Below are 144,179 nucleotides of genomic sequence, written 5' to 3' on the forward strand. Positions count from 1 at the left end.
CTTTGTTCTTGACTCCTGGGCCACTCGGGCAGTCATTTAAAGCATCTCATGATATTGACGAGCTAGGTCCATGCAGACAGCTTGGAGCCCCCGCGCTGCAGGACATCAGCCTGCAGCCCAACTCTTCCTGGCACTTCTATTCTCTGGGAGTAATACGCTTTCCCCCACCACTCCAACCCAAGTTTGGCAGAGAGAAGGACCGTGGATGTTTTTCCAACATCTCATGCCCTGAAATAAATGACTTACTTTTTTTTTTTTTTTTCAGACTTACTTGGTTGCTTCTACACTTGTCCTTAATCACTTTGGTCAGCAGCATCAACATGGGTCAACAAAGGGGAAAGTTAGACTACTGATTTTATCTTGAAGCACAAAGAATCATCATGATTCCAGAGGTATTGATTCCATTATTGACCTTTGATGAACCCGGCTGACTCAGAAGTGTTGTGTATGCAGTCGTATAATCTACATTGACGTGAAACACACACACACACACACACACACACACACACACACACACACACACACACACACATATATCTCAATAAATATGCTAACAGCAGCAGCTTAGCAAAAGTCAGTAGGATTTTATATTGAAAGAAGCCCAGCACTGAAGCTGGTATTTCACAACAGCTGTGGCTGAAGAATAACATCATTCCCAGAGCAGTTCTCTTTTTGCACTTGTAACAAGAGGCTTCCCTCTCTGACTTTAGCTTTCTGTGTGTCTCTCTAAGCTGTGAAAGTGTACACTAGTACTAAGCTCCACATCCCTCCAAAAAAATATCAACATCAAACTATGGTCTTTGATTAATTCATTGTGTCATTATAAACCACTCACCCTGTGACCCTTTTAGTTATAAACCACTACTGAAAGTGCTCTTTCATTTAATGGCAGCCAGTTTGCTTTTTTAATCCCGTTAAAATGCTCTCTGTTTGCTAAATACAAGCCTCAGCAGAAAATGGGGGGTTACTGTGTCAGACATTAACATACTCTGGCAAAGTACTGTGAACCTCCCTTAGTGTGCTCTGGACTTAAAACAAGCCACCAGTGCCAAACCCATGTAGTCAATCTATGGTGTGTGCCACGAGGCCTATTCCAGGACATGCAACCCAAATCTGCCCCTCCCCAAAACTATGAGAGCAAGATTTTTTTTTTTTTTTTACCATTTTCCTTTTAAGCACATCTTTTTCCTGGCCTCAACATCTTTTACTTAACCCCTTCACTCCCTGCTTTCCACACCGTGAGTCAGAAGGTTTCAATTCAATTCAATTCATTTTATTTTGTATAGCCCAAAATCGCAAATTACAAATTTGCCTCAGAGGGCTTTACAGTCTGTACACATGCAACATCCTCTGTCCCGAAACCCTCACATCGGCACAGGAAAAACTCCCCAAAATATGAAAAAACCCTTCAAGGGGGAAAAAAGGGAAGAAACCTTAGGGAGAACGTCAGAGGAGGGATCCCTCTCCCGGGATGGACAGACTGCGATGGATGTCATGTGTACAGAATCAACAATGTAAAAGATGTACAATACACTCAATTTCTTTAACTGAAATGATACAAGTAATTGCAAGTAGCAGAACAGGTGTACGGCAGGACCACTGCAGGGACAACCTCCATCAGATAGAACCACCATCCACAGAGGCTTCTGTGGGGAGGGAGAGCAGAAAGATGTTGGTTTTTGATGACAGTAATATGAATCATATTTAAAGTAATGATGATGGCAGCAGCAGGTGTCAGCAGAGCCATGAGCCAGGAGTCAGAACCGGGGTCCGCACGAAACTATGATCCACGGAGACCTGCTAGGCGAGAAAGCACAAAAAACTCCCGGAAAGAAGCTTAATTAGTGATGTACATTATTAAAACATGGATGATTGTGGGAGGAGAGAGTTAGAGTGTGAGAGTGAAAGAGGGGCTCGGTGTGTCCTAAGAAGTCCCCCGGCAGTCTAAACCTAGAGTAGCTTAACTAAGGGCTGGTCCAGGCTAACCTGAGCCAGCCCTAACTATAAGCAATATCAAAGAGGAACGTTTTAAGCTTTATCTTAAATGAACTGACCGAGTCTGCCCCTCGGACTGAAAGTGGAAGCTGGTTCCACAAAAGAGGAGCTTGATAACTGAAGGCTCTGGCCCCCATCCTACTTTTTAAAACTCTAGGAACCACAAGTAGCTCAGCATCTACGGAGCGTAGATGCCTTGTAGGGCAATACGGTGTAACAAGCTCTTTAAGATAAGACGGTGCCTCACCAGCAAGTGCCTTGTAGGTGAGGAGAAGTACCTTAAATTCTATTCTTGATTTAACAGGAAGCCAGTGCAGAGAAGTTAATACAGGAGTTATATGATCCCATTTCTTAGTTCTTGTTAATACACGTGCTGCAGCATTCTGAATCAGTTGGAGAGGTTTAAGTGATTTACAAGAGCAGCCTGATAACAAAGAATTACAGTAATCCAGTCTAGAAATAACAAATGCATGAACTAGTTTTTCTGAATCACTTTGAGACAGAAAGTTCCTGATTTTCGATATATTCCGTAGATGAAAAAAGGCAGTCCTTGAAGTCTTCTTTATATGAGAGTTGAAGGACATATCCTGGTCGAAGAGAACTCCAAGATTTCTGACGGTGCTGTTGGATACCAGAGCAATTCCATCCATAGAGACTGTATCACGTGACAGCTGACTTCGAAGGCGCTCTGGGCCTATCATGATAACTTCCGTTTTTTCCGAGTTTAACATCAGGAAGTTGCAGGTCATCCAAGTTTTGATGTCTCCAAGACAGTCCTGAAGTCTAACAAGTTGGTTGGTGTCTTCTGGCTTGATCGATAGATACAGTTGAGTATCGTCTGCATAACAATGGAAGTTTATGCGGTGTTTTCTGATAACGTCGCCCAAAGGAAGCATGTACAGGGTAAATAGAATCGGTCCAAGCACAGAACCTTGTGGGACTCCGTGACCAACATTCGTGGTCCTCGATGATTCACCGTTCACAAACACAAACTGGGATCGATCCGATAAATAAGATTTAAACCAGCTGAGTGCAGTTCCTTTGATGCCAATCAAGTGTTCCAGTCTCTGCAGCAGGATACGGTGATCGATGGTGTCAAATGCAGCACTGAGGTCCAGCAATACAAGAAAAGATACAAGTCCTTGGTCCGATGCAAGTAGAAGATCATTTGTAATTTTCACCAGTGCCGTTTCTGTGCTGTGATGCATTCGAAATCCTGACTGGAAATCCTCGAACAAAGCATTGTTTTGTAGAAAGTCACATAATTGATTCGCGACAGATTTCTCCAGGATCTTAGCGAGGAAGGGAAGATTAGAGATGGGTCTGTAGTTAGCCAACACCTCTGGAGCTAGGGTAGGTTTCTTCAGAAGAGGTTTAACTACAGCTACCTTGAAGGACTGTGGTACATGTCCTGTCAACAAAGACAGATTCATAATATCCAGTAGGGATGTGCTAATTAATGGAAAAACTTCCTTAAGCAATGGCAGCATGTTTTTTTTTTCAGTGCGTGTTTGAGGATAATAAGCCACCTAATTCCATTTCATTTGATGTTAAATAGTTCATGGAAAAAAAGTTTTAAAATAGTTCTCAAAAATATTTTTTGAAAAAGTCCAAAAATAACAGGTCAAGAAATGGGTGAATGGGAGAGACATTTCTTTAAAGCAATAAACACGTCTGTTCAGTCCGAGGAGGATATAGTGCGGGTCGAGAGGGAACTGCGCTTTTTCGCGGCTCTCTAAACACACTCGCACAGGACATCATAATCTTAGTCATAAGACCAGTTAATGAAGAGGTATGTGGAATGGTTACATGTTTCTTGCTACTGACATACTCTGATTGATATTCTAAGATATAGAAACAACCCTATTGTGAATAAAAAAATGGGTGAAGTGTTTGCGTGAGCTAATATAAATGACATGTGAAAAATCATTACATCAACGGATTTGGCTGTTAACAAGTAGCAAAGCATTTATTTGAAAGGATATTTAACACATTGCAAGGGTGTAAATCTCCGCCGACTTCATGAGAACCAAGGACCTAAACGCAACACTTTGTTTTTGACATGGCCAACGGAAACGTCATGGTTCATGTCCTTTACTGTTTCCACTGTGAAATTGCTTGTCCCAAAAAAAGAGACCCCTTAACGTCCTACAATTGGTGCAATACATTATATTTTGGGCTGGATCATGAACCAGCCATTCTCAACTGGACCCCCACTTTTTATTGAAGTCTTTTTTTTCTTTCTCTTCTCTTTATTTTTTGGTTTCATGACTCCGGGTTTTCCTCCACCTGCTCTGTGCCGTCACATCCTTCACCTGCCCTGTGCAGTTCTATCAAAAGCCTCCACCTGTCACATGTTCTTCCGCGTTTTTGTTCCTTAGTAACGAACGTACGGTTGCCGAGACGGTAAAACACCGTCTTCTCAAGATGTGGCGTCTGAACTGGTTTAAGTCTCGAATCACTGACTTCCGGCACCAGAAAACGGAGCAGCCAGCTCCGCATGAACCTCTCTGCTGGCCGCCCAGCCCCGAGCTGTTAAACGGGTCTTCATCTCCACGCACATCGTCTCTGGAGTTCCGCGTCTTTAGCCTGCTAAACTGAGACAGCTGAGCTAAACCAAGGAAGCGCACACTCAGGCTCGTCGAAGCGTAAAATAGAGCGGTCTGGGTCCGTGGATGACGTTCGCCGTCACGGCGATTACGTTGGCATCGGTAACCATGGTCACCGTGGTGACGCATTACCAACGTCACAACATGTGACCAAGTGCCTTGGAACAGTGCTTTGATCAGATCGAACTGAAGACATCAGTACAAAGGTGGTCATTTTTGTCTGGTAAGGAAGTGTATTTAATAAAAATAAATGCATTATTTGACTGCAATGGAAGGTGAAACATTGTCAAATGTTAGTCCAACAACCAGTCAGAGCCACTACTCAACTGCAATGGAAGGTGAAACATTGTCAAATGTTAGTCCAACAACCAGTCAGAGCCACTACTCAACTGCAGTGGAAGGTGAAACATTGTCAAATGTTAGTCCAACAACCAGTCAGAGCCACTACTCAACTGCAGTGGATGGTGAAACATTGTCAAATGTTAGTCCAACAACCAGTCAGAGCCACTACTCAACTGCAGTGGATGGTGAAACATTGTCAAATGTTAGTCCAACAACCAGTCAGAGCCACTACTGGACTGCAGTGGATGGTGAAACATTGTCAAATGTTAGTTCAACAACCAGTGAAAGCCACTACTCGACCGCAGTGGAAGGTGAAACATTGTCAAATGTTAGTTCAACAACCAGTGAAAGCCACTACTGGACTGCAGTGGAAGGTGAAACATTGTCAAATGTTAGTTCAACAACCAGTCAAAGCCACTACTGTACTGCAGTGGAAGGTGAAACATTGTCAAATGTTTGTCCAGCAACTAGTCAGAGCCACTACAGGACTGTGACTTCAAAGAAGGATAAAACATGGTTAAAAGATAACTTAAGTAAAAAATGGGGTCTGGAGAGACAGCATTCGACTACAACGAAAGTTAACACATGGTTAAATGCTAACTTCAATAAAACATTGAGTCTGGAGAGCCACTATTCGACTGGAACGTTAAACGCTAACTTAAGTCGGACATCGAGTCAAAACTTGACTGCATTGTCAAATGTTAGTCCAACAACCAGTCAGAGCCACCATTTGACTGCAACGGAAGGTGAAACATCAGCCATCGTTATTGAGAGCGACCCACAAAATCGGTGGGATGAAGCAGGATGCAGGGCCGTGGTGGAAAGTCTGATGGATCTGCTAGTGCCTGACCTGCCAAAACACCTCAGCAAAGTCACATTTGATTCATTTACCCAGCGGCTCCTGGAAAAGCTACAACATGTTCATGTGCCCGTCGAGGCGCGAAGACACAACATCAAGAGGGCTGGCAAGAAAGCCTACAATCACTTTAGGCGAGAAGTTGGCTGGATGACCAAAATGCAGAACATGATCATCCTCCATCACGAGATTTTGGAGGATGAAATCTGTTCAGAACTGGTGATACACATGATAAAGCCTAAGAAACCCCCCCGTTTCACCAGGTTCTGCAATGCCGTGGGCAGAAATTTGACTTCCTTTTTCTGTATTCCACAAAACTTGATGAATGAAGATGAATGAAGAGTCAGGAGTCAGGAGCAGCACTAGTGCTCGTTTTATTAGAAAATAATGGTGTCGTAAAGGGTTTTCTCCGAGTACTTCGAGTTTATCCCACTTTAATGCATATAATGTTTTGTATGCAACAAAAAAAATACAAGACAACATGGTTAAATGCTAACTTAAATGCTATGAACCTGTGTGTCGTAAAGGGTTTTCTCCGAGTACTTCGAGTTTATCCCACTTTAATGCATATAATGTTTTGTATGCAACAAAAAAAATACAAGACAACATGGTTAAATGCTAACTTAAATGCTAACTTCAATAAAACATTCAGTCTGGAGAGCCACTATTTGACTTGAACGTTAAATAATAATGGTGTCGTAAAGGGTTTTCTCCGAGTACTTCGAGTTTATCCCACTTTAATGCATATAATGTTTCGTATGCAACAAAAAAAAGACAAGACAACCTGGTTAAATGCTAACTTAAATGCTAACTTCAATAAAACATTCAGTCTGGAGAGCCACTATTTGACTGGAACGTTAAATAATAATGGTGTCGTAAAGGGTTTTCTCCGAGTACTTCGAGTTTATCCCACTTTAATGCATATAATGTTTTGTATGCAAAAAAAAAAGACAAGACAACATGGTTAAATGCTAACTTAAATGCTATGAACCTATGTGTCGTAAAGGGTTTTCTCCGAGTACTTCGAGTTTATCCCACTTTAATGCATATAATGTTTTGTATGCAACAAAAAAAAGACAAGACAACATGGTTAAATGCTAACTTAAATGCTAACTTCAATAAAACATTCAGTCTGGAGAGCCACTATTCGACTGGAACGTTAAATAATAATGGTGTCGTAAAGGGTTTTCTCACAGTACTTCGAGTTTATCCCACTTTAATGCATATAATGTTTTGTATGCAACAAAAAAAAGACAAGGGGGGGACACACTGGACAATACCGCTCAGCCATTACTAGGTGGAAAAACTTCACACGCACTAGATGAAGGCACAGAGATGAATGGTCCTGCCCTTCGGGTCCCTTTATAGCGCCCTGGTCCGGCGTCTACGCCTATGACGTACCAGCTCGCCATTGGTTCGATTTGACACGCGCTTCATGACGCGGTCACGCAGGGGCGTTCCCACAGCGTCTTTACACAGCTCGAGTTCCCTGAGAGGAACTACAAAACAGAGGCATGCTGTAAAAATTTGGTTAAACAGAAATGGGCTAGTGCTTGTTTTATTAGTAATAATGTCATTAAGAGTTTTCTCTGAGTGCCTTGAGTTTATCCCACGTTAATGTATGCAACAAAATAAAAGACCAGACACCTTAGCAGTGTTGGTACAGCAAAATGAATCCTCTGCTATTTAGGCTGTATAGTGTATAACTTTCTGTTCAAAGAACTTTTGATAACACACGCAGGAGTATGTGAATTCATTTCTTTAACTTTAAAACAGAGGCTTTACCTACACACGGCGTAGCTGTAGCTAAGTTGACAACACAGGAAAGGAGACACACTACATCTAATAACATGGGGAAACCTGCTTTTCCACTGGGTTTGACACAATAATGAAAAAGGAACATTTGACAGAACACTATAAAAGTATATGAAAATTGCATCAGGTGTTATTTGGTACCATTCTGTGTGCATTCTGAATACATGATCACATAGGCCCACATGAGTGAAATTGTAGATTATTTCCGCATATATTTCCGCTGGACTATTCAGCAATTTATTTGCTGTCTTGTGTTGCACTTGCTGATGTTGGACTGTTAGGAAAGTTGTGGTCAAGCCCACTCTCACGGTTTGCCCATGTGACATGCATGCTTTTGCAGGTTTTCACACGCACTCACGGCACCCCTCCAATTTCCTATGCTAAAAAAAAAGTCTGCCCTGATTCATCTCCGACGTGGCCGACGGTAAATGGCACATCTGTATATAGACATAAATATATATATATATATATATATATATATATATATATATATATATAAAAGACAAGACATAAATAAATAAATATATATATATATATATATACTATATATATACAGATGTGCCATTTACCATTGCCATTTTTTATATATATATATATATATAAAAGACAAGACATAAATAAATAAATATATATATATATATATACTATATATATACAGATGTGCCATTTACCATTGCCATTTATATATATATATATTTACATACATATATACACACACATAAATACATGCTTTCCGGAGCAAAACTATTTGGGGTAGCCAAAAAATAATGTGATTTTGAGAGACCCAAAACTCTACCATTTTTTTTTAGAAATAAAGCCTGAAAAGTTATTATATTGTGGTCGTAAAAGCAAAAGTTCCTTTTTTTTTTACTGAACCCTGACACGGCGCCACTCTGCCTCACGCTAAGAAAACGCAATACACACTCATTTAAAACTCAGAAACGGATCCAAAAACTAATGAAACATAATTAGTGATTATGAAAAAAGTATAATAGATAACAACAAGCTGTTTTTTTTAATAAAATTGTTAAGACTTGTGTCAACATATTAACGTTTAAATGGTGTCTCTACCTGAAAGATTGGAAAACCTGAAAAGTTGAAAGTTGAAGAAGTTTAAGAGGATTTGAAAACAAACTCAATTTGAAAACCATGTTTAAAAATTTTATGATTTTAACTAGAAAATGCATTTCCTGCTGAAAATGCGTTGGAATGCAGAAAGCTGAAATTAATTTCAAAAAGTTGCTTAAAGTACAGAAATGAAACAAGCTGGAATCATTAAAAACATTGCTGAAAGAATGGAAAAAGCTGAAATACATTTAAAAATGGCTGAAAATACAGAAATGAGAAAAGCTGAAATGAACTTGAAACAATTGCAAAAAAACTGAAATGGGAGAAGCTTCTATGAATTTGAAATCACAGAAATAATAAAAGCTGAAATTATTTCTAAACATTGCCGAAAGAATAGAAAAAGCTGAAATACATTTTGAAAAGCTGAAATGAACTTGAAAGAATTGCAAAAAAACTGAAGTACTGAGTATTTGAAAGCAATTGTGGTGTACCTATTGTTGAGGTACAGATAATCATTGAGGCTTTTATTTTGAAATAATGGAATTGGGTGGGGGGGTTGGGAGACAGAATGTTTTTTATTCAAAGCAAATGGACTTGGTAAAATAGATTTGTACAGCGCTCTTCTAGTCTTCTGACCACTCAAAGCACCTTAACACTACATAACATCATTCACCCATTCACACACCAATGACAGGACCTACCATACACAGTGGCAGCTGCCCAACCAGTAACTAACATTCACACAGTGTAGTCACAGCTAGAGGAACAATGCTGGGAATAAGCGTCTTGACATGCAGGTTAGCCTGGGATCAGACCGCCAACCCTCTGATTGGAGGCCGGCCGGGCTCCCCACTGATCCACAGTCGCCCTAAGCTAATAAAACTAAAGTTATTATTTGATGGGCCTCAAACATTACAGTAAGAATTCCCTCCATTGGGGTTGAAAAACTAGTAGTACTAGTAATATTAGTAGTAGTAAAAGTCATTTTAGTAATAATACCAGTTGAAATACTAGAAGTACTACTAGAAGTACTTGGAATATTAGTAGTGGTTGTAGTACTATTTGAAAGAGCAATACGTATTTAACAAAACAGCTGAATCCTAAGCTTCATGTTTAAATAACATAATCATTGCAGCTTTTATTTTGAAATGATGGTATTGGGTGAGTGGGTGAGTGGGTGGGGGGGGTTGAAAGACAGTATATATTATTTAATAGGCCTCATCAAACATTACAGTAAGAATTCCCTCCATTGGGTTGAAATACTAGTAGTACTAGTAATATTAGTAGTAGTAAAAGTCATTTAGTAATAATACCAGTTGAAATACTAGAAGTACTACTAGAAGTACTAGAAATATTAGTAGTGGTTGTAGTACTAATTGAAAGCGCAATAAGTATTCAACGAAACAGCTGAATCCTAAGCTTCATGGCTAAATTACAGATAATCATTGCAGCTTTTATTTTGAAATGATGGTATTGGGTGAGTGGGTGGGGGGGTGGGGGGGTTGAGAGACAGTATATATTATTTAATAGGCCTCATCAAACATTATAGTAAGAATTCCCTCCATTGGGTTGAAATACTAGTAGTACTAGTAATATTAGTAGTAGTAAAAGTCATTTAGTAATAATACCAGTTGAAATACTAGAAGTACTACTAGAAGTACTAGAAATATTAGTAGTGGTTGTAGTACTAATTGAAAGCGCAATAAGTATTCAACGAAACAGCTGAATCCTAAGCTTCATGGCTAAATTACAGATAATCATTGCAGCTTTTATTTTGAAATGATGTTATTGGGTGAGTGGGTGGGGGGGTTTGAGAGACATTTTGAGAGACACAAGACTCTACCGAACGTTTGAGTGTAGTTTTTATGTCTCTATGTGTTTTAAAACTGCTCTACCAGCAGTTTACAAAACATGGACCTTCTTTTGTTGTCTGACTTTGTCCTCACTCTAGCGCGCACTGTAAATTCAAAAAGAACCCCAAAACTAGTGAAACATAATTAGTGATTATGAAAAAAGTATAATAGATATCAACAAGTTGTTTTTATAAAATTGTTAAGACTTGTGGCAACATTTTAAAGTTTAAAAGGTGTCTCTAGCTGAAAGATTGGAAAAGCTGAAAAAGTTGAAAGTTGAACAAGTTTTGAGAGGATTTGAAAATTTAATCCATTGGAAACCATGTTAAAAAAGGTTGATGTTTTTAATTTATATTAATTCAATTATAAGAGCTAAAAAGCTGAAGAGTCATAGCACACCTCTCCTGAAGGAGCTGAACATTTTAATATTTTAATGGTCTTAATAGTGCAGTTGTAATCAGACTTGAAGGGTAAATTTGGTGATATTTTTCTTATTGTCAACAAGTTATATAACAAGAGCCCAAAAAGAATAATAAATTGATTCAACTAACAAGTATTGTGTACATATCCAAAGCCTGATGTGATTCATCTGTGCCAAAGTCATCGTTGCCCAAAATCTATTAAAAACAATCAACCATAATTGTATTTGGTGACTTGTTACAACATCATCATGAATGTGGTACTTTTAAATAATTTTCAATCCACGAAAATATTTTCTTAACAATACGATAAACAGCTGTAACAAGATTCAACTCGAATTAACATAACTAATCATGAATCATGGATTTGGTTGTTTTATAAAATTTTCTGACAGTAGTAAATACATAAACACTAACATTAAACTTACAAATTGATTTAGCCTGTATTTCACACTTTCTGTGTTGGTTACACAGCATGATTTCAATATGACAGTAATTATTTTGGAATAACTGTCAGCCAACGTGTAATCAAAACATGGTGTACAAGAGATTTATTCAAGAAACCAAATAACCTCACACTAATGTTTGGAGAAAATGTAAATCTAACAACATGAGGATACAAATGTACATTTTGTGCATTGCAAAGTCTCAAAAAAATGAACAAGATAGAAAACGGAAAAAACACGGTTGCTATATAGAAACAAAAACAAGGTGACCGGTAATAAATCGATCCGAGCTACAGTCACACAGTCTGATTCCATTTCAACCAAGTTTCATTCAGTGATACTTGTGAATAACATATGAATGAAAAGTTAGTTTGCCTAACATATTTTTACAGTATTGGATCTTCACGACTCCATCACATACAATCACTAACTTCCGAACCGCAACCTCTGCTGTTGACGTTAAATTTGGTGCTTCGGACAGAACATTAGATCTAATAGTACACTTAAACTACAATCATAAGTATTAAACTACCTTTAACTGCCTTAACTCATGTCAAAACCTTGATCAATCCTCTTTTTAGTGGATGTGTTACGAAAATTGTCTCAGGATTTTGTAAGGTATTGGTGACATTATCCAAACTTGCAGCCACTTTTATTGATTGACCATTCATTAACTCCTCGTAGAGTATTGCAGCCTAGTTTATGGTTCTGCATTTTCGGAGAAACGCAAGGCCGCAAGGCTGTGATTGGTCTGCTAACTACATCCTTTCCGCAGTCTCACATTTCCGGTTTCATAGCACAATGCCGCCATTTTTAAAACGAAGATTTTTTAGGAGTTTTTGTCGGAAGAATCCGTAAATATGACCACTTGTGCAACGCGTCATTGGCGGGCTATAAGGACGCGCGGATGGCCTTCAATTCATGGAGGGAGATCTCTGCAAACGTTGAGGAGCGCACAAAGTTGTGGAGGGAAATACGGGACAAATATGCCCGGGAAAAAAAAGGCAATGAAAAGCAGCAGCGCTGATGCAGGAGGCAAAAAAAGTCCATGATATATAAATAAACAAACCCAACGACTTCCACACACAAAGACATCACTCTCTAGGTCGTCTTCGACGAAAAACTCCACCTGGTGTTCTGGAGGTGAATCGCTTTGCAGCACAAACTAAAACGAGTCCGTTGACATCGACTGTCCGTAAAGACGCAGACGCAAAACTATGCAGCAGCCTTAAGTAGCTACTAAAATATGTTCCAAATGATACCAAATGATATATCACTTTATGAACAGCGAGGCCCTGTCTGGGTAGCAAAGAAAATAAACAGTGGCTTTTTGAAACACACACATACTACTACAACTACTTCCTCTGGCAGCTATGATCAAATACACAAACACTTGCAGTATTTATGTATGGGATTACTTTAAAGCAGCTAATGTTTATCCTCTCCAACGCTCTATGTTACAGTTGGTGTAATATTTAAAAAAACTAGCAATTTAAGGATATGCATATCAAAAAAATCTTGCAATACTATAATGTGCTATCTTGATGTTTGTGATATACAATTATGCACTTTGTCAGTGTAAACAAATAAATAATTATTTACAAAAAATGCAAAAAATGCTAACAAACACAACAAGCAGAGCATAAATAATTTACAAAAAGGAATTATAATACAGACTTAGTATAAACATCTTTGGTATTTACTATAAAGGCTTATTTAAATTGTTCTCCATAAAAAAATAAAACAAAACAAAAAACACAGAATGAAAATGATGAAGCAAAATAGTAATGTGCTTGAAAGCAAAAGGATTATTCTTTGGTTGCACTTTGTTTGTCAGACACTGTATGTTAATCCACAAGTGAGCATCTTTGTCCCAAATCCTACATTATTTAAGATGCAGGAAACAACCCGAGGGAAAGCTATACGGCAAGTAAGTGATTGTACAAAGAATCCTATAAAATGTAGGCACACTGGGTATAATTATGTAATCTGCTCAAAAAGTAATAAAGCATTTTCTACTACTAGTTTAAAAAATGTATACGTAACAGGAAAACTAAAATCGGCCAGGGTTTCCTCTCCTCTGGATGGATCAAGCATGGGGGAATATGCAAATCCTCATTTACTTTGAGATTAGTGCTGAGGTGACGTTTACTTTGAGAGGTTCTTGTCTTTTGCCCACTGGTGTTATTTTTCTGTCAGACTCGATTCAGTTATCTGTGAAAAGATTGAAACAGCTTCCGTTACTACCACATCTACAATCACAACTAGGGCTCTCGAAGGTTCACACAGTCAAAGTGCCGAAGTGCAGCAACAACACAGTGTGTGCGCCAGAGGAAAGCGTGTCTTCAGTGTCTCGCTGTGAGTGTACAAAAGCTGCAAGCTTCATTCTTCTGTTGAGCATTCAACATCAGACATCTTTGGACCAACACAACGCACGGCAGGCATTGCACGTGAAAGGCTGACAAGCACAAACATGGCTTTTTTTTTTTTGCATTTAACAACACAGAATACATAATCCCTCTCAGTATTACCTTATGAACACAGTTGCAAACTCCAGCTCATCTGAGGTTTGAGAAAGATGTTGAAGGTTTAAAGACTTCATCTACATTATTCAAAGATGGATAAGCTTTTATCTTCGTACTGTATACGCATTGACTGGAGCCTATGCATGTTCACATTAAATACACATATATGCACCATGTCCAATCCTAAATCTATATATCTACAATTGCTAATTTACGTAGAATTAATAAATTGCTTAATCGCAAGTGCTCTGCATTGATTTCAAAGAACGATACATAATAGCAATCGCATTTAAAGGGTTAATTAACAGGAAATGAATTTATATCTTCATTTTTTTGTTAAATAGCTAACCTCTGCCATCATGTCCTAATCTAAAACGTGCTCATACTTCAGCTCAACCTCTGGGAACTTAATCGAGTCATTCACAGATGACTAAGGACTAAAGTGGATATTACGAAGCAATTTAATTTATATTATTCATATTTATATTAATTATGAACCTTATTGATTGCAGTGTTGAACCAAAAGCATTCAGAGAAATGTTCTTGGTGTTGGTTTGCAATATCCTAAACTTGCATGACCGAAATCAATCAAATAATAATAATATGTTATAATTTTAATTATATTTAATAATATAATTGCTATTTTCAGTCTGCAAAGGTTGAGCTCAAAACGGATTAATGAGCTAGTTTCAAGTAACACTTTTGGAATAAGGTTTCCTGTAGTGCATTAGGTTTACCAAATGAGTGTGTCAGATTTTATGTTAGAACTTAGTAAGAACTAAGTAGAGAATCAAAGCGTGTGTACTAACCTCTGCATTCATACTTGAGGTCAGAGAAGAACACCAGCTCTTGAGAGAAGACAAACAAGCCTAACCTTCCTCCGGCAAATGTCTTGTCATAAATTGGTCCTGAGTCGGCCATTATTTGTTTACCTTCATAGACCACAACCCTGAAAATGAAAGGACAGCCGTGAACCTTTTTGTGCAAACTAACGTACAGTTTCACTACATCTACAAACAGGTGTTCCTGTTATGGCGAGCTTAGATGTTTTACCTTATAAAACCAGTCTTTGGTCTGTGGATGAGATGCCACCTGTATGCTGTGTAGTCCTTCCAACCTATGTTTTTGGGGTCATGCCACAAAGTCCGCACCTATGTCAAGCAGTTAGCAACAATTAATACTGCGTCAGTCTTTGAAACACAAACAACAGCATTTAGATCTTAGCCCACCTGTCCAGGAGTGTTGCCCGTGTGCCACAAAGCATTCCTGAGGTTTTCTCCGGTGCCGGTGGTCGAGTTGACGACTTTGAGGGAAACGCCAGAGATGCCAAAGGCCTTGGAGGGCTTGTCCTCCCAGTAAGTCTGTGTGATCTGCTTCCACATCACTACATAAAAGCGCCCACTTGACTGGTAGCCGAAAACAAAGCCCGCATAGTCATCATCTCTGTCCGTGTTCACGTACATCGTTCCACTGAAGTCCACAGCACTGAACTCATCAAAACCTTTGATGGTGGAGAAGAACGGGGGGATTCCAAATTTTAGGGCTCTGTGCTGTCAAATGGAGTTTCAAATCCTTTGCAACTGATTGACGAGAGTAAACACATTGTTGTTACTCACCTACTGCAAGGCCTGGGTCAGAATTGGCAGTCTGAACCAGCTCTTTTCCCTGGTGTCGGACCACCCAGTTGGGATCGATCTGAGTGGTTCCCTTAGGATCCAAGTGGACCATCTGGAACTTTCTGAAGTCTGTGACACTGATAGCATCATTCTCCGGACACACATCAAGAATATCTGGGATGTTGTCATTGTCAAAGTCATCTTTACAGGCATCCCCTCTTCCATCAGCTGTGAAAACAAATATATTAAATATGTTGGTTTGACCTAATTTAAACAGAAAGTTTTAGCTACATTTTTCATATTTTTTCAGAAATTGGAAAAATCTCTATGGCAGCTAAAACCCTGCTGAAGAAACTACTATTCTATCCAAAATAATATTAAAAATGATGAATGGGGAAAATAGCAGTTCCTCCCAGGAAATTCACTTAAATCGAGTTGCCAAGACTACTAAGGCAAAACAGCCATCTTTCACGCTATGACAACTTCCACTAATACTTGTAACCATCTAAAGGTTAACGAGAGACAGGACTGCATGCCAGGAGCTCACAGTGAAAAGCACACTGCTGCCTTCTGATGGCCTCTGAAGTAGCGAGCTGCTTCATTGTCATCGTCTTTGTTGTTGCACAAGGCTACGATCGATCCTATCACGTAAACCACCATCTAAGAAGCCTGTGAGAGGGTCACTCTCCAAGGCCTCCATCTTCTTGGCCTTGCTCTGTTTCCAGTTACAGGCAGCTGTACAACCTCCAGGTAACCCTGCTTCAGTTGAGTACTGCGGATTAATCACATGCAAAGCCTTAAGGTAATAAAAACTTCACAGCCTGGCGTGTGCCGTCCTGGGCTTCTAACTTAGGTCATGCTGAATGACATCACTTGTGCCAACCCGGCCGTTTGCTTTTTCCACAGACAACATATTTCACACCTGCTGCAGTGGAACTAATTTCTGACTGTGAAAACATGTGGGCGACAGTTTACTTAAAAATGTGAATATTATAGAGTAATGAGAACAACGTCCGAGTGCATGGAAAATACCAAATAATGGCTATGAAAAATAGAAATCTATAAACTATAGATGATCAATCCGCAGACTGTTAAATTGAGTTACTGTCTTTTTTTCTGATGGCACAAAGCCCAATGATAATAGTGTAACTTTGTAACTTTGGTCTAAGAATGTTTAGCTACTCTGGTAAATACGAGCACAAGCAATTTATAGTTGAGTAGGGACATTTGAGTACCTTTTGACCTGACAATTTAGCATTACTGCAATAAACATGGGACAAATATTCAACACGACACATGGATTAAAAGTACACGGCACACACCAACTCCTGCAGCATTTCCACCTTTTCAATCTTTCATTCTCACCATCAGAGTCAATCTGGTCTGCATTGGGCGTCAGCCTGCAGTTGTCTCTGTCGTCAGGGATACCATCATCATCATCATCGTAGTCGCAAGCGTCTCCTTTGCCATCCTTGTCATGGTCCGCCTGGTTGGCGTTGGCCACGTAGGGACAGTTGTCCTGGTTGTTCTGATGGCCGTCTTCGTCAATGTCCTGGTTGTTGTCACACTGGTCTCCAACCAGGTCATTGTCTACGTCGGTCTGTTGGATGAAGACAGACAGAGGTTAACCCCTCCTGTACCTCCCGCGGACCTGGAATGTGTCATGAAATGCACTGCGGTGTGGCACCTGTTCAGGGTTGTGCAACAATGGACAGTTGTCACAATGGTCGCCAACTCCATCCATGTCGGTGTCCTTCTGATCAGTGTTGTACACATAGGGGCAGTTGTCGCTCTCATTTAAAATGTCTGAGGAAAAAAAGTCAATTGATTGCATTAAGAATTTAATGAGTAAATCAACAAAACGCTGTCCTAGATGGACCAATTACAGTAATTGATCCGTTTGGACTGTGGAGTCATCTTACCATCTCCGTCGATGTCCACTGCGCAGGCGTCCCCTTCTCCGTTGTGGTCTGTGTCTATTTGAGCAGGATTGTGTTCATAGGGACAGTTGTCGCAGCGGTCGCCAACTTCATCCTTGTCAAAGTCAAACTGGCGAGGATTGTAAAGTAGGGGACAGTTGTCCTGTGACAGAAACCACAGAGTTGTTAGGCAGTTCTTCAAGTTTCTTCTGGGTCCGATCATCGAATGAAATGTGTTAAAAACACAAAGTACCCGCTCGTCTAGAATTCCATCGCTGTCATCGTCCTTGTCACAAGCATCTCCTTGGCCGTCTTTGTCAAAGTCTTCTTGTCCAGAGTTGGGTAGGCTTGGGCAGTTATCCTGAAACGGTAGCGTGACATTTTTACGGATGATTATAGTTACACAAGGCGATTTAAGCCGAGATTTAACAACACTGCGGATTGGATTCATCAAATAGAGTGACAGAGCTGAACAAAATACCTTCTTGCAGTGATAAGTGGCGTTGGCACCGCACACAAGGTTCTGATTGGGCCAACCATCCAAGTCAGAGTCTTCGCCACAAAAGAAGCCATCTCCGGCGTAACCCGTCCTGCACTCACACTTGTACATCGGGTCGCTGAAGTGGCTGATGTAGATGCATTCGGCATATTTGTGACAATTGTGGGTATTGTCTTTGCATGGGTTCTCTGGCTCACACACCTAAAGAAAAAACAGGGCAGGTAGAAATTTGAAATTGGATTTTTCTTTTCCCTTTTCCTTACTACATTCAAAATCCAGGTGTAGAAAACAAAGACGGCCCTTGGTGCCCTTCTTATCAGGCTTATCTCAGGTTGCTTTTGTTCGTGTCAACTTCTGATGACAAGTCAAAAGATGTTATCTTACCACTAGTCGTTGCTGCTTCCTCTTTGGAATGTCCCCCCAAACTTAGGGACTCTCCAAAATCAAGTGTTGAGATAGAATTTTGACAAATCCAAAATGCAGCAAAAATCTGGGCATAGGCGTTGATTTGATCAAATCCCAATTATTCATACATCCCACAACAAATTCTTTTTTTGCAGCGCCTGGTATTCACAGCTGCTGCTTATAACAAGAGGAGAGAGATAACAGCAGTTTGGATGCCACTATGAGCTCATAGAGGAGAGAGTGACAGGCTGCCAGTTGATTGCCACGGAGCCCCCTTCATACGAGCGATGAAACAATTCCCCTTTTGCCAAATCAAATAGCAAAACCCGGGGCATCATATGAAAGACAAGTAGCTCTAGAGACCAAAGAGAAAATGGTCCACAAAGGATGTTATGCAAGGGCCGGTAAGAGTGGCACGTCAAGTTTTCCCGGGAGAAAAATTATTGTGACATAAATGGCACGGTGTATTTCTTGCAATACAGCTACTATTCAGCAGTTATGAGAGGAGTGGAAACAGCGTGCTGTTTTAAGAGAAGCACTGATCCGCTAAGCATCTATTTTAAAAGTATAGTTTCAGTCAGTAACACATGTTTATTGAGTTGCCCAACTCTTCTCCCTTTAATACTAAGAACATAATACTAATACTGGGTCAAGGTAAGACACATTCATTTGTGATGACCTACTCCCCAACGCTTTGTAAACGTATGTATCATCCAAGCTGCTGCTTCCATCATTTAGAAATTTGGATTGATCAACAAAATTGCATTTAAAAACCTAGTAGGGAGCTAAATTACCACCTGCTTTGGTCCTCACCTGAAAGCGCTGGCTGTTTGAATGGCTTCCATTGATGGTCAGTGATGGTCAAAGAGAGAAGCTTTAACACACCTGTTTGTTCTTTTTGGCAGCCTCCACGCCCACACCGAAAGGCTGGGTGCCCTTGTAGCGCTTCGGACAGGGCAGGCAGTGGAAACCCGGGTCAGTGTTGATGCAGCGCTGCGTTCCACTCACTTTGTAGCAAACATCCGACACCATGTCACACTATAGGAGGGGATGAAAGCTATCAGCAAAATGCAGGCAAATAATGACCGGCATGAGTCCGTAAGTGCAAGTCAGGTTCATGCACGCAAGAAAAACAGGAACTTTCACCTCATTTATGTCTTCACAGTTGGTACCGTTTCCACGGAAACCAGCAGGGCATGGTCCACACTCCCAGGATCCATCTGGTGAGCTGTTGCACTCCACTCCCCCAAAGCACGGGTTAGAAAGACAGCCATCTGCAAGGGATTTAGATTGATTTAAACATCGCTGGAGATGTCGGTATGGACTGTTTGTTTTTACCTCAACTTGATGACTTAATTCTTCATTTTGCTCTTAGCGCAAAGATGACGGGAACATCACTACTTTTGGTCAAAGCTTTGGACTAAAAACACAAATGCCTCTCGAGGCATATCCTAGGTTCTCCAAATCTCCGATTCACACTCTTTACCGACAGCTTTTTGCTTGCAGGGTTAAAAACATGATGTAGAGGCGACTGGTGCTCACCTAGAGGACAGTCTTTTACGTTGCAGACGTCACTGTCCTGGGTCTCACCGATACAATTTTTGCCGCCGTACTGCGGTTGAGGGCTGTTGCATACTCGCGCCCGACTTTTGACTCCCCCTCCGCATGTTGCCGAACAAGTTGCCCACGGAGACCAAGGACCCCACCCGCCGTCAACTGAAAAGACACGGGGAAGGATCTCCAGTACTTCATTTTGGAAAAAATAGTATTCACTTCCACAAGCATTTCCCCTCTTTGTTATTGGAGTCAGAAATCTGAAAAGAAGCCACACAGTCAGAAGCCTGGAACGTAATACTAGAAGTGAAAACATACTGAGCCGATTTGAGTCTACATTTCCTGAAAGACAGACAAGAGGCCGGTCCGGAGCACATGTGGAATGTTGCCCCGGGGAAGTGATGAGGCACAATAAATAGTCTTATTTATTCCACACGGATGCTGCTGTAAAAGCGGTGCTGCTTTTCAGTGGAATACTCACCTGGACAGGGTTTGGCGGTGCAGCGCTGAGTTTCTCTCCCGCTTCCCTCGCAGTCTTTACCCCCCAGTTGTGGGACGGGAGCATTGCAGTGTCGTATCCTGGTGATCTGTCCCTCCCCACAGGTCACTGAGCAGGACGACCACGGCGACCACAAACTCCAACCTCCGTCCTGGCGAACTGGGAGCCCAACATCAAACACATCAGGCAGAGATCACAAAAACACATGTCATGCATTATCCTCTAGATTTCCACCCAATCAAATAGTTGCAGACATGTATAATTTGCAAAAGCAAAAAAAATGGCAACCACATTTTCTACAAGTAAACATTATGTGATGCTGGCGACGATGGCTCACTTTCAAAGATATTCTGAGATGCTTTCGCCAGTATTTATGTCATTGCGGGTAAACTATCCTCCAGTGGTTAAACTGATTCAGTCCCTCACACAGATGCAGTGTAACGTTAGCTGCAAGCAATAATACATGCTAATCCACAATTTATCAAACACACAATTCTTTTGGCATCCAACTCATATGAAGATCTGATGATCAAACCCCTAGCCCACAGCCTTCTATTTTATTTTACACTGTAGTGTTAAATTGTAAATCTGTAAATTGAACATCCCATTTTTTATGTTATGTTGTCCATTGTCTCATTGTTACTTTCCGATGTTGTGCACCAACCACCATGTCAAATTCCTTGCATGTCTAAAATATTTGGGCAATAAATGTTCCTGATTCCTGTAATTTATCTCGGTTTTTCCACGGCTCCATCGTGTCCCTCCCTCCCATGTGGCATACTGCTATTTCTCTTAGAATTTGTCTTGTTGGGGCAATGACAAGTGCATATTTTATCAAGATCAATGGACTATCGTCACTGCACTTAATGCCGTTCATCTAAGGAAGAAAAACAGTCTCACCACGGCTGTCGCATTTTCCTAGGCTGCACTTGCGGGTCTGGATTGAAGGTCCGGTGCAGGGATTGCTTGTTGCATCACATGACCGACCCCTCTGTTGAGTTCCTGTTCCGCAGGTGACAGTGCACTCTGTCCACTCTGACCATGGGGACCAGCCATCCTCGCTGTCTGGAGTTGAAAATAGTAAAAACAAAAAGTCAACATTTTCTGCTTATGTTAAAACCAAATAAGAAAAGTACAGCCCAAGGAACACTTCACTGTTTTGATCCTTTATGTAAGCGGGTTTATCACGTGAGCTCATCTGGAAAACCCTACAATATCCACTCTGAATGACATATTTAGACCAATAAATGTTTGGGGCGTTTACAAAGAAACACTGGCTACAATAGTCTGATGGTATTAAAATAGAATACATGTGAGATCTTTCTTTTACTGCATGTTGGACCATTCACTTAAAAGAGAATGCATGCATGAAAACTGTGCTTGTTTTAAATGTGTGTGCATTGTTGAATCAAACGTTCAAAGTACTTACGCATACACACGGGGCAGCACTCGCCGTCAATAAACGATGGGATGGCACAGGCCACTGGAGGGCATGTGATTTGGTGACAAACAATCTTGGACTCCTGCCATCAACGAATATTAGACATGTATCAGGGTCATTTATATCCACAGTAAAGATGTTCACCTCTCTATTTGATTTGGTAATACCTGGCAGGTGCATTTAGTGCAGCTGTCTACAACCCAGTCCTCCTTATCGTCAAACAGGCGGCCATCCTGCCAGCACATGTTTTTCTCTTTAGTGTTCTTCATCCTCCCAAGGGCCTCCTTCATAAGCGTGTTCTCCTCTGTCTAAACATACAACAACAGACAGCTTCGCAGTCAGAAAGGGGATCAGTCAGGAATGATTAGGTCAGACTCATGATGAAGGTGCACTGCATTCCATGAAGCATGTGAAGCTACACACCTGCTGACAAGCTGATTCTAGCAAGAGAGCACATGTGAGGTTATTTGACCCTGATGGAAACGAGACTATTACACTCAAGCAGAAGGACTAAATGATTACTGTCATCTGAATCTCAAGATACAAAACCACACGATGGATATTATATTAATGAAGGGCCAAATAGCCTCCAGGCATCCTTTCTGTTCCTCTCAGGTTCAGTGAAGCACTGAGGTGGAAACCATTATAAGATATCTATCACCTCATGGGAGAACATAGTCTAAGAGAAAACTTCAATGAACCGAAAGGAATAAAAAAAAGTACAAGTATAGAAAAAAAGCCTCTGCATTACGTTAATGGTAACAATTGTAACTATTTCAAAATGTGATTCTCATTACTTCAAATGGCTAACTACGTCTCTGTATATGTATAATGTTTCTAGAAAATTAGCTCTTAAAAAGAGGCTGCTTAGTTATACACATTGTAAACTCCAACCCAATTGGAGACCAGGGGATCTGTGGCTGGATTCCTGAACACTTGGGATTGTCAGACTACCGCCAGAGGTTTGTGTGTATGGGTGTGCGTGAATCCACCCACTGGAAAAGGGAGGCAGCCGCGTGCAGCACGAGAATCTGAGACACCACTTGGTCTGGAAGAGCCTCAGGGACCCTTCTCATCCGAGACTTTTTTTTTTTTTCCCAAGGTTCATGCCCAGACTCTTATTGTTGGGAGGCTCCCAGAGGAAACACATGAGCTTTATAAACACAGCCAGACATTAGACTGGACCCCATCGCTGCCAGGGGAACACTTCCTATATCCACATGTAACATGTCATAAAATCTGTCTGACTCCCGCTGCCACCAGATAGCAGGAGTCAAACGGGTTCAGCAATCACAGGCGACTGTATAAACAGCCCTGAAGCTACTTACTGTTTTAACTTCAAATCAATGTAGGCAACATAGTAACTAAAAGCAAACATCTGTCATTCCGGGTGAGGATTGAATTGAAGTGGATTTTGACAGTTTCACATTCATCAGCGACAATCTTCTTGCGGAGCTCGGCAAAACCGGGAGTAGCTTATTTAAAACAAACAAAATCATTTACACCATGTCACTTTTTACTACTTACCACTTTTTGCAAGCCATCAATAAGGTTGCTAACGACAACTCGCAGGCCTTTGAGCTCCTGGAACATGGTGCTGAGTTCCTCGCAGGAGCGCTCACACATTTCTGCGCCCGGATTGTCTGTCTGCTGACCGATAATGTTTGTAGTGATCGAGGGACTCACATCCATAATTTCTGTACTCTCGCTCACAATATTGACATATTCTGGAGGGGCAAAAAAATATGTATTAGGGTAAATGAGCAAGCGAGCAAATGAAGAGATATGATGATTGAAACACAAGGACTCTGAGCAGGAAACAGGGATTCCTTGATTTCCTGAAGCCGGCAAAGATTTCAAATCAATTCATTGGTTACAATGTTTATTTTGTAGCTAAAACAGATATTCAGTCATTGTGTTTGTTTAATTTGAAAAATGCATGTTTGGATTATGAATTTTTACACCAGAGATGATACCGAGTTTGGCCATTCCAGAAAACAGGGTTTTCCTGGAATGATGAGAAACCACACCGTTAGATATGTGGACACTTCCAATATGAACTTAACAGACCACACAGATGGTTTTACAAGCAGCCTGTGAAGCTCATGGTCTTTACGTCTTTGCAGCACAGGCTTTAAAGATACTCTCGATTTGGAGTCCAAAATGTGGGAAGATTCCTTGTGTCACAGCATTTTGATATATTTAGTTAACACAAGAAATGATTTTCCTCCGGTGAGTGATTTGAAAGGAAATGCTATCTTAAACCACAGAATAGTCTGGAGGGCTCAATGTTGAGTCCTCTTTGCAAAATCTGAAAATCTGAAAGTAGACATCCTGCCTTAGCCAAGAGTAACGGGTCTACCAGCTGCAAGCTTAGAAATAGAGAGGCCAAAATATGAATCACAGAGCAGGGAATTTTAATTATACAGTATTAAATGGCAAGTATCTATCCTTTTATTCTTCCTCAGTTAATTTCCTGAGTTTTTATCTAAAATCACCAACCTTTGAAATGATGATACCGTTAAACCAAACACTATGGGAATATCTATTCATATATTCCATATCAAAGTTCCATGGAATACCGGTCAAATATCTGCAACTGGTTTACATCTCGCTATGTAAATTGGTGAAGATTAATATCAGACTGAGGGACTCATTCCAGTATGATGATGTCCCAATGTAGCTGGAGCTATGTTTTCTTTCTCTTTCAGTCTGCTGGATTCATTCAAGTCTCAGGACGGTTTCACGCTGTGTGAGCGTGTGAACGCGCTCGCACGCTGGTCTGTAAAAGCATTCACGCATTCTTCTCTCCCTGACCGACCTTATTTTTGCTAAGCAGATAGAAAACATAATAGAAAAAGAGCAAAAAGCTTGGGTAGTTTTAGCACTGCTCATTAATGTCCAACATGACATTGTTTATGAGCGCGGGTTGTGTGCGTGTATGAGTGACTTTTGGCATTAGAATTGCTACCAGGGCAGAACCTTAACTAGTACCATCCAGCATGCAGAAAGAGTCCAGGCCTTGGTTACATCTGTTAAACAAATACTCATTCATCTGGAACGCTGCTTGTGGCAAAGGAAATGCTCAGAAACCCCTCTGTCACGAACAAGCACTCCTCAAATAGATTTGCTTTGTCACAGCAAACGAAAGACCATTTCCAACGTTTCCAGATCTGGTGAGTTACAGCCATTTTTATTCAGATATCTTTGGTTGCACTCGCTTTTCGTGTGAGCCCTGCGGGGAAAAGCATCCCTATCAGCCAATTCATGACTTCATTATGTGTGTGTGTTTGTGTGTGCAGCTTGAAGTGAAGGTTCCCAACTCTGCAGAATAGCATTCACTTTTTTTTTTTAATTTTCTTTCCCATGGCATTATCCCGAGCCCATTGCCAATGGAAATAAATTTAAGCATCTGTATCGCCTTGTGTTCTCTCTGCGACCTGAAGCCACTGCTCTTTCCGTAGATGTGAAATTACGGGGGGGAGACATCGTGCCACATGTCAATTCAACAAGTTTCTTTATCCACTTAAACACCCCCCTCCCCCAAAAGGCAAATTCCCCAAAAATTGGAAAGTTGCCTTGTTGGATACACAGATGCCATGCTTTGCAGGATTGCATGTGAAAAAGGTTCCCAGTGACATCTGTAAAGGATTAGGCTTGAACATCATTATTTTGACACATTGTTTGGCTTATGATAATCACACAAATATAAATGGTTTGTGCTGCCTGAGTATGGTGGGAACCTTTTGGAGAATAATGGTGTGAACACCTCAAAGATAACAACAAAAACAATGGGCCGCCTACCTTGTTTAGGCACCTCGCAGTCTCTGCTCAGCAGGACGTCTTCCACCGGGGTGTCAAAGAAAAAACGCACATTCTGCAGAAGGCCCTGATTGGTAAGAAAACATGTGTCCATTACATTCTGTAGTTCATTTTACATTTTTAAGAAGTGACATTCATTGATTGCCCATAGTCATGTAGTCATATTCAAGCGTGCATTGGGAAGAGGACAACAAACTTTTATTGTCGACTTTGTCAGACCCTGATTTAGAGTCCAAATGTGTCTTCTCCACACAGAAAGACCAGGTAAACACAGACTTTTGTAGAGGGAGTATGCTTATTTATAATTCGACTAAGCTTTTATTGCAAGCTTAGTAAAAGCCACAGTTTCTTTAAAATGATCGGAAGTTAAAAAAAACATTGTAGGGCCATTAAACGTGCAAAAGTCACATAGGGGCCAAAGATGAAAGACTTCCAGATGCTGGGAAATTCTTGTCCTACATACAATCCACAGTCTCCGTCTTACCCTGAAGTGGTTCTCCCGAGTGGATCCCTTGGCAACATACATGCGGTTCCCTTCGGCCTTCAGGTGCTCATAGAAGGGCTCGTCCAGAATGAAGCTGTCTATCAGGTTGCAGCCCACGAACAGGTTTGCATTTTCCCCGTGTACATGAAGTGTGATATTCTTCCACTGGGAGTCAGACAGGTCCACTTCCTCAAAGGAAACCACATTTTGGGAGCCGTCCACCCAATACACCAAGTCCAGAGTGTTTGCCCGTCCATTGGACACGATCTCAAACTGCCGCCGGCCATCGGGGGCCTCCAGACCAATCAGGGTGCCCCGTGAGGTCCGGTCCTGGCGCATGGTGGCCACAAACACAAAGCCCTCATTGTTTTGGATCTGACGTACTATTTGTTTTAATATGGGGGGGCTCACTGGGGGCAGGTGGTCAAAGCGGATGAAGCGGTAAGCCGGGCTGTCGGAGTTTTGCCCACGGAACTGTTTGGCCCCCAGAGTCTTGCGAGTGATGTGGCTGATTTCAAACAGGTCGAACGACGTCTCGTCCTCCTGCTCGTCATCTAAAAATCAAACCAGACGAAGAGCAAATGCACAGTTAATTCAGACCAAAACAAGAGGAGTACTCCTTTTGTTTTGGTCTGAATGAAGACGGAGATGTTTTATTAAATAAAGTAGATATTAAAAAGAAAAAGAAAAAGGACAACAATTAAAACATCAGGCAATTTTGTTTACTAATAATGCTAAAAATCATCCACTCAATCTTTTTTATTAGTCTGCTTTATAATTAGTCAGCATTAGAGTGCACTTACCTTGAGGTAATGCATGGAGGAAATAAGTAGGTAGGAGCAGCAAGAAGAGACTTCTCCTGAGTATCATATCTCCTTAAAAAACAAAACAAGAAGGTTTTTTAAACCAGGGAATAGTTCAAATAATGAAACAATAGAAGAGTAAAAAAAAGTCCAGCTTTTCAGTCACAGCATCACATGCACATCCGTCTCAATGCCGGTTAATCGCCGGTTAATTCATTGTTTAAAAAGTCTTTTCAATCATCGTGAGTTCCTAAACGCGATGAGCTCGATCCCGAACCTGCTACAAGTTCGTGCAACTTACCGAACGAAGGCAGTCTTTAATTACAAAACACTTAAATATCCGACAACAAGATCACACAAAATAGATCGGGACCGATGATTAGGTGACAGAGAAGCGGAATCTCCTGCACACCTCGTGCGTAAAAAACGTAATGTCCACTTGGGTTTAATGTGTCCAGTCCGCCGGACTTGAGGCACGACAGTGACTGAGGCACCAAGCTCCCTCCTCTTATATAGAGAGCCTGTCAATCAAACTCGTTTGGGAATGAACCATTTTCAGCCTCTTGTTAGAAGAGAGAGAGAGAGAGAGAGAGAGAGAGAGAGAGAGAGAGAGAGAGAGAGAGAGAGAGAGAGAGAGAGAGAGTTCCGATTGCGTATTTTTTACGGGTGCTGCGGTTATTCACTTTGGGGAAAAGAGATGAACGGGAATGGGTTGTTAGACATAGACAAAGCCTTGGTAAAGCAAAAACTATTTGTAATGGCTATAGCAGTTATAGATGCACTTGAAAGATAGACAACCGTAGAAAAAGTAGTAGAAATCCCCCCTTGATAATTGCACATACGAATAATGTTGTAAAGAGGGATAGTGGCATTTTAAAACTACTATTATTAAAAACTTGGATTGCAAAAAGATCAAAGTGAGCATCCTAGTTATGACTGCAATGCGACACAAAAAAAGAAAATGAAAGGACTTCTACAATAGATAGTTTGGATGCTTTCACTTTGCTGGCGAGCGGTGCTTTGCGCCTGAAGGCTTTAGCCAAGGCTTCCCTTTGTGGTGTTGGGGAAAGACAAGCTGACACAACCTCTTATTGTTGGAGCCCCGAAGAGGGATCATGGGTTTGGCAGTGGGAAGACTTTTGTGTACCAATAGGATTGTCTCAGGGGAAAGTTTGCTTCAATTGAATATGAGAATTCCATTTCGGGGAAAAAGGGGGGTGAAGAACAGATAGTTCCATACCAAAGATGGACATTGCGCAATCAACAACATAGATAACTCACCTGACAGAAGAAGTAGTCTCTGAGGAAGGATTTAACTAGATATTTATAATCGGGTTTCGAATACCTTCCTTTGAGTCATTAATAATACAATTTCTCTTTTGCACTATTTAAGGGTTTTTCTATGAAGTCATCAAATAAGAATTTAGTATCTAAAGTTTAGTATAAAACATCCATTTAATAAAATAAACAATAATCAAATAATGTAATTACTATCATCATAGAGCACCTACTAACACTTTTAATTTCTAAATCCTGCTTTTACCCACTTTTACTTATTTGAATGTGCAGGGCCACTGTTGAAAGTGAAGTAGTCGTGTATTTTTATCCATGCAAATTCAAGTAATATCTAAACATGGGAGGAGAGAAATAGAGGGTCACAAAAAAATCAATGTCAGACTTGTTTACACCAACGAATGCCATGAAGTGAGAAGAACACACTGCCCTGACAACTGCTCAAAACACAGAATTTGCACAGTGCAGTTTTCCATCACAATATTTCTGGGTCACACTGGGTCATTTGAGCCACACAAATGACAATCCAATGCCTGGTACGCAGCAGAGATCCACATTTAAACGTGGACTCCTCTTTTAAAGCAACAAACATTAGAGATCTGTGAGTCATGAAATTAAGATGACTGATGTCTGTTCGGCTGATAAACAACTATAGTTTCCAGCTCCCTTCTCCAAGTTGTGACTTCACTGTGGAGGTTTATGGGTTTTTAACCCCAAAAAAAACTTCAGTGTTCAGTGTGACTCAGAAGGACAATCCAAAAAGAATATTTGGCAATTGAAATGTTTGAAGTACTGAGAACTGGAGAGAGTGACACAGTTTCAAGTCCTCTGTTAAAATTCAGTGGTTCTGGGAATGACAAAAATACAGAAGTTGGCCATTTTTAGGATTTACTTCAAAATAAAGTGCTCGTTGAGTAATAGCAATGAAACATTTGCCCACAATGGCTGGCTTCACATAATGTCATAATCTCCCAAATGGAATGACGTCTTTTTTTGAATGACAGTGGGAAGGCAATGTACGGTATGCATTTGATATCTGGAGGGCTACTGCATTTTCTTTGGCTGTTACTGCTCACATTACTCATCTACTGTGCTGGTACAGTACCTCTTTGGTTAGATTTGGTTATGGCAAATGCATCAAATGAATCTGCGTGCTCCAAAGGCAACGCCCTTGGTTCTCTGTGGTCCACTTTGGAGCTAAACGTATCCTTGGTAAACGTGTTTGTTATCGTATCTTTGAAAATGTTTCTAACTGTTGAAAATCAAATCATCATATGTGTAATATCTTTGTACAAGGAACTGGGAGGCACAAGCATGCATTATTTTTGGAAAGCCAAGTTTTGGGGATGGCACTGTTAATTTAGTAGATAAATCACAGACTAGTGCCATTATTAGCTTGATCATTATTATTATAGCAATTGTTAGTTCCCCTCAGGATTAATGTGATGACATTACATCTAGCACCATCACCAGGATGAAAATTCATTAATTACTTTATGTGTCCAATACTTCTATTTGTGACCAAAAAGCTGCAAAACTAGTTGCATTTCCATCAGCCTCAGCTGCAGTTTGTGTAATTGCTCATAAGCAAATGTTAGCTTATACCTGCTAAACATCAGCCTGATAGTTGATCATTGTGCGCATGTAGACATTTGTAGACATGTTTTGTAACTAAAAGGGCTACAAAACTAGAAAAATGATTGCATGGATAAAGGCAAATTCTCTGTGATGCGTCCTACTAAGGAGAGACTGGTGTTTTAGATGTTTTCTGAGTTGAAGAACAATATTCACAACGTTTCCTTCGCCAAACACAGAACACTATGATTTCTTTCACTAACTTCCTTTGTTTTTGTCTCATCCCTAAAATTAAACACTAGCCTACATTCTTTCCTCAAACTTTAGACTTTCCACCATGCATGTTCATTCGACCTGATGAAACGTTGTAATTTGTATAGCTGATGTATGGAACCACATCAGAACAACCATCAATCAAAGCCTGTGGGCTCCAGAAACAAAGGGAAAACAGAGGCCATTCTTGTGCAGATTATATCAGTTTTTGTCACATCGCACGACATAGGCACCAAATGTGTGCATTAATCGGCTCTTATTGTCATGCACGATGCATGTTGTGTTCTTATATCCCACAGCTTATCCCCAATTATCACCAGAATGTTCTGCCTAAAATCCTGTCAGAAATTCCAGTTATTATTTAAAATAAAGTACGTCCACATAATCTCATGCTGAGATGGATCGTTACACTTAGTATTTTACAACATTTGAGGCACTCGACAGGCTTCATTTAATGAATTGATCTCATAGGTTTTGTGATGCAGTTGAGAAGTCGACATGGGAGCTAGAAAAGTGCAGAAAACATCCAAGCTGATCCGTACACACTGTTGATCATTAAAATTGCATCACTGCAGAACTTCAAGCATGACTTTCTGGCTTCTAGGGAAATTGTAAATGGGCATTGACTTACAACGATTTGCATTTGACACATTCTGCATAAACTGTGACTAACATGAGAAGGTGACTTTTACTGCCATCAAGGGGTTTTACAGTGATGTAGAGAACCTCACGAAAGTGTGCACTATAACAGTATATCAACTTGCAAAAAGGAGTGCTTATTTGCGAGACGCAACCTGTTTGCTCTCAAATAATCCAATTCCAGTTTATACCGTGTAAAAAGGGCTCTCACACCTTGGCTAAGACTAGACATGACATCAAAGTGACACAACCGGTGTTTGACTTGTTCTCCTCTCAAAGGTTTGAGTGGGATTCAAAAATGTAACACAACAGAGTTTTCCCGGGATGATATTAAGCACACGATCAGAACAGCATTATTATTATTGTCAAAATCTGATGCTGCCACTCGAAAGGTCAATCTTCCAAAAGTTTTTTAGGTGCATATCCCACGCGGAAAGATGAATCGAGGGGATCTTGTGGATTTCTGAACATGAAATGATTATGAGATGCTATATGAAATGAAATAAAGTGCTACAAATGGCAGTGTTTACCTACATTTACTTTGACTCATATCTCTTCTCATTGAATAGTAACGTTAAAGCCATTTCGCCCCCACCCTCTTTTCTCACAATTGCATTTTCATTTCTAAGATGTAATCATCTGGTAATGACTTCCAGATTCCCTGTTTCCCTCTTTTTCCGCTTGGGCTGATGAGATGTGTAGAGTTATGAGGGAGCAGTACGTTATATGTAGCACATTTATAAGAGCTCAAGAACTGGGACAGTCCTGGGTCCATTTTATAGAAGACGTGTGCAAGCCTGACTAGGAAGTCTTAAAGGAACCAAAACGTTGGACCCAGGGATAGATTTTATGTTTGCATTTTGAAGGAGAGAACAGAGACAACCATGAACAGTGTGGGAGAGAGAGTACTAAGTGAGAGTCAGATCTCTTCAGCGCAGCGGAGAGGAGGAGGAGGAGGAGGAGGAGCTCTGGCCTTGGGTCCCTGGGCACAGAAGGTGCTGCAACATAGTTGAAGCTCCACTGCTGACAAACTCTAAACTTCAAAATGTCTGCAACAGCTAATAACTATATTCAGGTACAACTTCTATTTCACATAAAAGCCCTTCACTAGTGACAGAAAATAGTAAAGTACATTTACACTGCTTTCTACTTTTAACTAACCCACATTTCAGAGGTTGATATTACACTTTTTACTCCTCAACACTTATTGGACAGTTGACTTTGTGAATTAAGATATTTAAAACAATGTATTGTTTAATACAGCATATAGGTAAAATTCTCAGATCAGTATTATTTAAACTAAAAAGTCATTTGAATGTTGCTCTGTGTCGTATTAATAAACTGTTACAACATAAATTGTGTGAGGTGTAAATATTGTGTTCACAGCTTGTTGTCCTGCCACTAAGTGGCCAACCAATGCATTTTTAAGTATTTTACATGTTATATCATTCCACGCACCTTCATTTAAAAAACAATATAAATCTTCTCTTTTTTAAACCACTGGATCCTATAATCTTCTAATACACATTTTTGACATACATTTTGATTAGCTTAAGCTATATTAGTCCCATCAAAAAATGTTGTTGTCTCAGGAAAACCGTGATATCATTGTGTCGTCTGAAACGTAATTAAAGAAAGGCATTAAGGACTAAGAGAAAGCTAACAGCGATACTTGAACCAAACTGAGCTCACTTCAAAATCAGATGTCACCTCAGGAATTTATCAAGAGGACCTTAGCGAGTCTTGATCTACTGAGCCGCTGCATTTACAGGTCTAAAAAAAAAGGGACATTTGCAGCTAATTTAGTTCTCCCTGAGAGAGTCCACTCTGACTGGTTTTCACATTACAACACAGATACAGTGTCTTGGCTTGATGGGAAAATCAACGTCACATATCCCATAGCAATGTCAGTGAGATATGATAGAAGCTTGGCTTTTAACGCATAGCCCCCCCGGACATGTAGGAAGAGGAATGTTGAAGTGAGTTCTCCGATAAGCTTTGCATTATATAATGCCATATACCCAACCCTCAAACTCCCCTAGCCTGCACACTTTATACTCTCTGCTTTGGGTTTTAGAGATTTGCTTCATCATTTCTGCTACTTTGTTAGATTTTCTAATAAATAAAGGTTGAAGAAAAAAACAATTTGGTATTTGAGTTAAACTAATTCAGTGTAGGTGGTTTATTAATTAACCTCAAAGCTCATGTTCATTCTAATGAAATAACATGATGCTTTGATCACCAACTGAGGTTTCAATGTTGATTCATGGTTGAAAACTGGTTAATATTCGGTCTCCTCTCAAATCAACATGTTGTAAAACATCAATTTATTTTAAAATATTGATTATTTGTTACATTAAGTTGAAAGTATCCAAAGTCATATTGCACTGGTCATTGAAATATTGTGTGCACAAAGATGTGATTTGAACACATTAAAAACATTTTTTTCTAACCCCATTTCTCTCTCCAGTAATATTTGGCATACATCTATTCTTTTAACAGACTAAATTAAGCATCTGCTTGTAAATGATGTCAAGTTGAGAGAAGAATGTACTGCACATTACACTTTGATCCAAGTACACAATCATTGAAAACACTCTGAGGATAGGTGCATTCAGCAGGAATGATGTGTTAAAGAATACACAATGTCCGGGGCAAGAATTTCCTGCTCATTATCAACTCCAGGTCTGCTGGCTGGCGTCCGGCCTCTCTCTGTACACCCTGGGTTTTAAGCACTGAGGGTAAATGAGTGTGATGCAGCCACGGAAAAGGAACAATATTAGTCTTTTTTTTCCTGCAATATGCAGCACCTTGGGGGCTGAAGAAATTTTGATTTGACATTTTCCTCGCTGCTGAGTTGGAGTTTATTTAAGAATATGAAAACCTGGCACAGTATGAAATATAATAATATAGTAATATACCACAACCTTAAGTTATGCTTCAAATTTAAGTTAGTGAGGAAGGTGCTAGCCATGGTTGGTTAGCAACCACGCAACCTAAAAACTCAGTTGAAGTATAGAATGACCGTTGGTATATCTGGGCTATGATGAAGATTACTTTGAATTCATTTCACTTGGAGGATGAACTCAGGTCACTAAATCTCTAACAGGTTTGCAAGTTTTATTACAAAAGGAAAAAGGTTTCAAGAGACATGCGCATCATAGACTGTAGTGAAGCTCAACCCAAACAGATGTGCTATTAATTCTTTAGGTGGGTTGAACATGATAACAGAAAACATAAAATTACCACTTTATGGAAATAAATTCAGTCGTAAAAACAAAGGAATTTGCTAATGGTAGAAGTCGAGGTTGAAATGTTATCTTTGTGTCAGAGAGAGGACGGCTTTAAGGTGAATAGGGCGAGTTGAGGAACTTAAGTAATGTGCATGACTTGATGGTTTATATTTAGATGACAAACTGTAATCTCATGTCACCCCTGCACCTTGGTTTAATGGAGCTGAACCTTATGAACCTTGAAGAAAGTCTGTGCACTTAAGGACTTGGTTCTTTGCCTCAAATGAAAACTCATAATTTCCTTTACTGCAGTAAAAATACAATCATGCTGCATTTATTTGGAATAACATATGGCTTAGATGGGAATTTTCCAAAGATGACTAAAAGAGAGTCAGAACTTAATCGAGAAAACGTATTATTGTATTTTATGTTAAAATTCTCAAAATATAAAGAAATTGCTATTCTACTATTTGAAAGGATTTTAAAAGCTTAACCCTTTAATGCAATACTTTTCCTTTACATTACATCACATGTCATTTAGCTAAGCGACTTACAATAAGTACATTTCCACATAGAGATACAAACTCAGAACAACAAGTAACAATACTTGATATTAGTTTCTCCTTTCCCTTTATACGTTTTCTGCCAACTCCCTGATGGTATAGTGTTGATTTATCCAGTTTTAAGCATTCAAATGTTTATCCGTTGGAGCTTGGATCACGCCATCTGCTGCTGGTCTGTGTTTCCGTTGCTATCAGCACACAGCAGCCTAGAACAGCTCAGCACAGTCAAGTACAAAGACACTGATTTCCCCTTCTGGCTCTTCTCGTGTGTTTCCATCTGGATATTTCCATCTGCTGCATAATTTACAATAAGGTAAGATTCAAATCAAATGATATGCTAGGTGGAGGAAATATGGAGATATCTAATGGAGTTTGTTGGGACTACAAAATACTACAAAGTGAAGTTTATCCTACATAATGAACAATGTTTGACGGACACCCTCAGGGCACAACAACTGCCATACAAATGTGAGTTACATAAAGAAGGCAGCACATGTGCCCTATTCCTGGCAAACTTTGTCATTTTAACCAGTTAAAACAACAGTATCATTATTATTGTACTGTCTTAGTAATAATTCCTTTCTTTTACAAAATATCGTCCTGAAGGGAAAAGCAGCAATTTATTCCCATTAGCTTTTTAGGGAAGCGGTTTGACGGGTCTCATAATGCTTTGATCCGTTTCCAGCCACGTAAAACAAAAGGTTGTACTTCAAAACACACATGTCACTTTCAGTGCGTTACTTCTATGAGTTCAGGGGGAACCCATCTTCTGGAATTTACAAGTAATACTGTCCCATAAACACAGGCATTCATTCACCCCCATAAAACAGCCCAATCATAGCAGTAGACACCCTGCACACCACATTCCCTAGAAGAACACAAACAGCCGTTTGGTGCATTTGATTGGGGCTAAGTGTTCAACATAGCATACCAATTTTTGCCCCATTTCGTCCTCATGGGGTAGGAGACAAAAAGCATCCGGCTGCATAACCCTAGACCTGAAACAAGGGGGCCATTTGGTTGGAGAGTAGCGTTGCTGCAGCAAGCACAAAGCATCAAGCAACTGGTGCGTATCAACAGGGAGGTTACATCACACTCTTTCTTAGCTGAGGTCAGTTAAAGCAACAACAAAAAAAAACGCCTTCAGAGAGGAGTGATCCAGAGGCTCAAAGGAATCCTTCCCCGAGGCCTTGAAAGTGAATGGCAGTTCTCATTGAGGGGAGGAGGCTCTTGTCACCGGACAACCGGTCTTTGGGGCTGTTGGGACAATGGGAGGTGTCCCAGATGCTGCCTCTGCTGACTGCCGCTATAAAGCACCATGTGGGAAGGAATGAGCAATTGTTGCACCAATTTGCTTCATACATGACAAGCCGTTATGGGGCAGAGGTCATGTGGTCGGTTACCGAATTGGTAATGTGTGTGAAAGATGACTTTAAGCTAAATAATTGTTTTGTCATACCGGTCAGCAACAAAACAAACGTCGTCATGTCAAACATTATCACTCTAATGTCAACTTTAAAAAAATGATTGATTGAGAATGTGTGTCCAAACTTTTGACTGGTGCTGTACCAAGGCTCAAAGCTATATAACAGCAGTTCTTGACATGTGCACAAATATTCAGCTCCCCACTTGCTCTGGGTTCATGAAAACAAAGGAGCAGAGATCCTGAGAGGTCTTTCGGGATCGTTAAAAAACTTGTGCTTCATGATGTATATCTTTGTTTTCATTATTTAGAGAGTTAAAGTAAAGCATTCAGATTCAGATTCAGGCCCAGCTTTCAGACCCCTACAGACATTTTTCCAGCTGTATTTGATGCAAAGATGCGAAATGAAGAACACTGTGACACTCTGATTTTTTCAGTGCTGACACACAAAGTCCTTGTACTCTGAAAAGTTGGCCGTAGACTTAGTTCTCTGGGTCAAAATATTTAAAAAATATCAAAATTTGGATCAGCTTGCGTTATGATGTGTGGGTGTGTCTATCCTTGAATTCTCTTTATTTCCAAGCATACATACATAATTCTTCACTGGTGATATGTGCAGGGAGGGCCTCCAAAAGACAACCTCACACAGACAAGAAGACGTGCTTACACACACACACACACACATAGAGGAGGAATGTGGCTACATAAATTTACTCCAAAGACAATTTAATATGTTTTGTTCCAGCAGACTGTTCTGCTTGCAGGAACACTAAAGCTCATCATGACAGGCCATACTCAACTATGCCAATGCATACCTATATTTTTATGCCTTCCTACATACAAGCATAATGTATGTATGTATGAAATCCTCATCATATCATATTCTGCAACTTCATAGGTGTATGTTTTATCTGTTCTGGCTGAAAGTAGATGTGCACAGACAGTTTGCCTCGGTATTAGTCAAAGCACACCGTCCAAAAGGACAGAGTCAATCAAACACGGAATATTGGACAGGGGACAAAAAAGCGGTCAAATCTTGCTGTGTCTGAGGAAGGAAAGGCAGCCTATTAGTGGATTTTTCTTTCTATCATGAACATCAGCGTCAGATAATGCGTCAACTACAATATCTTTCCGCCACGGACGTGGTATGAATGAGCTTAAAATTTCATTCCATTGCATTTATGTAAAGTTTTCCATTAGCCTCATTTGAGACAGCTGTGGGTTAGAAATGCAATAATGGCAGCGTATCGGGGAAAAAGCAGGTGCTATTTTTTGTTTGTAAAAAAAACGTGCACCAATCCCACAAGTTTTTTTTGGCAACCAGAAGAGACAGGAGACTGGATATAAGCTACAACCCAGAGCCTAATAAGACATTTTAAGCTGAGCCAAATCATTTCTACTCTCTAACGTTCATGAAACCTTTTTTTTCTCTAATTGGGACCATCATTTACAAATGAACATTAAGCCAACTTGCTGTGCTAAAGAACACTTAAAGCTAGTGATTGAAACCATCAACACATTTTGAAAATGTTTACCGAACTAATAGATCAATGAGAACAACATGGCATGGCTAGTTTAATGAGCAATAACACATTATAGAAGGTATTTTTGGGAGCGACGGGTTAAAATAGTCACAATGCAATAATGTTCCTACATGCTTCATTCTAAAAAACACTATAGCTGTTTAGAACCCTTTCCATCTGGGGTCCCAGGCCTATGTTGTCTACCTTGAAAGTCTTTTCCTCATGAACCAGAATATTGGCTCTGCTTTTTCATGCTACTGAGGCGTGGCAGGTGTACGGCTCAGGACCGAAGGAAGTGCAGCGTTGGGTGCAAAATTTGTGTCATCACGGGCATAGCATTGGGCCTGTTCTAAACAAGCATGTTTTGACCAGGCAGTGCACAGGTATAACACAACAATAATACAAAACAGTATAGAAACTATTGAAGAAGACATTGTGAGGAAAATTATTGTTTTGAAACTAAAACTAGCAACTCAAAGTTGGAGTTTAGGTTCCCCCTCATATCAGGGACCATTTTTCATTGTTTGTTCGCTGACCACCAAGTTTGCAGAATGTTAGAGAAGTAATAATAGTATTACACATGCTACGATACAAAGTAGCGTAACTGGCAACAACAAGAATAAATCATATGGAGATCATGAATAGAAACATAAAACAATGGTTTTGAATGACAAACTTGACATGTTTCCAAAATGACAAGAACGTAAATACAATATACAAAGTTACTTTATATATTACCAATGTTGCCCTTGTAATTGTACATTTCACAGTGTCAGAGTCCTTCCTTTTTATTCTGTTCTATTACAGCTGCATAGTTGGTGTCAGTCGTAGTGAAACATTTTGTTGCGACTGTGGGCGTGAAGAGTATATGTACAACCTAAACAATGCGGGCGGGTGTGTCAGTATGAACAGTAGTTGCATCTGTGTGTCTGGCAGCCAAATGGGTTGCACCCAGTTGATGTCATAGCTCTGTGTGCTGACCTGTCGTCCCAGCCATATGATGAAGGTCTACATCTGTTCCACATACTGAAGAAAGAAAATCTGACGCTTCACCATCCAGAATATGGACAAACAGATGGGAATACTGATTCCATTTTTTTTGGCAAAGTTAGCTGTAATTATCTGTAATTGAGAACATATCTCCATCATCATCATCATCATCATCATCTCACGGCAATAATATCGTTAAATGAATATAATGAAAGACACCACTGATATCCCTTTCAAATCCCGGCCAAAAGAGATCAAATGATGTACATGCTGGATGTTTTACAAAGATATGCCGAAATTAACTAGTTAATTTACACAACACAACAGACACATACAACAAGAAAAAACACATACTCTTCAAACTTCTATTTTTGATCCTTAGTGAACCAATAACTGAAAGCAACCCCACTATGTGGTTAAAGTCTTAGCCAGGGGGGTGGATCTGCCTTAATAAAACCTGCATGGTCCTTGCAGCAGCCCGCTGTAATTACACAGTCATGTTGGGGACACTGTGCACAGCGGCGCTGGTGTCATGACACAGAAGGGCCCCACTGCTTGACTGAAACAGCCTCAGCTTCCCATCCAGGGTCCCAGTTAGCAGCTAGGAAAGACAAAGAAAAACAAGCCACATGGTTAGCTTTTACACATGTGGTTCAAACTCCCACAGGCCCCGCCCCTTTCTGGACTCTGTCCGGTGTTCAGTTCAGACACAGGCTTGCCAGGTCCGGAACAATTTCATGCCGGCAACAGGGGGATCCCTTCACACCCTTCTATTTGATGCTTTGCTGTGGTAAGAGTGAACCAGAGCAACCAAATCCACGGCTTTGAGTTTCTTCAGTCTGTGTCTTATGTGCTGCTGGGCTTGCACTTCTGTGGAAGGACCAGGCGGCAACCTCCGGCTCTGCCAAGCAAAGCCAAGGCAGTCGTGTCTATAAGTATCCAATCTCTCTGTGTCCAGCAGGGGGCATCTCTTCTAGTTCTATCCATCTTCTAGTTCTATCCATCATTAGAATCTTAAACACAGCCACTTTAAGAAAAACGAATATATATATGAAAGAATCGTCGGAGGCCTTTTCCAAGGGGGCCCCACAGCCCTGTCGCTACGACGGTAGGTGTAGAGGAGCAGACAGCAGTGTGCACCCTTATGTACCGTGGGGGTCTGCACACGCTTGGCTAGTCACAACCTGATTGGCTGACTAAGCTCCTGTTAAGGGGTTCAGCCTGTGCATGTAGATGTAGAGTTAAAATATCGTAGCTTTCAACATTTTCCTGGAACTGCAGTGGCAAACGTCACTTTTACGACTCTATTTAGAGGTCCAAGTTGCATAATAGCACTTGCTTCATTAGAAAAGGACTAGCATTACCAAGGTCAACTGGGTTTCTCGTAAAAAAAATCCTGATTTTAAATACTTGCCATGAATCGCATATAAAGAGAAAGCCTCATGGCCAGCCCTTTATAAAATAATGTTGCTTAATCTTGAGGTTCCTGCCAGTGATTGTTATGGTGAGTCAATGGCTTAAAAAGGAATAAGACACCCACATAGCAATGAACAACCATCCACCCTCAACGTGAACAGCCATTTAAGCAACACATAAGACACAGGTGCCCATGTACAGAATAATTTCTTCAATAAATTTCTTTTTAGAAGAGACCATTATCTCATCCCTCTATTTGGGGCTCAGAATGAGGCTTGTGATGTTCTCAAAGTAGAGAATATGATATGATTGAAAACTCATTGTTCAAGGCATTTGTTCACAAAGTTCTATTTTCAATTTATTCATTTTTGAGACACTCCCATGAAACTCATTTAACTGGCTTTTCTATTGTCAAGAAGTCTTCCTTCTCCATGACCACCTGCTTAATGACCTTTACTAACAATAGCCAAGCTGTCTGGGTCCTGCCCCCAGGCTTCGAAAATAGCTACTTAAAACATAAGAGGGTCAAAGATCAGATCCGCTGGCAACTACAGCTCCATTCATCAACTATCCTCTCCATGTAAACATGCAACGACGTGGTGAAGCTAAATTACACATGTTCTAAAAAAGGTGAAAGCAACATAAACAGATTTCTTTTTAAAGCCATGCACTTGCGGCAAACATCTGTAAACTGACACATTCCATCTCTGCAACCTTCAACCTTTGTTCAGTGAGGTCTAAGCAAGCTGAGCTGATGAGGGCTGATGACTTTGGGTGACCTTTAAGCTCAGCAGTCAATACCTCTTGTGAGCTGATTCACTGTAGACATTCAGAAAGGGGTCATGCTGGGCCATCACAAGTGAGTTATGTGTCTTTCCTCACCATCCTCTTCTAGGAAACAGTTTCTTAAACGTGTTTCTGTTAGAAGATTTATTCACAATGCAGCTTGTCCTCATGCATCGTTTGAGTTTTGATAATTTAATCATAGGTCGTGCATGTGAAACAGTACATTTACATCTTATTCAAAACAGATTAGCCACTCTGCGATCGTAAATCCGATTGAGTTTGCATGGCGTGTCACAAATGTTACATAATTGTAAAGTTATTGTCAGTGGTGCAGGCTCGAAACCACATTGTAAAAAATACCACAAATCAATTGTTCAAAGCAAGAACGAAAATTGTGATTATGAATACAATCTGGGTTAGATTCCCAGTGGAGAAAACTCTATGTCAAATGTTGGCATTCTAGACAAAAGAAATTGACCGTCTGCAGAAATTGATGAAAAAGGTTGAGGCTTTGAAGGAATAAGGAGCAATGTGTTTTCCCTCCCAAAGGCCATCATTCATCACCGCAGACTAGACAAATGCCAGCATACCAGGATGTTCTGTACTGTATATGATGAGAGCGGAAGAAGAACACACAACAGTGATGGGAAAAGGAGCGGGCGGTTAAAAGCGTCAACAGTTCGATAAGCTTACAACATCAGTGGAAAGAATGTAGTCTGTTGTTGCTAGAGGTGTTTTGGTGGCGACTTATGCACAGAGTGCACGGAATATCTGGGGATAGATAGACCCTCAGGTTGTGTCCTTATACACCTAACATGTGTTAGCTGATCGTTTTGTGTCAATGCCATAAGTGTACCCTAGTGCATTAAAGCTGCACACAACAGAACGCTATTTGTCTTTCCAATATCATTTATTTCAAAGAGTCTCATACTTTGGGTAGTGAGGCAAAGAAATTACGACACTATTAACAAAAACCAACTAACTCTGGTCAACAGAGAAAATGCTGTTGTCAAAGGCTTGGCACAGAAAAATGACTTTGCAACTGGACCCAAACTCTTCATTTCCTCACTTCCTGTTCATTGCCTTCAAGCTGTGTTGATTTCAGAGAGACTGTCTCAGCTCAGTCTGTGTCCCACTCTAATGTGACATTCTCAAGCAGACAGCAAAGTTCACCTCTGTATTTGCTGTCTGGCAGCAACAGTATTAGGAGAGCGGTGTGTTCTCTTGGGTCCGACAAAAACGGAAACAGATCAAATATTTTAAAAGGTCTAAGGGATGTGGATAGCTTTTTCAGATGACAGATGGCCACAAATGAGAAGAAAAAAATGTCTTGTGGAAATGCCAGGTGCATGCTATGCCTGCAAAGAGCAAAGATGACACATGGACCGACATGGACACACGAGAAGCACTGAGCGTGAAAGCCAGTGAGATGATTCACTCTTCAATCTTCTAGTTTGGAATATAGAACATGTTAACTTTTAGAAGACAGCTGCTTGTGTCAATAAGCGGTCAAAGTCCTGCAACGGCATAGGAGGGGTTTTTACTGCATTTACTTTATTTAGTTTAAAGTAATATCCCCTTTCAATAAACATAAACTGCATTTAGAAATTGCGTGGCGGTGTCTCAGAGAGAGAGAGGAGAGTGCAGTTCCTTAAACCTCGGGAAACCTTGTTCTCCTTAATTATTGTTTGCATATTTTAAACCACAAACAATATATAGTTTGACTTTTTGTGATGCTGAAAAACAAAAAGGTAACCAGTTAAAACTCCAACGTCAAAACGGGAGAAAAGGAGGTTTTAACAACATTTATTATTGTTTATATTAAATCAAATTAAATTATTTTGTCAGCATTAAAGACAATCCAATGACAAGAAACTAAGGGAGGACACCCCCTAAAAAGAAAATCCACTTCTAAATTGGATGACCGTAGGCAAATGCTACTAAGAAATGTCCACTGCTGAACAATGAAATATGAGCTTTTGACAGCTTGAGATGAGACAATCCTGGAGTCTGCGTATCCCAAATGGAGCACAGTTCCTTGAATTTCCATTTTCTACTGTGACCCAGTAACCGTTTTTTCTGTAGTCATCGTTGATCTGGCTGCATATTTACGGTATGTATTGATATTACGTATCTGAACGTTTTTCAACGTTAAAAAAGTCAACTGCAAAAAATTAAACCGCAAATAATTAAACGTTAAAATTTTCAATTGCAAGAAATTCAACTGCAAAAAATTCAACTGTAAAAATTCAACCGCAAAAAATTCAAGCGCAACATCCGGGAACCCCAGGAAGAGCAATCGATTCTAGAATCAAGATCAGGAGCGTGCGTCAAGCAAAAAGAGCAAAATGTAGCCATGTTCAATAATAACAGGGCTTTAACTCTTCTTTATGCCATCAGTGTGGTTTGTGTGTGTGTAAGATTCAGTAATAGACAGAAGTTAAAGGAGAGCGTACAGCCGGTCAGAATACGCCTTTTCTTCTAGTTTGGAATTCATTTAATGATGCTGAGATCCTTCGACAAGCTATTCGGTTGAATTTTTTGCAGTTGAATATTTTAACGTTGAAAAACATTCAGATACATAATTTCAATGCATCAATATTCAGTGCTAGAAATTAAATCACGTTTTTCTTTCAAAATCCGATGACACAGATTTACTTCCATGCTTTCTCTAAAAGGTCCTGAGAAAGGTAGGCCGCAGTGAATGCTGTTTTCAGTCACTGATCACAAACAGCCCTTTTCCCTTGGGGTGAACAGACAAAAGAGCCGCTGTGCAGTGGTGAATGCCTATGCAGCTGCGTGCTAATTGCATTCAGAAAATTGCTTTGGAAACATTAGAGCAGACAGTTAACGGCAGTATCGAATATTGGTTAGTATGAGAAGGCCCTCCTTTTGTCATGGTGAGCTATTTCTGGTAGAAAACTGCAAACATAAAGGCTAAAAGTATTTTGAAGTACTGCATTGTTCAAATTTGTTCATTTCATTCATTCATTGTTTCTCAATTAGAGTTTAAGTGTCATCGCAACATAAACGTATGTCAGGATAGCATATTATGTCTATCATGCTTTTATTCTTAAAGTAGGGAAACCTATCATGGCTCATTAATTTGCTGCAGGACTGGAGCCTGCCAATTTCTACACATACTTCTGAATTCTTGCAGTTGGGGATGGTTAGTGACCCATGAAGAAGATCTGACTGTTATATCCAGGAAATAAAAGACATTACACTGAACAACAGAACGTTTCTTTGATTGTTTGTACAAGTTTGAACATTTTTAGAGAAATATGGCCAGACTTGGATGATGGAATTATTGCAATTATAGTAAGAGTTCACAATTGTCTTCTAATTGATCACATTCATTTTCAACCATCCTTGTTTTGTTTTTTTAAATGTCAATCAAACAGATTGACATTTCTGTTTGGAGGGAAAAGACAAATTAACACGTTTTCCTGTTTGCATGTCCCCTGGGGGGTTTATAACAGATTAAGATCAGTTCAACCTCTGAAAGCTAAACAGAATTTATGGTTTTACGTCAGCTGGCTCATATTTGATGTCAGTTTACTATAATATCGACATTGGTGTTTAGAGGAACATACCTTTTGTTAGATAAGTTGTTCTGGAACAGGCATTACATTCATGTTTAAGCAGTAACAAGAGAAAGGAGATACTAGAACCCCAAAGATGAAAACTAAAGACAAGCTCTTACCTCAGGTGTGGCAGGATTGAAAGCCACACTAAGCACTGTGTCAGAGTGTTTTTGAAGTCTGTGGAGGTAGCTGCTGCTGCGTATGTCATAAATGTATGCCTGAAATAAATGAGATGGGTATTAACAGTAAATATGCAATATTTACCTGCTCAATATATATTTCTCACAATCATTTTTCAGACTGAACAAGATGCCCAAATGAAATATGATAAACCACAAAAAAAGTCAACAGAAAGACACAAGCAGACCTGAACAGACCAGGCATCATTTTCCACTTTCCAAAACTTTAGGGTTTCTGTTCAAGTTGAGTTTTTGCCACAGCACGTACATACAAAGCCCACTCTGTACACATGCAGTGATTAACATGCAGATTTTCCAGTCAATTGATTTTTGGGAGGAAATAATAAAGCATTTTCCCATATATACTCCTGTTTTACTTTCCAGTGAAGCGCGCCTCCTTCCTGCAATGCAAACTGCCATCTACTCTAGTCTTTAGTGAAGGATCTTAGACTATCTGAAGGCGTTATCATTGAAGATGCTGCTGGTTGCATCAATCTCAGCCAAGAGAGAGTGTGCACTGACCGCCCCGTCATTGCCCCATGTTCATCGATGTGTAGATGACCAAATCCCTCCTTTACAACGTAAAAACTCAAAGACTTTTTTTAGGTTCAAGGTCAAACATCTGGATGCTTTTTGTATTCCACCCCATGTGGGGAAATTGCCCAGTTTGCGTGTTGGCGTGTTGTGGTGAAGTGACGGCCCCCATTAGACGCACTGAAGGTGTGCTTCCCGGGTTGGCGCGGTCGTTAAAGCCCTATCCAAGAAACGCCTTGGCTTTGTCAGTGCATCTTCCAAGCCCATAAAAAGGCTCTAAAAGACCCTCCCACTGTCGGCCATGAATAAAAACAGCGAGACGGAGTTGGCAACTATGTTTGGTTGGTTGAGAGTAAAGGACATATGTATAACGTGGGTTAACGCCCCATTTTTCAGGATCTGTGTTTGCTGGGACAACCCTGAAAAAAAGAGTGAAAAGGGTATGGTTGGTGGAGGCGAGGAGGGGGGGGGGGGTCGGTTGTGTTGTACTGGAATCCTCGTTGGGCAAGTTACACTAATATGTTCCTTTCCTCCTTGGTGACCGAGGGAATGTGGCATGCCGCCTTTGCTCACACAAATTTCCAGTGGGTGAATGTGTGCTTGTGAGGAGAAGATCTAGGGTTACGACATTGTGACCTTTATTTAACATATTTTTGTTATAGAGTGAAATATGTCGTTCTCTCCATTTGGAAGTTTTAAGAGAGTTATACTCAGCACTGAGAATTCATTTAAGTTAGTTTTGAAAATTGTTTTGAATTGATTAATTTATTATAATTTTATATAATTTATATTTTGGTCTTCGGTACACAATAAGACATTTGTAAAATGCTTGTATATGCATATTAGAATAATCTTCAAACTGAAACGAAACATGAGATATAATGTAGCTATCGAATGTTTCCTTAGCTTGTTAGCACAGTACAAACCAAATACAATCAGTGAGTTTTAAGACCCATTTGTGTGCTTCACTGCATGAGTAGAGATACAAACAGATGCAGAGATGTTTGTTACCAGAGGACGACTCATCAGATTCCTGCAGCTGTTTTGTATTATGTTTCCCTAAAACCTTCAAAAGTGAGCTCTGTTTGAACGGCCTATGGGTAGAGTGTCTCCTGTCCAAAGCATGTGACGTGTGTGGTGCGGGGCATTAAATACTTGAAAGAAAGACGTTCTTTCAGGAATGCTTTAATATAACATGGATCCCCAGATGTATCAGCTTATATCAACTGTAACTGAAGCAGAGAGCAGGGATAATACTGAACGAATAAAAGGTTAATATTGACCACACTGAAATAATATTCCACTTGATTGTTTTTGGCCTTGTGTTTTTGGAAAATGTGAAACATGATCTAGGTAGTCTTTAGGGTTTTTTTCCATTATTGCTTTTTGATATATTTGGACAAGTACAAATGTGTCTGGCTTATGGAAGTCTCAGCCCAGCTACAAATAAATATGGTGTAGCTAACTACCATATACTCAACAGATTTCCAAGAAACGTTGGAAATGTCTGATCTCGACAGAGATGCTCTCAAATGTCCGTGCTGTGCTGAGTCCCCATAATTAATAATAACCAGCGGGATGCATATATTATTCCATTGCTTTCCATAAGCACGTACAGAAAGAGAGATGGATAAGCAAAAGGGAGGCAGCCTTCTAAAAACCTCTTGAAAGCAAGTATAAGCTACTGTCTGGAAAAGCAATTAAATAGTTCTGCTTCAACATGAATGTTGAATTTTTCATGGAAAAAGGCTTGAGTCCAAATAAAAATCTATGAGTCAAGCACAAACAGTTCTCACCTTAAATGGAGGTGAAGCTGATAAAGAAATGCTGGTATTTTCCTGTTTCCCATCTGCTTTATTAGGCAGAGTTATAAACAACCTAAGGTATATCCCATATCTTCTACTTTGGTCAGAATACTTCTGGTTAAAGTACAACTACACTGAAACACAAATGGTAGTATGTGAAGTACATGTGTTATCTTACTGATACTTTTAAATGCCACATTACCCTTCAACCTTTTTGTAAATTTGCAAAAGCTAGTGTTCTGAACTCATACAACCAACCACTTTTGGCTTTGATGTGCAAAAGCCTTAATTAAACAATTGTGCTGAACAAAAAAATGTCTACATACACAGTTATCCTCAGAACCTGAGGCAATGAGCCGGCCACACGGTGATATGGCTGAAGAGCACGGATGGCAGCGATTTACATGGTTCTCATAACGCCGTACACACCTGAGGAAGAGATGAACGCAGTGGTGAGATATTATGTTATCAAGGTTAACGCAACATGATGTTCAGGAAGGACTCACTATTTGACTGTGAATGACATATTACAATCTTAGTTGCTCTAAACCATCAGGATTAAAAACATCATCATTTCTGGGTTATTTCATCGTAATGGTCCTATCAGGAGCACCTAATATATATTTATATATTGTATAAAAAATATAATTTCAATTATTTTACCATGAATTAAGTGTGCCAAGAAATTTGCAATAGAAAGTGACAAAAAAAATGTAGAATAATAAAAAAAAAACACTTGGTCCACACTGGGAATGGGAAGGAATAGAGTTTCACACATGAATACAGTGGTATGTTGTGATGTTTTTGGATGTCAGATGGAGATTGAAAGTCTATATAGTATGGTGAACTCCTGCAGGAATTAACAAGGAGAAAAATGCCACCCTGTAGGTTATGAAAAACCTCAGCACCCAGCAGAAGAAAAGTAGTTCAGCGTGACTACAGCAAAATAAAGGAAAGAGAAGTTACTAGATGATGAACGGCCCCCTCATGCAACTTCTGTGCAGTTTCTTTGGCTTTGCAACAGCATGTAATGTCTTTACAATGCCTCTAACAGCTCGCTCAGCGAGGGTCTCTGTGGGGGCTGGCATGTTGGCAGGGCTTTGACAGTGAGAGCATGTCTTTGACATCCCCATGCTAATGTCATTAACCGGGCTAAAAGTAGGTCATATTTAAAGGTGCTTATAAAGACATTTGATATACCCAGTACGATGAGCAAGCTAAATAATAGTAAGCAATGGAACCTAACTTTCTGAAGTTTAAAAAATGCTGGAATGGCAAAGCAACGCGCCCCTAACTCCTGTTTAACAGCTACACATGAAAAATATGGTTAAAATCTATTTTCCTTTTGATGCAAAGCAAGATTGATGAGAGGCATCTGTTTCTCAATCCCCCTCAGCATTTCTGGATAACATTATCACACTGATAAGAAACAGTTTAAGAAGTTAGAATAAACACTTTCTAGGTCAGAAAAGGGACTATTACTACTCTAAGGGATATTTAGACTAAGGGATGATTTTCGAGATGACCAACACAGACTGCATCAGAGGGTCTGATTCTCTTGAGTGGAAGCCTACAGTTACTGACTCCACCTGGACATTCAGTGTCAGTCATCAAGCTAAACAGCATCAGCAATCAGCGCTTTGTATGACGCCATTAAGTTAGCATCAGCTCTAACTTAATGTTGGGTGCCCATAAAGTTGGACCAGCTATTCTTTTTTAGCTGTTTAGATAGGAAACCTACATTTTTAATGGTTGAATGACAGCAACAGTATCATGCTATACATTCTTACAAGAAAATCTAAAAAAAATAAAAATATAAGTCATTTTTAGAACTGTAGGGGTATTTTAAGAATTGAAAGAAAAATCTACTTTAAATAAAAATAATTGCATTTTTATGAGGAGCAGCCACATGAGCATCTTTCGGTTTACTCATGCAACTCATTTTTCCAGGGAATGTTTTATTGCCTTGTTAAATCATGAGGATATTCTAGTGAACATTAATACCCAGAACTGACTTAACTACTTCCAGTAGCAGCAGAGAAAATACATTACGCACCTAATACTCTTTTTTTGGGGTGAATACAGACACGTTAAGACAATCAAAGAGAGAACCCAAATTAAATGGGAAAAGAAATTAAGATAAAATTCAACCTGATTCTACATATTGTTTTCATCCATCCATACCTTTCACTCCAAAGGTCATTGATGACAGTTCTAAGGATCCGAAGTAGACGTGAAGACCAGGTCAAAATATTTATCAAATAGACACATGGTTTTGATTGAGTTAAACATGAAATCCGTCTCAGACATAAAAGTATGAAACACTCAAAAATACCTTCTACCAGGCCAAAAAGAACATTTTGAGATCCAAGAAGGCCTTCTTGAATTATTGTCCCTATATTGAGCGAAACAATTCTCAGTTACGTACTTTTGGAAACTAAAAAAATTGCAGATTTAATCATTAACTGAGGAATGTTTGTTTAAGAAATGTTTCATGTTATTAAAAGAAATGTCTCCCTCCCAGTAATAGCAAGGAACTAAAAGCAATATTGGTTCACTTCATAATTTACATGTATACAACTTTGGGAGGCCTCTCATAACAGTAAATTATATAATTTCACTCTTCTGTTAGAAACTCAAATATATACAGTATATACACATAGTAAATAATTATCACATTATTTACTATGTCATCCATAGTTTGGTCATCCAAAATAATGTAATCTAAATAATTATGTCAGGATAACACTATCAGCAAAAGTTCCTAAATGTAATTAAAGAAACAATACAATATTGAATATGTATTGTACAACATGAATCAATACTTTATTGTTTTGGTTAAGTTGCTGTATGCAATTATGGTGGCACCTTAGGTGTCTTTACACGTTTTGAACATTATTTTCCTTCTATTATCACAAAAGTGAAGAAACAGCAGAAACTGAATAAATGTAAACATACAGGACACGGCCGCTCATATTGAAATATAAATGGCATTAAATGCAAATCCAAACTAATGGACTATACTGAAACCAACCTCATTGTTCGTAGGTCCCACATCTTCACACCATCGGTGACTGCACTGGTGAGGAAGAGGTTGTATGAATCTGCCGCCTGTGTACTGAACATGGAGCCCTGTGGTACACAAAAAATAAATTAATGAACACTTGTCAACCTGAAAAAAAAAAAAATCTGCCTCCAAAAGGTTTTTTGCTGCATATCCAAAATTGGCAAACAGTTTTCATATTATTAATGCAGTTTGCATTATTACACCGTAAAAGCACAAGTATACATTGTAGATTCAGAATCAGAAACATTTCCAAGTATGTTGGACATACGAGGACATTGTCATGATGGGTGTTACATTTAGAATTAGAACATAGAACATAGAAAATCCAAATATAAATACAATTAAAAAAATATATGGCATTCAGTGGGGGATCCGGTCTCTGAGCCCGTCTGCCGACAAGGAGGAACTGTTCGTGTGGCGTGAGGTCTTGGTCATGATGGACCTCAGCCTCCTGGCAGATGTAAGGGATACAAACAGTTTTTTTGTCTGCCTCTCTGCAGAGCGGATGACACGCTGCAGCCTGCCCTTGTCCTTGGCTGTGGCTGCATCGTACCAGGCGGTGATGGAGGAGCAGAGGATGGACTCAATGATGGCCGTGTAGAAGTGCACCATCATTGTCTTTGGCAGGTTGAATGTCTTCTCTCTGCTCTGCTGAGCCTTCTTAGTGATGATATAAGCCCATTGAGGATGGAAGGGAAAACTGAAATGGGAGTTTATGTTAATTTGTCTCATTTAAACCATATGCTTTTCTAAAGCCATACATTGATTCAGAAGTTCTATGTATGTCATTCACACCAAGTCATAAGATGAAATATTGTGGTGTGAGGGGAAAAATTAGAGAAAGAGAAGGTTTTTGTTTTGACTTCCATTAAGAGTGTGAGAACAGGAGTCTGAAAGGACATTTCCAGTTCCATTTTCCGAGAAGTCTTCTAGTCTGATGAGTTCCAGCTGAATTTTGCATAAGAGGCGATGGAAACTTGAAGTGGGAAAAGCTGCTTCACATGCTGCAGTTCCTGATGTTTGGTCCACCTCCCGACACAAACGGGAGAGTGGCTGGACGGCCGATGTTGCGTGTGCATGCTCCGGGCAGGGGCAGTCCCCCTGATCCGCAGGTATTAATCCTGCAGCACCCGAAGGCCCCGGAGGCCCGTGCAGAGGACCCCACATTGACGCAATAGCCAAGCTGAAACAACAGACTTTCCACAGCGGATGGCACACAATAGCTGGCGTGATAATGTGCAGTAACCTCATGGTCGAAGGAGTATGGTCAGCTGTGTGTAACAGTGCATCACAGTTGAATGAGTTGATGCATTTAATCCATGCCACTAGCTGCAGTGTGTCCAGCTAATCCATGCTATCTTTGAGTGTCAAGTATGCACAGGTCAATACCCCCGGGTCAGTGGGTATGAGTCTCTCTTCCTTGCTTTCTCTTTCTCTCTCACAAATATATACTTTTTATTGTTCCAATAAGTTATATAAGCATCTGTATATCAGCAAGTTCTCCGTAATTATATGATCAAAATGAATGTTGTTGTAATGACAAAAGTTGTCAAACATTAATACAACTGTAAAAGGAGTGAAAACAGAACAATTTAATAGCTGCACTGAAATGTTAATAATAAATGTAGACTTGCGTGACTTTATTACGAATAATTCGAGTTTCATTGTGAGGATGCAGCATTTTATTCTTGATACAAGCCCAAGTTGTCTACTTATTAGACACTAGCAAATTGGGCCCATATTGGTCCAAGACAGTGATCTAAGTAACGCCACGTGAACCCAAACTGCATCATGGAACAGCATTAATCCAAACTCCACAGCAAGTTCTTTGCAGTCCTAATCCTGCTGCTCCAGGGATTTACGTTTAAACTCTCAGCAAGATGAATGATAGTGATGATAGCATGTCCTGTCTGTCTGTCATGGAAACTTTGGGATAGTTTTTACTTATTTTATTTCAACCATGAACTTCTTCATTTACACCACACTTACACTTTCATTCCCTCAAAGATGATGTATGCCTTACGTGACTCACCGGCACTCATAGAAGTCTTATGTAAGACCGTAACATCTGCCAAATAGTCGACCCTTTCTTAAAACGGAAGATGGGGCGCACACAAACAATTGATGCCAAGTCAAATCCTTGCCGTGTGTGTCAGGTTTAAGTATCATTTGGACTTAGGAGAGAAGAGATTTCTTTGGGTCTATCCCTTCACAATGGTCAAAAGGTTGTTGTAAGCTTTAACAACCAGTAAGAAAATAGGTTTCCGAAGACAATATCTGAAACAAAAAACTTTTTACACAGTTTTTCCTCCCTGAAGAATCTAAGAATGGTGATCTAATAGTATTACTGTACTGTATTCGGCCTCACATATTGTGTCATTTGACGGACAAGAGACAGACAGGCAATAGATAGAAGTGAAAGATGATGAAGTGGTCCTACCTTGTTCTGTGTAATGCAGTGGACGGGTCTGCTGTGGGCATCCGGGAGCGTTGAGGCGACTATACCTTTGTTCATGTCAAAAACTTGAAGGGATCGATCCGAACCACACACCAGAACAATGTCTGGGATAGCTGTTTAGAAAGGTATTGAGATGTGTTATTTGCAAACTATAGGTGAGAGAAAATGCATGATATGAAAGTGTTTATGATGATTTAGTTCAAAATGTAATTTGTAGACCAAAGAAAACGTATCTGATCAATAACTTACATATGTTTTTGTCAAAGATATGTAAAATACACCGTATCCGACTAAATGGAGTAAAGATATTAAGCAAAGTTTTTTTGAATAAAATGATAAAAATACATTTTCAATACCAATTAAGTTAAAAAAATGAATGCAATGCTACTCAAGACAGGATTTAACCCATCCCAACACGCCTTACTTGATTTATTGTACAAAGAAATGCATCGTAAACGCCAACACGGAGGGCAAATAAAGACATTCCTTAAAACTAAAAACCTGAAGGATTTACTGCTAAAGTTGTCATTGGAAGCCCTGAGGAAAAATGTACTCACGATACTCTCCACATTATCAGTGCAGTCAAAACTAAAACACCTCCTGCACCAAGACCAGGCATAACAACAGAAAGGATACAGGAGAAGAAATCGTTGATTGCAGACAAGGTGGTGATGTCTGTATCTGTTGTCGTAAAGCTTCTTGCCAATTTGAGGACACTTCGTTGCTGATAACTAACAAGAAAAAGAAGAAGATTCATCCTTTTCTAAACCAGTAATTGTTACTAGGATTAGGACCAAAATTCTATCGAAGAGTATTCAACATAAATGTTTAATTTTGTTATTCCTGTTTCTCTTCAGAAGACGTACTGCATGCAACTACCTAAAAAGGACCAAGATGAAACAGCAACATACACTACAAAAACATATAGCATTTAGATACATTTCCATGGTCTCCGGCATGAACCCCCGACAGTTTAAAGAACACAGCCAAGTAATCTGGTGGTAATGAGTGTTAGCAGAGGGAAGTGTGTGGAAGCAGCTAAATAAAGCCAGACCCTCGTCATATCAGTAACAAAACTATCTTAGGCAACAAAGCCCTACACAGAGGACATAAGTCTCTGGAAAGATCAGTCCCTGCATCCAAAATTTCCCTTCTTCCTGCATTGCAATGTTGTGGCAATCAATGTTGTGGCAATCAATGTACATAGGTCAGTTGTCATAACTAAAATAAATGGACGACTCAAGGTGAAAAGTGGCATCTCACAACCTTGCAATAATTGTGATTGTGCAATACAATTAGATATGGCATTATGTTAAATAGCTCTCTAAAAGAAACCAGACTCTTTCTATCAGTGTTTCTTTTTTATAAGTGCTAAATAGTTTCTGCATGATCCCTTGTAATTACCTTTTTATGTTGTCTCGCGTGGTGTCCACATTGTACAGGTACAAGTATAGGGAGTGTCCAGATGCCAGAAGCAGAAATTTGTCAAGGTAATAAAACTGAGCACCTCTAATGGCTTTGGAGAACATACTGTCGACCTGAATGAAGAGAAAGGAGAAAAAAAATTAAACTAATCTTTTCATTTTCTTTTTTAATTATTTGGAACGTCATTGAGGTTAAAAAAAGACAAAGGCCTCAAAAACGCAAATTAAGCCACGGCCGAATACATTAAGCAATAAAAAGCTATAACACTATTCTGTCCACAACTGTGGCTGTTTAATTGCTCAAAATGACACATGCAACACCCTCAATGGGGGGAGAGAGAGAGAGAGAGAGAGAGAGAGAGAGAGAGAGAAAACCCACATGAATCAACGTGATTTTGTGCTTTTGTAGTTTTCAAGTAAAACTGTGCCGAGCTCTTTGTAATTCTGTCTCATGGAGACAGAACTCTTGTCTCTAAAAACACAAGGCATTTCTTGATAAGTTCCTTCACAAGAATCCAAACCAATAAAATGTGGCAGACCCAGACAAACTCAAAAACAAGTCACTGAGTTGAGCAATGCAGATTTGCTAAGAATCAGCTATGGGGAGACCACCACATTTTTTTCAACATTTGCCAAGGTGGACGACAAACACTTGTGACTGACCCATTGAATGTGATACCCAATTAAGTTAGAAGCGTCTGCATATGATGCGAGTTTGGAAGTCGAGCAGAAGCTTTGAATGACAAAGTCTCAATCAGTGAGCAAAGAAAGACACTATTTCATCATCCAAATACATTTAGTTTTCTATTTGTAGTTCCCTGGGGATATTTGCAGTAGTAGTTAAATTTGAGCTACAAGTGTAGTATAGTAGAATATCAAAAATACATTGAACAATCCTGAAATCGTTTTTATAGACAAAAATGCATCTGTCTTGCGCCTGTAAATGTATACAGCCGGCCTGTTGTATACCTTTATGTATGTTTTTTGCCTTTTTTTGTGAATAGTTGAACTTTCGGACTTAAGATAGGATATGTAAAGCTCAAAATGACGGGTATAGGGACTGAATGAAACCCATAAAAAAAGGTTGTATTTACAGATGCATGGAACATTTACCATGGTAATTGCTGGCTTCGGGCTGCCATGGGTCCAGATTCGCAGAGACTGGTCTTCTGACGCACTCAACCACAACTGTCTGTTGAGGCTCCAGCTCACGCTGATCACTGGCTTGTCATGCCCTGCTCATAAAGAGAGAGGTTGGAAATTATCTTTAAAACAGCGTGGAACTGCAACATTTGCTTTTATGGTTCTGCTCAGAGAGTCAGGCAGAGTGAAGAGAGGAGGAACGTTGTGACCTACTGGTCACCTCAACTCCTGCCCTCTTATATCTGCTGCCCCTTTGCGGAGACTGTGTTCCAAATGCACTTAAGCCATCAAGGTTCAAAAGAAGCGCGTGAAAATTATGTCTATCCTTTCTTTGACTGTGTTTACTTTGATGCCAAGGGTCACTGAGTGTATCAAAAAAAAAGCCTAGTTTGTCTCAAAAGCCGTGCCTTTTTTTATCTTACATTTTTTATCATCACCTCGGTTTTACTGTCTGGCAAAACCAGCGCCATGTCCTAAATCCCTGCTTTGGAATTTAACCAAACTATGCGTTTTCTGGTAAAAGAGAACTGGCAGATAAATTGAATATTTGGAAAATGTGAGCAGTCTTTCATATTAAGCCGAAAATATCCCAAATAATGCAGACCTAAATCCAAGCTGCAGATGAAGTTCTTAGTATTGTCATCCTCCGCATCTTTAAAGGTAAGATCTTAACCTTTGATCGCTGTGTCAATCCACAAAGCCCTATTGTAACAAATGTCATGAGCAATACGTCAGATGAATGCGCTGCTTGCATTAACACTGGAGTGACTTAGGGCAAAAAAAATACAAAACCCAGACGGTTATAAGGTACAGATACTCATGACCACTGCACAGCACCTGTGTAGACAGTTGGGTTGCCAGCCAGGGAGGTCTTGTACAATAACACTGAGCTGTCGCCAAGACCACACAGTATTTGTTTTCCGTCACCTGCGAGAGACAAAGGAACAGTCAACAGCCGATTTATCCTTTCCAGAAAACAGGAACTCTGTATTTAAACGTAGTGGGAAAGCCAGGTGGAACAGGAAACACTTAAACCATAAACATGTAATATAATCCCCTAATGAAAACAATAAACTGGTCCTAATTTAGTGATAATTGTACTTTAATGACTAAAATCCCATCACTGAACAAAATACTACAAATCTAGGCTCCAACAGATCTTGACAATCCAAATCTATGTTAAATGACTTGACTCAAGGGATGGATGTTGTTGCAGTATCGTGGAGGCCAATCCTGCAGTCATGACACGTGATCATGGGACAGTTCTTATTGTGAAATTAAGGGCTCAAAAGAAATTCCAGTAGTTTAAGCTTTACACAGACATAAACAAGTTCTGAGACGCATTAAAGTACATCATTATGTATTTTTTATTTATTTTATTTTTTAATTTTATTTATTTATTTGAGCAGTACACATGGTGCTCAAAAGGAGTGGACTGAAGCAAGAGCTTATAAGAGCCCACCCCCAAGTACAATAAAATAAATAAAGTAACAATAATAAAATCAAACAAACAAAAAGTAAAAAATAAAAAAGAACATTTCTGAGCATTTCAAACAGCTACATTTCAAGCATTCATTCATGCTCCCCCTAGTGGCAACACATTTCTTCTTGTCTGTATATTTCAAAGTCTTTTGTTTGTATTTGACTTTGAACAGGTTGATGTTTGGACATCGTTTCAACTCCATCTCCAGTTTGTTCCACAATTGTACACCATTAACTGTTGGACTAAAATTTTTCAAAGTTGTGCTATGTTTCTGAATCCTAAAGTTTAATTCATCACGTAATTCATAACAGCCAGTACGTTCTTGGAACCTTCTTTGTATTTGGTTTGGTAACAATTTATACCTTGCTTTGAATAACATCTGTACAGTTTGGAAGTCAACAATGTCACAAAACTTCATGATCTTTGAATTTAAAAATAATGAGTTTGTGTGGTCCAAAAACCCAACTTTATGAATTACTCGGATAGCTCTTTTTTGCAACAATACTATTGGTTTAACTGTGTTTTATACTACCCCAAACCACAGTACAATAATATAAGTAGGGCAAAATCAGAGAACAATATAGGGTATGTAGAGCTTTGATGTTTAAAATGTGCTTTGCTTTTGCTATTACTGAAATGCTTCTAGAAATTTTCGTAGATATATATTTAATGTGAGATTTCCAAGTAATTCTGTCATCAATAATCACACCAAGAAATTTGATTTCATGCACTTGCTCGATAACAGCACCCTCTTTCTGAATTGCTTCCTGAGCATTGGAATTACAGTTGCCAAATATCATCATTTTGCTTTTACTCAGATTTAGAGATAATTTATTTTGTTTGAACCACTTGTTGACACTTTTGAGTTCCCAGTTAACAATCCGACACAGCTGCTGTAAGTCGTCTCCTGATGCAAAAATATTTGTATCGTCAGCAAACAAGATAAATTTAAGTACTTCAGACGTTTTACAAATATCGTTAATGTACATATTAAACAATTTTGGGCCCAGAATAGAACCTTGAGGTAAACCACAGACAATTTGTCGACAACTCGACTGATAACCACCAATTTTCACACATTGTTTTCTATTTTTTAAGTAACTGGTAACCCACTGTAGAGCTACCCCCCTAATTCCATAATGTTCTAGTTTATTAATTAATATATCATAGTTTATTGTGTTAAGTCGAAGATGTTGTGGTCAGTATTGCAGCAGCTAAATGGTCTCACCTGAATACTGAAGGCAGTGGATTGGCTTATTGGTAACGCTTAGATGAACGCAGGGAATAGAAGGTGCTGCAATGTCAGCTGGATAATCTTTGAGGAGCAAACCTCTAAAAAAAACAATCAGTTCATTGTTAATAACATATTCAGCGTTGAATTTTAAATGATGCAACTGCTTACTTATTTTTCTTAGTCTTTTGAGGGGAAGAATTCTTCTGGATATTTGTTTTAGGTGAAAACATAGTATTTCTGGAAAGAAAAAACAAAAATTAAAACATATGTCTCATATGTCACATGATTTAATTAATTAAACCTTATTTCAAAAATAGTGCTAAACTTCACTTTTAATTACAATCTTCCTCACAGTTGACTTTACAATAAAGTTGCCCTTAACCATAATCCAAATTAAGGACTTGGACAAACTGTAATTTGATTTTCTAAGAGGAAAAAAGTTACCTCGGGGCACTGGTGTATCCAGATGACTTCACTTTTGAGTGGAAAACCAGAGGCTGCTCCTTTATTCCTGCTTTGTAAAAACGAGAAGGTAGTGCATTGCACACAGACAAGTATGACAAGGATGTATGTAGATACACAGATCTACAGTACATATAATGATCAAAACAAAAATAAAAGATAGAAAAAAGATAGAGAGACATTTACATATAAGTGGATGTAACAATGTGAGTCAAAAGTTAAAGGAAAATATAGTTCATTAGTTTCCATAAGATAGAATTACTCATTATACGGTGGTGGCTTTTCATAGAATATACTAGGAAAGGAAGATAGAATTTAATGCTGTGAGCATTACGTCCATGTGCAGCAATCTGTGGGATGGTTCATTCTGCTCCCTGTTCACTGTCAGTGCCTTTACTACAATGAGCTCACTTTTTCCACGACCATTAAAATATGTGACGCTTTCCAAAAACTGTTCTCCTACCAAATAAGCAAAGCAAGGAAACGTTTGGCAATTTAGAATTTAAAGTGATATAAGAAATATACATTTATATAACAATTACGTTCAAAGGATTGATTTCAATAGCTTACCCCCTAAGCAGAAAATTGCAAAGAAAATACAGAATATTAATTGATTAATGAATTCATATTATTATCCATTGACATTAATTTAGTTGACCAACAAAACAAAGTAAATCTGGATAAGTCAACAGTTTAATTGAGCCTTTATCATAAAAATCTTTCCTTTAATTATATTATTACATATCACATGTCCATATTTTTAAATTTTAAAAGATTGACAGGCTAGGCCTACAGAGAATCATTTACCTTGGGTTTGAGAGCTAGTTATCCAACTGGAGCTCTCGGTCAACTCTACAAAGGCACGTTTCCAACACAATGATATATTCTTTACGAGTGAAACCAGTCAAAATAAAAAAGGAAGCACAACTGGATCTTATTTCAACATTCTCTTTTTTCCTGTAAAGTACACTAATCAACCTCTGAACAGCTATCATGTTCCCCTTTTCTTTTTATCTTGAAGTGAGGTGAGTTTGTCAAGATGTATGTTGGTTTTTATCCGTCCAGCATCAAAGGGTAACGCTGTCGACAATATTTATTCCATGTTGCCTCTGTGAAACCGGAGGTCTTATTTCCTATCTTAGTTTAAAATTAATTCAGGCATTCGGAAACCATGTGTTTAACTTGGGTCAAATTGGTACTTAGTATGGTTTATAGTATGGTTTCAATCAAGTAAAAAGTACGTAATAAATGCTTTTTCCACTGGTCGATAAAAGAGCTTGTGACACTATAGTTGCTCCCATGTTGCACTTTCCACCACTGTGTTATGTGGAATGTGAGGTACTGCAAGCAACTTTGGATCCGGAACAGATTACATACACTTTAGGATAGAAATTGAATAACCTGGCAACACAGTCATGTGTCATTGCCCAACAGCCCTATTAACCCCCTGTTGATATATAATGGTCATTTAGTTTTTACTGGGCAATGAAAGTCTCATACTTTACGCTGACACCACACTAGACCTTATTTGAAGCACGGATTTCAGACAAATTTCCAAGTGCACTCATAAACTTTCCGTAAAATCACAGCGGCTTGCTGTGTGCTGTTTTTACAGCGCTCATTATGAGAGACTTAGCCTGAACCGTCTCAACCATGTCAGCAAAAACAAAATCATAAAAATCAAAATCAAAACTTGAGAATTTGTAGCTACTGGTCCAAAGACACAGCCACAAATGATTTAAAGTTACAATCAGGCTTTATCTCTGAGACTAAAAACCATTAGTGGTTATTATTACTATTATGACTTAAAATATACATCAAATGTTGGGTTTTTTTTATTTTAAGAAGCAACAATTATTTGTTTTACCGTTGTCTGCATTAAAAGGTCACAAGGCCTGGGTCAGACCTAGAGTCCATTCTAAGATAAAACACTAACTCCCTCTGAGTTAGCTATTCAATGCGGCCCAATAAAAAGCTTCTGAAAATGTATAAACCATAGCAGGTATATCCGTCCCTCAGATATCTCCTGGACTGTAACAAGAGTCTCTCGTAGGAGTTATTTCATTACATTACATTACATGTCATTTCCTTACTGACCTGTAAAAAGCGGTGGGAAACATAGTAGAAGCAAAAAGGTATCGGAGGTATAGTAACTGCTGACTGACAGGAATCCCAAATATGGAGCCAAACTAAGGGTCTGACAGGCAGATACATCATCAAGCACATAAAGAATATGCTGCCTATGTGGAACATTTGTGTAGCATAGTGGGAGGAAATACAAAAAGTGCAAAGAATATAACACTACATATGTCTATGTGAAAAAAAATATTAACCACACTATCATACTTTATTAGACAGCTAGATGGGAAGTTGTAACTACATTTACTGACCATAAGGCCCTCTATACAGCAGTTGCTGTAAGGCAATGAATAATGGAAAAAACAGTCAGAAGCACCTCTAATTGGTACTGGACTGGTGAAGGCCTCTTCGTCCAATGTGTGTCACACATTGTTTTTTCAATCTCTCTCTACCCAAAACTAGCAAAGAATGCTTGATGACATTTTCCACATTAAAGACATTTGAGGACATGAAGGCCTCTTTTTCCTGTAAAGTTGTTCCTTCAAAAGATAGTGTGTTAAATTCATCTGTATTCTTATGTTCACAGTTAGTACTGTTTTGATCCCATTGCGTAGCAGACTGAGATACATTCAAAGTTAGTTCTGAACTTGCAATCGAGGCCATTCAATGCCAATTGCTGCTTTAGTAGTCCCCTGATATCCGACCTATAAAAACGACTTAATCAGGCAAGACTCGGGCATTACACTTCAGAAAAGTGACATCATGCAAAAAGAAATGGCGGCAGATTATTATCATCTCAAAAAGCCGAGTCCTGGTTTATTTCATGATTATTTAATTTGGAGGTGACACGTGACAACATTTATTATCTGAAATCACTGATCTTTTGAAAAAGCTGTAGCAGACAATTGAGAAACAGAGAGGTTTCTGGTTTAATTTGTATATAATTCTCCAGAAATTCTTTAGAACCGGGGTCTACAATGTTCCTCAGATTCCCAGATTTCTCAATGTTCCTAAACTGATAGAGAGCGATGGAGTAGGGACCCTGTTGTATATTTTATATTAGACTGGGCCGTGTGCCATGTATAAACATATCCTGCAGTTGTGCATTCAATACTAAGCTATTTCATAAATAATAATAAAACACATCTGCAGGTCACAGAGAGCAGGGGAGGGGGGGGGGTGCCACTGCCATGTCTAAACATACCTTGTCAACTTTTACCACTGCCTATATCAACATTTTCTGTAAATTATATGATAATCGTGAATTCAAGCTACGCAAATGGACGTTTTTGTTTAAGAGGTTATATCTGTGACTGAAAGATAACGTATTCTGCTTCTGTTTATCCATTTGATACAATATACAAAAATGACTTTTCAAATTGTGGAAAAAAAAAATGGACTAATCAACCAAATTAGCCTGCAGTAACTCCGCCCAGGTTGAAGACCTCTGCTTTAGTGAATCGAGTTACATGAGGACAGCATGGTCTGTGAGTCTGTGAATGTTTGCGGTTTGTGGTCTGACACTGAATTCATGCAGCGCCTCTGGACTCCCCTGAAGATCACCTACATAGTCTGGCTGCTCCCTTCCCTCCAGCTGTGGGAGTCTGGTTAATACCCAGTGTTAACTCTCTGTGAGAGCGACATGTAAACTACAGTATATTGTACTGTTGGTACTTTTGAGCTTCCAGCTCCTGATAATACACCAAAGAACCACAAATAGACTCAGTAGACTCCCCTACTGCTCATTGTTGACAATGTATCACACTAAATGTTTTGTGCTCTTACTGTTGCATAATTTAAAGAACCTGCCCATGTGGCACATTAACACTTAAGTAAAACAGACTAATTATGAATGCCACATTTATATTGCCCACAATGCAAAGCACTGAATGTTTTTCATCTTCCATATTCACTGAGTGAAGAGGTTTTCCGTGGCTGCTTTAATAGCAAAAAACACTTTCTATAAACATACACGAGGTCCAATCTTCTAAGATTGTGTGTGTCCAATGAAAACAGATAGAGACCCAGATATGGAATAAATTATTATATGGGTCATACATCTAAAACCAAGGGTCGTCAAACAGCAGCAGCTCCTTTTTCATTTCATATAGTTGAGAGGGGAGCTTTCTTTTCTGACCTTTCTTTTTAGAATGCTTAGGCTCCTTCTTCTGTAACTCGGCATTCAGAGGAGATTCAGGCAGTGGAGGAGAACTGAAAACATAAAAGGGAGAGGGTCGGGTGAACTGGGTGAAAAGAGCTACTGGAAATGAAGGAATGATACATTTACAACATTGTGGATTATTAGTGTTTCTAATTCTCAGTGCAATATTGTCAACTGTCGAAAAAATAGATGGCAAGAGTAGCTTATTGGTTGTTCTCATCTCGTACTAGTGCCCCTAAATAAGTTTTTCATGAACTAGCACCAAATAACTCAAAATGAATTACAATAGAAGCAGCTGAAATATATACTATGGTATTTAGCAGGTTGTTCTTTATAATGAAAACATTGTTTCCAGCCTCTGTGCACAGTATTCTAAAGCATGCAAGAAGCAAGTGTCCTTGAAACACTGACTTTCTACAGCTGATTTGTTACTTTGAGCAAGCAAAAAAGACAATTTATCTTCAATGGAGTAAACATTTTAATATGCAGCCTCATTTACCTGGGGAATACCAAAAAGCCTTCACCACAAGCCGGGGTCCTCCTTAGGTCACAGAGGCGCAACTCCAACAGAACCACACGTGGTGTAAACAGAGAGCTCACGAAAAACAGCATCTGTGTGACAGGGAATTTGAGAATGAATTAATATTGAAACACTTGTATCATTCCATTATCATTTTAATTGTTACAATAAAACTATGCCTGTATGAGTAGGAAATATAGACAATGATCTCTGCACAAAGCGAAAGCGTATCACTTTCCTTCACGAGGCAAATCACGGATGAACCTTGCAAAAAGGACGTTTCACATAATCCAAGAGTGTATGGTGAAACAGTTTCTGACTCTAATAATGAACTGACCTTAATGCTTTATTCTATAGAGACAAACCATTACCCTAACCCATTCGTAAATTCAGTAGAACTTGACAACTTGGTTTACTCATATCATTATGAACTATCAACATTCACCAGAAATAGCAGAAGCAACCGGGCCGGCACACAAGTCGTCTGATTCAAAGGGTCCATGCAACATGAAACCAATCTGATTATGCTTAATTACAATCCTCTTGCAGTCCATGGAAGTCCAGTTTAAAGTACTATTCACCAGTGGGTTTTAATGCGGTTTATCCAAATTGTATTGGCTTTACTCACAGAGTTATCCCAGCCTGGAGCGATTGACCAGGAGCCAGCCATTGTGACGCTCAAATTGGGGTAGTCTAGAGGAACAAACATCAGTCATGAGTCTGTAACTGCCCTTTACATTCGGAAATCCATCAGTGAAGTCTAGAAAGAAATACAATCATATAATTTCTATTAAAGAGGGTGCATTGCTTGGGCATAGATGTTTCTACAGGAGAGGTCACACCACCACCAGCCTACCTTTGAAGTATAGCGCTGTTAGAAGTTCTGAAGTAGCCAAATCAACCACATACAGGCCATCAGTGCTTCCAATACAAAGCCAGCTGTTCTCCCTGAATGAGCCCACACAGAAAAGTTTGAGACAACACTGTTACCGGGTTCCCAGTAAAAGCATTTACTTTAGATCATGTGGGAAAAGACAATGAAACCACATACTCAAAATATACTGATGTGATGGAGTTGCAGGACATGCACACCGTAGGACTCAAGGTTTTTATTCAAGTTTCCTTTCACTTCATGTAGTCTAAACTAAGTATACCCCGGCAAGATGGAAACTACTGACACACCAAGAAGAAAAGAGTGGAAACTTAGCTTGAAGGATTGTTTTCATCTACATCCTGAGCTACATGCTGAGGCTATAATAATGTCTGCAACATGTTGCATTTAAGCGCACCATTATTTTCACGCTGAGCCTGTGCTTCTGTACAGGATGGAGACAGAAAATGCCGTCGTATAATGATGTTTATGTTTATGTGATAATTGCACCATTTAAATAAAGCATTTGTCATGTCGCGTTCACTGCTGTTTGGTCAGATCCCACCGCTGGGAGGCGCCAAAGACTGAATTCTGCATATTATTCACTGTGGCTTTAACAAAGTAACATCAGCACTAGTGCCGTTAGCATTTTGGATTCATGTGCTGTCAATGTTTGAATAATAAGGACTCACACAAACGTAGACTGAAAATGTCCTGTTACTTGACAGCGTTTGTAAATGTTTAGTTCTATTAGGCAAATAAATAATTGTTTTAAAAACAATTTTGACTCATTTGAAACATCAGAAATGTGTTAGTACTGTTACGCACAGATACTGTTATACTATATTTCAACAGTAAAAACCGTTTATAACAACCGAACTATGCTGTTGTGTTATGTATTATATGCCATGCAATAGAAGCCAAACAGGGATTCAGACAGAGTTCATGCAGTAGCCGAACTAGAAAAGTAAAGATTATGTGGATACTGCTCTGAGATTATATGCTTTCCTTATGGCAATAAGGAACCAACGTCCATTTCATTTCAGTGGTCCATAAAATAAATAGAGAGTTGTGTCAGTGCTTTTTAAAGTGCCTGCTTCCTGTCATAACATCAAATGTTTGAACAGCTTGAAACACATTATGCTACAAGCCTGCAAATTTTCCTTTGACGTTTTCTGTCACTGTACGGACACACGTGCAGCAAAGTAGCCCATTAAGATGTGCCATTCAGTTCAGCAATTTTTTCCAGGCCTTTTCTGACAAAATGGCATCTATGAAGTGTTACTGGCAGAAATATACGTTTTACTTTGTTTACATTGCTTATTGTAATATTTTCCTGGATCACTTTAACCTTGTGCAAATAAGAACAATTGAAGGCCTTGAGAATGGCGCCTTGTTGCTTCAACATTAACATTCCTTGTCACAAATTAAGGAAATCAGTTCTTCCTTGTGGTCAAATAATCGAGCACTGGAGAATGAAAGGAGTCGCTATGCTGACACTATGAAATCCACCTTGGACAACGGGATTACCCCTCTTTCTATGTATCTAACAATCCTGTAAACAAAGGTTACGATATTGTTACCGTGGGTCATTATGCACAGGCGGAGACCTCTACTGGACTCTATGGATAACGTTCTCCTTCAAACACAATTGCGGTTTCTGCCGCTAAACATTCTCTCAAGTGGAGCAGGCCATTTGGGCATGCCAGTCCAGATATGTGTGGACCCCACAATGTGCATCTATTAGGAATATTCTGGTAACCATGGCCCGGTGATTATGGGCCCACTACAAACTGTTCACACTCTTTCTCCGCGATGTGGGAATCATGCCCTTACTTTGTATGCCCTCTACTGGTGTCAGTGAGTGAGTTACACAAAGCCATTCTGAGGACAGGTTTCGAGGTCTTCACTTTATCTGGAGCTGATTGTTCTGCCACCCCTGCAAGAAAATATCACAATTGAGCTGTGTAAGTGCATTATTTTAGTTGATTTGATCTTGATCACAGAGTACAAAAGATGCATAGGACTTTTCCAAAATGATTTGTTTAAAGTTCCACAAAGTACTAAATATAATCTGTCGTTGATTTTTTGATAGGTCAGTAAGATCACCTGTTTGATCGCTCAAAGTCCCTTGTTGCATTTGATGTCTTTTTTCCATCATTTCAAGGTCCATTTTTGTCACCAGGTGACACTTGTGGTCATCCGGGAGGGAGAAGCACCACAGCTAAACCAAACAAATAGAGGTTTTGTACAGCTTGATGGATGGATTTAATTCTTTGATTGTGATTATGAGCTCTTATGGGCAGTGTGCATCAGTCACTGACCTGACCATCAGTTGAACCAGTGATAATGTGCTGGTTCTCCTCTAAGAAGAGCACACAGAGCAGTGGAGAGGCTAAAGAAATTGGATTTAGGTATGTTTTAATCATTTTGCATGCCCAGACTGCTTTACAGCTGCCACTTTAAAAAACATGTCGTTTAAAATATCAATCTAGTTCGCAAGGTTTAAAGTGCCTGAAACTTATTTACTTATTTTCAATACATTCCACTGGTAATAGTCATGATCAGAATAATATCATACCTGAAAGCACAAAAGACTGGTAGCAAACAGTTTCCGTTTTTAAATCCCAAACCTGAAAAGAAAAACGGAAAAGTACTTTCTTGTTAATAAAACTCAATTGTAGCGTGTTAAATATTTGGTATTTCTTTTCTTTCAGTACTTTAAAAGTGCGGTCCTCTGATGTGGTGACAAGAATGTCTCTATTCCAGGGACAGAACTCTGCCGATGTCAACGGGGCGGAGTGGCGAGTCAAAGTGGATAGCATTTCATGTCTCTGATGTGGAAAACAACAATAAGACAGGGATGAGATAGAGGGAGGACGGCTAGCAAACCATCTCACAGAAACTACACCACACATCTTATAATAGAGACATATAGGGCGGCCCCCTGGTAGACAACTAGTCATCCATTTATATCTTTGTATGCTTTTTTATCATGCTAAATTACTTATTTCCAAGAAACCTATGAGCAAATCTCTTTTACATTGATTTTCATACATGGTCAACATATAGTGCCAACCCATGAAGACACAGAGGGGAAACTGAAAATAATGGGCATGATCTTGTACCTTTGAACCGAGAATATGTACAGTTGCTCCTGAGCATGCTGCCACTCGCTCATCAGAGAAACAGAATGAAAGATGGACCACTTCACCCAGTAAAGTCCCGACAACTGTTCCAGCTGCAACTCTGCCTGCAAGCAAATCAATCAGCCGGATTATAATCAAAGCAAAGGAAGTTCTTGGCCATAATAGATTTGAGCGACCTCCATAATGCTCCATAACTAAGTAGGTTGTAGCAGAAATCCAACATGTATAATTTCAATATTTAGTTGAGTATATTTATGGACTAAAGCATTTGGACCGCTAGATGGTAGCATTATACCCACTACTAGTCTATGAGGCAACACCAGTCAGGGGATGTTAGTCAGGTGTGAACAGGAAGAAGACGACAGATGGAGGGAATTCAGGTTTTATTTTACCCAACATTGGCATGGAAAACGTAATCATTCATTCTGTTGAATGACGGTGATCTGCATTCTTTCACATTGACGATGATCTCATCCCAATAATCTATTTCTGTCTATATAACATTTTTGGAAAATAGCTCTACTGGATATGTGTAACCAGGAATTATTCAATGAAGGTTATAATGAAAGTATTGAGTTCAAAACCAAATAAACAGCACAGTATATTAAACTAATATTGAAGACAGCTGACCACACTCTGATCAGGGGGAGCAACCTTGCAGGGCAATGCATTTGCACACACATAGAGAAATATTTTCTCACCCGCCTGTGTTCTCTTCTGGCACAATGCAATATCCCAGACAATGACGTAGTCAGCAGAGGCAGAGCAGAGAAGAACTGGACTGGTTAGATTTCCAAAGGTCATTGCACTGACCTCGCCATGGTGGCCGGTTAGCAACAGGGGCTGTGGACAAGCATTTCAATTAGCATTAGTAAAATAGACAATACATTTTAACAAATTATTTGGCTCTTAAATGTGGCTCTTGGATGATGGATTAAATTTGATTGTTTCCAATATTTAAAACAACAACGCAAAATGACATGACTAGATGTTCTAGTTTAGATTCTGGAATCGTGTTTACATAACAACCATTATCAGGAGTCGATTTGGAAATTGAAAAAGTACCCAAACAATGTTAACAAACCTTCTGCACTGTGTCCACGTTACTGTAGATGAGCATGTCCTTGCCGTGCCGTGTTGGTATGCAACAATGAGAGGGACAACACGCAAGTTGTCGGTGTGACAGAAGTCTATCACAAGTTAAACCGAGCTTTTCCATCACCATTTTCGCTCCTGTCTTTGCCTCCACAAGAAAGTTTGTTGACATAAACAGTAATTACTTTCCTTAACCTTAACCATATGCAGTAACGATACTTCATGGACTATAGTTGTATGAATAGTTACATTAAAGTTAAATTATGTCAACCTAAATTAACGTTGGGAGAAGCGGTTTCTTCGACACTTGTTCAGGTGGAGAAACGTTGCCTGTTGCTAGGACACCGACACTCACTTCCGTAACGAAAGATCCTTAAAAAAAAGAGACGTTTCACACAAGAAAAAAAAATAACTTGCTAGGGTAAATTCACAGCGCCTCTTGTTCATTTCATACGATTGAGATCGTTAACGCTTCCATTATGTGAGAATATCTGAACGAGTTTTCTGGGAGTAAGAGGAACATTTTTTTTGTTTTATTTCGTCCGTAATGTAGTGGACCATATCAGTACTTTGAGTCAGAGTGGGACCTCGGTCTTATTGTATTCACTATCTTGTGCCCGAGGGTTTAACCACACGATGGCGATCCCAGCACACACAACGTCACGACCAGCCACCCAAGATCGATCACAAGCGATTAACGCACAATGCTTGCCGGTTAGATTCAGATCCTTCTTGTTCTGACGTCATGCCATGCGTCATGGTCAGCGTTATTATCACGATGTGACGCAACCATTGTTTTTTTTAGCCAACAGACTGCAAAACCCAGGATATGAAAGGAGACGCCTAGCTGTCTCCAGTTCAGAGAGAAGATTGGCCCTCACATTTGACGTGCCACGTTTTTGTGGAAAATCCAAATTATTTGTATAATTATATTATTTAACATTTAATTTTTAGCTACTAGTCTGATAAAAATAATTATAATAATACATAATAATACATCTTTATCTTTATACAAGTATGTTGCACGCAGACTAATATATATGTGTGTGTGGGGTGGCTAATGTGCATGTTTAGCGTATGGATGACAGCGACAGTGAAGACACATGATCTCTATTGTAGCTCTTTAGTCCTCACATTTCATTGGCTAAAGGAGAGTTACTAAAAAGCAGAACAGAGAGGGGGATGCTGGGAAGTGTAGTTCTGCCGGCGGCCAGCGGATATGACGGGTGCGTTGTGTAGCTCGTAGCTGGGTGTCTATTGCGCCGCTTTGCCGTAGTCGGATGAATCAGTCGACGTTGACACTGCTTGGGATATGACTGTGCTTTTGTAGTACGAAGCCAACTTTAGCCAGACCTTTAGCTAGTTGCCAGATTTTTAGGATTAACTTAGCCTATAAGAAGGGTCAGTGTTGTCCAACGCGTTGTCTGGACAAAGTCGCGTTTTTCCGCTAGCCTTAATATTTTAATAGTGGAATTCGTTCCAATGTTTTCTGGTAAGGGAAGCTAACTTAACTTGCTAGATGGCTAGCTAGCGGGTCATCAACTTGGGTCATAAGTCACCGTGTGGGTCACAACTAGCTTTCACCAGTCATCAGCGAAGGGGCCGGGGAGTCGCTAGACGATATATCCGCCAAGTAGCATAACAAACGAGTTGTGAGAAACCGGAACAAAGTAACCCGCGTAACGTTTGCTAGCACGCTGAAGCTAGCCAGGTGGAATTTGTATGATGAAAAAGGCGCAGTCGGACACATTGGGGTTCGTTCCTCAAAAAGACATCGTATACAACAAACTTCTTCCGTACGCCGACCGGCTGGATGACGAATCCAATGATCTTTTGAGTAAAATAAAAGGAAACTTGTGCCGAGCTGTTCAGCTCCGAGAGATATGGCCCGGCGTGCTGTTCTGGACGAGGAAACTTTCCACGTAAGTAACGGTAAACCGTAACGTCAGATAATCTTCTGGTGTCCTTCCGTAACGTCATAACAGTAACAGCTGTCGCTCACTTCGTGATGTTTTCACGGGGGATTCTTTTACAGAAACACACACTTTGACGTAACGTTTGTTGTGCAACATTTCCCCCAGCACCTTACGTAGCGGACTTTGCGGCAGGGTAGAATACACAACGAATACACAACCTTTGATCGATGTCAAGCTTGGAAAGTTGCACGTAAAAGGCCTGCATTGTTTTATTGCGTGGCACGGTTTTAATGAGCGAGCTGACGTCAGCGATCAGCTGTTTATGCCTCGAACCACTAACAACTGATTAGAGTTGGTTTGGGTCTCATAAGCAGGGCATTAGTGTGTCAAATACACAAAACCTGGGCCTTTCCCAACAGTATTGCTGTTGTGCTTGTGGGGCCTTTGACCATAACTTCTGGAATCGGCGTGTCAAGTGACACCTCAGCTGATCAAAATAGAAATGACACGGTCAGATGTTGTTGACTTTCTTTGAGTGGTTTCCTGTGGAGTTGCTTCAAGGAATTGTTGTTGAATGGCCAGCTTTTGATTTGCACGGTAATTGGCAAAGTCGGTTAACATTATCGGCTTGATAAGTTTCCCTATTGGGTCTAACTTTACCCAAGAACATAGACCATGGCATTGTGTAACCCTCGTTTGCAGTCCGCTTTCGGGAACACTATTTGCGTAATGAGTAACAACGCACCAGCAAAAAACATAACAGATATAACTTGATAGTGCTGTTTTCATCTGGTTGTTCTTGGGTGCTGGGTTGTCCTTAATCCGGTTCACTTCCCAGTGCTGTCTCTTTAGAGAGTCACTTCCGGCTCAGAGTGATGGAAAGTTTACTGACCCAGATTCTGTTCACTGCTATTAAAAAATAAAAGGTTCATTTCGAAGGTCTGAATAAAGCTTGTTTTCCTCTATTTGGTTTTGTTGATTGCAAATAAACCGTTAGCTTTTAAAATCTGAGTTTGTTATGATTTTTGTTGTTGTTATGAAATGTCATAAGCGCCGTTATACTTATATTGTTCAGTTGTTTTTAAATCTGTACTTCTGTTTTAGGTACATGAGACTGTATGGCCGGAAGTTCAGCAAAGAAGACCATGTGCTTTTCATCAAATTGCTCTATGAACTAGTGACCATCCCCAAACTTGAGATCAGCATGATGCAGGGCCTTGCACGGCTTCTTATCAACCTCCTCAAGTAAGAATGACCCCAGTTTTTCCTATCAGCAATTTGTACACAGAGATTTAAAATGTTAACCAAAGTGTTAGATGGTAGAAAATGCTACAAACATAAACACAAAAAGCTACATTCATAAAATAATAGCTTTCTTTTTCACGGGTTAATCCTACATGTTCTGCCAGGATCTGTGTGTTTATTCTGTCTGATTAATCTAACAGGAAGAGGGAACTTCTGTCAAGGGAGGACCTTGAATTGAGCTGGAGACCACTCTATGAGCTCCATGACCGGATTCTTTTCTCCAAGACAGAACACCTGGGCCTCAACTGGTTTCCCAAGTAGGCCTCTGTTCTTTACTGTTGCTGTTCTGAGCTTTTTAAAGCATGCTGGACAATACAACATATAAGTGCCATGGATTTATTTAATTGGTAGTGCATTATTCACTACATTTTATTTGTTTTTCATTTGCATCCTTTCCATCCAGCCCCAGTAGAAACTTCAAAGGTTGTTTTTTTTCTCCCCGGAAATTACATTTTGCAGTTTTGGATTATAGTTCAGTCATTTTTGAGGAAAATAGATTTTTTTTCTTCATTTTTGCATGTTGGAACTTTTCTAGACAGACAATGGAACACAACAAGTGACTGAATTTATTTTACTATAACAGTCTATGTTGGTATTTAGTGACTGAAATATATATTTTTTAAATGTCGTTGTAGGTAAAATGTATTTGTAAAATGTAGGTAAATGTATCACAGCTGGACAGGGATTGGTACCCTGCTTACACAATTAACCATAACATTGCTTTTAGAGTAAGCCGCAAATTCTTATTCAATTCAACTTTGGTTAGCTTTACAGAGGTCCTGCTGAAAGTTAACCAAATGTTTTTGCCTAAAAAATACACTACCAATAACTGGAAATATTTAATGAAAAGCCTTCTATAATATTTTAGGGGTCAAAGTAATGTTAAATCACTTTGTGCTTTAATAACATAACTTTTTCATGAAATGTACACACAGTATTTTAGCCATCATAGAAGGAGATATGTGTTTATCAAGGAAAAAAAAAATTGTTGGGCACTTCACATTTTTTTTTTTGTAGTTTGAATTTCATTAATTGTGTTTGCGTAATTTGACTTCTTGTTGGGGAACCAGAGGAACAAGTTGTGCTCCCCCGTTCCCTTTGAACTCTGACAAGGAACCTTTACACCTAGCGCAGTTTTTGAGAGAAGCATAAATACTGCGTTGAAATTCTCTATGAAACGGCAAGCAGTGCGAGGTGCTCTTTTATGGTGCTATGGAAACATTGTTCATTTATCACATGTATGGCATGTAAGCACATGATGAAAGAAGGCTACTTTGGCTGATTGACAGCTCACCTCTTTAAAAACTGTACTAATGCATACAGAAGTTGATACCGTGATTACGTAATTCATTTTCTAAGGTGAAGCCTACAATGTTAATATCTTTTGAGTGATTGGCACTTCTCGTGTGCTGAATGTGTTCTTTTTATGCCTTTGTCTCCTCTCACATTCAGTTCTCCACGGGCTCGTTCATCCTCTAAACTCATAATGATAAAATTGGTTCAGAGGTGGTAAGGACAATACTTCTTTTTGTGTTTTAACTTCCATTCATCATTTGAGGCACTTGTTTCTTTTTTAAATATATATTATTTTTATACATTGCATGTGAAAACAAAACCTGGACATTTAGGCAATGTTAACATTTCACTCATATCGGAGACGGTCGCACTGCAGCTAACTTGTTCCACTCTTGTGATATTCCCCATATGAAACCAAGTGAATGGCATTAGACGGTGTAGTTTCTTTCTACAGTTGAGGCAGCAATATAATAACAAGATAATGACCAGATTAGGGAATAATAGAATATAATTTTGAATAACTCCATAGGCTAAGTAATAGCATTATATTTGGTATTGGTTATCTTATACATTTGGCCCTTGCCCTGTTACTTGTCCCTACTTAGCCGCACCTGCGCGGCTACACAGCGTTTTGCCTGTGTCATGTCATGTTGCCCCCCCCCCCCTCTTGAAATGCGGGGGAGTGACTCTGATAATGCAAAGGTCAAAAAGTGTAGTCTGGGGTTTCTTTATACCGGAGTGTCAGTGTTGGATTGGCAGAGCGAGAGTTTGACCCTGGCCTGTGTGCAGCGAGCTTACAGCTGGAAACGGTGGGCTCGAGACTTGCATTTAGATAGTTGCAGTTTCACCTGCAAATCAGCTGTTGCTAAGCAAGACATGTACCTCAGAAACAAACCGACTTTAATGTTTTGGACATATGTGAATAGTTGTTGAGTCAGTGGGATCGGCAGGGCTTTTCCAACGAGGCTCGAGCTCGCAAGGCGAGCAGATCGGTGGGATTGTGGAAGGGGAGCTCAAAAGCTGTGGTTATATCGGTCTTGAGCTTCGAACAGTTATGTGACCACAGTCCCGAGTTTGCAGTCTAAATGCGAAGATAATCACGTCAGGAGTTTGTCATGTGTGAGACAATTTATTCATTGTCAATAATCCTCAAGCACCTCAATTACCGAGGTGTCATTGAATTCAGGGTGTTGTTATGAATAAACACGTATTAAAAGTATGTATTCATCAGTGTATTGGCATGAGGCCACCAACAGGTAATTCACTAGTAGCTAAAACTAGTGTTTATTGACAATTCATGAATTATTTTTAACCAATCCCTCTGTACTCGGCAGATCTTTTTTTATTTTCTTGTTCACACTACACCAGTCAAACGTCTTAAGAACTTTCTGTCTGCATGCAGTCAAAGTCAAGTTGCATTGGTGACTGTTTAGCATCAGTTTTTTACAGGGGCTGTTTTGAAATGCAATGACCTTTCTCTTTCGTTTTGATTTTTTGCAGCTCTGTGGAAAGTGTGCTGAAAACCCTTGTAAAAAGCTGCAGACCGTAAGTACACCTCAATCATTCATGTATGAATTGGTGACTTCTCTTAAATTTAGATTAGAAGGATATTATTACATTCATGGGAATGGCTTATTTTTCAAGGTTTTATCAGTGGTTTTTATTAGTATTGCTTTTAGTAAGTTGAAAAGAAATGTAATCATTTAAGAGTGTTAAATTGAAAATGTAGAAATGAGCAGATTAGTAAAAAAATGTTTTTTATTTCTGTTGCCGTAATGAATTAAAGAGTGCCTGATTGTTTTCACCCTAGTTGTGCGCATGCACATTTCTAAGCCTCTTGGTCTCGTCCCTCAGTTTACACTCTGGCAGATAATCTCATTATCTCATCTAATTCTGTCTTGTGTGAGAGTTTCTTCTCTGTGAGAAGGGAGAGTGATTTGTGGTCAGCTGCCGAGACACTGGATCAGCTGTGAGGCCAAGGGAGGTAGCCATGGTTGGAAGTGACAATTTTTGATGGATGTGGGATTGCTGTGTGACCTGAAATAACCTGAAGGGTTTATACAAGCGCTTAAATGAACCAATGCAAATCCTCACATGGAACTACTGTCTCCAGTGGAACACGGGAATTATCCCGCCAGCTAAAAATGTCCTCTGTGTGTGACTTCGCACTCCGAATTTGAAATTTCTATAGCTGCTGGTTTATTAGGATGGTCTTGATGAGAACAGCCTTTTGCTCGTGTTTTGAAGCAATCACACAAGTATTATTGTATTATTTTGACCATACAGGAATGTAGTCTCAGTGCCATTTATTAGGGACTTAAGAGGCTTGTGCATATTTGCAGCACTCAATAAGCCGGTCTGCTGGTTAGGATGCTCCAAGTGTCCATTGTAGTACCTACTTGTATTCATTACATTCTTGCCACAATTTACTTGACTTCAAGGGGAAAAAACGAATGCTTTCTCTGTTCGTACAGGTACTTTTCAGAAAGTGCGACTCAGGAGATGCTGGATGAATGGAGACCACTCCTCTGCCCCTTTGATGTCACCATGCAAAGAGCAATCAGCTACTTTGAGCTCTTTCTAACCACAAATCTGCCTCCTGAGCTGCACAACAAGGGGTTCAAGTAAGAAAATCATTGTATCCTATGTAGGGTTGAGTTCCAAGATGGTTTAGCTTGTTACCCTTGAGATCCTGTAAAGCTAAATAAAAGCTTGGCTTCTGAAGCCGCAACAACAAATTAGCAGATGACGAGCAACTTTGAGTCAGCGCCTAACGAAGGCAGAGGATCCTTACTCATAGCCAGCTGGCAACATTTAAAGAGTGCGTCTGTCAAAATGTGTTGAGTTAAAAAGGATGTGGTGGTTTGATTTTTATTTAGTTCTGGCAGAACGTACCCAGAACAGTGCTGCAGACTTTTGACGCAATGCATCCCTTTTATGGAAAACATACAGTTACACCAGAGAACAAAGCAAAGGATCGCACTAATGACAATTGTTTTTATCATCCTGCATGCCTTCAAAAATGTAGTTGTGCCTTGTGGCAGAAAAAAATAGTTCTATATTGCGTTCCAAATATTTAATAAAATCCATATACACCACTCTTCACATTTGTATAAAACTTTTGTAAATTTTTTTTTTTCTTCTTCCATAAAAGTTGTGAAGAACACTAAAATGAAATTATGAATGGTGTGGTAACTGCGTGACGGATTGCCTCCTAAGTTGCCATATCCCCTGTTGGTCGCAAGCAATGTAGAATTTAAATCTTTTTAAAAATCTTTTATTTTATTTGTCACAGCACTATACTGGGAACACTGGACGGATTAATTCTGTGGTATTTCTGGCTCAAAATATATTTGATTTGCCTTGTTAAAGTTCCTGTTTGTGCACAACTGTTAGGGAAGCACATTGAAAACATATTGACCCCTTAAATGTTTTTCCCGGGTTGGTCTATCAAACTAGCCAAGATAAAAGAGAGAGAACTACATTATTCTCAAACAATCCCTTTTTATGTTAAATTCCACATTTACCTAATGGCTTTTCCTTCTGCCTTTTGTAATTTGTTTCTTTGACAGGTTGTGGTTTGACGAGTTAATCACCTTATGGTTGTCTGTGCAAAATCTTCCAAGCTGGGAAATGGTGAGTTGTTTAAAAGTTGAATGTGCAAAAGTCAGCATATCTGTTGACCCAGTGTGACGTGTTGTCCTACATCTTTGCAGCATCTGGTCAATCTGTTTTCTCGCTTGGCCAATGACAACATTGGCTACATTGATTGGGACCCTTACATCCCCAAGGTTTGTAGCTATTTATTTATTTCCACCGCCTACTACGCAGTTCAGTACTCGTCTGTTTTTTAGATTTGTGGCACGCCGTCATGTGAGGCCTGACCTTTGTAATTTGATTCATGCTGTGTATTTCATGGTATCGCTGCTGGTCGGAGAAGCAAACTATCGAGTTTCTTTGTGACCCTTGCTCTTGGTCACAGACGGGAAGTGACTTGCAGAAGGTGTCTGTTCATCTCGGGGAATGTTTTGATCTGTGCCTTTTAGTCTTGTGGCTTATTTTACCAGTGAAAAGCAACATCAAAATGACAAGTGAATCTTTGTTTTTGTACACATTCAGATTTTCACACGGATTTTGAGGAGTTTGAATCTTCCTGTCGGGACTAGTCAGATGATGGTGCCACGCTACGTCACTAACGCCTACGACATAAGCCATGTGGTGCTTTGGGTCTCATCCCTTTTGGTCAGTTCCTTGTTGATAAAAGGACATGTTTGGTAAACATTTGCAATCACTGATAGTTTAACTGTTATTGTCACATTGACCCTTAATGTGTCAATTTCAGGGAGGACCCAGCAAACAAGCTCAAGCACAGCTCAGTGGCCTTTTCAACAGTATAACATCCTTCTTCCACCCATCAAACCATGGCCGCTGGCTGGTGAGTCTCTTCTTTCAACGAGCAACGATGAGAAGAAATAATGAATGTATTGTGGTGCAATATAAGGGTTCGCATTCTTTAGTGACCCGTTGACATCGCTAGATCAGGCATTTACTTGTCTTTGGTAAATAAATTCATCAGGTCTCATAAGTAGAGGGAGGGAGACTTCTCTATGGTAATAAATATTTACGACTAAATCGTTGCTGCTGATTGGTGCGTGGAAATTTATCAATATATAAATACACAACCTTATGTTTTTCCAAGTGAGGTCTGCACACTTAACTGTTAAGTAGCACACAGAGAAAACAAAAAATACAGAAAGAGAATTATGAAGGCCAGCTTAAACCTACAGGTGTTTAGATACATCACTCGCCCATCTTGTTCCAACATTTATTCCGTGGCTGAGCACAGATTGTCGCGCGTCGCCCCTTTTTCCCTCACGTTTCTGTCTCTGTCGTCCCGTCCAGATGAAACTCATGAAGCTGCTCCAACGTCTGCCGTTCAGTGTGGTGCGGCGGCTGCACCGGGAGCGCTACAGAAAGCCCACGTGGCTGACCCCGATACCGGACAGTCACAAGCTCACAGAGGAGGATATCACAGCCTTTGTGGAGAGCATGATGCAGCCGGTGCTGCTGGCCATGTTCAGCAAGACGGGCAGTCTCGATGCGGCCCAGGCCCTGCAAAACCTGGCTCTAATGAGGCCGGAGTTGGTCATCCCCCCCGTGCTGGAGAAGTACGTCTGTGCTCAGCTACAGTATCTCAGCACTGCCACTACCACTTTGCTCTTCAGACTCTAAATGTACACAAAGGGCTGATTGTTTTCCTTCTCTACCATAGAACATACCCTGCGATGGAGACTCTAACGGAGCCCCATCAGCTGACAGCCACTCTGAGCTGCATGATTGGTGTGGCACGGAGCCTGGTGTCAGGTGGGCAGCGGTATCCTGAGGGGCCCACTCACATGCTGCCCCTACTCATGAGGGCACTGCCGGGCGTTGACCCAAATGACTTCAGCAAGTGCATGGTGCGCTCCAGTCTTATTCATTTCTATTTACTTTACAGCACTCTAGTTGGAAATCTGTTTTTTGTTTTGTTTGTTAAATGTGTGAAATATAGTTGCAACAATGTCCTTCCCAACAGATCACTTTCCAATTTATTGCCACGTTTGTGACGCTTGTGCCTTTGGTGGATTGCTCGTCTGCCCTTCATGAAAGAACTGACTTGACGGAGGTGAATCACTATTCCTCACTGTTGTTCCTCGCCTCGTTGATTAATACATGCAAGGTGTCTAATAGCTTTTTTATATGTTTTGTATGACTTTCAGGTGGAAAGAGAGATGTGCTCAGCTTCAGCAGAGTTTGAAGACTTTGTGCTTCAGTTCATGGACAGGTATGTGGAGTTTTTATGGAGACCTTTTAAAGGACGTCTCGTTCTTCAGCAGCACTTGGAAGCAGTTTTTTACCAAATCAACTTTTGGTCAACATTAACATTAAAATTGCCATAAAAATAAGGATTACAAAATGTGTGTTCAACATTTTACATGTTGAAGTAGTAGAAAGTTTCACAAAGCATTATAACAAATTGTATTAAATCTGTTCAGTATTTGTGCGGAAGTTTTATCTGACCATTTGAACTTTTTTTGTCCTCTCCACAGATGCTTTGCCTTGATAGACAGCAGCACTCTGGAACAAACCCGCGAGGAAACGGAAACGGAGAAAATGACTCATTTGGAAAGTCTGGTAGAACTTGGCCTGTCATCCACCTTCAGCACCATCCTCACACAGTGCTCCTTGGACATCTTTAAGGTAAAGCTTTTTCTCATTCCTTATTTTTCGTTCTCCCATTTCAATGAACTTTCTAACTCTGTTATTGCATTGTTTGTAATAGGTGGCTTTGGATAAGGTGTTCAACTTTGCAACCACCAACATCTTTGAGACCCGTGTATCTGGCAGAATGGTGGCTGACATGTGCAGAGCTGCTTCCAAGGTGAGCCCTCTCAGACCTCTTCATCAACTGCTTTTAGAATTGTTGCTTTACATTGTTAATCCTCCTTGTGAATGTGTGTTTTTTTCCAGTGTCACCCCGCAGAGTCGCTCAAGGTGTTTGTGCCCCACTGCTGCAATATCATAAACCAACTCGCTGTCAGTAAGTGATCACCACACAGGAATAAGCCGTCCAGCGAGGGGAGGTTTTCAAAGGCATGACTCGAGTTTTGCTTGAGTCTTTGTCATTTGCCTGACACACACACTTTGGTTCCAACAGATGAGGAAGTGTTGAATGAGGAGGAGCTTGACAAGGAGTTCTTATGGAATCTCCAGCTGCTGTCTGAGGTGATTTGGAGCCCTCACGATTTACTAACTGGACCCCTAAGTTCCTGTATTTACCAATGTTGCGAACCTTTTCTTCCTTACCGTTTGCGCCTCAGGTGACCCGAGTGGATGGTGACAAGGTCCTACCGTATCGTTCTGACCTGGTCCAGATTTTGCAGTTGACGCTCCACCTCAAGTGTAAGCAGGGCTACACTCTCGCTTGCAACCTGCTCCACCACATCCTTCGCTCCTCGGCCCTCATCTACCCCACGGAGTACTGCAGTGTGCCGGGAGGGTTCCACCAACCAATCAGTGACTACTTACCCATCAAGGTACTACTATCGGTTGGTTGTATATTTGAGAAGTAGTGTGCGCTTCAAACGATAAAACACTTGAAATTACAGCCATTTGTCTCTCTGCCATACGACCCCTCTGTTGCACTAATGGGGATCCTGGTTCGATTAATTGTCCCTTTGGCTCCTTCTTTGATCCCATTTAAGTCGCTTCCTTGGAGGAGGCATAAGTAGTTGATCACTTTGGGGCATTATTTTTGCACAACAAGAGATAAGACGGGTCTTGGTGGTTAACATCATTAACATCAGTAGGGCCTGATAGCTTTGTGTATATCTATAAGTGCTGGGGATGCCTTGCTTTTTTTCTTTTTACTAGAGGGGGGAATCAGGTTGGTTTCTCCACCTGACTAGTTTGCTTGTTGCGATGAGATCTTTAGAGTCTCAGATATTGTGGTCATATTTGGTAAAGTATCATATCTGAAAACACAATATTCCCTTTACTTTTTTTCTGATTAAACACTCGTTCTGCATATCAGAAGAAACCTCTTGATTGATTAGGTTGCTCTAGGGCAAGTTTGGTAAAAGCTGCACAAGTATAAAACAAATAAGCTTTGCTCATTGCCGTTTATCCCTTACAGGATTGGGGGCGTCCTGGGGACTTGTGGAATTTGGATATCCGATGGCATGTGCCCAGTCTTGAAGAGACTTCTTTTGCCTTTTATCTACTGGACCTGATACTACACCCGGAACTTCAGCGTCTTCAGAGATTTGCTCAGGGGACACAGGACATGAGCAGGTATGAAGGAGCTGTGTCAACTTGTGCTACAAACAGAAAGGACACTGTTTCTACAGAAGTCACTAGATGTGTGTTTATTTTTTCAGAGATGATGTCCTACAGAGCCTGACCATTATTCAACACTGCCTCCTTGGAGCTGGGAGTCTGATGCCGCCACTGAAGGGAGAGCCCGTCCCTGAACTGTGAGTGCTTCTTAATTATATACTAAACTCTTTGTTTTCTTGCTCAGGACAGACAAAGGAACTGTTGTTTATTGTCCTTTTGAAAATCGTTGGCTTATTTGCTTCTTCTGGAGGAAGTGACCAAATAGTTTGTCCATTTCATATTTAATAACAAAGTCTATTCAGTAGAAGCACCTAATGAGTTTGCTCACACAACACATTCCAATACATTAATTGAAGGCGTATTGGATTTTCACATTTGTTATATTTAAAACAACAAAATCCCTATTGATGTATGAATTACATTTTAAAATGTTTAAAAGTATAAAAGTATTATCATTGCTAAGGACTGTATGATGGATTTATAAATGACATCTTTGTCGCCCAGGGTCCATAGTATGGTGAATCTAGATGAGACCAATCTCTACACCGGAGCGGCGTATGGTACGCCAGTCACCTTTTAAAAAACTGTTGGACGATGCAAGTTTTTTTTCTCTCACTGGGTTTGTTGGCAAATAACTAATCTCTTCATCTGCAGATGAGTCCAGAGAGAACTACAGAGATGCTGTCTGTCGGGTGATGAGACAGCTGCTGCGTAAGTATTCTCTCTACGTCTTGTTTTCTTTCTTTTGCGGGACACAGCCCTGACCAAGCTGTTGTCACATTCCTCTCAACGGACACGTTTACAATGAACTAAAGGCCTCTTTACCTCTTCTCACAGATTACATCCTGGAGCATTCCGAAGATGACACAAAGTCTCTTTTCTCCATCATCAAGGTAGGCCAGCAGTAACACGATAGGCTGTGTAGTAGTATTTGTTTGTAGAGTAAATTCGCCCTGTTGCACTTGTTGTTTGTAAATGTAAAAAACATCGGGGCAATGGTGGCGCATCGAGTAGTGTGATGCGCTGGGAGCCACAAGTTTGGTGGTTTGAATCCCGGCTGCCCCATGTGCCATGCCGAAGTGTCCCTGAGCAAGACACCTAACCCCCTAATTGCTCCCCAGGCAAAAATGTAAAGCATGGGTTATAATGCAATGTAAGTCCCTTTGGATAAATTACATGTAATGTAATAATTGTTTAGACATAGGCTTTCCAGATTTTTAGTTTTTATCACATTTTCCTTATTCAATCGCAGATTTGTACACAGGTTTTTGGCAGTGGCTAATGTATTGATCCTATTGTCCAACACTAATCAAAATTTTATCTGACACTGTTTAGATTATCAGCGACCTGATGCACTTCAAAGGTTCTCATAAACCAGAGTTTGACTCCCGCTGGAAGAGCTTCAACCTTGTGAAGAAATCGATGGAAAATAGAGTGAGAAATAAAAAAAATATTGTTCTTTTGTAACTTTTTTGTGCCACTGTTATGCTAGAAATGGCTTCATACGTGCACTCTCTCCCCAAAGCTTACATTACTGTTTATTATATTACAACCTATTTTTTAGACTGAATAGCATTGTTGTGATGCTGTTTTATTTGCAGCTTCATGGCAGGAAGCAGCACATCCGAGCCCTGCTAATCGACAGAGTCATGCTGCAGCACGAGGTAAGTTCCCGAATTGAAAATGTACCTTGCTTACCATGTTTTTATTCTATTAGCTTTTTTACTTTAAAACTTGCTTAATTAGATGCGAAAGCTGACAGTGGAAGGATGCCAGTACAGGAGCATCCACCAGGAGCTCATGAAAGATCTTCTGAGGCTTTCCACAAGCACCTACAGTCAAGTGAGCTCCACAGGACACTTCACAATGTATTATCTATTGTATTATTATCATAACAAAGCATTTATTCATTTTTAGGTTTTTTTTAATTGAATGATTAACTGATTCATCCAAATATATTTGACAAGTGTTCTTACTATACCTGTAGAAAATAATACTGTGACATCCTACTACCTGGCAGGTACGCAGCAGAGCTCAAAGTGTGTTGTACACTGCACTGGGAACCTACAACTTCTGCTGCAGAGATCTGATCCCCCACGTGCTGGAGTTTCTCAACCCAGAAAACAGCAGTGTCACACAGCAGCAGTTCAAAGTACGACAGTTCTCTCTGGCCTCTGAGAAAAGTATTTAAATTTTCTATTTTCTGTTCATTAACAATGCCTGCACGTTTCCAGGGTGCCTTGTACTGTCTCCTGGGTAATCACAATGGAGTGTGCCTGGCCAATCTGCACGACTGGGACTGCATTGCCGTCACATGGCCCGCCATTGTACGTTCCGGCCTCAGCTCCGCCATGTCTCTGGAGAAGCCCTCCATTGTGCGGCTCTTTGATGACCTTGCAGACAAAATTCATCGCCAGTACGAGACCATTGGTGTTGACTTCTCTGTAAGAAAAACACAAGAATTTATTGTAATTTCTGCCTTCTGATGATGGTTAAAGCTCAATAAGCCAAAACGGTGTAGTGGTGAATATTAAACCACAAACATGCTTAGTGAATATACTAGTATGTTGATACCAGAGTAAAATGTCACTTTGAAATTTTAGAATCTTATTAAAGCTACAATAATTGCTTCTAATTAACGTGAGAAGGTTTTTGCTGACCTTAAAAATTTGATGAATGAAAAGGCACACTCTGTTCAGTCTCTGATGTCTCTACATAACGATTTATTTTATGTTCTCTGTACACAGCCACTGATGTGTGGAGTCTGTTTATTAATTTCTATCCCCACCAGCCTAGTTGTAGTAAAACTGAAAAAAAAAATTGGTTCTAAAGAGGGCTTCATGCCCACCCCAAAGCTATCTTTTCTTTCTCTAAAAAAATGTAGACAAAATCAGTTTCAAACAAATCATATCTCAAGAGATTGAGACATCCCACTCCCTTATTTCTCCTAAATCAAAGTTTGAAAACCCTGCTCTGATTTTATTTGACAGTAATTCAACCATTTTACATTAACATTTCATTAGTTTTTACCAAACTGCGCCCTTAAGTTTAACAGATCGCTCCCTCCTATTCAAGCCTGGTTCACGTTTAATTATCTTTGAACAAAGTGTGCAAATACTTGCATTGCATTCCTTTTTATCATGTTAGGTCCCTGGTGAGTGCTGTGCTGTGGCCAATCAACTTATGATTACTGGAAATCCCGTTCCAAAGGAGCCTGTACCTTCAGAGAAAGAAGCTGCGGACGGTTTGAAGAGGCAGGAGAGCAAGAACTTTGAGTCTGTTGAGTAAGTTCACATCAGGAATGAGACAAAGCCCATCGCCCCCAGCGTTTGAGCAAATACATTTTATTTTAAAATGAATGCCTCCACTTTGTCGTGCGTTTACCATTCTCTACTTTTTGTAGGAAATACAAACAGCTCATTGGTGATCTACTGGACTTCCTCAATAACAGAAACATGTAGGTTTATTTATTATTTACTTAATCAAATCCCATTTTAATATTTTTAATTAGTCTCTAAGCCTGTAGTATTTTTATTCCAGGCCTTGGAAGTTCGAGCACATTGCAATTGGCTTCCTGTCATTGCTGCTGAGAGATGACCACCAACTGCCACCACCTGCTGTGACGTTCTTTGTCAAAAGCCTCAACCATGACTCGCTCTATGTCCGGAAGGTGTGCCATACACAAATGACATGACGTGTGCTGTGTTTGTATTTCATCCTGATGGCATTTTGTTTGGAATGTCTGGTTTTCTCCACTAGGTGGCGATATCAGCTGTTGCAGGGATAATGAAACAGATCAAGAAGCCGCATAAGAAAGTCCCCGTCAGCACCTCTGAGCTTTGTAAGCGTTTTTAAGGTTTTGTTTTGTCTAGTCTTTGTGCATAAACATCCTAGTTTTTCTGCATCTAATTATATTTTCTTAATTCTCTCGTCGGTAGGTGGAGGGAAGGCGCTGAGTGGTCTTGCTGCAGGGGACCGCCTAGACAACCAGTGGCTCCAGTATAATGGAAAAACCCTGCCACGCACGCAGAAGGAATGGGACGACTGTGTGTTTGTAGAAAAGACCCACTGGGGATACTACTGTTGGCCAAGGTGTTTTTTTTTTACCTGACTGTCGTTTAAGACATACATTTGTGTAGTTATCAAACATCTTGAACCTTGTTTTTCTTTGCCGTCAATTATTTTTTGTTCTTAAGAAAACTGATGATGTACGCACCGATGGAGGAGCAACCCAAACAGAACCTGACCAGAGAGGACATGACGGAGGTTTGTGCACGATCATGCCCACCCCCTAGGTTACATGATGTGGAAGAATTAGAACCGCATTCAGTATAATTAATTTTATTATGCTTCTTAACAGCGGGAACAGATCATCTTTGACCACTTCTCAGACCCAGTATTCATCAACCAGTTCATCGAGTTCCTCTCTCTTGAGGACCGTAAGGGCAAAGACAAGTTTAGCCCTCGCCGCTTCTGTTTGTTCAAGGTGAGGCTCCCTAAGAACAGTGACGGAACCATCTAAAGTTAGCCCGTAAAGAAATTAATTGCTTCCCTTTTCCTGGTCTCTCCAGGGATTGTTCCGCAATTTCGGTGATGCCTTTCTTCCCGTGCTGCGGCCACACATGGAGCGCCTGGTGGCGGACTCCCATGAGAGCAAGCAGCGCTGTGTTGCAGAGATCATCTCTGGACTGATCAGAGGCTGCAAGCACTGGAGCTACTCGAAGGTACGGGATTGAAACGCTAGACCAAATAGTCCGCTTTGGGAAAGGCATCACGATTTGTACAAAATTCCATGTGAATACTAATGTGATCATGTCCTGGCGGTCTTCACATTCCTGTCGAGACCACCGGTCTTAAGTTTACAACAACACCTGTGCTGTTTTACAGGTTGAGAGCCTCTGGGAGTTGCTGTGTCCACTGCTCCGTACCGCGCTGTCCAACATCACCATAGAAACGTATGCAGACTGGGGCACCTGCATTGCAACAGCCTGCGTAAGCTTTTGGTTGTTTACTTCATCATGTCTTTATCCGTTCTTTCATTAAACGTGTCGCTCATCCTTGACTCTTATTGTCTCTGTCTTGTGTAGGAGAGTAGAGACCCACGCAAGCTCTACTGGCTCTTTGAGTTGCTAATGGAGTCTCCAGTCAACGGAGAGGGCGGCTCCTTCGTCGATGCCTGGTAAGTAGAACGGTTGCTGCCCCATGCAGATGTTTATATGATTAACAAACGGTGATGATTGGTCTTATTTTCCGTCCCAGTCGTCTGTATGTGCTGCAGGGAGGCCTCGCTCAGCAGGAGTGGCGTGTTCCAGAGCTCCTTCACAGGTTGCTGCAATACCTGGAGCCCAAACTGACACAGGTCTACAAGAATGTACGGGAACGCATTGGCAGGTGAGGTCCTTTTTTACAGCGGTAAATCTACTGTAGGTCGCTTTCTTTCCACCCCCCTCATTTGTTCCTCTCTGATTTGGTTTCCTTCCAGTGTGCTCACATACATCTTCATGATCGATGTCAACTTGCCGTACACCCAGCCAACTACCTCGCCCCGCATCTCGGAGTTCACAGAGCGGATCCTGTTGCAGCTGAAGCCTCTTACGGAGGTCGATGAGGAGATCCAGAACCACGTGCTTGAGGAGAATGAGGTGGGAGAGCCAGATGAGCGAACACAAGCCATCAAGCTTCTCAAAACAGGTGGGTCACAGGTCTATCATTGTTACTTTGAATGATGTCCCGATACATTCTGAGTATTGTGGGAGCATTTGAACCAATCAGGAGATGCCTTTTAAGCAGAAAATAAATCTGTCTTTGACAAACTTTGCCAAATTAAAGGAGAAGATGATCAGGTATTCAAATAGCTGTCTTCAAATGTCTGCAGTGCTCAAGTGGCTTATTGCAAGTGCTGGTCGCTCCTTTTCCACGGCTGTCCCAGAACATCTACGGTTGCTTCCTCTACTATTCAAGGTGAAACACCAGTCACTGTTAACTATGACTGTTGAGCTTCTTGTGTACACAATACCTGCTTAGTTAAAATGAGCCCTGCCTATCTCTGTCCTCTGTTTCAGATTGCTCCGGTTGAGAATGATGACAGTTACGATGAACTGAAGAGGGATGCAAAGACCTGTCTGTCTCTGATGTCTCAGGGACTCCTTTACACAGAACAGATCCCATTGGTACTCATTGCTCTGCAGGAGGTGAGTCATCAGGCAGCTGTGGCTGTTTTTCCACCTGCATCACACATGACTGGGCATTTTACAGACCCCCCATGTCCTGAGCCACCTATGGTTAATAAGAAAAAAGATGAAAGGCTCAAAGGGAATTGGTAGGATTTTTGATTTAGTCCTGTTATATATTGATTCTTAAATAGATATCTTACCTAATATATTGTCAGTACAGTAGTGTACAGCTACATACTGGAGAATAACTGACTATTCTGTTGGGTTTTTCTTGCAATTTTCGATGTGCAATTGGCAATAACAACATAATATGCAAAGGAAACTAACTCATGATTAGAAGCTCAACAGTTTGACGCTGTAAACTGCTATGACATGCACATATCAACAATCTTTTTCTTTAAAAAGGGTCATCTTATTGATGTGTATTGCAGATTGCTGGCAGCAGCTCATGGCATGCTCGCTACACGGTGCTCACATACCTCCAGATTATGGTTTTTTACAACCTGTTCACCTTCATGAGTGCCCAGAAAGCAGTGAATGACGTCCGGGCTCTGGTGATACGGCTGCTTGAGGATGAACAGCTGGAGGTAAATAACAACCCTTTCACTTCCAACTGTCTGATTAAAATCCTCAGAGATGTAAAGCTCAAACATGCATAAGTCTCTGCAAGATCATCGGAAGAAGGTCAAACTGACCGGAGAATAATGTTGGACAGTACATGCTTGAGTTTGCTAGCATGTCTTCAGCTTCACTGTAGTGATTTAGCACTCTCCTCCAGACCCCAAACCCCCTCCCCCCCTGTCTAGTGCTCTAGCTGTTGCTATGGAAACCAGAGGCTGCAGTAATCTGTTGCTATGGAGATAACGTTCAGATTGAAGGATGAGAGGGAGAGGGATGGTATGGAGACAAAGGAGAAGTGGGGGATGGATGGAAGTAGCCATTTTTATTTGGCCTCTTAAACTGAGCTTGGTTTTATTGTCCTGCGCAGTTTTATTGCTCTCATTTCTTCAGGATCACCTTCATTAGACTAATACAACATTTTTATGCATGGAATTACCTATTTTTTAAGAAACCCATGTCTCACAAAACACCAGTTTCAGGAATCTGGCTTCCTTTTTAAAGAGAAAATACATTTTGTATTATTTTTACAAAGCCATACTTGCAACGGGACTTAAGAGGAAGGCTCTGACCTGTTTTCCCTTAAACATCGTACATCTTCTAAAAAGCCGTTCCTGTGGACCAGGCTCTTCAAAAGCAATCAGCATAATACCCATTTAAAGAATTAGCTTTTCTGCTGAAAATCTCCCTGTGAAAAGGGACCTAAAATGTGCAAAATAATATTTAAATGTACATAATTGAGCATGCACGCACACACACGCACACACACACACAGTCCCCAGCTGTTGCTATTTCCATCCATCTGGCCAGTGCACACACTAGTGGACCACCCTGCCTAATGATGTTGTTGCTATGGTACGTCTTATACCGTGTGAAAAGAGGCTGCCTGTCAGTAAGTGTGACTGGGGTGCTACACTAGTCTGAGTACGCTATTAGTTAGCCACTAGTGTGTCCATTTAAGGCAGTTTAATTCTCAAGTTTGTGTTGTTAGTATGAAGTATCTTTCAAGTATCCAATCAACAGACAGTGAACACTTGTTAATTGCTTTTTGAGTGTCTTTGTTTTATTTATATACAATCTGCTATGTATTCCATCTATGTTTATAATACCGCACTTTAGTGACACAATACGTTTAGATTTTCAACTTCCCATCCCCTCTTTGTGCCCTTTTCCGTTTCCAGGTAAGAGAAATGGCGGCCACTACGCTCAGCGGCTTCCTTCAGTGCAATTTCCTGTCCATGGACGTCCCCATGCAGACGCACTTTGAGGCTCTCTGCAAGACTCGCTTGCCTAAAAAGAGGAAGAGGGAACTTGGCGCTACAGTGGACACGATCCCGTCTGCTGGTAGGTATTTCTCTAGACTACGTGTTGGGACAGTCAATATGAGGTTGATGGAAATGCTCCTGTTATGTTTTTGTAGACCTGGTGCGCCGTCACGCAGGTGTTCTGGGGCTGAGTGCTTGTATTCTCTCCAGCCCATACGACGTTCCCATCTGGATGCCCCAGCTGTTGATGGACCTGAGTGCTCACCTGAATGACACACAACCCATCGAAGTATGTGTAGTCACCTACTTTCCACTAGATGATGGTGCCGTGGGATTATTTTTCAGCCTATTGTCAACAAAACCTGCGCAATGTTGATTTATTTACTGGAATTTTCTTTTTCTAGAAAACGGAAACCTCACTTTTGTCTGTTCTCCTCTAGATGACTGTGAAGAAAACGCTGTCAAACTTCCGACGGACTCACCATGACAACTGGCAGCAACATAAGCAACATTTTACAGACGACCAGCTGCTGGTCCTGACTGACCTGCTGGTCTCCCCCTGTTACTACGCCTGAAGCCAGGTGAAGCCTTTTAACGTCACACTCTGAATCTGAATGACTTTATTCTTGTTCGTAACTGAATCCGATCAAACAAAACTTCTGAAGGGACCATTGTATTGGGATAAAAAAACATCTCCTTGAGCCACCTCTTTAAAGTCCTTTTGTTTTGTTTCTCTCTCTGGTTCAGTTTGGGGCGGCCCCGGACTGTACAGATACCAGCCTGCATTTGGGAGGAGGCTGCTGTTCTTGAAGAAAGACACAGCACCACCCTGGAAGACGGACACACAAAGCAACCGAGTTTTGGCTCAAAGAAGGATGCAAAAGTTGTGTATTTAGCTCATTTAGATCTCTACTATACTTAATATTTAAGGATCAATCATAGCAGGGATGAATGACCTGCAGTTTGTAACATTACTGTACAGATTTTATTTTTGTCTTTCCTTTTTGTGTGTGCTTGTGCACGGGTGTATATGTGGGTGTGTTTATGGGGTGCTTGAAGACATCTGCCAGATTCCCAGACATTTCTCAGGTTTCTGTCTGTTCCAACACATTGTCCAGTGTGAGACTTACTCTCCACTATTGGGAGATAACAAAGAGTGTGTCACAACCACAGAGAACTGACCATCTCGCAATGGTCTCTTCAGATTACACTTCAACACGCAACAAATGTTTGTTTGGCTGTTTGACCTATATCGGATTATATGCGTCATGCATGTATATATCATGGTATAGCGAATATGCACAAACATATTTATTTATTTATTTGACCTTTTTTGAAGTGCTAACTTTTATTTTTTTTGTAGATGGAATAAAGTAGATGGCTCAGCTTTTAGCAATAGAGCCTTTTTTCATTTAAACTTGCAAAGAAAGGGAGAGGGCAAGCTCTCCGCTGCTGTGTGATGCGCTTGCTGTGAAGACCTGCAAACTGTATGATTACCATTTCATGTGTGTTGAAAATTACCAAACGCCATCAATGTGACCTCTTGCCTCTTATCCCTGGTATCATTTACCTTTTTTCTAAAAACACAGTTTTTGTTTAGATTCCCCCTGATGACTTGAAATCAGTCCAAGCATTGACACATTTAGTACTTTACTTATGTGAGGTGTAGTGCAGTGCCAAAACTGCAGCATTATTTTTTTTTGACGTGCGGTTTGCTTATTGAATGAAAAGTCAATAAATTGTTTGTAAAAAAAGAATAAGCTTTTTTCTTTTAATTGTTATTGAAGGTTTCATTTTTTTATGAGGTCAACAGCCACTCTAAATAGCCTTTGCTATATATACATTTTTTGACATGTTTTGAGGCAAACATTGCCCTCCATGGCCCCTGATTACTGCCCCTGCACACAATCATCACGGCGCGTGTCGCCTAGCAACGACATCCTTAATAATTTGCTGTTCTCAAGGACGGCAGTGAAAAAGGGGGAAACCTTATCAAATTAACATTGGAGAATACATACGGCCAAGAATCTCTTAACAATATATACCAAAAAGGTGCAAATAAACCCAGTGATTTGACCATTAAATACTGTTGGACCATCATTTCTTCCGCAAAAGCTACAAGTACTGCATGTGGCCGTGTGGGGTTTGTGGGGCGGGGGGGGGGGGGGTGTGCATCAGTGATATGGGTTTATCTGAAGTCACAACATGGCGTAACGGCCCTTGATGAAATCTCTGACCCTCTAGTGAAGCTAAAATCGGCGTATTTGTGTGTATTCTTGGCGTCGCGTGCTGCGCTCGAGCTGCTTGTCCCACATCCGGCGGCAGCGGCGACTCTTTCTCCGGCGCACGTCCGTCGCTGCGCGGAACGACGGATCCATCGCCGAGAAAAGGACAATGCGACCAACTGGTTGTGCTGTAAACGCGTTAAAAAAAAATGAAAACATACACGTCAGGAAGCGTCATGTATGTCACTGTTCAATTCATCGCTTTCGGGTGATCTGTCGTTGAAATACGTTTTTTTTTTCCCCGTCATAGCCGATCGTTCACTTTCTATCGGATCACTTTAAAATCAAGATGTGCTGTATCCAATGGACCCACGATCGATGACTGATGGTAGGTTACATTTTCTCCTCCTATTGATTATCCAAACTATATTGACGGTTTGGAAAAAAAGATAGATGCGGAGTACAGTGATGTACACATTTTAAATCTGGATTACAGCTGACTGTTTGTGGGGGGGGGGGGGTGTAATGTATAATTGGCAGAATGCAGAGGTTCTTAGATAATAGCCCACTGTAGCTTGTCTAACATGCATCACGACAGAATGATCTGTGCCACGCTGTATTATATCAATCGGGATGAATTGACTGAGATCTACTTTACAATGTAGCTAATATGTGACTTTGTATCCTTCCCGTAGCTCCCCCCAAAGAGGCAGCAATGGTTCAAGCAGCAGCCCCTGTGATCATACTGTCCTCCTTCCACAAAGAGGAATAATGCCGACACTGGTGACTGGGATCCTTCGAAATTCCTAATAATACAATGAACACCTCGGTTACACCATCAGACCTGGTGGATGTGCCAAGACCGCAGAACTTCAATGGCACACAGACCCCATCGAGTTGGGCTGTGATCCACACTGGCACCTTGGCCTTCTGCTCTCTCCTCCTCGTCTTCATTTTCTGCCTGGGCTCCTATGGCAACCTTGTGGTGTTCCTGTCCTTCTTCGACCCGGTGTTCCGCAAGTTCCGCACCAACTTTGACTTCATGATCCTCAACTTGTCCTTCTGCGACTTGTTCATTTGCTGCGTGACGGCGCCGATGTTTGCGCTGGTGCTCTTCCTGGATGCCGGCGGAGGGGACGGCGTGTCCAAGAGTTTCTGCTTCGCCTTCCACTTGACCAGCTCGGGCTTCATCATCATGTCCCTGGAGACAGTCGCCGTCATTGCGCTGCACAGGCTCCGCATGGTTTTGGGGCAGCAGCCCAACCGCACCGCCTCCTTCGCCTGCACGCTGGCCCTCACCGCCCTGCTGTGGACGTCCAGCTTCACCATGGCTGCCCTGCTCACCATGCGAGCGTACCCGCGCAGGGATGGGCCCTGCTTGCCTCACTTTGGCCTTGGAGGCGGACAGGCCAGGGTGGTGTTGTATGTGTACCTGGCGGACTTTGCCTTTTGCGTGTCCGTGGTGTCCGTGTCCTATCTGATGATCGCGCGGACACTGAGGAAGAACGCGCAAGTCCGAAAGTGTCCCGTCGTCACCGTGGACGCCACGTGCCCTCCGCCCCCGCCGCCTCTCGTCGCGGCGGGCTTCGAGAGCATGCAGTGCGCAGTTCAGGACCCGTCTCTGTGCCACAGCCAGACTTACAACAAGCTGCAGAAAGCCCCCGCGCACTCGTGCGTCAACAAGACCAGCCAGCCGCCGGCCCCAGGGGCGGCCCAGGGGGCCACCTGCTGCCAGCTGGCGGCTACGGTCAACTTGGCCACGGCCAAAGACTCGAAGGCGGTGGTCACGTGCATAGTCATAGTGTTCTCGGTGCTGCTCTGCTGCTTGCCAATGGGGGTTTCGCTGGCGCAGGATGTCTTGTCGCCAGAGAGCAGCTTCGCACATTACCAGTTTGAACTGTGCGGCTTTGTGCTCATTTTTCTCAAGTCGGGCATCAATCCCTTTGTGTACTCGCGCAACAGTGCGGGCCTCCGCCGCCGCGTGCTATGGTGCATTCAGTGGGCGGCACTGGGCTTTCTCTGTTGCAAGCAAAAGACTCGGCTGCACGCGATGGGAAAGGGCAGCCTGGAAGTCAATCGCAATAAATCCTCCCACCACGAGACCAACTCGGCCTACGTACTGTCCCCCAAGCCGCCGAGGAGGCTGGTCGACCAGGCCTGCGGGCCCAGCCACTCCAGGGATTGCGCCGGTAGTCCGAGGGCCACGGGCGCGCGGAAACCCCGCCCCCCGAGTACCTCCACGCCTATCAACACCCGCATCGAGCCCTACTATAGCATATACAACAGCAGTCCCTCCGCGGGACCCAGCTCCCCCACCAGCCTGCAACCCGTCAGCTCGCAGACGTTCGCCTTCGCCAAGTCGTATGTAGCCATGCACTACCACACTCACCAAGACGCACTGCAAGACTTTGAAAGCACCTCAGTGCAACAGATACCCATCCCCTCAGTCTGAGAGAAGAAGATCCGAAAAGCTGCTGCTAAACAGTAAAAGTGTGGATAAACCTCTCCATGGCTTTGAATCAATTGTGAATCAGAAGAGGAACCCGCAAACAGCCCATTTTGTGTATTTGGAATCTGTATTAACCGTTTGTTCTCTTCTACTTTTTTGAATGAAAAAACAAAAGCACCAGTATTATAAGCCTTGCCATGAAAGTAAAAAAACACAAAAACAAGCAATAGATTTGTTATAAAAGTGTCTTCGGTTATTGAATTGTCTTATTTTTCCATTACTGATACTGCATTTTCACATTAGTCTGTGTTGAGCACGCATGTGCCATTATAGCCCCATTTTTTGTAGGTTTTCATTGCAGCCAAAGATTCCAGTTGCTGGATCACTGCTGTGTCCTCTGAAGTCGCTGAGCACTGATATGAGCTGCTGTGAATCCCTGCACAGGCCCATCGATGGCATGCCGTTGCAACCTTGAACTTTTGCTTCTAAAAAGAAATGTATTTGTGAACCTCATCCACTTTTCAACACAATAAACAATTGGCAAGAAGAGTGAATCTCAGCTTTTCCTTTTTTAAATATCAGCCTAAACAGTTGTTCGAAGAAGAAATTATATTTAGGTTAAAAAAAATGTCAAACTTTTTCTGATTCCATTAGATTTCCATGTCAACGATACAAAAACATTTAGAAGGCTCTTTGAAAATACTTTGGGATTTTTGAGAACTATTAAGAAAATAATGCATATTATTCAATAATTAATCATTTCTTGAAGCCCTACTTTTATTATTGGCAACAATGACAGTGACTGAGAAAATGCATGTAAAGCAGGTTGACGGTAGATGGAGCCTCATGTTATTATGTGAAAGCAATATATTGTATTGCAAGAGCAATTATTTTAAAGTAATCTTTTTAATTACTTTACATGCACAGTGGAGACATGTATATATGCTCCCATCAGCACCCTCTGCTGGTCTAAACTAGCATGGTCAATAACTCATACATTTTTCATTTAGCTGACACTTCGAAGTAGAACTATTCTAATATTTGGTTTGGAGGGAAATGACATAGTTATTATTGTACTCATGGTTCATTCAGATGGCTCTTAAAATAAAATAGATCCCTTGATAAATTACAATAAACAAGAAAAATTAAAATGTTTGTAAAGGCAATGAAGACATTTTTAAGGAGACAGTTATTGCCTCGATATCCTTATGTCTCAGTCAAGTAAAAACCGTTTTTCCCCTGTTCGGTAATGCAACACTTCAGTTTATATTTCATGTTTTATTTTTATCCTTTGCTGCAAATGCATTGGCTTGTATCTTTGTGATACAACAATGATCATGATTCCAGTGTTCATCTACATAAAACCACAGACGTCCTGTACATCCCAAAAACTTAAAAAGGAAACTTTAATCAACCATTCAATTTTGTTGTTTTTCCACAGCACCCGCTAATGCATAAGTTACCCTCACTCATCCTGTAAATGAACACCAATCACATTCACACTTGCTTTCCCTCCTTTCCACAAGTGCCACAGTCAAACAGCAAATCATTTCACGCACACACACACACACACACACACACACACACACACACACACGTGAATCTTTAAGAAAATAAAACCATGAATAATTCCCCTGATGTTAACCATTCCCCTGATTCAAAACGCCTTTCCTTGCAATTAATCAACACAAAGTGAAGCCTAGATTTGGAGTACAGGCAATGAACACACTGCCTTGTGGAGTGAGGCGTCTGCAGTGTGAGCTGGCCGGCTGGATGTGACATCGCCCGTAGCACAGATCAGGAGACGGTCTGAGTTTGGGTTGTGAGGTTCACCGTCAACTTTCACCACATTTTGATTGTGGCTTTTAGCGCAGTATTATGGGCATCTCGCCCTCTTCCTCCGCCAAACAGGCTTCTGCTTTATGATAAATGTCCTCTCGTAACAAGTGCATCTCTCCGCGTCCGTCTACTCCTCATCCTTCACGTGCTGATGCCATCAAATGATCTTTGCTTATTTAGCTGGAGATTGAAAGAAGTCCATGTTCATCAGCAGTATCAAGAATTCTGCATATGACCGGAGACTCAACCTTAAAAAAAAAAAAACAGATGTTAATCTTCTAGTAGAGTTTAAATTGCTGATGTAATAATGAGTTTGAAACCTAGTCTAAAGGTGGAATAAGCAGACACCTATAAATAGCTTATAAAAGAGATTCTTGTTTGGCTTTCCTTTTGTTTATTAAAGTAAAGTGGGGTTCAGCGTTAAAATGTCACCAAGCATGCGTTTGTTTCCTTTGCCGTGAGGGTGACTGGTGACTAGAGAACTTACCCCAAGGATGTAGTGACAGGTCTGAGGCTCCAGCATATAGACAGTGACAGCATGGGGAGACTCAGACTCCTTACATCTGACAGAGTGAAGAGACGGGAGATGAGTGAGTCAACACGTGATCACCCACGGCAGCGACACTGAAACCCGGCCCCCTGAATACTCACTTGAGCTTCACGATGACCTGCCTGGGCTTCCCTGTCATATCGCAAACATCCCCGTGGCCATAAAAGTGGGAAACCAACCTGCCATGAAGCAAAGAAACTCCTATGATATATAACAACAATAATGTCAGCTTACTTGTGAACTGAATAAAAAAGGCCTACTTGACTTTCGGCACGCCGTCGTCTTTGAGCTGGTAGGACCGGGCGACGTTTTTCTTGGCCCACTCGTTGTGCTCCGTGGCATCCCAGTTCCCCACCACCACCGTGTTCCTTCCCTGCTCTCGATCCTGTGGCACCAAGGGTCATGTTCACCACTGTGCCACTGCGAGCTAATCTACCAGACAATCTCACGCACTAGAGCGCAATAACAGATTGTCTATTACCGGAGTTTCACATTGTTGACGCACAGTTAAAACATTACTTGAGAAATAAATGAGCAGGAAAGGAATCTATAACTGAACAATCGGTTTCAGGGATGGCAAAAGCTCCAGCTTTTCAAATGAGATGATTTGCTATTTGTATTAGTCGTATGTAATAAACTGAAGCTTTGGGTTTGTGGTCCAACAAAACAAGCGTACATTCTATAAACTAAATTACGAATCTGCAAACTGATAATTAATGAATGTTTTTAGACGCAGCATTGAAGTAATGTATAACAGATTAAATTGCTACTAAAAGTAAATTTGCTTCTGCGCAGAGAAGTAAAAAACATTACCTCGTGGTACTGATGGACGTGCCTGCCGTAACAGAACTCATACTTCCACCACCCTACCCCCTGGAACACACACACACATACGAAGATGATCGTTTGCCACTGTACTGTTCATTAAAACACCAGCTGAGGTGATGTAGATGGACCATGCCTCACCCCGTGGAGACAGTATGAGCCACTGAGGAACTCCTTGATCAGCTGATCGTCCGTCAAGCGAGAGATGTGGGTGGTGCCGACGGTGACCTGAGACTGCCCTCCGACAGTCATGGGTTTGTGGGTGGAGCTGAAGGCCTCTTCTCTCAGTGGTGGCGTCTCCTCCTGTAAACGGGTCAAAGACATGCATGAGCCGGGTGTCGTCCCCTCCCCCCTCCCCGCATCTCTCCCCTCTCGCCCTCTCGCAGCTCACCTCTCGGGTGCCAGAGGGGGCGCTGAAAGGCGGCTTAAGCTGTTCCTCTTGCTCCTTATCCAGCTGTGCGAGCCGCCGAGGCTGCAAGGGGGAGCCTGCCAGAGACTGGCAGAAGATGGCGTTCACCGGGGAGGACTTGAACCTGCAGGAAGTTAACGCCAGGTTTAGCCGCTGGCTGATTTGCCTCCGTAGAATCCGTGATAGCAAGGCGTTTGTACAATATGCTAATATTTGAGCACAATATGTACATTTTGAAAAACCTACCTGTATTTGGGGTGTGCACAAAGCAGCGGTGTCAACACCACCACCTCGTATTCACAGGTCGTGACCTCAGCAATGGACAAGATTTCATGCTTGGCCTCTGGGTGACAGACGTACAGCACGGACGTTGAGCGAGCCTCGTTCTGTTTCAGCACACAGGGAGTCCCATTCCCCATCTCCAACGCAAAGAAGGGAGTCAGCTGACCTTCTATGTTCTTAGTGGGAACCTGAGGACCATTGGAAACCGTGACAAAAACGGAACAGATCAGTATTGTGAGTAAGTATTGAGAACCAGGAAAAGGCAAACGAATGTGTATCGCACTTTCAATAAAATACCTACTTCAATATCAGCTGCTGATTTGACATTTTCTTCCTCTTCGCGTTTATCTGAAAAAAAGTTATAATTTAGCTTTGGCAAAATGAGGCAAAGGCCATCACAATAACTAACATCCAAATGAAAATATCATTCAACCGCATTCCCAAATGAACTCACCGGTTTCCGTTGACTGTTGGCTCTTCTCTGCCATGTTGCCCAGGAAGTACTCTTGAACACTAATCTTCTGGGGACACACATGACTGACTTCAGTACACAGTGTACTTCTCATTCCAGTAATCTGGAAATGATTTTATTCTCTACAACCACTGACCTGGCCAGTCTCCTTCTCTTCATGGTACTGCCTTATATGCTTTCCATGGCACACTTCATATGTCCAGTACGACTCTATCTGTAAATGTTGCCAAACCGAGAGGAAGTTTAGAGTCAATTCCCCAAACGCCCTCAGGAAGCGGTGTTAGAGGGTTCACCGCGCTCTGCTAAGGCAGCGTGAGCTCCCTCCGTCAGCAGCAGTCAGGAAGTGAGATTAAACTGGAGAAGTCTCACCCTGTAGGAGCAGCTGCTTCGTTTGAACAGGGGCTCCAGCAGCTGACCCGGACTGGGTCCGCCGTAGTCCTTATCGTCATCCTGAGGCAACAAAAGACAACGCACGAAAGGCGTTAGGAGTTGGGGAGAGACGGCAGCTAAGGGAGCCGCGTCAGTCAACACGAGACATCTGTTCAATGGGGAGTCTCACTGATTATCAAACAATCCCTTTTCATGGACACGTTAATATTCAAGTCTCAGTTTCACCTTGTCCTTTTTGATGTCACCCTCGTCAATCAACCGCTGGATAAGTGATAAAGTGTGTCCAAGTGTTAAATACCTGTGAGTTAGAATTGCTTGACCCTTAGTTTCTTTTTACTTTTTATTTTCAATAAATGGCGTTCACCAGGGAGGAAGATAAAGCCCATCAGTGTGATTCTAAGTCCACCTTATTAAACCTGTTTCAATGCTTACGTCATCTCCAGATGTCAGGGACGGCAGGAGGCATTTGTACTTCTCCTTCTCGGTTGTTGTCATGATGACAAAGTCATCTTCCTTGTAGAGTCCCCCAGTAGCTGGCTGAAAACAATAGACCAACATTTGTTATTTACTCACTCCCCCCGGTGAACCGGTGTTACTAAAAGGAGGAGACATACCAGAGTGAATTCAGCACCCGGCCAGGTGATTCTGAAGGGGATTTCGTCCGTGAATGTGGGATAGCCGCCTCTGTTCGCTGAGGCTCCGGAGCAGACCTCCAGCAACCCGCCGAGAAGCAGCATCAGCAGCCCGAGCATTCTCCCTCCTGTCCGGCTGCTGAGCTCCTACAGCCCGCTCCTCATGTGGCACCGACAGCGGCCCCCGAGTGACGGATACGCGCTGCTACAAGGCCCGGGGAAAGTCTGCTTTGGACAGCGGTGCACCGGGCATGAGTGAGACGGATGTCAATACGGCAGAAGAAACCGGAAGTGAACCGCTTAGCTGCCACGTCGTGTTCCGCCTGGACGCTGGTTTCAAATTGCAACAGCGCCCTCTGGCGGCCATTTACTGATTTGGAGCTCAGTGTTTCTGTCCTTTGCAATAACTCCTAAATTGCTGGATTATTCCCTGGCACCCTATGGTGTGTTTGTTGGAATGCATTGATGCAAGATCCAAGTATTGTGCTTTGAATCTTTAATCAACTAATTCTTCTATTTCTTCCGCTGCACCTTTCAACTGCTTCACACTTTCAGCTATTAAGACCATTCAAATGTTAAAATGTTCAGCGTTTTAGCTCTTACAATTGAATTTATATTAATTAAAATCATCAACAACAAGTACAATTTTCATCAAATAAGCTGTTTCAAAACATGTTATAGAAAAGTGCCATTATAAGTACAATTTAAGTGCTACGGTTTGCTAGTGTTTTAGTCAAGGTAGAGTCTGAAGAGGTGTGTCTTGAGTTTTCGGCGGAAGATGTAAAGGCTCTCTGCTGTCCTGATGTCATCAGAGAGCTCATTCCAACATCTGGAAGCCAGGACAGCAAAGAGTTGTGATCACGCCGAGTGCTTTTCTCTCATTGAACGATAGTTCATGAACTCGTTCTTATTTTGGTCGATCGTGAACTGAACGTACTGTATTAATGCCCGATGAACGTTACTGTGAACTCGTTCATTCTGGTGTCTGTGAACGGCGTGTTCTTTCTGGTTAACATCATTCAATGGGGTGCCAGATTTCTATAGAAAACACACCGTAAACCTGCCTTAATAAGTAGCGGAAAAAACACCCAATCTGGCAACACCAGCCACCAGTGTCGCACCGCGCATGCGTCATCAAAAGTGTAGCAAAGAGGCGGCGTATAATAATTGAAATGAGTTTTATGAAGTTACTGACAAGGTCGGTGAGGTTGGGAAGAATCTTTGCAAACATTTTCACCTTAATGATAACTGTCGTGTGTTTATTCCTTATTTAAAAAAGACCATTCAAGCAGCATGTGTTTGAGAATGTACTGTAGGGGTGAACGCTGCAGCTGCATTAAAGCAACAAAGAGGAAATGCTGTCCCCTCAATGCTAATGTAAAACCTGGTTGGATGATTCAAAATTGAAGATGAAGATTAAATCTGATGCATAGCTTCAGTGTTAAAAATGATAAAATAATTGCTGTCTGTGGTTCTATATGTGGTTATCCATTCCTATGGTAACACTTCAGATGATCCATGGGGACAGCCTGGACTCTCCATCTCCCTCCATCCTCCAGCTTCCACTCGGAGCTGAGCAGCCTGGACGGGACCACAGTGGAGGGGGGAGGTGTGGGGCGCGCAAAGGGGGAGGCGACCGAGTGAGTTTGCTTGAGTATATTTGAGATAAAAAATATTGCTATAGAAGGCTGTGCTGAATGGAACGAGTGTTCCAAATATCTGTAATGAGTACATTAAAGACATTTCCCCAAATGGCCTTATAAAGAATTTTTCAAAATGATGTTTTCTCAGAATAGAAAAATCTCTAGTACCAGATTTCAGACATCCAGGAGACTTGGAATCGGAAGTATCTTTAACCAAGCTAGTCGGCTAATTTGTTTTTAATTCTGCTGTTTTTAAGTGAAACTTGACTACTAGTTGCTGTTTTTAGTGCCAGTTCTCGATGTAGATTTTGCTATTTTAGATTAAACCGAAAGTGTGTCCTATACTTTGTCAAAATAGCACGTGGTGTATATTCATTGATTAAGGTGTCAAAGTGCTCGTTGTTTTGCATTTGGATTTCCTAACGACGGGGAGTGGTCAGAGCAGTATGACTTCCACTAACGAGGGAGTATTTAACTGGAAATTAGGTAACATGATATTATTAGGTGATTATATATATATATATATATAAATGAGAGAGAGAGAATGCCAAAGCTTTGTGTCATTGGGTCATAATATAAGAAGAATTTAAATAAACAATTTTTAATTTGACTCTTTCATATTTGGGGGATTATCAGAAATAAACCAGAGTGACAGTCTAGAACAGTTACATTATTGAAGATAAAAAAACTGCCTCAAGTACCTTTTTGCTTTTTATAACATGGTTACCAGCGAAAATATAAATGGTAAGTAAATAGCTGCATTTCAGCACAAAATGGTTGTAGCCACCAAACGTTGTGCATCACATTTAATCAGTCTAGAGGAAAAATAGTCCCCGTACGTGCATGCAAACAGCATTGGGTCCCGCACCATCTCATTCATTCACATCGCTCGTGACGTCCACCTTAGTCTTCCGGTTGCGAAAAGCTCGCTGTGCCTCAAAACGATCATTTGTGGGATTCACGGGGGATTCCGGCGATCGCCACCGGGCTAAAAGCTAAAACGTCAGCTAACGGTCCCGCAAAAGCTAACTTGTAACTTCGAGTGCGCAGTGATATGGACGCTCCGGTCAATGTGAACAGCAACCGTACATTACCGCTGAATAATGCATCCCCCGTGACTCGCTCTCAACCAATCAGAACGCTGGATTTTATCTGTACCGATCGGTATCCCATAGCAACAATAGAGGGTCACGTCAGCAAACTTCAAAGGCATAGATGACATCACAGAATACGTAATCAACTCATTCCACTCTCACTCGAACGTCAGTTTGTTTTGGAGAGGACTTCAGATCAGACATCAGTTTGTTTTAGAGAAGACTTTAGATCAGACATCAGTTTGTTTTAGAGAAGACTTTAGATCAGACATCAGTTTGTTTTAGAGAAGACTTTAGATCAGACATCAGTTTGTTTTAGAGAAGACTTTAGATCAGACATCAGTTTGTTTTAGAGAATAATTTGTTAGGTTCAACGATCCCCCTAACAATTCCCATGGACGGCGCACTGTGCACTGAACAAAAGATCACAATGACCAACGTCCAGAAAAAGGAGATGTTGTCGGAGGAATTAAATTCCTTTTACCTGAGTTCACTGGAAGAACAAGTAAGAGCTCAGATGGAGGACAACAATGCAATGATCACCGAAACCGAATCTGTGGGGAGAGTTCTCCTACAGATCGATGTAGACAGATTGCAACAGTTCCTTGATCTTCTCCAAGAACACAAGAATGGAGATTTACACAAAGAGATGTGTAGCCCACAAGACCAACTCCAAGCTCAGCAGATGAAGGTAGACAAAGAGGCCCTTCCAAATGACGTGGAAGCTATACAGTCGATGACCTTTGCTGAAATGAACTGGATCACAGCAGCTAAAACTAACCTGGAGTTGGAATTGGAAAGTGAACTGGAATTTGAAAGAGCTCAAAGAAAGGAGCACATCAACAAACATAATGATGAAATGGAGAAGATGGCAGCTGCCCTGAAGTTATTACAGAACATGTTGGATACCTCCCGTCAGCAAGTGTCCTGCCTCAGGAGACAGGTGGGTTCCTCACGGGCAGATACTCTTCACAAGCTGCAGACGCAAGACAAAGTCAACCGAAAACGCACGGCTTGTCTGAAGAAAACATTTAAGGACCAGCTGGAGAGTGAACATTTGAAATGGAAGCAGGAGAAAGCATCCATGTTGGAAAACAGCAACTCCCCCGAGGTTGAAAAAAGCAACAACGACGACCTCTTGGCTGCTGTGAAAAAGGCCGAGCAGCAGCTGGAGAGCCGTACCATTGAGTGGGAGCAGGAGAGGACTTCCTTCAAAGCCAGGCTAGAAAAAACATGCCAGGACCTTGAACATGCCCAACTGAAGAACATCACTGCTGTTCATACATTGGAAAAGGAGGCTGTGGAGATGTCAGAAAGAAACCAGGCCTTACAAGACCAGCTGGAGAGTGAACATTTGAAATGGAAGCAGGAGAAAGCATCCATGTTGGAAAACAGCAACTCCTCAAAGGAGGTTGAAAAAAAGAAGAACGACGACCTCTTGGCTGCTGTGAAAAAGGCCGAGCAGCAGCTGGAGAGCCGTACCATTGAGTGGGAGCAGGAGAGGACTTCCTTCAAAGCCAGGCTAGAAAAAACATGCCAGGACCTTGAACATGCCCAACTTAAGAACATCACTGCTGTTCATATAATGGAAAAGGAGGCTGTGGATATGTCAGAAAGAAACCAGGCCTTCCATTACCAGCTGGAGGAACAAAGAGCAGAGACTATCAAGATCACAAGAGCTCTGAAAGAAACTGAAGATCTGTTAGAAAAGCAAGGCCTCAGCTTTCAGCAACTGACATCACAGCTCGAAACATCCTGCGTCACCAAGATGAAGGCACAGGAGGAGGACCACAACAACCTCCTAGCTGCTCTGCAGAAGAAGTTTGAAGATGAGAGTGACAAATGGCACCACATTAATTCTTGCCTCGCTCAAACAGCAGAACAAACGCTGGAAAGGGAGAAGGAGCATCTGAATGACAACAACAGCTTATTGTCTCAGCTGGAAGAGCTCCAACAAAAGACCACCATGAAGCCAAAGAAAAAGTGGTATAAGTTCTTCTAACGCTCAGCTGCAAAGTTCAACAGCAAAGACACCAGCACGTCAACACCAACGTCGACCGGCAGCACCCCCCCCCCCTTCACCGCTACGTCGACCGGCAGCACCCCCCCCCCCCCCCCGTCGACCGGCAGCACCCCCCCCCCCTTCACCGCTAGCACCCCCCCCCATTACCGCTAGCACCCCCACCCCCTTCCCCGCAAGCACCCCCCCCCTTCACCGCTTGCTCCCCCCCCCCCCCTCACCGCTAGCTCCCCCCCCCCCTCTTCACCGCTAGCACCCCCCCCCCCTATATGAAATTATGTATATACACATTATTACATACATGTGTAAACACATATGTATGTCCTCTCCGGGGCCCATCACCTTATCGGGGTGGAGAGGTTTGCGTGTCCCAATGAACCTGAGGGCTGTGTTGTCTGGAGCCTGGTGCTCCTGTAGGGTTTCCCCTGGCAAAGAGATCTCAGGCGAGGGACCAGACTAAGAATGGTTCAAAAAGACTCGAAAAAATCAAACGAAATAGAGGAGGGCGGAGGTGGAGGGCTCGGCGGCAGGGGTCTGGATGCCGGGCATAGGCCGAAGGAGTGAAGCGCCCCCCCCTCCCCCTTACTCTGCCCTCCCCATGGGCGGCAGATGCTGCTTCTTAGGACGTAGAAGGTCGCCTCTCTCTGAGGTCGTGCAGGAGGTGGAGCGCTGCCGTTGGGCGTGGTGGGGCTTACCTCCACACACAGTCCGTTCCCTGTCCAATCACCTACGTCTCCTCCGTGTAGTTATCCATGTGTGCTCCTTGTTGCCGTTGGTTTGTTTGAGTGCTGTTGTTCCCGTCATGTTGTTCCTGCTTTCCTCGTGATCTTGTTCCCGTTTGCTACTGAAGGCCTTTTCTGTCCTTAGTAATTTACTAAGGATACCAAAATGAAATAACAGCGAGAGGGGACAAGAGGAAGCCGCAACAAGTTAACGGCAACATCACCACCCAACCAAAAAATGACAAACAAACTGAGGACACGACAAAAGAGACAATGGTTTAAACCAGTGTTTCTCAACACTAGTGGGTCGCGACCCGTTTGTAGTGGCCTTTGCATGGGAAAATAAAAATAATAATAAATAGATTAAAAAAATGTCATCCTCTGCTTTTATTTTGAAGGGATGGCGGAGTGTCGCTAGCACCCCCCCTGTCGGCAACACCGCTAGCAGACCAGTTGAGAACCACTGGTTTAAACACAGCGAGGAGGTTCAGGTGATTGGACACAGCAGGGAATAATTAGGTACAAGGCAGACAATCATAAGAGGGACATGTGCATCCCTGAAAATGAATTGATTAATCACACATTTTGAAATTCATTAATCTCGATTAATTGCGATTAATGAATGTTTGTTTTTCTTCTAAAGACTAAATCTAAACTAAGCTTTAGAAAGTGTGTATTTCAGACACTGTTGTTTATTTCTAAATGTTATTTTAAACACAAAACTACACACATTTGATCATCTTGAAGGCAGAATTTCACAGGGTGGAACAGGTTGTACTAGCAACTCTTCCAGCTAGCTTAGCCTACCCAGTGAGCACAAGACGTCATTTCAACATTGAAATTTGGTTGAAATCGGGTTGAAATGAGGTCTGAACGTCTAACACCTAATTTCAACGTCTTTTAACAGGCCAAAATGTACGTGAAACGTCAACGTGCTGGAAAAACATTGATTTCTTGATAATGTGTGTAGCACACTTGGACAAACGCGACATCCAGGCGTGCGTTGATTTCGATGAATCTTTTATTCACGTACGTGCGCATCAACGCCAATTTACAGATACACTCTTCTTCCTTTCCTAATTTTTCCCTAAAAACCTCACAAAAAACATCTCCCGCTTCTCTTCCTGTACAAAGACCTGTTAGGTGAACTCAGCGCCTGTGTGGGCACCCCTCGTTCTCACCTAATCATATATATATATTTATATATATATATAATCAATTCAAGCACAAAAAAACAAAAGAAAAGCACATATGCCGGTTACATAAACATAACTAGAAAAATTAAATCAACAGCTAATGCAATAGCGGGGTGTCCACTTCCTGTAGCAAGTCAATCTGAACATAAAGTTGAAAGAGAGACGATATTATCATTAAGAATTTCATAATAATGAATGAACTGGTCGACATGTTTAAGCTGTAAACCCATGCAGTGATCAATAAAGACCACCTCTTTTGACAGGTTGAATAAGTTTTCAAGCAAGCACTTCACTATCCTACCGTGTTTGCATTAAATGACGGCTAATAGACTTCAAGAATGACTTGGAGACAGAGATGGGGACTCGGGTTTGAGACTCGGACTCGAGTGCGACTCGAGTTGCACACACGGTGACTTCAGACTCGACTTGAGACTCGTCCTCGAAAGACTTCAGACTCGACTCGGACTCGAGCTTTGGGACTCGTGAACAATGTTAAATTTTAGGAAACATCTGAGCTCGCTATACCGCTCCCTCCGTTACCTGCCTACGTAACACGTACATTGACATCTATTGCTGGCCGCGCGTGAGAAAGATGTTGAATGCACCGGCCGCTGCTGTGCCATTCGTCGTGAGCTTTGGTTACAAAACCTTTAAACAAGACGGCAACAGCGCTGGCGGTCCGACCGACGGTTCGCTGACGTCGGGACGTATGCACTCCAGTGGCGGACCATTGACGTTGACATCCCGTCTGACCAGGATTATTTATTTATATCCGTTAATGAACTTTTCTCAGCCCTGGTAACCGCTGTCATTACAGACGGTTGCGTCGAGTCTTACTGTGAAAATCTAAGTACTTCCGGTTTAGCGGCTACGCTTCGTATTTTCATTTTATGGGAAAAACCACCAAAAAATTAAGTAAAGAGTAAAGGAGGAGTAAAAAGTTGTTAGTATGGTTTTTTACGGTAAAAGGGACTATGATAAGAGATGGGGACTCGAGTTTGAGTCTCGGACTCGAGTGTGACTCGAGTCGCACACACAGTGACTTCAGACTCGACTTGAGACTCGTCCTCGAAAGACTTCAGACTCGACTCGGACTCGAGCTTTGGTACTCGTGAGCATCTCTGCTTGGAGACATCAAAACTTGGATGAATAGCAATTTTCGGATGAACTCAGACAAGACCGAGGTTATCGTGATTATCTTGATAGGCTCAGAGCACCTTCAAAGTCAGCTGTCTTGTGATATAGTTTCTCTGGAGGGAATTGCTCTGGTATGCAGCAGCACTGTAAAGCATCTCAGAGTTCTCTTTGACCAGGATGTGTCCTTTAACTTCAGACTAAGCAAACTTCGAGGACTGCCTTTTTTCATCTACATAATATATCGAAAATCTGGATATTCCTGTCGCAAAGTGATCCTGGCATTTGTTACTTCTAGACTAGATTTCTGTAATTATCAGGCTGCTCTTATAAATTCCTTAAGCCTCTTCCGTTGATTCAAGCGGCATGTGTATTAACTGGAACTAAAAAAGGGATAATTTTACTCCTGTATTAGCTCCTGGTTCCCTATTAAATCAAGACTAGATATTACGGTTCGTCTCCTTACCTACAAGGCACTTGCTGGTGAGGCACCGTCTTATCTTAAGAAGCTTATAATACCATATTGCCCTACTAAAGAGCTGCGCTGCATGAATGCTGGGTTACTTGTCTAAAGTAGGATGCTGTAAATGACCACTAGCAGTATTTTTTTTTGATGATCCAGTTTCCTACCTCTATTTTACGTGATTTTTATTTTGACATCAAACTATCCGCACACGTGATTAATCGCTAGCGCTCATGCAGTTAAAGACACGAGAAGCCACATTACAAGGCAATGCAGGTTTTAGAGCCGGAGATTTAAAAATATCACTAACTTTAACTAAAGTGTTCTTTGAAGTGTTTATCATTCAGTGTTTTGTTTAGCCTTGGCAGTAAACGTTTGAGAATTATTTATTAAGTTGCTAGCTAGCTCTCTAACGTCCAAGTTAAGCTAACGGCGGCGGCCTTCCCGGGATTACCACTATATAGCACCCTTTGATATGCGGAGCGAGGTATGTGGTTCATTGTAATTGTATTTCATGTAAATTCATTCCATGTTCATGTAAATGATAATTAGATTAATTCATATGACTGTTGCCCGCTATGCAGTTATCCATGTATGCTAAAGTGCATTTGTCAAAGGATTATTTTGTATCTGGCTAAATTGCATTTGTTGTTTCCCCATTTTAGTTTTCACGGTGTTGGTGCTATGCACACTCGTCTGAAATAAAGTACACCCGTCAGGAAACACTCCCAAGTCTGTTTATTCAAGGTTGAAGGGATGCTACAATTAGTCTGTAAGAGCATTTTATTGTTGTTTCTTTTTGTTTCACCTTCCACAACGTGGGGGCGTAGGGGCGCTGTCATTGTTGTCCCAGGCCTGGTCCGGTTGACTGTGCTTCGTGGGCCGCTAAACATCAGGCTTTTTGAATCGCTCTTAGTCAGGACTCTCCCCTGAGACCTGTTGTCCTTGGGCCGCCCTACATGGGGCTTGTGCCACAGAGACAACACAGATCACTGTATCACTGAGCCACTCAAACTCCTCCACCACGTTAAGGTGGCAAGTTTTCTTTTCTATGCGGGAAACCCATTCATGGAGGGAACCCCATATGGCGGGAGCCAAATCCAGGCCAAATAGAGACATAAGAGAGAGATCCCTCCTCTGATGCTCTCCTTAAGTTTTCTTCCCGATTTTTGGGTTTATTTTTTCCTGTGGCGATGTGAGGGCTTTTGGGACAGAGGATGTTGCATGCGTACAGACTGTAAAGCCCTCTGATGTAAATGTGTAATTTGTGGTTTTGGGCTATACAAAATAAAATGATTTGAATATAATTGGTTGACACAGGGAGGAATGCCTCTGCACAGTTCTCCTGTTCGTTTTACTTCCAATGCAAAAAGCTCCCTCCACCTTCCACTACTGTCTCGGTCTCACTGATGGTTCTTATTGCCACTTTCAGGGGATTAACCTGCTGCTAAACTCGACCCCCCGCTCCTCCCCTCTGGGGCTCCTGAAAGCACTTCTCAGGGGAGCAGTCAGGCTTTTTTAAGTCTCAACAACGAGGCTAACATCACAACTTTTGTTTCAGCATTCGTTGTGTTTCAAAAGTAAAGTCAGATCTAAATCAATTGTGTGTGTGGGCGTGTGTGTGGGGGGCATGGCGAGCCAAGTCCAGGCCAAAGAATATTGATTTTCCCTCTTATATAAGTGGCAGGTGATATGTGCCGAAGTCAAGAGCGGTATGTATCTCAGAGGGCTATACATTGGGCCTCCTCATTAATTTCATACAAACCTGTAATACAGTAAGTGTTACAGATTTTTTTTTTCAAAGTTATTAAAAAAATGAAGCATCTGGAGAGTATTACAGCACAGTATCTCATCCATTTCCTTCTCTGGCGAAATGCAAGTCTATGGAAATGAAGATAAAGGGATTTCTGTATAAGCGCATGCACCCTGAACCGGTTGACGTGGGGGGGGGATTGCATCCACTGATGGTGTTGGGGAAGCGTGGATAGTTGATAGGATTTAGCATTATCAAATGAAAAAAAAAGCACGGCAATATTCATGTCACTTTTTCATTAGACAGAGAGAAATTCATGTAAATACTTAAATGTTATATATAAATGTAATACCCGGCCAGTGCAGAGATATAATCTCTCCACCCAGTCCTGGGTCTTCCCCGGGGCCTGGAACACCTCCCAAGGGAGGCGTCCAGGGGGCATCCTTACCAGATGCCCAAACCACCTTTACTGGCTCCGTTCAACGCAAAGGAGCAGCGGCTCTACTCCGAGCTCCTTGCGAATGGCTGAGCTTCTCACCCTATCTCTAATGGAGACGCCAGCCACTCTCCTGAGGAAACCCATTTCGGCCGCTTGTACCCGTGACCTAGTTCTTTCGGTCATGACCCATCCTTCATGACAATAGGTGAGGGTAGGAATGAAAATTGACCAGTAGATTGAGAGCTTTGCCTTTCAGCTCAGCTCTCTTTTTGTCACAGAGGTGCAGTAAAGCGAGTGCAACACCGCCCCCGCTGCACCGATTCTCCGGCCAAGCTCACACTCCATCTTCCCCTCACTCGTGAACAAGACCCCGAGGTACTTGAACTGCTTCACTTGGGGTAAGGACACATTCCATACCTAGGCAATCCATCGGTTTCCTGCTGAGAACCATGGCCTCAGATTCATATGTGCTAATCCTTATCCCAACCGCTTCACACTCGGCTGCGAACTGCTCCAGTGAGAGTTGGAGGCCGCAGGCCGAGGATGCCATCAGGATCACATCGTCTGCAAAAAGCAGCGATGAAATCCGCAGCCCCCCGAAATGTAGACCCTCCTCCCCCCGACTACGCCTCGATATCCTGTCCATGGAAACCACAAACAAGATTGGTGATAAGGCGCAGCCCTGGCGAAGGCCAACCCCCACCGGAAACTACTCCGACTTACTGCCGAGCACCCGAATACAGCTCTCACTTTGGGCATACAGTGATTGGATGGCCCCAAGTAAGGACCGCCTCACCCCGTACTCCCACATTTCCTCTCGGGGGACCCGGCCATTCGCCTTCTCCAGGTCCACAAAACACATGCAGACTGGATGAGCATACTCCCAGGCCCCCTCCAAGATTTGAGAGTAAAGAGCCAATCCGTCGTTCCACGACCAGGACGAAAACCGCTGAAAAATTTCTTTTGCCTGAACTTGGGGGGAAGTCTACAGCGCTGTGAAGTGCGGGTGGTATGGGGGAGACAAGGTGGGGTGGTCGGAAACCGATGTAGGGAGGGTGGTCATGAGCGCTGTGAAACGCAGCTGGAAGGGGAGCGGGGGAGATGGATGGGGGAGGATGGGTGGGAGATGAAGAAGGTGTTTTTACTCCATGTCCTGCATTTTTCGCCTCATTTTATCCATTTCTGTTTGATGGTCTTGCATCCGTCTCCCAAAAAAGCTCAATCTCTTTTTTTTAAAGTAAAAGCATATGTTTTCAAGGACAGTTATTTTGTCCTGAAATTCTTGGGCCTTGTTTGCAATAAGATTCTCCAGCTGTTGGATCCTCGTGATCAGGCACGACTCAGTGAAGTCACTGGCTTCTTAAGCATGATGTTTTGTGCCTCCAACTGTTCTTCGTTGGCCTGGTGCTGCTGCAGCTCGTCCGCTAGACAGACATTATTGGAGTATAGGGCGGTGAGTTTGGACCCCAAGCACTTTTGCTGGTAAATCAGTTCTTTGGTGGTCCTTTCCTTCAGATCTCCAAAGTCTTGCTGCCAGATGTTGTTGTTTTCCTTGATTTAAGTATTTTTGAAAGCGAGGTGCTCTGCGGTCTCAGTGAACTCCAGACTTGAAAAGTCCAGACTCTCTGTCTCTTTCCTGGCGTTTCCTGCTTCCAACATATCATTGTTGGCCTGCTGCTGCAGCTTCTCCTGCAGATAAACGTTTTCGGAGAGTAACTCTGTTACTTCTGACTCTATGGACTCTTGCTGGTCACCCAGAGCTCAATATTTTTGCTCCCAGGTGTCGTTGCTGACCTTAAGTTCAGATGTTTTGACAGCTAGTTGAACAAAACACCTGTTCTGCTCGATTAGATGCTGGTTCTGGAGCTTGTGGTCTTCTGAAACCAGTGATGTCTGCTCGCGAACCATGCGATTGTAGGCCAGCTCTTGATCATGTAGCCAGCGGAACATATTGGCCTTCTCAGTGTCAAAGGAGGCTTGGAGGTCGCTCACCTGCCTTTTCAGGGTGTGGACCTCATTGTTGGCAAAAGAGAAAGTCCTATATTCACATGGTGTCCTGTCGGAGGAAGCCCGGGCAGAGGAGCGCCAGCTCCGGGTCTCCGGTTGTTTCCGCGGTACATGTTGAATATATATATATATATATATATATATATATATATAGTGCTGCTATTAAATGAAAGATGGGCCATTAACTAAATAAACACAAATATTCTTATGATTTTGCGATGGCGCTTTCCAGTGTCAAAACTGTGGAACAACATCTGCTCGTTCTCCCCTCTCCAAACAACCAACACAAATAAATTGTTTATTTCTCTCGTTGATGATGATGATTATGTTTATTTCAAATCATCTTCATCCTTCCTTGTCTCGATTCCTTTTCATAGCAGGCATGTTGAGGTGTCGTTTCAGGGTTAACAAGGTGTAAATAATTACAGCAGTAATTACGGCCTTGTTCCATTTAGCTGGTATTGTACGGTGGCCCTGAAGTGCAAAGCAACATTACAAAGAATGAAACCCTTTTACAAAGCTCGAGACAAATTAACATTTTAGAAATCACATTTACATTGTTGAAAACACATTTACATTTTATTAAACAAATTAACATTTTATAAAACACATTAACATTTTAGAAATCACATTTACATTGTTGAAAACACATTTACATTGTTGAAAACACATTTACATTTTATTAAACAAATTAACATTTTATAAAAGACATTAACATTTTAGAAATCACATTTACATTGTTGAAAACACATTTACATTGTTGAAAACACATTTACATTTTAGAAAACAAATTAACAAGACGCTAAACACTTTTACCAATCCGAAACAAATTTCAGATTCTTCACGGAAAGGGAATGTACCAAATACCGGAAGTGACGGAAGTGTTGAGCACGGTGGTTTCATTGGTTGTGGAGTTTATGGCGACAAAGATGGCCGAGGGATGTTTTGCCTGTTTTGTGGCAAACAAATGAACAGCGTAACGAGATTTTAAAGGTTCAAAAACCAGTGGGCACGTAACAACAGCGTTTGGCGAGGAATAATCCTTTCTGCGGTACAACCCGGCTTCGTTCAGTTTACTTTTAAGAGTCCTCAAGCTGATGTTTACACTGTGTAGACTTGACATCATGTTCACGATTACAGCGTACGAGTGGCTCTCGTTAAAATATTGAACGCAATGATGCAGTATGTCTGGTGTTTCCGTCTGGTCCGCGTCCTTTAAAAACTCCAAACACTGACCACACGTCCCTCGGCCGTCTTTGTCGCCATAAACTCCACAACCAATGAAAACACAGTGCTCAACACTTACGTCACTTCCGGTATTTGGTACATTCCCTTTCCCTGAAGAATCTGTCCTTTGTAAATTTGTTTTGGATTGGTAAAAGTGTTTAGCGTCTTGTTAATTTGTTTTCTAAAATGTAAATGTGTTTTCAACAATGTAAATGTGATTTCTAAAATGTTAATGTGTTTTATAAAATGTTAATTTGTTTTATAAAATGTAAATGTGTTTTCAACAATGTAAATGTGTTTTCAACAATGTAAATGTGATTTCTAAAATGTTAATGTGTTTTATAAAATGTTAATTTGTTTTATAAAATGTAAATGTGTTTTCAACAATGTAAATGTGTTTTCAACAATGTAAATGTGTATTCTAAAATTTTAATTTGTTTTCCAAAATTTTAATTTGTCTCGAGCTTTTTAAAAGTGTTTCATTCTTTGTAATGTTGCTTTGCACTTCAGGGCCACCATAGGGTATTGTGCCGGCTGGTACACACTAAATAGCATGTTATCATAAACACTTTGATTAATTACACCTGTGCTGGCTTTGCTAAGACATGTCAAAGATAGCTGCTATGTCCAGGCCAATGATTACACGCATATTTCACAAGCCTTCACCATCATTATTCACTTTAGCTTGGTTGTTAAGTCATATGGTCATTGCAGTCTCTTTAAAATCTACTTTTATCTAGAATTTTACTCTTGGTCCCCTCTTAACTGTTGCATGTGTTACTCCGTGTAGGTCCGTGTACCTTTAGATAATCCCTTTTACCGTAAAAAACAGAAAACGAAAACCCTGGTTTCTCGTTTTTCCTCTTAAATCAAAAGCGGTAAAACGGAAGTTGTCACGGTTTGGGTCTGCTTCTTGTCTTATTTTGTAGTTTTCATGTCTCTTGTGTTCCTGGGTAACTTCACTTACTGCCTTGTCCTGTGATTGCCTGATTGTTTCCACCTGTGTCCAATCACCTGCACCTCCCTAGTGTATTTAAGCCCTGTGTGCCTGTTGTCCCTTGTCGTGTCATTGTTGTGTGTAACCGTCGTTGGTGAATGTCCGTCCATGGATTTTTTTTTATTGGTTTTATTAAAGAAAACCTTTTTTTGTTTGGAAAACTCTGCGTTTGAGTCCTCCCTGCCTCGACCCGCACCAGCCGTCCTGACAGAAGTGGGAAGTTTTCTCATTCAGACTGACAACTTTTTACTCCTAGAATGGAGATGTATGGTTCATTAGTTCTGGTTTATTTGTAACACTTCCATCCTAAATTGAACGGTTAGGCCCCAGTTGATAAGATGAGATAAGATAAGAAATATTGTTGGTCTGTGGTCTAAGGAAAATGACTTGTATGGCATTCGGACATTTTGACTCTAGAATACTTTACATCTAGAAAATTTTACTTTTTACAAACTAATAACTCGTTCTCTTTTCTTCATTGGTACCATGTTACCTTTAATGTGACCCCTGGAGCTTTGGACGGATGCACATTGTCAGGCTAGAATTGGGTTGCAGCAGAATACCTGCTCTTTAGCATGTTGAACACACGAGGTTGACACTGTTACAGAAAATGTATTTCCCGCCAAATAACACTGGTTTGCTGAAGCTTGTTTAGGGAGGAGGATTTTAAGATCTAAAACTGGATATTAGTTTGGTTGACAACAGCAGCTTTGTGCCAATGTGCGATGTCCTTACTCTTTATGCCGTCACTCTGTTGATTCAGCATGGCTGCGTGTTGAGTGACAATAAATAATCCCCCCCCCCCCCACAACAGCTCACAAGCAATTTAAACCACGGACCTTGAAAATATATGGTGTGGCATTTCACCATCAAGGGGGAATGTGGAAAGCGCCTTGGACCGATGGAGCCGTGGCCTGAGATGTGCAGTTTTCTACCTGCTGGTGGAGCTGTTGACATGAGAATGTGCAGCACGGGCAGCGAGAGACAGGAGAGAGATTTATAGAGATTTTGAGACAAAGAGTGAGAAGATTAGTAGGAGGAAGGGACATGGAGGAACAGGGAAGGATACAAGCGAGAGAACATCCCACTAGATCATCTATCCTCTACAACCACTTCCCTCTGCTTGCAAGCATTCACACTGCTCTCTTATGTGTACACACAACACATGAATGAGAATTTAAAAGGTCATATTTATACTGTATATTGTTACGGTTTGAGATACACTTCATTTCTGGAGGAATGTCCAAAATGATTGTTGAAAGCTTTAGAACAAGCTTTTTCTGAATATGCTCCTGCTAAGACTTCCATACCACTTTCCTAACTGTATGGTAAACATGAAGCTATACATGGCAGCCTGTAGGTTAGCTTAGAAAAGTGTGGCGCTGTTAAAGAGATTGTTTTTTTCTTTTTACTCTCCGATTATTGTATTCAACGAGATGTGACATTGATTCATTAGCGCAGTAAGGGAGCACACATATTTTGATCTGGTTTTATGAATTGAAAGTCCTTGCACATTTGAGTGTCCGCATACTCGAAAAATAGTTGGTTTCAAACTTCTATAGCGTCTCCTCTGTGGTTGTTCACAGGGATTTTAGGATCCCCCAGAACCTGAACTCACCACTTTGAAAATGAGCATTTTCATTTATTTCTCTGCCATCCATGGGGGTGAACTTGATTTGCATAGAAGCCTTCCACACACTCTCACCTTATACATAATTGATACAACTGTCATCTCCCAAACCGTAATAACATAATTTCAAAGGGAGCAGAGAGAAATAAATGTTGGCATTCAAAGGTCTCGAGGGGAATCAAGATATCTCCTGAGCTGTCACACAAAAATACACATATGTATTTCTAACTAAGTACATCACTGGTATGTCAGATGTCTGATCAATAATGTCACTTGTGCTGGATCTTCTTAATGACATTGAATATTGATTTGCATTTCTTAATAATGTAATTTATATACTATAGGTTTTCCTGTCTAGAAGTCTGTTCAGTATGTGTAATTAACCCACTATGTTTCATTGTAGTGTTCACGTTAACTCTATTGTAAAACCTAATTAATATCTAGGATTAATATCATAGTGTGAGACTTTTTCTTCCAACATTTTGTTTAAATGAGGAAATCCCCAAAAGGCTGAAACTAATTTTGTCCTTTTGAATAATCTTCAACAAACTAGTCAGTGTTTACCAGCTTAAATTGAAGTGTCTTTACATTAGTATGATTCCCCATATTCATTTTAAACCACAATAGAGTCAACTCTGCATGTAAACCGTGGTCAATCCAGATATTCACAAAACTAGTCTTATCTAGAAACGCAAACAGTGTGCACAAGCTAGAGTTAACAGTGGAAGGGAGACTATGAGAGTATGTGGATTGAGAGGATTTGGCGCAGATATTGCAAAGTAAGTAACAGAGCTCTTGAGGGACTGCAGAAAGGAAACGTCCTACTACAGTGGTATAATGATCACTGCAAAATTGCAAACTCACTGTCACGGCTGGTACTAGCTACGTTCACAGCTTAACAGTTGTTTATTTTGCACATGAGATGTACAGTATGTGTTGCATTTGTTGAGTCTTTCATATTCGACTGGATGTTCAGGGGTTATGGATGCAAAGAACCGCCATCCATCATCATTTGAATGCCGTCACAGGATCTCTTTGGCACCAATTTGGTCCACAGATGGGCCTAACTGGCTGAGATATGTGTGGATAGCTTCTTCCATTTTATGTATGGGGACCCTGTCTGGCACTTAACTAAAAGGTAAAGCCTTAACTACAGCAGATTGTAGATGTCAATTGGGAGAAAACAATTAAAAACAATAGTTTAATACATAGAATAATAGCTTTCATTCTTCAAAATATAAAACCTTAAATGACTATAGATACAAGAAAAAAAACATAGATATTCATACTAAATGCACAAAACATCGACCTCGGACAAGGGGATATCCAAAAATGAAACAATTACTTAACGACTTAAGGCAACATTAGAGGCAATCTTGGATTAATATTGGGGCGTGGAGATGGTAAATTCAGCAGTGCAGGTTATTGCATGAGTGGAAAGTGTGTAGGAAATGTTAGAAAGGCTATAAAGCATTGCCTAGTTTGAGGGTTGTGTGAGCATCTGTGTGGAAAGTGCTCTGACCATTAAGCTGAATTGTCTGTTAAATAAAATGCTCAAAGACATATGAAACGGTTCTCATAACGTTTATTTCTTTCATTAATTTCCACCACAGCAAGTAGCACCCCGACCTTAATGGGCTGCATTTTAACTACGGCCTTTACATTTCCCTTAAGCCGTTTATCACCAACACCACTTAGATCAGTATCATACTCTTCAGTCCTTTTAAAGAGATGATCTTTAGAGCAATGATCCACAAACACCTCAAATGGAGCTGCGACAGAGTCCTCTGATTTAATAGACATGACAAAATCAGTAGACACCGTTGCTTAGGTTAACTAGATGACCAAAACGGTATGTCCCCCCTAATAATGGGACACAGACAAATTTACCTCAGTGAGCAATAGTCTTCATGCAGATTATTGGTTTTAAAACTGGAACACGCCCAAACTTTAAAACACTTGAGGATCATGTCACATCTGACGGGTCACACCTACCAAGGCGCTCTAACAACACGCTGGCTACTGGACCAACCCTAACCCTAACCCTCTGCTGCCCAAAAAACGCATAACCCAACGACAAAACCATTAACACCCAATACCAAATACTGGTCTAAAACAAATCTAATAAGGACGGACGAGCTCCCAATATTCCAATCTGGTGGTTTCAGTGTTTATGGCTGAGCACCGTGCTGTTCAGTGTCTCCTCCCAAAGGACCCTTTCTGCTTCACCACATGCAGCGTTTACTTACTTACCGGGTATCCGTTCTCTACACCACAAAACACAGAAATGGCACCTTTTTATTTTCAAAGTTTTACTGAATCCTCAGTTTGCCAGAAGTTGTACACTAAAAGGAAAGTGTTTGATTCAAATTCTTTGGTATTAACGCTCAGATGAAAAAGACATGCTAAAGTTGTATTGGCAGGTTTGTACCCCACTGCCTCTTTTCCAAATGGCACAATGAGGCTGACCTTTTCCTGATCTCAGCACTGTCAACAGATGACCTTTTGTGCACAGTATCATGTGTAAGAGTCTGTCTCTAGATACAAACCTCCTCTTTTCATAACTTGTCAAAAGCAACATTGTGGGAAAAATATTAATAAAGAAAAATTGCAATTTTATTTCGCATAATTGTACTAAAATCCAAATGTTATGGTTTATCTGACTGAATATATTGGTTGTGAGGAGTTTTGCTAAAAGTTATTAATTTATTTAATAATAACAATGATTTGCTCCCAGTTTTAGGATTGATGGAGGCAGTGACGGAATCCCTTATGAAAAAAAAAAAAAACTAAATTCAAACACCCACATAAAATCTGTTAATGTTTATTTTAAGTGGATTTTTCACACCTCTTTTGTGGGGAAGATAAGAAACCTAAGTAAATCAATAGACTTGTGTTACACTTCTTGTTGTGCAGGTGTAACTGGAGGGCGGAGGAGGAGGTTGAGAATGGGCAGCTTGGCTTCCCTGGTGGGTCAAGGTGAGTCTGTTAGCCTGATGGCTTGTTCTCTCTGCAGATGTCACCTGGTCATTATCCTGAGGCAGCCATCTGCCAGGTGGTCCTGCAGGGCCTGGCCACTCCGTCTTCTGGGCCCCGTGTGACTGGCAGGATCCATGCTGCTTCCTCTTCTGTCCTGACCCGCTCCTCTACCGCCCCCCCCACCCCCCTGTTTCCAAAAGGCCGGGACACACACAGAGAAACAAAAAAGCAAGCTTTGAACTCGCTGCAACGATGTAAACTGGGGTAAATTAATGGTGCATCTGCAGTTTTTACCTGGGCTCCCCTCACAGCTGACTGCTTGGCTTCTCACCCTCAGCGCTGCTGGGAGACAACGGTGCCAAAACAAACTCCAGCCTCCCCAATCGGCTCACTGATTTTTTTTTACCTCCAAAGCCTAGCACAGTTATTCTATTTCTAAGATTTATTGAGATAATCCCCACAAACTAAAGTCAATGGAAGGAGTCATTACACCAGAAAGTAAATTTTCGGACCCTAAATCTTCCAGAAAGTGTCTCATTTTGAAAATATTTTGAAACATTAGAGCCTCACTTGGATCCCAGTTATATTTCATTATTGACACTTAATCATGCCCTCCTTCAAGGTGTTGGATTTGGCTGTTAATTCTGCTTTTTAAAATGTAATTTTGACTTGAAAGGGTTTACAGTTAACTTGCATGGCTCATTACATTGAGATTTCATTTCTGAAGTGAGGAATCAATTTCTTCCCACAGGCCTGGTTAGACGAGTTAACATACTGTGATGACATTGTTAGTTAGACAGTGCAAAATATTATATCCAAGAGGAAATGCCCATGTCTTAAGTGTGAAGCTAGAGCCAGGATGTGATTAGTTCAGCTTAGCAAGACAGAGAGCATGGGGAACCGGTGGGACAATCTCCATTGATACAGAATTACAAAAATAACACTCAAATTTACAGTACTTTTCCTTTTCTTTACATACGGGATGCAGAATGTTGCTATAAATATCACCTTAAGGCAGAATTACTTACTGGTTTGTGATATATCTTCATCTTATAAAAGTTATTTTTCACTGTGACAGTAAACTTTGTTTAAATCACGCACACTTTGGCATCCTGCTCTTGGCGCCAAACATGCTGATGGCAGAGACTATTTGAGGACATATTTACACATAACCACCCATTTAAAACCCACCTCCTTCTGCCTGCCAGCAGTGTCCAGGAGGCTTTCAATTTTTTATTATCTCGACACTTACATTTCATCATTTTTACTCACCACAAAATACTTCACTCACCAATACACACACACAGATACACACACGTGTACACTTTTGATCTTTTAGCCTCAGTAATTCTGATATTTCATCCTTGACACACTTTGAACTCAGGACCTGCAGTAATAGGCTGGACACGAATAGCTGCATGGACAATCTGCTCCTCCTTCCCTTCTGTTCGTTTTTTGGATCAATTATGCTGTTGTTTCTGGAGGACGGCACACCACAACCTGAGGCTTGGCTGTGTTTCCAGCATTTAATATATAAAAGATAACCGTGATTGTGGGAGGTCCGCCCTCTAACCTCCCTGTACCCCTGGCAGCCAGGATGGGCCAGCTGGTACTGTCAGGAACCCCGACAGATGACCTGCTGGGCGTTTACTTTTAGCTCATGACTCGCCTATCATTGTACAAACATACTATATAATGCTAAATGTAATGAAACAAGGTGTGCTTTTTTATTAGAGCATGAGCCGACTGAGTCGGACGAAGCCCTGTTGTGTTTAGAAGATTTCTTACTATTATTTCTTGCAGTTAAGTGACTTTTGAAGCCTTTATCATATTCAAAAACTCTTGAATTTTGGCGTGGGCCTTAGAAGCGCGAAACATTGAGATATTCTTGTAGGTGTGAAAAAATGGATCTCTAGCGCCCCCTAGAAGTGTTTCCTCTGGGGGAATTTTGACCTACTGCTTTTGAGTGACTAAATATGCTTCAATCTTAAGAAGCTACAGACTGTGGTTTGAATCCCATACACCCCACTTTATTTTTCTCTAGTCCAGCTGACCGCTGCCCTCCCCGACATGCTTGCAGCTTTATTTAGAGTAGTATCTGCAAAGCTGGTTTTATCAATTTAGGCCTGGAAATATGGAATTTAGGCACTACCACAAATAGTCCAATGGCTTTACATGAAGTATTACATAAAGAGTTAATGTCATGTTTAAAAACCTGAAGAAAGAGAATAACAATGCATAAACCGTCTGGTTTTTCAGGGTAAGAAAACAGTTAATCTGAAATCTGTCCACACTGCAGATTGCAGATTAAGTCAGACAAAGTCAAGTCAGAGAAGTTGAAGAAGCTATTTTCTCAATAGTTTGTAAATTAAATATTATTTTTTTTGCCACAGCCCAAAAAAGTTGTAGATTTTCATAATTTATTTTTAAATATATCAGTCTAACAACTTTGTTCAAGTATTTAAATTATATCAACACATCTTGAGTGAAAACGCGTGACTGAATCTAACATTTATAAAACCAATTAACACTTTACTAAGTATTATTTATAATGGCAATATCTGCTGTCTGCTAAAATAGTATACAGTCTGGTTTTCATGATGTCATTTGACACCTAAATGAACAGACATCGTGCATGCGCAAATTGAATTAAAACTTCATCTATGTGAATTCATAAAGCTAGAACTTCAGCAGCTGAATAAAACAAATCGTGAATGCAGCAACTTTAGATTAAAAGTAAATACTGCAAATTGAACGTGACAATTATTGAAATATGAAAGGCTTACCAGTGATTACAGTCCATTTTCCAATTCATGTTTAATTCCTTTAGTTCTCACTGAATTCTGAGCTCCCGAACATCTGGGAGGAACTTTTGTTCGCCGAGTAACTGGAAGACAGCTGCCTCCTCCAAAGCTGCAGAAAGTGGCCTGACACTCTTCACAGCCAAGAGCAAGCCGTGTGGCACTGGGCCTCTCATCTCCTCCGCCAAGGAACCAGGCTTCTTCACAGTTGCTGAAAGGGATGCAAATGAATGTAATAGCTCCTACTTCTGTGATGAAGGGAACACTCTTACGCGTTTGTGGCTTTGCAAAGTGACACTAGTTTTAACTGTTTTACCATGTAAATAGTACAAATGTTGACTGAGAAGATGTGCAGGGCAAAAAGACATTTCTCAAGGTTGACTTCATCATTCACATTTGTGTCGAAGCCGAAACACTCTAACATTTATTTTGAATGCCCCTATGTTGCAATTAGACAGAGTAATGTCATCATGAATCAGTGTATTTAGGTGCTGTGCTGACAAAAACAAGACAGCAAAAAATTTTGTCAGACAAATATCCATTATATACTCCTTTTCCTTCTTATATAAAGCATCGTATGTAAACTTTTCAACGCTGCAGCATGAGATATAAGATTTGTTGGGACTTCCTTCTCATTATTATCTACAGAGTCTGTATCATCAAACTTGGATAGGAATATATTTTTATTTTATGTCAACATATGCAGTTGTTTTGTGTTAACTTTTTGTTTTCAATTTGACTTTATATCGTTTGACATAAATGCATTTAATCGTGATTAAATATTTTAATCGTATTATTATATTATATACGATATTAATCGTATAATATTTTAATCGTTTAATAGTTAACTCCAAATGAATCACAATTCATCACAAATTTGTATCTATTCTAAATGTCCCTTCATTTATAGTTTTTCCATCATATATTTTTTCATTTTAATGCTCTTATCAACATGGAAAAGTGGATTGGCTTGCTTCATGCAAATGTTTTATTTTACTGAAAAAACAACATTGCCAAACAGGCCGGTACAAAATAAAATTATAAAGTGCACATTTCAGGTAAACAAGGACTCAGCCTGTAGTGCAGTTAAACCATGGCTTAACAAGGGCTTTTTTTCAAGTTTTCTATTTCAGAAAACGTTAATCTCGTGAAAAAAAAAAATTGACGCTGTTAAAATGGGTTTGCATTATTGGTGTTAGTAACGGGTTTAAACGTTACATGTAATTATATTATATATAAGAGTGAATATAAGTTCATGACAACAAAACATTAAACAAAATTATTATTCCCCGAAACGCGGCATTTGACGTGTGGCGAAAAAACTGGACGAGAGACACATTGCATTATTCTTCCATTTAATCTCTATCAAGGAAGGCAACTATTGAATCACTGACAAAAATCATGGGGTGTATTTTAAAAGGTGTCTACAAAATAATCTTATCACTAGATACAGGATATAGATCCCAGTGCTCCCAGAATGTCATATTGAATGAGTAAGGTATAAGTCAGAGAGCAGGATTAACATCAAGCTCATTTCAGACAAACTCCTGCCCTCAATTTGCAAGAGGCCCACGAGATGCGTGCTACTGGATAGAATATGTCAGTTGTAAATTATGTTATAATAAACGCTGGAACGTGGCACTGAATTTGTGCTGATTAGTAAGACTAAAGGCAGTGAACCTACTTTGATCGTATCTGAGGCATTCCTAAACATTGTTGGCTATTTCCATACCGGGCAAATATTTGTTCAGCTTGAATTTGACAATCGGAGAAAAACTATTTGCTTTGTCAAAAGTTTACAAAATTTGCACAAGAACAATTCTTAAGATCAACTAACACACAAAATACATTTTCTTCTCCGCGTAGAGAGCCTCGGGAGCTGATTCCCGGACTTCAAGTTTTAATGCTAAGCTAACAGGCAGGTTGCTTTAGCTTCACATTCACGTTCATCTGACCAAATAAAAGTAGTCCATTAATTAGTTTAGAGGGGTTTGGGGATTGTGTAATGCAAAATAACTTCTTTCTTCATGTGAATTAATACACTTCCTCTTATAAACACCAGTGATACTATATGCATATCTATGTAACAGGCTTCAACGAAGCAAGGAAGGATTTTAATCTAAAATAAATGTTTACTTGTTGCCACGGGGATTTCGATGGGCAAAATATACAGAATGACAATTTAAGTTTCCTAAAACCGGCTTCATCAGTCAATCTGCTTGGGCGGGTGGAGGATTGATATATGAGGGTGAGGTTACATTTTCATACTTGACAGCATTAGTAGCAGAGAAGGCGGTCTGCTCCACTGAAAATGTAAAGGCTCGCCGAGATGTAGCAACCCGCATGAACAGTCTGTTGTTCTGCTGAAAAAGCTGCCAGGATCAAAAGCCTGAACACTAATAGCAATCGTCACTCCCCGGCATCGCCTTGTTGCTGAGGTACAAAGCAACATTGCATGACATTTTCACAAAGCTTCTACCCCAGAATTTCTGGCTGCATAATCAGCCTATTCAACGACCTGGTGAACAGGACACGAAAAAAGGCAGAAACCTCATAGGGCCAAAAATAGCTTGAATTAAACATCCAAAAAGATAAATCACAAGCAGTGAGCCAAAATGCTTTACATTACAAATACATGTTAAAATGCAAAAAAATGTTTAATAGTTAAATCAGAATATAATTTGATATGTAATCTATATTCAAAGTGTGGTGATTTGTTTAATTCAAAAACACACCTGGGAACCCGCTGCTCTCCTGAGGCCGTTTCTAAGATGCTTTTTCAAGGGCAAGATGGAGAAAACATAAGCACATATGGTGTGAAAAGTTATTTGTGAATCTATCCTATATTCATATTAATTTAGAAAAAAATGAGTAGACTGGTGGCTGCGACTTTCGGCTTTCACTTGTGGGGGAGGCAGCAGCTACTGAAAAAAAACATTAGTTCTAAACATGCGCTGATCAGAGGGGGTTGGGCAAATCACTGATTTGTAAGCACCTTCTGTCAAATAAAGACTAGCAGTCAACGGGGGAAAAATCAATTAGATAAAAGGTTCACAAATCCATATGTGAAAATTGGGAAGCCACTGCGGCTCTCCTGTTGTCAGCAGAGCCTTCGCCTGGATTTCAGCATTGGGGAACGGTCGCAGAGGAAGAAGGCTCTGTTCCACCGGGCTTCAGGAGCAGCAGGCCGATCGATGCCGATCTGATCGCCTGCCCTCTTTTCTCCTGCCTCAGCTCGCCACGGGGGAAACGGGCTTCTTCATCTGAATGGTAACCGCCGCAATTGGCTTTGGTGAGGTGTTGGTAAGCTGTAGGTTTACCCTGCAGCCTTTTCTCGATTTGAGCACGCAACGGCTCTCAGCACCCTGACACACGCGGCTCAGAAAGACAGGCTTTCCTCTCTGTAAACATGCATCAAAACGTAGCTGTGGTCCGCCAGAGGAATATATGTGTCATACACACATTCTGTAATCCAGAGCGACATTTCTCTCAAAAGATTTCCCCTGAGCAAACATGCCATGTTTGTTTACACATGAATAACCCTTCACTGACATGTCCTTTCACTACGTCAGTGACGACAGCTATTGAACCACACACACAGGTTATGCCACATACATGATTGACTGTTTAGTTTACTACAGTAGTACATCAGCAGAAAGCAGAGAAGAAGCCAAACCCTTGAATACTGTCTGAATTAAAGGGTTTTTATGTTCAAAAAATGAAGAAACACCAGACGGACGGGAGACATCTTTGAATGAACAGTTCAAATCAAAAGTATTTTATACAGGAAAAGGTGTTGTGCTAAAAAGGACATCTCAGCTGAGGAGCCGCTGGTCTCCACAAACCAACAGGCCACAGGGAGCCCTGACCATCCCTGACCATCCCTGACCATCCCTAGACCAGCGAACTCGAGAACAATGGTCAATCGAACAGTACAAGTATTTGTACACATCAGTAAAGGTGTGAAAGTCATTGGCCACGCCCCCTGATCTTGTGGTGATTTCAATGTAGCTCGGCTTTCGAAGGCCTCTCAGTCAATATCAATTGTGGTCTTACCAAGTTACATGAATGCATTTTGATAGATTACATTGCATTGAATACAATCATAACTATACATTTGTATTATTCTATTTGATTACAGTGGTCTTCCCATTACTTTATTGAATACATATCTTTAGAATCGTAGTTGTATTTTGGTGTACACTAAATGCATTTTATTTATAGTTAATTTATGAACCTGGTTGTCAATTTATTTTTTAATATCCTACAGGGTCCATTCATTGAAATCAACTGCAAGCAGGTTCTTTATGACAGCAAAAATACATCAATGAAGGGATCTTCAAGCAATTCGTGTCAATTGGTATTTTAACTACAACAGCTAATGGATTTTATAACTACATTGCTCACACATTCGACAAAATATGTTGCACTACTCTGTAAAATGCTTTCTATTGTTTTAGTCCCTCAGAATCTCTTTAGACTTAGATATGAATCATTCACTGGATGATATGCAAATTCCTGTGCTGTGTAAATATATTTTTCTTAGCCTGAGTCTCGTGTCTCCTCAGGCGGACTCTGTCATGGCCTCACTGTTATTTGCAACCGGTTTTTCCACATCTAGAAAGTGAGGTGAACTTCTTTCTGAAATAAAGCCCATCTTTATTCAAGTCCATCCTCATCTAATCTGTTTTAGGTTGATTATAATCCACCCCTTAACTATGCCTACTTTTTTTCTTAGAAATATTGTGTTACTCATTCACCTCTTAATGGATAAGCCTGGTATAAATTTGGCATACATGTGAACAAATGTGGTACCCTGTGTCTCCAACTCGACCGAAGCTCATTTCTTCCTACTTCCCTACTTCTTGTATTGAAGACCTTAATACCGGTTAACGAGTGGCGGGTCGCCAAGGCTTGCCTGAACTTCATCATAATATAAATTACATTTTATAATTGTTTTCTACAAATACAAATGTACTAATTTACTCCCCATAGTCTATTCTCTTCTTTTCATAGCTTTTCTCTTCGTTGTGCTTCATCCAGCCTCAGGTTGAGATTTGACGTGCTGGCCTTTATGTTGGAGCTTTGGTTCAATCATATTTCAGCCATCGTGTGTTGCCAAGGTAAAAACAAATCTGCCCTTCGGCCTTTAGAGTCCAAAGTGCGGGTCGCCTTCAGCAAGATCTCAAGTTGGCAACAACGAGGACCAGCTTACAGGCATTCGACAAGGTCAACACGTCCACGTTTTTGATTGCATAAGCACTAGTCAGAGGAAAGCAAGGTAAAATGTGACCCAAACCCGAACGTCCTATTTTATGTGGATCTACAAGCTATTTTCCCACAACCCAAAATGGCTGATGGAAGAGAGGTGATGAATTTGGTTGCAGATGTACTTAAAATGCCATTTTCAAGATGGACTTTTCAAGAAAAGCGGCCGACTCAAAGGCACAGAGGTTGATTTAATACAGGTAGGGTTGTGTAGGATGTCACTGAAGGTCTAGGTGTGCACGGCCTGCCACTGAGGTTACCAAATACATTTCAATCAGGAGAGACTTCTGGAATTAGAATGATGTATAAAACAGCATAAATCTGAATAGATCTTAAGTTTTGGGGGCTTGGTCTCCATCCTGCCGTATAAGCCACCGGCCGGGATTCCGAGAACTGATAATGCACATCCGCCCTAGTCCAGACCCTGGTGATGGTGGAGACTATGGTTGCTCCAATCCTAGCCGCTGATTGGAGGTGTCAGGGGTGGTGGAGGGTTGCGTCTGATGATAGTGGCAATCGACAGGTTTTGTGCATTCACACCAGTAATGACAAATAATGACCACCAGCATTTAGGTTTCCTATGAGCCTTACTTCATTTAAGGACAGAATAACTACCCTATGTGAAATAACAAAATCAATATAAATGCTGTGCAAGCAACTAATGGCAACTGTGTTCTGAGGAAATAATGCTACTTGAAAAATGCTATGAGGGTCAAAGAGGTCTATTGCCGCTTTAAAAAGGAGTAAAACAATTCTTAGTGACTTTTTTCAGCTGTGGATTGATACACATTTGTTAAACCAATGAATATTTACTGCAACAGAGTCTGTGTTAGATTTAAAATACATTACACTATCCATGATTATTAGCAACATATCATTCAGAGCAAAAGTGTGGCTTTAACTGACAATATATATAAAATATCCACTTTACAACATGGGATAAGCCAATCTGTTAAGCATCAAATAATGAAAAAGAGGATTAAGCAATTTATCATATATTAGTAACTTTTAATCAGGGATCTTACTTCAAAGTATTACTTAATGAATGTTGTGTTATAGGGACATACATCGTCAATGGCCAGAATGTAGGTGTTAAAAAGGACCACAAGATCTGCACATTCCTGTTAATCCAACTGAGAAGATGTGGTGAACTGAATCTTGAATTGTCTCTCCTCTCTGCAGCACAGTTCATTTAAAAAATAAATAAAAAGTTGTCAGTGATGTGCATAACAATTCATATGGTTTGCAACGACGGTCTCCTTTGTATTTGCTGCATGTGATTTATGTGAAATCAAATATGTGCATATAGCCCCTATATGTCTCTCTACATCCGGTGGGCTAATTTCTCAGGCGGGATCTTCTGCTTTTGCAAATGGCCACTGTGCTGCGTTCAGTGGATTTAAAGGTTCGGTTTTAATTGACGGAGACCCTCCAGAATCAATGACTCTTGGAGAGCAGGACAGCCCCGCTCCTCAGCGAGCCAGGAGGCCATCAGTGGGAAGGCAGGACGAGGCCTGTGTGTGATGTTCATGCGTCAACCCGGGGCTTTAGGGTAATGATGTGTGTCCACCCCGGTGCCACGCCACATAAACTTAGGACCTCCCTGTCGGATACAAACACACAGCCTACGAAAATGCACAGGAGGAATCCTCAACATACAAAATGATCATTTATGTGGCACAATTAGGACAAATGTCACGAAAACTTAACTAACCCTATTATTCTCTATGATTCAAGCCTTTCTTGTGCTGGCTCGCCTTGATTTTATTTGGAGGTCATATTACTTTAATAAATCACCAAATGCTGTTTTTTTTAATTGCATTCATACCTTATATAAAAATAGGATATGGCCAGCATTATGTAAAATGTCCTTTGAACTGTAATGAGCCATAGTTGAAAGTGTAAAATCAAATTTTTCTTGCCACAGGGGTCCCTACAAGTCCCAATAGAGCAAAGGGCCCTCCGACAACCCCCTAAATTGATGAATTATACAATGAGCACAATCATTGCTCTGCTTAGAGGGCCAGTGAGCACCAATGACATTGTCTTAACAACTCCACCCTGCAGGATCAACAGTGGCAGTTGAATGTGCCCACTCCCAAGATGGAGTTTTTGGATAGCCAGTCACAGCCCATCAGAATGGTCAACAACCAGTCTCGAACAACAAAAAACCTGATTTGGGGCACAGAGGGATCAATCAAGAATTGGTCAATTCATTTTAAAGTGACACATTGTCCTCATTTTCAGGTTCATAATTGTATTTGCGGCAACAAGGTGAAAAAAACCCAGCATGACTGAGAGCTTACATTTCCTCAACTGCACAAATATTGTAAAAGTAACGGCTAGAAAAGGACCAGTGTCACAGGAAGAAAACAGTGCCTTAATTGTTGCATCATAAGGTAGAAATCGTGTTATAATGTTGAGTATTTCCTGTAACCACTGCAGTCATTCAACATGAGGGTTATTACAATGGATTATTATTAGGAAAGTCAGTAATCCAGGAACCGTGGTTGCAGAGGCCGACTGGCTGTGCAAGATATAGTTTCAATTAGTACAGCCTAAAGTAATGCAAGAAATGAAGATGAAACACAGATGGCCATCAGCAAAAAAAAACGGTATTTGTTACCCTCTCCATGGAGCCGACAAACCTGCATACCTGTTCAGTATCAATCCCATTTGAGCATCCGGTGGCACAGCAATCTGCAGCAGAACCAGCCCAGCTGTTTTGGGAACATCTCTTACAAGCTGACTAAAGCCTTCAGATAAGCGTAAGTCTCTTATTTGTTCACGTATAATTAGGTTTACGTGTTGTTCAAATAGTTACTTTTAGAGAAATCGAAATGAATGTTCCTACATTTCTACATGTCATGAATTGCATTTACATAAAGCTGAAATATCTGAAAAGCTTGGCCGACCTCTCCGCCGCCTCTCTGAGTGGGTAGACAAATATACCCAACCTCTGCATTGCCAGAGGTGCTCCTGAGGTTGAGCTTAATGTATAAAGATGGGGGATGTGGCGAGCATGTAGGATGAGATGTTCCTGAGTAGCACTGGGCACATAAATAAGGGAGCAGCACAAAGCTATCCCCCAGGACTGCTGTCAGTTGGCATCTTAACAGGCCTGATACTAATTGGAAACAATGCCGCATCACGCACCTTGTGCAACACGCAACACCCAGATGGATCGGGTCTTTTTTACAAGCTTACAGTGAGACGGAGGTCTGGAGCGTCTTGCATATACCCAATAAGCATTCAATCACAAATGCAATTTACATTTGCAAGGTTGTATTTATATGGAACTATATATATATATATATATAAATATATATAACAAATATATCCCTTACAATATGGAGGAAAGTAAAGAAAATGCCCCATAGAGTGATAGTGGGTGATTGATTGAGTGGAATTAATCAGCTCATCTCTGCTAGAAAGCAAAGTGTATTTCCCAAATCATGACTATTTTCTTCTTTTTTAGTGACCTAAAAGCACAGCCATTTGTATTTTAACTTCAACGAATTGCATAATTAGTCATAGCACTCTGTTTTATTAAATCTAGTGCTTTTGCACATTCCTGGTTATTATAGTGTTCAGGTTGAAGAGATGGGCATTAACCAACTTGGCTAATGCATCCACTTCACAGCGCGCATTGAGATCGAGGTTTCTGGAGAAGAACACTAGTTAAAATGAAAGTCATTTTAACTAGTCTCCTGCAGCCAACAATGCATCAATGACAAAGGCACTAAATAGCAGATGCTAAATTACTTTCACTGAGACACAGATACTGATATGCATTCATTATTTATTTCTCAATGTGCAAATTAAACTTATGAAACAATAGATATGTAGTAGTGTCACATTCACAAAACAACAGATCTACATTAATTCAATTTTAATGGGAGACTTGATTCAATACAATTAGCATAACCTTAATGCTCAGGGTTTGATGGGCTCTCGGAGGGCCTGAATCTCTTTTTGTATTTAGTTATTTTTAACTTGGATGTTCCCCAGCGACGCACAGGCAATGGAAGCTCTTCACAGCTTCAGATCAGTGCAGCTCTGACGTGTGAGATGACTGTGGAAGAGCGGGCTCGATGCAGGGGGGGGGGGGGGTCTGCTTGAAGGCCCGTCTGAGAATCTGAGAATCAGACAGCAACAAATCACATCCGAGAGTTAAAGTGAATGTTTTGTTAAATGTTAAAATGCTGACTTTGGTTTTTTAGGGGTTATGACACAGCCAAAAGGATAACACATGTGACATCATAACAAAGCCTTGTTAAGTGGTCATTTTTACAATAATTAGTGGTTTTCAGACCGTTTTTGCATACATTATTAATACTTTTGAAGCTTTTTTTTTATTTCATTGCTGATTTTATTATAAACAATTGGTCATTACATTTACAAACAGCTAAGAGTTGCCGCAGATGTCTGGAATTGTCTTTATGGATGCAAACTCGCACACTGCATGTCCTTTATGTCTTTAAAGCATAGTGACACAGCGAGATGCAGCCAGTGGCAAAGACCAGCTTTTGCAAGGAGAGAGTTGTGAGGGCTGCACAGAGCAAATACATGGCTACATGTGCAGTGACGCGTAATAAATACATGTCGGAAAAAATGAATGTTAAATTTGATCACCAGATTCTGAGACTGATGCTCATTTACTAATTAAATACAAAAGGATTTATTTTTCTGCAGATTACAGGGATTACAGGCTGCACTGGGCAGGCAATCAAATGACAAATCTAGTAGCCGTGTCAAAAAATAATCTGTGACCATCTGAACGGTGCCAATCATTGTTTGCACAAAAAAAGACTCCATGCTGATGCGTAGCAGATAGACTCGCGACCTATGACTATCAGCAAATAGAGAGCCATGTTATCTTCAAATAAAACATCAACTAAGCACTAAGAACTTGGTTCTATAAAATTCTATAAAAAGTAATACAGTACACAATGTCAAATATTTTAAAGTTTATTCCTTTAGTACAGCTATTTGTCCCAATTATTCTACATCTCAATATAGATTCATTTTACTTGGTCTGATACGTTGTTGCTGCATTGTTTCATCTCAACATTTCTGTCTTGCGATTCAAATTTAGAATCAATGTTATTATCCTTCAACTTCCAGAATATGGGTTGAGTTGCTAATTACGGCAGAAAAAAGAAAATTATTGAATGCTTTTAAAAACAACAACAAAAATTCAAATCGCAGTAGTGCAAATAGTTTTATTAACTTGGTTTCAGTTGATCTAATTATCTACACTGTCTTTACCTGAAAGTTTACATTTTATTAAAAGTCATGTAGAAATAGAGTCAATCCCGGTGTGCTATGGAGAGAAGAAAGGAAGCTTGCCCATCCATTACAGCAAATCAATGTTGATTATGTAAGCATAATGCAGTCCATTTGACCATAAACAAAGTGTCTTCATACATCCAGAAGTAATGGTATTAGGGTTTTAATAATAAGTGAAAAACAATTGCACCATTGACTTGCTTGGTTATGTGATGTATCAATGCAAACAGTGATATCTTTATCTGGGAACCTATTCACTTTTATCTGACACAAAGGGCATTTTAGATCAAGAAGCAATGACTCTCCCTGATCCATTGGCAGAATGCACCACCCAGGAAGCTAAGATGTGTGACCTGTCAGTGGCAATGCATGAACATAGTCAGTAGCTGACTGGTTATAAGCCGTGGACCGTGAGAGCTGCACCACCACCGCGATCTGGAGGCCTTTGATCAGTCCGCGTCCCTGGCCAGTCAGATGAAGAGGCACCAAGGCAGAGCAGGCCCTTTGAAGATCTCAATCATCTGTTACTGATGCGGCTATTATGTCACTGATCCTTCCCTTTAGGGCCGTAATCAAATGTGACAGAGACTGCCCCGCTGTTGCTCCCACAGGGAGGCAATGAGGTGTTTAGCAGCAGGATGCTGACGGGGGGAGGCCGAAGGTGGGGACTCCCGAAGAAGTATGCGACGTTTCCCTTTTGATTGCAAACCTCTGGCCGCGAGCTGCAATGCGAGGCAACCAAAAGGGTTTTCATGTCTGCAGGCGAATTCCAGGAGTCAGCAGTCACAGTTTCACCAACTGGTGTCTCATGTGGCAACAGAATGTCTGTTTTCAGACATTGAAATGTACGTGTTTTTATGTCAAATGTGTGATATTCCGTTTCTGACGCGCCGCAGGCTGTTTTGGAAGTAACAAGTGCAATGCATTTGCTCTCATACATACATGTCATTATTTGTAATGCCTATGAAACTTTCCCTGGCTTTCCTCTCAAAGCTGTTAAACCCAAAATAATACCTTTCCCTCAGGTGAATCAAAGCTGTCAAAGGAGGGACAGCTGCTATGTTGAAATGGCAGCTTGAATAAATCCTGAAGCCCTCTTAATGCATATGCCATATGTGTTCAGCAACTGGTGCTCAGCAGCCTTTAATGTGATTAGTTGTCCATCGAATGAAAGCCTTATGCATAATAATGTCTGCTACTGCCAGCCTGTCGGTGTAAACATGAATTAAAATCAGACAAAATCAATCAGATTACGACTAATTACTGACTGTTTCATCTTGAGTGAGCAAGCAGAGTACTGCTTCTTGCTCTCTTTTTTTTATAAAGGGAATTTTCTCCATGGATGGTGTAGAATACCGAACATGTATTTTTTTCTCATTATGTAGCCTCTGTAATACTATGCTGAGCTTAATTCTCTTTCATCTTTTGTATATTAAAACAAATCAATCTTTCTGACACCACAATAAACTCAGAGAAAACAAGAGGTGAATAACAAGCATGGGGAAGTTCTCCTTCTAATCTTCTCCATCACAACCTAAAATCCAACGGATTAGGGCCCTGCACCTCTGAGCTCACTATCACGCTGGAGACCATCGGTGCATGAAACGTCTCTTATCACCATCATTTAATTTCTACTATCCATGCCAAGCGTTTGAGGCTCTTTAAAACGAATGCATCTGCAACTCACCATTTTTCAAAGTTATTTGAGCAATATTTTCTTTTGTAATGACTAATTTAAATACAGTGATTACAAATAGAAAAGTTGATATGCCTTCTGAGAGGTTATTTAAGATAGTGAACGATACTCTTGGTCAGTAAAGACAAACACAAGGTTAGGAAATTGGAAATAAGGCAGATGGGGTAGAGCTGAAGGTCACCAATCCATCATCGGCTTGTTAAATAACTAAAACGAAAACAACAACCATAAAACAGGAAATCAATAGTGGCTAAAGCTCGGAGATGAGACCCTCTCCTTTGACAGGGATTATCAGCCACGCTAACTTGCTTTTAAATGGCGAGCAAAGCAGAAAGCGCCGCCACAGCTATTTCACGCACATTTCTCTCGAGTGTGTGTCGGCCCTTGAGGCAATGACCTTTACAGTAATATTTCCATAGACATGCCGTTAATGGACAGGGCTGACGTGAGAGTACGCTGTGTGAAGTTTGACATCAAGGGTTATATAACAAGCTCAGTCATTGACAGTGTGTTGATGGAGGAAACGTGACTGTGAACTAAAGCTTCTGGTCTCAGGGCAGTTGTTTGCTCCCCTTAGTACCCGATTCGCTGTAACTAGATAATTACATTCTAATTATGTCATTTCAGTGTAAATACAGAAACAAACAACCAAATTCAGAAATGATGTTTTCAGTTGATTGGCCGATTGCTCTGTTGTTTATGAATAAACCTTTATGTGTTAATTGCTTCTCTTTTCTTCACATGTAAACATCCTGGGAACCATTTTGATTACAATACTTTTTCTCCATATGTTAATTAATACCATAATGTGTTATTCTTTAAACCTACTGAAGTTCTGTAACGACTAATTCCGTAATGACTTCTAATATTTGCCATTTGTTTTTCATCTTGCGAATGCAAAAATGTACCCTTTCATGGCCATTGTATAATCCCTGCAGTTCATCGTGACTTGGGCTCTACACCTATGAGTAATGGCTAATCGATGAGAGCAATGCTCATTAATAGTTTGCATTAGCTATAATCTCATGTTGACTGAGCAGTATATGCAGTAATGACTAAATAGTCATTTGGAAGTTGTCTTACAGATATTCTATGGCCTTGCTCTCTCAAAATTCTCCACTATCAGCCATATTTGCAGTGCCATTCATAAAGAAAGGTAGTACAGATCAAGGATTGTGTTGTGCATACTAACACATGCGGAAAAATTAACAAATCGGTTACTAATGTTTGTGGTAAGATTAGTTTGAGTGGGTCTGAGTGGTCTCTACTATTTATTTCCCCTCAGGTTTCTTAAAGCTGACACTCCAGTCAACAGGTGTCAACAGGTCCTCAACATCAAAGCACAATGCAGCAACATTCAGCATGCGTTCAGTTTGATTATAAAAAACATGCAACCGTAATTGAACTAATTGTTATGCTTTGTCACTGCACTGGTCAACATGCTGCTGAATTTCAATGAGCGCCTGATAAATCATGTTTGTGCTCAACAGTGTGAAGGAGGGAAAGACTACTGCCCAACGTTAGGCTCTAACTAGAGCTAAATGAAATTACACTGAGGATGGTTGGAAACTGGGGTTGAAATTTGTTTTGTAACAATCAATTCTTGACAGATTACATTAAATTGGGTCCAATTTAATGTTTTTTTTGTATTCATAATCTTTTCAATCAATTTTAGCAAACGTCCAGTTTTTTACTACAGTTATTGTAGTTGCTCAGGAGGAGAATGTGACTTCAAATCACCCTCTGTACTTAAGATTAAGTAAAGGTTATTTTTTATTCTACTATTAGCCTCCCACATAATGTACATTGAAGTAGTCTAACATGAATACGTTGCATTAACATTTAATCTGTAAATTTCACATCTCACTTTAGGACACCCCATGGATATAATGATAGGGGAAACATGTACGGAGGATGAAAGAACATATTTTCTGTCTCCATGGTGATGATGGCAAAGAGACAGCAACTATTTATTTATCTCCACATTGCAAATAACATATTGTAATGACAATGGTCTTTGTGGATTTCAGATGTTTAACAGAAAAAAGGTGCAGAAATAATACAAACGTTAATAGAGATAAAGCTGCTTAAATGTTTAACTATAAAGCAAGACACATGGACACATAGAGTAAAAAACAAAGGAATCAGTCTGTGGAGCTAGCAGGGCCTTCTAGCTCTGATTATCATTATCGATAATCGTATTTCTCTGTTTGGGAATCTGCGACATTCAAATGTTTGGTGCAAACTACAGTCAGGCGTGAGAGAAAAGTCAGCACATTACTGTTGACTTTAAAGCTTTAATTAAGCAGAAAATAAAAACAAAATATTATTAGCCATTTCCTCAAAATTGGACGGCAGCAGCCACCTTGTAGGAATATTTCATGGATAATGCGTAGCGTCAGAGAGGCACTCAGGTCTTTGGGCCAATGGTCCATGAGCTGTTTAATGAGGACTTCTCCCTCCACAGCTCACAGGGCCATATGGCTTACAGCAGCTGCTCTCTATGACTGCTGCACGCATGAGGCGCTAACAGCTCAGGGCAATCGTAACTATGCTACCAGTTTATGATAGCCATACAGTTAAGTGTTCAGAAAATATGCAAAATACTCACATTCACCAAACTTTGCTCCCAAACTGCTTTTCCTCTCTGTGGCGCAGCATAAATTTAGGATGGAATCCAATCCTTATTTTCTCGCTTCATGTCTCGGGGCACTTCAAAAAGCGACACGCTTCAACACTGCTATGGATTTTTAGGGATGCAAAGTCTTCTAACATTACAATAATGTACACCTTAATTCGCTATGAGATGACAACTATGTAAACAAAATACTAAATGCAACATACCAATAATACCATAACGTGTCATTGTGTTTAGTTAGAAGCAACATCTATTTACACAGCAGGAGAGCCTCCCCGGTTTAACAACAACTAATTAACTTTAAACTGAGGCATTATTTAACAGACAATTAAAGAGTTTCAAAGAATCAGCAAGTCTTAAACTCACACAACAGACTCTGAATCATGTGCAGTACAACTAAACCTGTTCATCATTTCCCTAAAAATGCTTCTAAAGTATGTGAGTACCTGATGAAACACGGTATGTTTTTGTTCTGTATTGCAGTTCAGGGATTTCTACTGTCTTATTTTGTGTATTATAATGAAATGACGATTGATCACTACATTAATGATGTTTGATTGTATTCCTGTATATTTTGTCGGTCGACGGCTTTCTTAATTTGTAGCGCCGGGCCTGTTTCCATCAGAGCTGGAGTTCGAATGGAACATTCTGTTCCTTATCAGGAAGTGTATAATGCATCTTCAGTAGTAAATCCAGCCTTTGCCACACATCCACAAAGCACAGCAGGCTGTTCTGCAGAAAGTCACGGCTCACAAAGTTGAGTGCCCCATTTTCCCAGCCAACTGTGGTATTGTCTATTGAAATTAAAACTCTCCTCTCTTGCATCAATATAGTGCAATTATGGGCAGAGAAACTGCTCATGCAACTAGTCAATCCTTCTGTCACTTGCCACATCTCCAAAGTGTTCAGAGACACAACAGAGAGAGCTTTCTCTACTCGGTGCCTTTCTTAAAAACAGAAACTAAGATATGCACGCTCTCTAAACACAAAGGACGACATTGTGATGTTTATAGTTCCCACAAAAAGCTATAATAGCCCCAATGGAATTAATCCAGTAAAACATTCTTGATTTAATTGTGGGTTATCATGAATGGAGAAGAAACATTGGGAAGTAGATAGAACGCATGAATGCAGTACGAGGAGCTTTTTATGGCTCTTCTAAGTTCATACACCAGAGTGTGATGAAGTCGAGGCTCGAGCAAAATCTTGGAGGGATGTGAAATGGAGCAGAACTAAGCATCTGGAAACAGCAAAGAATAGTTCCCTAAAGGTGCTGAGTGTAACCACATGAGAGCAGGGCCGGTATGCTCGCTCGCTCCCTGGGAACGTAACTGTGATTAATGAATGCTATTTAAATAATGTTTGTTTTGCCACAAAAGGACACCAATGTGACTGTGAAAGGCGTTTAATAGATTTTGGTAGTTTTATCTTTATGGTTTCGGAAAAATCTGAACTGGTGAGCAAGCTCTAAAGTTTCTTCCCTATTCTCTACCTCCAGTTTTACCTTATGGATCATTTATCCGTGCTATTTTTTCTTGGTTAATTCATTAGTAGATAGTGTTCACCTATATACTGTCTTTCTTTTGTTTTCTTCAAGCACTTATGCACTTTCATATTTCATATTTTCATGTTTTACAGCTATCATTTAAAAAAAAAAAACGTAACAATAACAGCCCCAGAAGCTTTAACGTTAGCTTCAAAAGTTGGACATATAAACACCAAGTCACTGACAGACCTAAGCAACAATCAGGGCTAGTGTTACTCATAGCTGCTAGAACCTTGTGGAAGACTCCGGTGAAAAGCAATGATTGCATGGGCATAGTACACACAGGCATGCAGGCAGATAGACGGGTACCTATTCCAATTCTGGCTGAGTTAAATGATTGGACGGGCTTCTACAGTCCTGCCACGGCCACAGATACAAGATTTCCTTCACATTTCTTATAGCATTTGATTAATTTTAACAGAAATTTCTAAATGTTTCATCAGCTCTTCCTTTAAGAAGTGTAAAGTCTGAAGTAGATTCTTCATTTATTTGATTCCCAGGCAGGAAGCAAAAGGGGTCACATTTGGTTTTGAAAACTCCCTTTTTATGATTCGAAGCTCTCAGGGGACAATCCAATCTGCAGTCTGTACATGAAGCGCTTTAAATTTAAACAGGTAATTTGTAAAAAAAAAAAAAAAAACTCTGAAACTGACAGGTAACCATTGATGAAAGAGGCAATAACCAAGGGACTTTTATTTTTTATCTCTTTTAATATATTTTGTAATGTCTTTAAAAACCAACCACTACTATTATAAAACTAGATATCTCTACTGATGGCCCAGTTTGAACTAATCATCACACTAACACTTCCCAGAACCGTGCTTCAAATTATATATTGGTGTAACTGATACATAATGAAAGTAAAACGTTATTTGTTGTGCATTGCTCTAGAGAAGTTGGCTTGGTCACTAAAGCCAAGTAATAGTTATCGTTTTCAGAAAATATTATTTTTGCCACTGCCCGGTTCTGTAGATATAAGGCAATGCAGCTCTGTGGAATAAGGCTGTATTTGCAGAGCTCTGGTTCATTTGGGAGGAAAGATAACATAGTGAGGTGGAAGAGAAAAAAACAGATAGCTGAGAGAGTTGTAAGACAATGTCAGGTTTAAGTGAAAGTTTAGGTTTGGCTGCACCGACGGCCCTTACCTTTTCCAACAATTGGTACAAAATTCAGTAGGAGATTAAGCCAAAGTAAAATAGAAAAGTACAAAAGTACTTCTGTCAGCACAGTTAAAGGATCACGCCATCTGCAATACAGATTACTGACGTTCAGTGGGCTCCATTTAAATCCCTGGCCGACTGCAACATTACAAGCATTTTTTAGAACCTGAAACTTTAAAGCCAACACCAAACATAATGTCAAATCTGCTTTTAAGGTTACAAAAATATTGCCAGAGTGCAGACACTAAATATATTAAAAGCTAATGCTCTGCAGCACTCTCCTTCCAGGAACCCCAATTTAAGCACCAAAAGCAGAGAGACAGCACACATTGTGTCTACCTCTCATATTTGGTCAACTGCAGAACATATTTAAATTAATATTTAAACACTGAGTATTGACTGGTAGCTAGTACCAATCCACATCAGTGTATGATTAATGTGTTGTATGCTTCACTGTGTGAAAGAGGCTGGGGTACTTCTTTAAGTAAAGCAACATCCGTTTGGTTTAAACTTTCTTAAATTTGTATAAAAAACATAAGCATAGATATGGATGTACTACAATGTTATTTGCTTTAATAATTGTATCAGCTACTCGATTGACCCAATACCACTAGTACTTGATTAAGCTATTTGAGTCTGACCAGATATTGCATCTGTATTAGTGTATATTTGATCAAAACAGGCCAAGCGGGTGAAACTAGTCAATATCTTTTTGGGGAGTACAGTGATCGTAAGGGAACAAGTGCATTTTTTGTTAAAAATGGTAAAAATGGATGGAACACTAAGACAGAAGCACGGCAGACCACCTGGTGGGACCAGAATGAAACTGATCCTGTATATATGGTGTTGGGCAGGTAGGAAAGTTGTGACATGTGTACAGGTGAGTGGGGGAGGTCAAGTGAAGGCGAATGGTGAGACACAAGGGAGAATGATGGGCAAGTGGAAGAGGACTGATCTGGAGCCACAGGAGAGTAAAGACGTGGAAGATCAAGAAGACAAAGAAAATGTCACGTAGGCGGTGCTGCTGGTGCAGGCCAGAGGCAGGACACAAACGCAGGGTCTTCAAACAGTGCTCTTTAATCCAAGAAAAGACGAGCTCCAACAACAGGTAGACTTGACACTCAACAATGACACAACAAGGGACAACAGGCACACAGGGCTTAAATACACTAGGGAGGTGCAGGTGATTGGACACAGGTGGAAACAATCAGGCAATCACAGGACAAGGCAGGAAGTGAAGCTAACCCAGGGACACAAGAGACATGAAACTACAAAATAAAACAGGAAGCAGAACCAAACCGTGACTGAAAATGTGAGATTAGGCCTCCGTCCCTATTTTAACAAAACTACTTCTAGGCAATTTAATAACATGATTTTTATTGCATATGGTTGCATACTATTTGTTGACCAACTTTTGTTTCATAAAATCTGCCTAATTGTATTGCACACTCATTTGGAACTTATTCCTTTGCCACAATTTTTTACATTATTCCTGCATTCCTGTTATGGATTGTATAAAAAAGGTGTTTTGAATGAATACTGAATACTTTTACCTTTGATTTGATTTACTTTATATTAGATTGGCATGGTTACTGCTTTATTTGTATTTATTTCCAAGCTATTTGTATTGACTTTTTAAATATAGAAATGCACTGAGGATGTAAAATACAAAATAAGAGTTGCGGCTGTGTGCCTCCTTTAATGTATTCACTGCACTTGTATCCTGTCAAACCAACAAAGAGAATTGTGGAGGGAAACGGAAGATGATGGATGTTACTCTTACAAGTATTGTGCTGCAGACACATTTTTCACATGGTAATTTTCCTCTGATAAGCAGGGTTGCAGAGGTTAGAGATGTGACCCACTCAGTCCAGATTTCTCTCCATAAAGCCGATTCTACCCTCAAGCAAATACAAGCATGAAACTGTGAAATTATCTGCATGTTGTAAAAGTTCTCTTGATAGGAAAGGGTCGTAATCAACTAAATCAAGCTCACAACTCAATTCAAAATGTCCACCATTCTTGCTGTCCTTGTCATTGGAGAGGAGAGTGGATTGTAAAGAATCCTACAGGAGGACAACAAAAATAGGTTTCATGGTTTTGTTCAATGTGACTTTTATTACCTCATCAATTGAAATGAAGTTATTGATCTGCGTGTGAACATCCATTTAACAATTATCTCATCACGAACTATTTGGCTTGTGCAGTACATTTAGCTAAGGCAAAGATAATTTAACTAAGGGTTTATGTGTTCACCTCTTACACCATTCCTCCCAAAACGCTCTGATTATTGGGGCATAGCTGAGGTCTCACTCTGGAACCCCCGAGCTACCTCAGGTTTCAATACTGTACAATGCATCCTCTGTCTCACATAACGTTTAAATAGACAGGGGTGGCTCGGCATACAAACTGTAGTCTGGAGGAAAGTCTTGTGTTTTGTGGCCCTTCCAACTCCCTTCGTTCTTCCCTATGTACTGCAGATTCATTTCTAACGTGTTACAGATCAAAAGAAGACGTAATCCACAACAAAATGTATTTTCCATGAGTGTGAATTAAAATACAATTTGCCCGTATTGGTCGTTTTTTGCAAACAAGGCAACGGTAATTTAAAACCAATGTATGATACTTTTAACTGGAAATAATGGAAATGTGTGCGGAAATCGTGTTATTGTTAGTTTAACTATGAAGTATGTGGTCTTTACAATTTTTCGGCCTCCTTTTATTTAGTTTTCCCATACTTACAGTTTTGTTACAGGGAATGGTGAAATTATACTATTACAACATTACATATGGTTGAGCCTTTTAAGTAGGGTAATTAAAATAAACATTTACACTGTAATTTATGTCTAATGTATGAAATGAATATAAACCGCGCTACACTTTAAATCGGTTCCCTCCGCACATCGCACAAAGGCTGTGTCAAATGATAAGAAACGTAAGGGCCACGTTGGCGTGTGACAGACGAATGGAGGCCCACTGTCTCCCTGGGAACCTCTTAATGTTCTAATTCCATCCAACCTTGTGGCGTCCCTGGTTTCCCGCCTGCAGCAGAGTGGGGAGGGTTATCTCTTCACTGTCAGCAAGAGAGGTAAGGATTCTATCTCTTTAATTGTCTCCACTCTTTTCACTTTATATTTCATGATATTAATTAGGAAGTCTAGCTTAAGTCCTGTAAAGGTTAGCTTTGGAGCGATGGCTTAGTTTGGACAGAAAACTAAGCACACAACCACACCCCCCCCCCCCCTCACCCCTATTTGCCCTCCTCTTTCACTTTTCTGTCTTAAATAATAGAAAATGATGGACATGAGGGAGTATCAGTCACTTTAGTCGCTGAAGCACATAGTATTTCTATTTCTGAGGCAGCCTAATATTTGACTTGTTTGGAACCCCTGATCTGAAGACAACGTTCAACAGAGGACCAATCACAACCTTGATCTGTAATCATCACTGATCTGGACCAACAATGTCCCTCCTGGCAAACACACTGTGTTTTAATGGGTGTAACACTGTGTTTACAACTACAAGCACAAGTGTGATTGGCGAGCTCAACAAAGCTGAGCATGATTCCTGTGGCTGTGAATTTCTTACAGACCGGCGTGAGTTAAAGCCAGACACATATGGAGGAGTTAGGAGGTGCTTCTGCGGTCCTTTGGAGACTTTAAAAGACCTGGAACTGCATCGGTTTGTTGGAGCTGTGCTTGCGGGCGTCACCATGAAAGCAGGCGTTTCTCTTGTTGCTCTCAGCAGTCAGGCAGCTGGGTCATGAGTCATGAATACAGATACTGTGGCTGTTAAGAAAGCTGTAGATTGTTGGCCCAGCAAACAGGATATCAATGTTCATATAGTGAAATATTTACAGTATGAAGCTCCATGTCATGGAGTAGGTCCTACGCAAGTTCATGTGTAATGTACATTTTTCTCCTCAGAGTGTCTAGTTGTTTGTTTACATTTCAGTCAGCATGGCCAGTATATAAGCATATGGACAAGTTACTAGCATAAAAACAACTACTACACTAACACGGTATCCGCAGCAGTCTAACAAGAAGCTTAATCCTCACTTTTGATCAAACAGAGCTATTCAGTGGGCCCCTCCGTGTTGGCAATTCTGTTCTAAACTAATCAGCTGCAGCAATAACTCCATATACAGCATTCATAAGGCATGAGTGTTATCCACTCTCTCATCTAAGTTTTGAAAAGAAAGCCAATAAACATATTTCCCGAAAATGGGGAGCTGTTTAAATAGAGTGTCATATCCGTAGGTCTCCTTTTCAGTGGTGACTGAAAAAAGCAGGCAGAGCAGAGCAGAGGGGGTGAACTACGCAAACGGTTAAAATCTGACTGGAAGTTGGTGTGGTATGACATCACTGTCTGGCAGCGGCACAGAAGAGAAATGCCTCCATAAATCTCGGGAAATGCCAGGAGAAGAGCTGATTATGAAGCCATAACACAAGCCCATTTAAGTGTTAATTATTCATTTTTTCCCCTACCTCATACATTTTCACTGCAAGCTTTTGTGATTCAAACGAGCCATCACCATAAGAGTATCCTTTGGGAAATTGCATCCTTTAAGCCCTTTAAAGAATAGTGAACAATGATGTCCATTTGTGCCTAAGAAGAGCAAAAAAACAATTACTGGACCTGTGTAACAACTCGCAACTGAACTGTATGTGGCGATTATTTTGCTCCCGGGAGCTTGAATTGCCAAATGATGAATATAGTTTGCATTCATGCATAGTTTGAGTTCGGTTTGAGGTGTATGGACGGCAATCTCCTCTCAATTCATTTAGCAGATGGTAATTTGATGGCTATTCAAATACAGTAATAATCTATTTACTTTTCACACAGCTAATCCCCCTCCCCCCCACACCTCCAACACACAGACACACACACTGCTAGAAAAAACTGATTTTACTGCTTGATGAGCCGATTGTATATGCTTGACTTTACATCATTTAAGGATCAAGTTTGTATTCACCGGCTGAAAGCAGAATCAAAAACCTCCAAAGTTTGCGTCTCTGTCCATCGGCAGCCGCCACTAGATGTCACAATACCAACACGGGGCATTACAACCCTCAGGGCACCAAAATACCCAGGCCTGAACCATCAGTATTGTTACATAAATCCTGCGGAAAGTAAAACACTGTGGATCTTGCGCTCTTTCCTAGAGCCCTACCACCTACATTCTCTCCCGTTGCCGTTCCCTTTCCCTTCATTTCTTCATCCAGCAAGATTCTCCCACACACAAATCCCCCTTCACAAGAAAAATAAAATGAGGCAGCAACAACTTCTCTCAAGATGTTGTTGTATGAAATTAAGCGATAACGTTGGCGCTGTAATACCCAGTCATGACCCCAGTTTCACTGTGGAATACATTAAAGAATGGAAAAGTGTTTTTAGTGCTTTGTCTGTGGCCTGAATATTTCATGTCAGTCGCCTGAAGTTGGCTTTGATGACTGACCTTCAGGAGTTCACTTCCCCCGCTACAACAGGAAGATGCTCCACCGAAGCACACAGCTACTAATTAAAGCTGTGCTGGATCATTGGTGGATTATGCTTGCATGTGATAAGACATATTCCCTTTTGACAGAGGGTCCTTTTGTCTGCATGGATTTCAGTCAAGGCTACCCTGCCCTGAATTCCATGTGAACATTATGGCTCTTCCTCAGAACGTGGTCACATTTCCATAACTTTTATTTTCTACGTCTGCTTCTCGGTTTTGTACTGACCGTGGGCGTCCTTTGGGATCTGAGATTATTCCTGCAATGATACCTGAATGCAAAAACAGTGTTTTTTGATTGAGAGGTAAAGGGTCGTATTGGAGGCAATGTGGACACTTTCAAGGTCTCCTTTTTTTCACAGGAATATGTTGATATAACCTCTTTTTGCCCATTCAGAAGATTGAAACCAGAGGTGACAGCTTTGAAGACAAGATCAATGCTGGATAGAAATCTCAACCATTGCAGTCATGACATGCATACAGGTCTGTAATGCATGCCAATATGAGTATCTCATGGT

The 144,179-nt window shown here is 40.8% G+C and overlaps 6 protein-coding genes across 8 annotated transcripts; 3 read left to right on the forward strand and 3 right to left on the reverse strand.

Annotated features, from left to right (window-relative positions):
• Nucleotides 1-11,493: 11,493 nt before the first annotated feature.
• On the reverse strand, nucleotides 11,494-27,430 carry thbs2a (thrombospondin 2a). Of its 2 annotated transcripts, XM_037466328.2 has the most exons (23): nucleotides 27,272-27,430; nucleotides 26,971-27,042; nucleotides 26,168-26,721; nucleotides 25,666-25,750; nucleotides 23,389-23,588; nucleotides 22,029-22,169; nucleotides 21,850-21,943; nucleotides 21,321-21,485; nucleotides 20,403-20,579; nucleotides 19,910-20,083; nucleotides 19,514-19,641; nucleotides 19,253-19,405; nucleotides 17,945-18,163; nucleotides 17,717-17,824; nucleotides 17,467-17,626; nucleotides 17,232-17,350; nucleotides 16,910-17,144; nucleotides 15,545-15,772; nucleotides 15,158-15,429; nucleotides 14,982-15,079; nucleotides 14,738-14,877; nucleotides 13,935-13,965; nucleotides 11,494-13,617 (listed from the first exon to the last, which is right to left on the reverse strand). In XM_037466328.2, exons 2-23 carry the CDS (start codon nucleotides 27,035-27,037, stop codon nucleotides 13,614-13,616), a joined length of 3,552 nt encoding a protein of 1,183 aa, XP_037322225.2. In that variant the 5' UTR covers nucleotides 27,038-27,042; nucleotides 27,272-27,430; the 3' UTR covers nucleotides 11,494-13,613. The 2 variants fall into 2 exon arrangements, with proteins under 2 accessions (XP_037322225.2, XP_037322226.2); XM_037466329.2 differs by lacking the exon at nucleotides 13,935-13,965.
• An 8,518-nt stretch (nucleotides 27,431-35,948) lies between these two features.
• wdr27 (WD repeat domain 27) lies at nucleotides 35,949-68,262 on the reverse strand. The gene is made up of 24 exons (XM_037466570.2): nucleotides 67,925-68,262; nucleotides 67,542-67,683; nucleotides 66,820-66,944; nucleotides 66,412-66,525; nucleotides 66,273-66,324; nucleotides 66,016-66,086; nucleotides 65,801-65,915; nucleotides 65,528-65,630; nucleotides 63,677-63,768; nucleotides 63,449-63,513; nucleotides 62,800-62,912; nucleotides 62,277-62,350; nucleotides 58,043-58,112; nucleotides 57,767-57,835; nucleotides 57,593-57,696; nucleotides 55,719-55,808; nucleotides 54,852-54,973; nucleotides 53,719-53,852; nucleotides 52,951-53,045; nucleotides 52,297-52,418; nucleotides 49,824-49,921; nucleotides 47,116-47,218; nucleotides 44,391-44,489; nucleotides 35,949-39,083 (listed from the first exon to the last, which is right to left on the reverse strand). The coding sequence occupies exons 1-24, from the start codon at nucleotides 68,105-68,107 to the stop codon at nucleotides 38,970-38,972; spliced, it is 2,469 nt and encodes an 822-aa protein (XP_037322467.2). The 5' UTR covers nucleotides 68,108-68,262; the 3' UTR covers nucleotides 35,949-38,969.
• Nucleotides 68,263-69,204: 942 nt separating this feature from the next.
• On the forward strand, nucleotides 69,205-90,416 carry psme4a (proteasome activator subunit 4a). Of its 2 annotated transcripts, XM_037465042.2 has the most exons (48): nucleotides 69,205-69,857; nucleotides 70,956-71,096; nucleotides 71,297-71,413; nucleotides 72,609-72,665; nucleotides 73,953-73,997; nucleotides 74,927-75,076; nucleotides 76,025-76,088; nucleotides 76,169-76,243; nucleotides 76,572-76,694; nucleotides 76,795-76,887; nucleotides 77,355-77,620; nucleotides 77,725-77,911; nucleotides 78,028-78,117; nucleotides 78,212-78,276; nucleotides 78,542-78,692; nucleotides 78,775-78,873; nucleotides 78,963-79,032; nucleotides 79,150-79,217; nucleotides 79,313-79,528; nucleotides 80,128-80,285; nucleotides 80,372-80,467; nucleotides 80,835-80,890; nucleotides 80,985-81,041; nucleotides 81,168-81,223; nucleotides 81,666-81,764; nucleotides 81,932-81,994; nucleotides 82,077-82,172; nucleotides 82,351-82,482; nucleotides 82,565-82,774; nucleotides 83,478-83,614; nucleotides 83,734-83,787; nucleotides 83,871-84,000; nucleotides 84,090-84,171; nucleotides 84,269-84,422; nucleotides 84,527-84,596; nucleotides 84,691-84,816; nucleotides 84,902-85,054; nucleotides 85,218-85,322; nucleotides 85,418-85,509; nucleotides 85,590-85,721; nucleotides 85,813-86,021; nucleotides 86,206-86,291; nucleotides 86,393-86,521; nucleotides 86,935-87,090; nucleotides 88,303-88,465; nucleotides 88,542-88,675; nucleotides 88,827-88,967; nucleotides 89,134-90,416. In XM_037465042.2, the coding sequence occupies exons 1-47, from the start codon at nucleotides 69,658-69,660 to the stop codon at nucleotides 88,959-88,961; spliced, it is 5,547 nt and encodes a 1,848-aa protein (XP_037320939.2). In that variant the 5' UTR covers nucleotides 69,205-69,657; the 3' UTR covers nucleotides 88,962-88,967; nucleotides 89,134-90,416. The 2 variants fall into 2 exon arrangements, with proteins under 2 accessions (XP_037320939.2, XP_037320940.2); XM_037465043.2 differs by lacking the exon at nucleotides 72,609-72,665.
• A 157-nt stretch (nucleotides 90,417-90,573) lies between these two features.
• gpr75 (G protein-coupled receptor 75) lies at nucleotides 90,574-93,607 on the forward strand. Its single transcript, XM_062566455.1, has 2 exons — nucleotides 90,574-90,999; nucleotides 91,307-93,607. Exon 2 carries the CDS (start codon nucleotides 91,429-91,431, stop codon nucleotides 93,061-93,063), a length of 1,635 nt encoding a protein of 544 aa, XP_062422439.1. The 5' UTR covers nucleotides 90,574-90,999; nucleotides 91,307-91,428; the 3' UTR covers nucleotides 93,064-93,607.
• An 840-nt stretch (nucleotides 93,608-94,447) lies between these two features.
• Nucleotides 94,448-98,765, reverse strand: erlec1 (endoplasmic reticulum lectin 1). The gene is made up of 14 exons (XM_037465046.2): nucleotides 98,442-98,765; nucleotides 98,260-98,364; nucleotides 97,807-97,887; nucleotides 97,574-97,651; nucleotides 97,420-97,486; nucleotides 97,267-97,313; nucleotides 96,930-97,153; nucleotides 96,666-96,807; nucleotides 96,416-96,577; nucleotides 96,263-96,322; nucleotides 95,710-95,834; nucleotides 95,551-95,628; nucleotides 95,387-95,462; nucleotides 94,448-95,147 (listed from the first exon to the last, which is right to left on the reverse strand). The coding sequence occupies exons 1-14, from the start codon at nucleotides 98,577-98,579 to the stop codon at nucleotides 95,076-95,078; spliced, it is 1,455 nt and encodes a 484-aa protein (XP_037320943.2). The 5' UTR covers nucleotides 98,580-98,765; the 3' UTR covers nucleotides 94,448-95,075.
• Nucleotides 98,766-101,626: 2,861 nt separating this feature from the next.
• LOC134135324 (rho-associated protein kinase 1-like) lies at nucleotides 101,627-103,198 on the forward strand. The gene has a single exon (XM_062566717.1). It carries the CDS (start codon nucleotides 101,627-101,629, stop codon nucleotides 103,196-103,198), a length of 1,572 nt encoding a protein of 523 aa, XP_062422701.1.
• The last annotated feature ends 40,981 nt before the right edge of the window (nucleotides 103,199-144,179 follow it).

The sequence above is a fragment of the Pungitius pungitius genome, chromosome 13, assembly GCF_949316345.1.
Source record: "Pungitius pungitius chromosome 13, fPunPun2.1, whole genome shotgun sequence".
Lineage (NCBI taxonomy): Eukaryota > Metazoa > Chordata > Actinopteri > Perciformes > Gasterosteidae > Pungitius > Pungitius pungitius.

Excerpts from the sequence above, each read along its gene's own strand:
- LOC134135324 (XM_062566717.1), top strand. The coding sequence starts at position 101,627 with ATGACCAACGTCCAGAAAAAGGAGATGTTGTCGGAGGAATTAAATTCC.
- erlec1 (XM_037465046.2), bottom strand. The coding sequence starts at position 98,579 with ATGCTCGGGCTGCTGATGCTGCTTCTCGGCGGGTTGCTGGAGGTCTGC. Across the intron at positions 98,365-98,441 it reads CGGGTGCTGAATTCACTCTG|CCAGCTACTGGGGGACTCTA; the intron begins GTATGTCTCCTC and ends TATTGTTTTCAG. Across the intron at positions 97,888-98,259 it reads CCCTGACATCTGGAGATGAC|GATGACGATAAGGACTACGG; the intron begins GTAAGCATTGAA and ends TTGTTGCCTCAG.
- psme4a (XM_037465042.2), top strand. The coding sequence starts at position 69,658 with ATGATGAAAAAGGCGCAGTCGGACACATTGGGGTTCGTTCCTCAAAAA. Across the intron at positions 81,042-81,167 it reads GGTGATGAGACAGCTGCTGC|ATTACATCCTGGAGCATTCC; the intron begins GTAAGTATTCTC and ends CTCTTCTCACAG. Across the intron at positions 87,091-88,302 it reads TTGAGGATGAACAGCTGGAG|GTAAGAGAAATGGCGGCCAC; the intron begins GTAAATAACAAC and ends TTCCGTTTCCAG.
- wdr27 (XM_037466570.2), bottom strand. The coding sequence starts at position 68,107 with ATGTCAACAAACTTTCTTGTGGAGGCAAAGACAGGAGCGAAAATGGTG. Across the intron at positions 67,684-67,924 it reads ACGTGGACACAGTGCAGAAG|CCCCTGTTGCTAACCGGCCA; the intron begins GTTTGTTAACAT and ends GCTTGTCCACAG. Across the intron at positions 55,809-57,592 it reads CCACTGCCTTCAGTATTCAG|GTGACGGAAAACAAATACTG; the intron begins GTGAGACCATTT and ends TGTCTCTCGCAG.
- thbs2a (XM_037466328.2), bottom strand. The coding sequence starts at position 27,037 with ATGATACTCAGGAGAAGTCTCTTCTTGCTGCTCCTACCTACTTATTTC. Across the intron at positions 26,722-26,970 it reads CCTCCATGCATTACCTCAAG|ATGACGAGCAGGAGGACGAG; the intron begins GTAAGTGCACTC and ends TTTGATTTTTAG. Across the intron at positions 15,430-15,544 it reads TGACCCAGGCCTTGCAGTAG|GTTTTGATGAGTTCAGTGCT; the intron begins GTGAGTAACAAC and ends CCACCATCAAAG.
- gpr75 (XM_062566455.1), top strand. The coding sequence starts at position 91,429 with ATGAACACCTCGGTTACACCATCAGACCTGGTGGATGTGCCAAGACCG.